General features: G+C 50.8%; 42 protein-coding genes and 1 non-coding gene across 43 annotated transcripts; 21 read left to right on the forward strand and 22 right to left on the reverse strand.

Annotated features, from left to right (window-relative positions):
* Positions 1–1,533: 1,533 nt before the first annotated feature.
* On the forward strand, positions 1,534–3,477 carry BCR38DRAFT_454995 (uncharacterized protein; the record flags this gene model as incomplete). Its single annotated transcript, XM_040861750.1, has 1 exon — positions 1,534–3,477. One exon carries the CDS (start codon positions 1,534–1,536, stop codon positions 3,475–3,477), a length of 1,944 nt encoding a protein of 647 aa, XP_040720079.1.
* Positions 3,478–11,418: 7,941 nt separating this feature from the next.
* On the forward strand, positions 11,419–13,563 carry BCR38DRAFT_100406 (uncharacterized protein). Its single transcript, XM_040853289.1, has one exon. It carries the CDS (start codon positions 11,829–11,831, stop codon positions 13,200–13,202), a length of 1,374 nt encoding a protein of 457 aa, XP_040720080.1. The 5' UTR covers positions 11,419–11,828; the 3' UTR covers positions 13,203–13,563.
* Positions 13,564–15,936: 2,373 nt separating this feature from the next.
* Positions 15,937–17,389, reverse strand: BCR38DRAFT_405773 (uncharacterized protein; the record flags this gene model as incomplete). The annotated part of the gene is made up of 3 exons (XM_040857982.1): positions 15,937–16,154; positions 16,206–17,261; positions 17,320–17,389. 3 exons carry the CDS (start codon positions 17,387–17,389, stop codon positions 15,937–15,939), a joined length of 1,344 nt encoding a protein of 447 aa, XP_040720081.1.
* A 1,903-nt stretch (positions 17,390–19,292) lies between these two features.
* BCR38DRAFT_405774 (uncharacterized protein) lies at positions 19,293–20,702 on the forward strand (the record flags this gene model as incomplete). The annotated part of the gene is made up of 3 exons (XM_040857983.1): positions 19,293–19,536; positions 19,622–20,299; positions 20,473–20,702. 3 exons carry the CDS (start codon positions 19,293–19,295, stop codon positions 20,700–20,702), a joined length of 1,152 nt encoding a protein of 383 aa, XP_040720082.1.
* An 803-nt stretch (positions 20,703–21,505) lies between these two features.
* On the forward strand, positions 21,506–23,554 carry BCR38DRAFT_421094 (ATP-dependent RNA helicase mrh-4). The gene has a single exon (XM_040859421.1). It carries the CDS (start codon positions 21,577–21,579, stop codon positions 23,410–23,412), a length of 1,836 nt encoding a protein of 611 aa, XP_040720083.1. The 5' UTR covers positions 21,506–21,576; the 3' UTR covers positions 23,413–23,554.
* Positions 23,555–23,878: 324 nt separating this feature from the next.
* Positions 23,879–25,666, forward strand: BCR38DRAFT_333836 (uncharacterized protein; the record flags this gene model as incomplete). Its single annotated transcript, XM_040855262.1, has 2 exons — positions 23,879–24,632; positions 25,158–25,666. 2 exons carry the CDS (start codon positions 23,879–23,881, stop codon positions 25,664–25,666), a joined length of 1,263 nt encoding a protein of 420 aa, XP_040720084.1.
* A 453-nt stretch (positions 25,667–26,119) lies between these two features.
* BCR38DRAFT_334413 (TIP41-like family-domain-containing protein) lies at positions 26,120–27,096 on the reverse strand (the record flags this gene model as incomplete). Its single annotated transcript, XM_040855314.1, has 2 exons — positions 26,120–26,242; positions 26,320–27,096. 2 exons carry the CDS (start codon positions 27,094–27,096, stop codon positions 26,120–26,122), a joined length of 900 nt encoding a protein of 299 aa, XP_040720085.1.
* A 1,179-nt stretch (positions 27,097–28,275) lies between these two features.
* On the reverse strand, positions 28,276–30,324 carry BCR38DRAFT_405778 (uncharacterized protein; the record flags this gene model as incomplete). The annotated part of the gene is made up of 1 exon (XM_040857984.1): positions 28,276–30,324. One exon carries the CDS (start codon positions 30,322–30,324, stop codon positions 28,276–28,278), a length of 2,049 nt encoding a protein of 682 aa, XP_040720086.1.
* A 1,281-nt stretch (positions 30,325–31,605) lies between these two features.
* On the reverse strand, positions 31,606–33,064 carry BCR38DRAFT_421099 (bucentaur or craniofacial development-domain-containing protein). Its single transcript, XM_040859422.1, has one exon. The coding sequence runs from the start codon at positions 33,001–33,003 to the stop codon at positions 31,978–31,980; it is 1,026 nt and encodes a 341-aa protein (XP_040720087.1). The 5' UTR covers positions 33,004–33,064; the 3' UTR covers positions 31,606–31,977.
* A 121-nt stretch (positions 33,065–33,185) lies between these two features.
* BCR38DRAFT_421100 (uncharacterized protein) lies at positions 33,186–33,902 on the reverse strand. Its single transcript, XM_040859423.1, has one exon. The coding sequence runs from the start codon at positions 33,715–33,717 to the stop codon at positions 33,397–33,399; it is 321 nt and encodes a 106-aa protein (XP_040720088.1). The 5' UTR covers positions 33,718–33,902; the 3' UTR covers positions 33,186–33,396.
* A 605-nt stretch (positions 33,903–34,507) lies between these two features.
* On the forward strand, positions 34,508–34,874 carry BCR38DRAFT_333990 (uncharacterized protein; the record flags this gene model as incomplete). Its single annotated transcript, XM_040855276.1, has 2 exons — positions 34,508–34,585; positions 34,668–34,874. 2 exons carry the CDS (start codon positions 34,508–34,510, stop codon positions 34,872–34,874), a joined length of 285 nt encoding a protein of 94 aa, XP_040720089.1.
* Positions 34,875–36,444: 1,570 nt separating this feature from the next.
* BCR38DRAFT_332690 (wd and tetratricopeptide repeat protein) lies at positions 36,445–38,253 on the forward strand (the record flags this gene model as incomplete). The annotated part of the gene is made up of 2 exons (XM_040855174.1): positions 36,445–37,872; positions 38,038–38,253. The coding sequence occupies 2 exons, from the start codon at positions 36,445–36,447 to the stop codon at positions 38,251–38,253; spliced, it is 1,644 nt and encodes a 547-aa protein (XP_040720090.1).
* A 1,587-nt stretch (positions 38,254–39,840) lies between these two features.
* On the forward strand, positions 39,841–43,115 carry BCR38DRAFT_455002 (uncharacterized protein; the record flags this gene model as incomplete). The annotated part of the gene is made up of 8 exons (XM_040861751.1): positions 39,841–39,897; positions 40,267–41,163; positions 41,232–41,512; positions 41,568–41,799; positions 41,863–42,190; positions 42,240–42,244; positions 42,380–42,494; positions 42,571–43,115. 8 exons carry the CDS (start codon positions 39,841–39,843, stop codon positions 43,113–43,115), a joined length of 2,460 nt encoding a protein of 819 aa, XP_040720091.1.
* A 2,187-nt stretch (positions 43,116–45,302) lies between these two features.
* Positions 45,303–47,437, forward strand: BCR38DRAFT_100579 (uncharacterized protein). The gene is made up of 3 exons (XM_040853290.1): positions 45,303–45,815; positions 45,926–46,124; positions 46,190–47,437. Exons 1-3 carry the CDS (start codon positions 45,537–45,539, stop codon positions 47,416–47,418), a joined length of 1,707 nt encoding a protein of 568 aa, XP_040720092.1. The 5' UTR covers positions 45,303–45,536; the 3' UTR covers positions 47,419–47,437.
* Positions 47,438–50,437: 3,000 nt separating this feature from the next.
* On the forward strand, positions 50,438–51,102 carry BCR38DRAFT_455005 (uncharacterized protein; the record flags this gene model as incomplete). Its single annotated transcript, XM_040861752.1, has 2 exons — positions 50,438–50,525; positions 50,585–51,102. 2 exons carry the CDS (start codon positions 50,438–50,440, stop codon positions 51,100–51,102), a joined length of 606 nt encoding a protein of 201 aa, XP_040720093.1.
* Positions 51,103–52,037: 935 nt separating this feature from the next.
* Positions 52,038–54,425, forward strand: BCR38DRAFT_333714 (uncharacterized protein; the record flags this gene model as incomplete). Its single annotated transcript, XM_040855251.1, has 1 exon — positions 52,038–54,425. One exon carries the CDS (start codon positions 52,038–52,040, stop codon positions 54,423–54,425), a length of 2,388 nt encoding a protein of 795 aa, XP_040720094.1.
* Positions 54,426–54,495: 70 nt separating this feature from the next.
* On the reverse strand, positions 54,496–55,365 carry BCR38DRAFT_333130 (enoyl-CoA hydratase/isomerase; the record flags this gene model as incomplete). The annotated part of the gene is made up of 2 exons (XM_040855197.1): positions 54,496–55,120; positions 55,190–55,365. The coding sequence occupies 2 exons, from the start codon at positions 55,363–55,365 to the stop codon at positions 54,496–54,498; spliced, it is 801 nt and encodes a 266-aa protein (XP_040720095.1).
* Positions 55,366–56,599: 1,234 nt separating this feature from the next.
* Positions 56,600–57,106, reverse strand: BCR38DRAFT_332414 (putative fungal-specific transcription factor; the record flags this gene model as incomplete). The annotated part of the gene is made up of 2 exons (XM_040855142.1): positions 56,600–56,844; positions 56,941–57,106. The coding sequence occupies 2 exons, from the start codon at positions 57,104–57,106 to the stop codon at positions 56,600–56,602; spliced, it is 411 nt and encodes a 136-aa protein (XP_040720096.1).
* Positions 57,107–57,863: 757 nt separating this feature from the next.
* Positions 57,864–60,791, reverse strand: BCR38DRAFT_520990 (uncharacterized protein; the record flags this gene model as incomplete). The annotated part of the gene is made up of 1 exon (XM_040865173.1): positions 57,864–60,791. One exon carries the CDS (start codon positions 60,789–60,791, stop codon positions 57,864–57,866), a length of 2,928 nt encoding a protein of 975 aa, XP_040720097.1.
* Positions 60,792–61,875: 1,084 nt separating this feature from the next.
* On the reverse strand, positions 61,876–62,956 carry BCR38DRAFT_316960 (uncharacterized protein; the record flags this gene model as incomplete). The annotated part of the gene is made up of 3 exons (XM_040854715.1): positions 61,876–62,517; positions 62,619–62,700; positions 62,778–62,956. Coding segments are annotated over 3 exons (903 nt in total), but the record flags the coding sequence as incomplete, so codon positions are not given.
* Positions 62,957–64,026: 1,070 nt separating this feature from the next.
* BCR38DRAFT_455010 (uncharacterized protein) lies at positions 64,027–65,661 on the reverse strand (the record flags this gene model as incomplete). Its single annotated transcript, XM_040861753.1, has 3 exons — positions 64,027–64,777; positions 64,975–65,561; positions 65,647–65,661. 3 exons carry the CDS (start codon positions 65,659–65,661, stop codon positions 64,027–64,029), a joined length of 1,353 nt encoding a protein of 450 aa, XP_040720099.1.
* Positions 65,662–67,823: 2,162 nt separating this feature from the next.
* On the forward strand, positions 67,824–68,672 carry BCR38DRAFT_421131 (uncharacterized protein). The gene has a single exon (XM_040859424.1). The coding sequence runs from the start codon at positions 67,906–67,908 to the stop codon at positions 68,386–68,388; it is 483 nt and encodes a 160-aa protein (XP_040720100.1). The 5' UTR covers positions 67,824–67,905; the 3' UTR covers positions 68,389–68,672.
* Positions 68,673–68,875: 203 nt separating this feature from the next.
* On the forward strand, positions 68,876–69,349 carry BCR38DRAFT_421132 (uncharacterized protein). The gene has a single exon (XM_040859425.1). It carries the CDS (start codon positions 69,115–69,117, stop codon positions 69,325–69,327), a length of 213 nt encoding a protein of 70 aa, XP_040720101.1. The 5' UTR covers positions 68,876–69,114; the 3' UTR covers positions 69,328–69,349.
* Positions 69,350–70,003: 654 nt separating this feature from the next.
* On the forward strand, positions 70,004–70,320 carry BCR38DRAFT_421133 (uncharacterized protein). The gene has a single exon (XM_040859426.1). It carries the CDS (start codon positions 70,083–70,085, stop codon positions 70,263–70,265), a length of 183 nt encoding a protein of 60 aa, XP_040720102.1. The 5' UTR covers positions 70,004–70,082; the 3' UTR covers positions 70,266–70,320.
* A 3,256-nt stretch (positions 70,321–73,576) lies between these two features.
* BCR38DRAFT_333275 (uncharacterized protein) lies at positions 73,577–74,149 on the forward strand (the record flags this gene model as incomplete). Its single annotated transcript, XM_040855208.1, has 1 exon — positions 73,577–74,149. One exon carries the CDS (start codon positions 73,577–73,579, stop codon positions 74,147–74,149), a length of 573 nt encoding a protein of 190 aa, XP_040720103.1.
* Positions 74,150–74,315: 166 nt separating this feature from the next.
* On the reverse strand, positions 74,316–75,771 carry BCR38DRAFT_100720 (ribosomal protein L24e-domain-containing protein). Its single transcript, XM_040853291.1, has 7 exons — positions 75,627–75,771; positions 75,410–75,466; positions 75,284–75,316; positions 75,185–75,213; positions 75,067–75,127; positions 74,923–74,953; positions 74,316–74,865 (listed from the first exon to the last, which is right to left on the reverse strand). Exons 1-7 carry the CDS (start codon positions 75,629–75,631, stop codon positions 74,482–74,484), a joined length of 600 nt encoding a protein of 199 aa, XP_040720104.1. The 5' UTR covers positions 75,632–75,771; the 3' UTR covers positions 74,316–74,481.
* Positions 75,772–75,942: 171 nt separating this feature from the next.
* Positions 75,943–76,383, forward strand: BCR38DRAFT_332263 (mitochondrial chaperone; the record flags this gene model as incomplete). The annotated part of the gene is made up of 3 exons (XM_040855132.1): positions 75,943–75,993; positions 76,053–76,180; positions 76,245–76,383. The coding sequence occupies 3 exons, from the start codon at positions 75,943–75,945 to the stop codon at positions 76,381–76,383; spliced, it is 318 nt and encodes a 105-aa protein (XP_040720105.1).
* A 1,371-nt stretch (positions 76,384–77,754) lies between these two features.
* Positions 77,755–77,857, reverse strand: BCR38DRAFT_t65. Its single transcript has one exon. It is a non-coding gene; the product is annotated as a tRNA-Thr (tRNA).
* A 411-nt stretch (positions 77,858–78,268) lies between these two features.
* Positions 78,269–79,421, reverse strand: BCR38DRAFT_421149 (uncharacterized protein; the record flags this gene model as incomplete). The annotated part of the gene is made up of 2 exons (XM_040859427.1): positions 79,043–79,421; positions 78,269–78,979 (listed from the first exon to the last, which is right to left on the reverse strand). Coding segments are annotated over exons 1-2 (938 nt in total), but the record flags the coding sequence as incomplete, so codon positions are not given.
* Positions 79,422–89,456: 10,035 nt separating this feature from the next.
* Positions 89,457–90,786, reverse strand: BCR38DRAFT_332270 (uncharacterized protein; the record flags this gene model as incomplete). Its single annotated transcript, XM_040855133.1, has 4 exons — positions 89,457–89,856; positions 89,905–90,175; positions 90,238–90,710; positions 90,770–90,786. Coding segments are annotated over 4 exons (1,161 nt in total), but the record flags the coding sequence as incomplete, so codon positions are not given.
* Positions 90,787–92,213: 1,427 nt separating this feature from the next.
* On the reverse strand, positions 92,214–95,074 carry BCR38DRAFT_421156 (putative Ku family DNA helicase). The gene is made up of 5 exons (XM_040859428.1): positions 94,384–95,074; positions 93,742–94,333; positions 93,294–93,685; positions 93,032–93,246; positions 92,214–92,978 (listed from the first exon to the last, which is right to left on the reverse strand). The coding sequence occupies exons 1-5, from the start codon at positions 94,875–94,877 to the stop codon at positions 92,494–92,496; spliced, it is 2,178 nt and encodes a 725-aa protein (XP_040720108.1). The 5' UTR covers positions 94,878–95,074; the 3' UTR covers positions 92,214–92,493.
* A 77-nt stretch (positions 95,075–95,151) lies between these two features.
* Positions 95,152–96,138, forward strand: BCR38DRAFT_503287 (uncharacterized protein; the record flags this gene model as incomplete). The annotated part of the gene is made up of 4 exons (XM_040864874.1): positions 95,152–95,449; positions 95,503–95,536; positions 95,608–95,899; positions 95,972–96,138. Exons 1-4 carry the CDS (start codon positions 95,403–95,405, stop codon positions 96,136–96,138), a joined length of 540 nt encoding a protein of 179 aa, XP_040720109.1. The 5' UTR covers positions 95,152–95,402.
* Positions 96,139–98,072: 1,934 nt separating this feature from the next.
* Positions 98,073–99,288, reverse strand: BCR38DRAFT_333997 (uncharacterized protein; the record flags this gene model as incomplete). The annotated part of the gene is made up of 4 exons (XM_040855277.1): positions 98,073–98,479; positions 98,528–98,747; positions 98,801–98,869; positions 98,929–99,288. The coding sequence occupies 4 exons, from the start codon at positions 99,286–99,288 to the stop codon at positions 98,073–98,075; spliced, it is 1,056 nt and encodes a 351-aa protein (XP_040720110.1).
* Positions 99,289–99,879: 591 nt separating this feature from the next.
* BCR38DRAFT_334214 (DNA topoisomerase) lies at positions 99,880–102,148 on the forward strand (the record flags this gene model as incomplete). The annotated part of the gene is made up of 6 exons (XM_040855295.1): positions 99,880–99,960; positions 100,016–100,213; positions 100,271–100,449; positions 100,500–100,669; positions 100,721–102,042; positions 102,110–102,148. 6 exons carry the CDS (start codon positions 99,880–99,882, stop codon positions 102,146–102,148), a joined length of 1,989 nt encoding a protein of 662 aa, XP_040720111.1.
* Positions 101,927–102,919, reverse strand: BCR38DRAFT_421169 (uncharacterized protein). Its single transcript, XM_040859429.1, has 3 exons — positions 102,110–102,919; positions 102,001–102,042; positions 101,927–101,947 (listed from the first exon to the last, which is right to left on the reverse strand). Exon 1 carries the CDS (start codon positions 102,903–102,905, stop codon positions 102,348–102,350), a length of 558 nt encoding a protein of 185 aa, XP_040720112.1. The 5' UTR covers positions 102,906–102,919; the 3' UTR covers positions 101,927–101,947; positions 102,001–102,042; positions 102,110–102,347.
* A 4,875-nt stretch (positions 102,920–107,794) lies between these two features.
* Positions 107,795–109,316, forward strand: BCR38DRAFT_100992 (putative Sin3 binding protein-domain-containing protein). Its single transcript, XM_040853292.1, has 2 exons — positions 107,795–107,951; positions 108,058–109,316. Exon 2 carries the CDS (start codon positions 108,092–108,094, stop codon positions 109,193–109,195), a length of 1,104 nt encoding a protein of 367 aa, XP_040720113.1. The 5' UTR covers positions 107,795–107,951; positions 108,058–108,091; the 3' UTR covers positions 109,196–109,316.
* Positions 109,317–113,608: 4,292 nt separating this feature from the next.
* On the reverse strand, positions 113,609–115,682 carry BCR38DRAFT_455018 (uncharacterized protein; the record flags this gene model as incomplete). The annotated part of the gene is made up of 6 exons (XM_040861754.1): positions 113,609–114,097; positions 114,153–114,745; positions 114,797–114,978; positions 115,047–115,108; positions 115,371–115,442; positions 115,596–115,682. The coding sequence occupies 6 exons, from the start codon at positions 115,680–115,682 to the stop codon at positions 113,609–113,611; spliced, it is 1,485 nt and encodes a 494-aa protein (XP_040720114.1).
* Positions 115,683–116,676: 994 nt separating this feature from the next.
* On the reverse strand, positions 116,677–118,064 carry BCR38DRAFT_334210 (kinase-like domain-containing protein; the record flags this gene model as incomplete). Its single annotated transcript, XM_040855294.1, has 4 exons — positions 116,677–116,704; positions 116,754–117,128; positions 117,194–117,447; positions 117,498–118,064. The coding sequence occupies 4 exons, from the start codon at positions 118,062–118,064 to the stop codon at positions 116,677–116,679; spliced, it is 1,224 nt and encodes a 407-aa protein (XP_040720115.1).
* A 1,803-nt stretch (positions 118,065–119,867) lies between these two features.
* BCR38DRAFT_521003 (vesicular integral-membrane protein VIP36) lies at positions 119,868–121,647 on the reverse strand. The gene is made up of 4 exons (XM_040865174.1): positions 121,328–121,647; positions 121,162–121,256; positions 120,018–121,102; positions 119,868–119,948 (listed from the first exon to the last, which is right to left on the reverse strand). The coding sequence occupies exons 1-3, from the start codon at positions 121,418–121,420 to the stop codon at positions 120,334–120,336; spliced, it is 957 nt and encodes a 318-aa protein (XP_040720116.1). The 5' UTR covers positions 121,421–121,647; the 3' UTR covers positions 119,868–119,948; positions 120,018–120,333.
* Positions 121,648–121,692: 45 nt separating this feature from the next.
* Positions 121,693–122,450, forward strand: BCR38DRAFT_421206 (Tim10/DDP family zinc finger-domain-containing protein). Its single transcript, XM_040859430.1, has 2 exons — positions 121,693–122,006; positions 122,073–122,450. Exons 1-2 carry the CDS (start codon positions 121,923–121,925, stop codon positions 122,229–122,231), a joined length of 243 nt encoding a protein of 80 aa, XP_040720117.1. The 5' UTR covers positions 121,693–121,922; the 3' UTR covers positions 122,232–122,450.
* On the reverse strand, positions 122,451–123,803 carry BCR38DRAFT_521005 (coiled-coil domain-containing protein 55). The gene has a single exon (XM_040865175.1). It carries the CDS (start codon positions 123,674–123,676, stop codon positions 122,468–122,470), a length of 1,209 nt encoding a protein of 402 aa, XP_040720118.1. The 5' UTR covers positions 123,677–123,803; the 3' UTR covers positions 122,451–122,467.
* Positions 123,804–123,977: 174 nt separating this feature from the next.
* On the forward strand, positions 123,978–125,030 carry BCR38DRAFT_334077 (uncharacterized protein; the record flags this gene model as incomplete). Its single annotated transcript, XM_040855280.1, has 2 exons — positions 123,978–124,074; positions 124,207–125,030. 2 exons carry the CDS (start codon positions 123,978–123,980, stop codon positions 125,028–125,030), a joined length of 921 nt encoding a protein of 306 aa, XP_040720119.1.
* A 1,661-nt stretch (positions 125,031–126,691) lies between these two features.
* BCR38DRAFT_481310 (uncharacterized protein) lies at positions 126,692–127,263 on the reverse strand (the record flags this gene model as incomplete). Its single annotated transcript, XM_040863364.1, has 2 exons — positions 126,692–127,120; positions 127,189–127,263. 2 exons carry the CDS (start codon positions 127,261–127,263, stop codon positions 126,692–126,694), a joined length of 504 nt encoding a protein of 167 aa, XP_040720120.1.
* Positions 127,264–132,775: the final 5,512 nt, after the last annotated feature.

The raw sequence follows: 132,775 nt of genomic DNA on the forward strand, positions 1-132,775 counted from the left end.
CAACCTCGTAGCGCAAATGTACTAGGGGATCTAGGGGAGCCTTTGTTCTGCAAGAAACTCGACGAGTTCGACTTAGTATTCCAGCTATGGGCGAAATAGGAAGCCGATGATGAGTAGTCGACCACGCAAGGGATACATATAACCAGCGCAACATCTTCAAGTTTGCATTCTGGGGCAATTGAACAAATTGGGAAGGTTATACTTATATCACCAACTCGCCGGGCCTGCGCGCCGCGGTTACGGTGTGTTGGCGAAAAGCACCAGTACCAAGGTGTTGCGTGGTTTGATTCCATTGTCCATCAACCAGCTTGCTTAGCTATTGTATAGGGTATTGAGGGCGTATGGGGGTGAAAGTGAAGATGCTGCAAGATACCTTTTCCAGCAGGTCAAACTATGTCATGAATTCTGATGAGCTGGAAATGATTGTGATCGTCAGTCCAACGAACGCAATGTATCCTCGAGCTCTTTTGCTGGCTGACACGATTGGTGCCGATATTGAAGATGGTGGAGGGTCGTAGTGAGAGGCAAGTGCAGGCTTGGCAAGGGTCGGTTTAAGTGGGACGCGCTCCCCCACCACGCGGACACAGGATTCGAGCTGATAAGGTCGCCCGCATTTGCCATGCACAAGATAACGCAGGTCAGATGGTTCAAGCAAGTGAAATTCTGTCTACGGCGTGTGTTGCAGCGTGTATTGCGTTTATGATCTTGTGATTTAAAATTATTGTTCAGCTGCCTCTGGTTATATCTTGTTCCCGTCTTCCGTAACTCCAACTTCGCTTGCTGACTTCAACACGCAAGGCTCTGGCTTACGGGTTCGTTGAATGTTTGTTGGAACCATCCAACGAATGAAGGGTGCGACGAACACTACAGGTACGACAACATAAACTTACTCCAGACAACCCACACTTACTCACTCTAGACTTTGGTAACGCGAGTCAATGCTGACACAATCGTCAAAAATAAAATCGTTTATTAGGTTGAAGCCGGTTCAAGTCAACCAAGTCAAACTTGAGCTTCTCAGCCGGTCTCTCCACCTCGCTTTACTATAACCCACGTCCCAGCTCCTCCAACCGTTCTTAATTCCTCCGTGCTTCCGGCCCGCCACTCTCGTTTATCGAGCTCGTTCATGCATTAACCAACTGTGCTTGGGTATTCATCCGATGTTCTAGTTCCCAGCCTCGACATGAAAGGCTCTGGCACACTCGCGATGAAGTATTTGCCTTGATTGATCGTTTGTGTTCAACTCGGCCCTGCGCCATCATCACACCATACAGCACCACCACCCCGCACTCGACGAACAAAGTTGCGAGAGATTAGAGACCCGCACGACAGGAACGGAACAGAGTCTCTGTACAACACAGGAACCCTCTGTTGCCGGGCAAATTACTACTGCTATTCTATTGTCAATTTTACGCCGCAAGCGACGGTCTGTTTGAGGTGTCGTCGATTCAAATGTCAGCCGTGACAGACATGTCGGTCGATTCGAGTACCCCACCCAGCCCCATCGCGGAGGAATCATCTATCGTGACACCCATGGAAGGCCAACCTAAAGGAAAGCGACGACAGCGGTTGCTCAATCGCATTCAGCGTATTTCTTCCTCGCCTTCATTAGCACAACTGGGCCGGCCACGCGCTTCCAGTGCTCCCTACGGTACGCGGGGAACTCTGTCTTGTGTAAGTCTGGCAGGGACGTCGCCCTTTGGCCAACACACCCCGAGCTCGTCTTCGTCGGGGTATTTCAGCAATGGTCAATCTATTCCCGGCAGTCCTACGGTTGAGTTTCCCGCCTTTGATGGCATCGAGACTCGCCTTGCGATTCGGAAGGTCAACAATGGCTCTACGCCGTGTCTGACTTCAGCCTTGCCGACAGAATTTGCTGCGACTCGATCCCAATCCGGCACTGCTGTACGAAAACTGCCGTACGACTTCTGGGCGAACATGCCAGATGAAATACGCGTACACATATTCTCTTACCTTCGTCCGAAAGAGCTCGTCCGTGTATCCCGCGTCAACAAGGAATTCCATGGTTATTGCTTTGATGGCCAGCTATGGACGAGGTTCGACGCAACCGACTTCTACCAAAATATACCTGCAGAATCTCTGGCAAAAATTATAGTGGCGGCAGGCCCCTTCGTGAAGGATCTCAACTTGAGAGGTTGTGTTCAAGTGGAGCATTGTAAGCGTGCCGAAGTGGTCGTTACGGCTTGCAAGAACCTCATCAACGCTACCCTGGAGGGTTGCCGGAATTTCCAGAAATCAACACTGCATAATCTCATCAAAGCCAACGAGAAGCTGGCAAACCTCAACCTGACAGGACTACCCGCCGTGACGAATAGTACTTGCAGAATTATTTCCCAGCACTGCCCGCAACTGGCGACTTTCAACGTGTCTTGGTGCAAGCACATGGATGCCAGAGGCATTAAGATAGTCGTCCTCAATTGTCCTAAGCTGAGGGACGTGAGAGCAGGAGAGATCAAGGGCTTTGATAACATTGAAGTCGCCCAGGCCATTTTTGACACCAATAGACTCGAACGCCTGGTTCTGAATGGCTGTGTGGAGCTCACCGATGATGCATTGAGGACCATGGTTCACGGTACGAAACCAGAGATAGATATTCTCACGGATCGGCCGGTTGTTCCCGCCAGAAAACTCCGGCATTTGGATTTGAGTCGCTGTCGCCACCTGACAGACCGCGGCGTCGCGGCTCTGGGGTACCTGGTCCCGGAGCTGGAAGGTTTGCAACTCAGTGGCTGCACTGCGCTCACCGATTCTGCGTTGGAACCCATTCTGGCGACCACCCCTTACCTCACTCATCTTGAGCTGGAAGACTTATCGGAATTGACCAACTCTATCCTATCGGAACATCTAGCGAAGGCTCCTTGCGCAGCCAAACTCGAGCATCTCTCCGTGAGCTATTGTGAGAGCCTTAGCGACGCTGGCATGTTGCCTGTTTTCAAAAAATGTGTCAGTCTCAGGAGTGTTGATATGGACAACACTCGTATCGGTGATCTGGTACTCGCCGAGGCTGCTGCGATGGTGCGGACTCGTGCCGCCCGTTCATCAGTCCGTGGCTCCCGACCGTGCATAGGACTTCATTTGGTCGTTTACGACTGCCAAATGGTGACCTGGACAGGAATCCGCGAGATACTTTCGTGGAACGCTGAGATCAGGAACCCATCTGGTACAGCCCCAACGTATCCCACAGAAATCATTGGACTGAAGTGTTTTTACGGTTGGCAGCAGACGGTCGATCAGCATACCCAAAGAGTGTTGAGGGGAGATTACTCTGCGGCAGGCAGACTGGAACGCAAGTGGGCGGATTATATGCAAGCCGTTGAGGAAGCTGGAGCAACGGGCGCTGGGATACGCCGGCGACGGCGCAGGGCGAGGGAGGCCCAGCTGCTGCATGCAGATGAGGAAGAAGGTGGTGGACGCCGCCGTGCTAGAACTGTCGCATCGTCTTGTGCCATCATGTGAGCTTGTCGGGTAGTTGATTACTGGCGCATAGCAGCATCGCATACACACGGGAGGCTTCTTTCAGTCATTGATATTGGATTGTCCTGTCTTGGGGCTGGATCTTAGCATTTGCTGTCATTGTGCGGAGTTTTCTCGCAAACGGGGGTGTGGTTAGGGCCGGGGGCGTTTCGGTAGAAGGCTGTTCGGGGGACCATACCTTATATGCACATATCGACCTTTCCTTTCATGCGGGACTTACAGGTGAGGTCGGTAACAACTTCTCCTTCCGTAGGGTGTCTGTCGAGTTTCGTTCGTTGCCCGGAAACATATGGGCTTGTTGAAAGCATTCTGTTTTTAACTTTCATGTCATATAGGATGTCCAATTTGTCCAAATCAAGAAACCTGATTGTCCATACCACTGCGATTGTCTCCACGCCGATGTGCCTCGTGCTCAGAATCATTGTCATTCCTCAACCGTTTAAAATCCGAAGAAGACGAATGGAGTAAGAGTGATGAGTTCATTCGAAGGTAAGAGCAGAGATTGAGTCGCATTTTTGAGTAAATACTTGTAGAACGCGAGTCCCTGGGATTAAGAATACGGGCAAGGCTAACGGTGGGTTGAATGTATCCCAGATCTCAAGTAAGGAGATTTAAAGTTAATACGACAAGCTGTGGAATCTTGGATCCCAGGGCGGATTTCGGATCAATGCCGCGATATTAGAAGCCCTCTTCACGTACACTGAGTAACTTCGACATTGCGGCGACATTTTCCGGGCGAAAAGGAGGAGAGATGGGGTTTGAAATATTTGTGAGACTTGCTTCTCGCAGTCGTAGTAAGGAATTAAGAAAGACAGGCAGCATTTTCATAGATGAGCCATAGCTGAGAAAATCTGTTACACAACGGTTGGGATACCGGATTGATAATACCCAAAGTGCAAAAGGACTTTTAAACCATTAGGGGGTATCCAGTGTTATTACCTGGAGAGGAATAGGAAAAATGGCCCTAGAAGACGAGGATATGAAGACCACCAAACGATGTACGTACTTTTCTTGAACATTTTAAAATGGTCATATGTAAAGGACAAGGACATAAAAGGCCCTGATCACATCGTATTCCTCCCAAAAGAAGCGTAAGATTTAATGCCATTCTTTTTGGAGGCCAACCCAGTTATTGGACTTTGCTTACGGTGGTAAAAGAAGGGCTGCAACATAGCAGTTGCCTCCCCTGGTCTTTGTTTCGTACTGTCACAGCTTGCTCTTCCCGCACCTTCACTTGTCCTCTAACTGCTCCCAGTATACAGGAGGCCTCTGATTGAGAGAGCGACTGTACACGCATTAGAATGGTATATTCGAGTTTAATCTCCAGAGATAATATATTCAAAGTCCCTGCTGGCATTGTGGTGCTACAACGTCTGTGTCACGTAGGCAAGATAGCCTAGACGTAAAATATGAGGAGGCTGGATACAAGATGTCACTCTGAAGTGCATTTATCTGCTCTCAGTGCCGTAGGCAATCACAAAAGGTTGCTTATAGTTCAATAAGTAATCCGAGACATTAACTTCAGTACCAATACCTCACATTTGAGGATAACCATCACGATGCTGTGCAACAAATGTTAAATACACATCGAGGCCTGTCTGCTGACCTAATTGCTTGAACAGGGAGCCTCAAAGCTCGCAGGTAACGGACTTAGAGACTTGGCACCAACGATACAGAGAAGCCGAATAAGAAAAACCCCTAACCCTCGCTTCACGAAGGGGGTTTACTCTTGGACTGCCCCACGGCAACCTTATTCAGTTTCCTCCTACCATCTCATAATCTTTAAACTGTGATGATTGTGGTCATGTATGCGGAGGGGCTCAACTATGGTGATTGTAGCGGTAGGCAATCTGGAACTGTGGGCCATACTCCTGACTGATCGAAGCCATGCCTTGTTCCCTGGTCGAGATGACCGCCACAACAAGCAAGCTGAAGTGATGGGATTCCCAAATTATTCGCAACTTTCACAAATCAGCCAGCAGGGACCGGGATACTTTGCCTTGAGTCGTCAGCGGCCATGTTCAACTTCACGATTGGACTCGATCACGATAGCAGCCGTGCTGAGGGGACGATGAGATGAACATGACAAGTCATTAAATACGCATGCACATTCAAAAGGCGGGACGGGGTGAGCAGCCTTTAGTCGGCCCAGCTTCCTGATCGTAATGGTAATCATTCCTCACCGTGAACCTGCATAGTAGGGGCTGGTGCAGTATCCGATTAATGCCATTCTGGGAAGGCACACGACTGGCCACCCTCTGATGTTTGATTTCACAAGGCCCTATGAATCCCTGAAAGTTGGTAACAAAAATCCTTTGGCCCAACAGAAACCATCCGAATGCACCATTTGCCATCTCGGTGGCGTCGCCAGTACTCACGTTCAGAGGTGATGCCTGGCAAGTTGGATGCCCAAGACTGCTGCCGAGATTCCTTAAAGGGGATCTCGGCCTGTTAGATATATGAGTAATGGCATCTACTGCGATGACCACTGTAATGGAATGGCTTGGGGAAACCGGTTTCGACATTGCTTGTTTCAGTGGCGCAACTTGAAGCCGTGCGACAATCCATAATCCTCAGGTACCGTCCCCCCTATCGGCATGCTAGTGCAAGGCTGACCGAATGCAATGCATGAAACCCAAAGGGTGATGAGATGATGCAGGAGGAACCCAATGGGGCAGCGCGCAAGAGTTCCAAAATGGCCATCGTCATGCAGCAGTCTGTCCAGGAGACTTGGTGTATCATCAAATTATGTTGCTGCAAAGGCAGGGGGAAAGCCATGTCTGATTCTGATTGCCTCCACATGAACCAGGCTTGATTCATATGCCTGGGCAAATGTTTGCAATCTTGTATTGCTCGGCTATGCCATATGACTAGGTCTGGGATCTTGACAGTAATCCTTCTGTGGCTCAGGTATACTATGTGGCTGCCATCTATCTGGCGGCTAGGCTGTGTGGCAAGTGAAGTCCATGAGATGCAACAAGGTGGTGGAATGATGACGGAAAGAGAATAGTTATTCCAATATCAGCTATACGTGCTAATAACGATAAACAGCCAAGAATTCATGGCGAGATTCAACCTGCAATATAGCCTCAATCGAGTGTTATCGAGATGTGTTGTGTTTGTCACACCAAAATTGGTTCTTCAATGGCTACTTGCATCTGGGCCGGAGAATAGTTGGTCACCTACGATGAAGACCCGTGCATGTTCCCAAGTCTAGGGTCACTGGCAGCTGCAGTCCTGAAAGGGTGCACGTGATATTGCACCACGTTAACCTCCATTGTCTCCAACTGCCTGGGTAAGAAGCATGTGAAAACTACCCAGGTCAAATTGGACTATTGCATTGATTCCCGAGGTCACCTGGCCACGATGCCAAACACGTCGACATGACTTGATCCAACTCTAATCATCACCACATGTGACATCTCAAATGATGTAGCATTTGCTTCAGAGCATCTTACAAATCCCGGACAACCATTTCAAGCGTCAAAATGGAGTGGTCAATGGAATGTGTCGAAGCCGCGCCTCCCGTCATCCCACCCATTGTCCACTGTCGAGGCTTGGTCGGACAATTGAAATCTCCATCTTTCCTTCTATCCTTCGCAACAGTTTCCATGTCGGCCGTAGTCGACTTGGTTTCGCTTGTAAAGTTCAACGACACTAAAGCCAAACACTTTCCGCCGCCATGACAGATTCTAGTGTTCCTGTCTCTCTAACCCATCCACGAAACTTGTCGTAGAGCCGGCTTTAGAGTTGTTAGATGCTCAAGCGCGACTAGTTATTAGTTTTGATAGCAATGCGACTACAGCCTCAACAGCCTCAAGTCTTCAACACCATTGCCGTTCATCCCGAAAGCAACCATCATACCTCTATCTCTCGGCACAAGTCTTGAGCGAACATCTCACGGCTTTTGACCAAACCAATCATACCGTAGAACGATTGCTGATACCCGAGCCGCCAATAGCTCGAGCCTATCTCGGTCTACAGTGCTGTATTCTGCAGACTACATACCCTTGGTAGCGAGAAGTATTGGGGTCTTCTCAGGTTCACGGGAAAGCGCCCCAGGTATCAGCCTCAGAACAACACCCACTCGCCATTCAGAGCAGATAAAGACGATCTCTTCGAATGGTACGTGCCTGCAAACATCAACACCGGTACCCCTGAGCGGACTGCAGATAAGTTTCCTAAACTCGATGCGACCTATGCTTCTCAGAGGACGCCTCCAAGCAATCAGAGCTGCCAGGACAGCTGCAATACAGTAATAATATGGCGCTGGGAGGGCCTGATAACCCAGGAGTTTGAAATGTCGGCCCATTCGCTTGCAGCCTGAACATATACCGATGGCCTAGGGGTGTGACTGGAAAACGATCTACTGCTACAGTGGGAGAGGAGACTGGGGCCAATAGTAGCAGGCTGACGATTCGGTAGCTTCATGGACCAGGCATATATCGGAACGAGATCACCAGGAACCATTTCTAAATTCATCATCGATCGTGCGCCGCAGTATTTCCTTACCTTAGATGTAGGGATGGGTCAGTAGTCGGTGGCGCTGGGCCTGCGGAGTGAATGTACTGACCAATAGACGGATGAGTTGATGAATCGTCCCCTGTTGAAGGCTTGCTTCTTCAGATAGCATTCTACATTTCTCTAACCTAAAAAATAATGTCCGCCGGCACTTCAGGCTAAGATTATACATCTAGGTGTAGTTGTTGAGACGTAAATACGTGCGGTCTTACATTGCTTCGTCGTACAGGGAACACACAACCAGAGCAGGTTTTTGAAACTTGCCTAATGCGGTTCATGGCCGAGGATTCCAGAGAATTGGCCATATAAAGCAGATGCAAAACGTAGCCTCGAGTGCTCAGGGCATTTGGGTTGATCGTCGGTGCTGCCATTAAGATATGGTACAGGGATCTGCCTAGTGTAACAGTCACACGAAACCAACGGGCTACCGTCCACTGAATGCCGCTGCGTAGATGGTGTGCAATACGTGTGTGCTGATACTGCGTGTCTCAGCCTCGCCAAATGGTATTAGGATATTTACTGTGGGCAATACAGGCAAGAGAGCTGTATTGGTAACGAAGACGCGACTACGGTCCCGATTTATCACCCGAGAAATCGGAGACTTGGCATAGATGATGTGACCTACCTGCCCAAAGTTTCCAGAGACATCAAGCAGTCGTGTCTCAAAACTAGTGTCCAAAAACAGACAGGATGCTTCAGACTTGCGTAGGTCTTCTACACACTGGCGGCATCTTATTACCAAGATGATGCTTACATGAAGATAATCAACATCGCTTTAGACTTCTGAGTATTCCACAGGGACGGGTTTAGTTGTAAAGTCCAGTGGGAACGGCTAGTTTGGAATGCTCATCTCGTGTAACAGAAAGCAGTACTAGACGAGGGTAACGCGAATCCACTAGATAACGCAACCAAGCCCTGAGGGGCGTATACAGTCCAGATGGCCTTCGCCAACCGGGACGTCTCATTAGTCCGAGCGAACTGGCGGATCGAATGGCGTCATGCAGGCCATCGCTCTCCCGCAATGGTTTTATTACGGGGAAAAGCTCGCCGCCTTACCCAAGATCTGAGAAAGTCTTCATGATTGCGACTTTGTGGCTACTGGGTTGAGTCCGTTCCTGCTATCAGTCATCGTCTCTACCACGGGGCACTAGAACTTCCAACGGGCGCAAAAGAAGTTGGGCAAGCAGGATAGACTTCAAGGCTAGAAGAGCCCTGTGGAATCTTTTGTAAGCGCATGAGAAGGTGGCAACAACGTCAGAGTCGAGTCCAAAAGTTCAGCTTGACGTATACCGGGAAACCTTGGCGGGGGGCTTACATGAAAGGAGACGATCTCGAGACACGATGCCTTCTACGCGGCACCGAAAAGAGTCGTGCTTCTTATCGACGCCCTGCACTGTTTCGAAGTGGCGGAGTAATAAAATTTCCACATTGTACAGTGTGATGAGAGGTCGTATTTTCCATGGCTGATGTTTCGATCGGGTTGGCTTGTCAGGGAACCTTCTGGGTAGAGATCGTGGTTAGGCACAGCAACAAGAGCCATCAAAGTCGCGTCTTCGGATTCGAGTCTGATCAACTGCCACAATGATACATCGAGAGGTCAAAGTCACATCTTCATGGCTTCCATGTTCATCATCGAGGCTCAAACGGCAAGTCTAACCAATGACGGATAACTCGACAGAATAGCGTTTCGGCCGATCGCGCTTGTGGGGAAAGAACAAGCTTGGGAGAAGGTGGGGGGTTGAGTTGAGTGTTGAGATGCCAGCAACCGTATGTTCTTCTTTTCGGCACCAGGCCCTTGTGTCTCAAGAGTCTGCATCTGTGTTTGGATATGGCAACATCTGAAGTAGTGTATGGGTAATACAGACAATAGAGCTGTAATGTAAGGATGAAAATCTGATGATGATGACGATGATGATGGGACCAATTCCTAGGAGTCTGTAACTGCTACGGAAGGGCTATTTACGGGCAGCTGGCCCGAGCACTGCACCTAGTACACTTCCGGTGTGTCTGGGGCACGCTACACGTAGTAAGCATTCCACAGTTGAACGCTTCGGGTGTAGAGTAGAGATTTTGCTGGTGATGGAAAAGAGCACTTGAGCACCCCCCAGCGGCACAACGGAGCAATCCACAGTGACCCATATATTTCCATCACGTTAGCACGCCTATGTGTATTATGCTGTGCCGCTGTCAGGTGGTCCGATCCAACCCCACGTACCACCGGCCCGAGATTGAGTGGAATCCAGACCAGTCAAACCCCCCACACCAGAACCCGCCCAACCGACTTCATCTCTGGCGAAATCTCAACATCTGACAACCTGGTCGACCGCGCTTATTCGACCACCTCCGCCCCATTTGCGCAACAACCAACAATCCACCCTTTGCCGCGCGCATTGTGCGACACGATGGGGTCGAGTCGTTGGCTGTCATGCGTGAGATAAACGCTCAGGGCCGAGGATGCGGTGCCATCATTCAACCCACGACGGAGCATTGGTGCAGAGCCTCCTTGACGCCGTTCCGGTCGTGGTCGCGGTCGTGGTCGGGGCTGGTCGGCCATGGCCAACTGGTGGTGGGTAACGTCCCTCGAGCCAGTGTTCGACCAGATTCCTCCTTATGGACCAACAGCACCTCTCCATGCTTGGCACAATCCAGTTTTGCCTTGCTTCTCGCTTTTTGATGAGCTTGCACAAACACCTCACGCCAGGGTACCCCTCTCCCCAGACTATGCCTCTACTATGTATCTGCAAATGATCCTATTGGCTGCACCGTCCCAAACGGTCGGGACGCCACTCATATCACTTTCTGATGTCCCACCATAATGTATCATGCTGGTCACAGTGCCAAAACACGGATTTGGCGGCTTTTCAGGGAGCGGAAATGGACATGATGAGGATCTGGACATCCCCTGTTGTCAAGCTTGCCAAAAGTTCTGCACTTGTCATTGGCTTCACTACCGGCTCGAGGCAGCATAAAGCCATGCCAGTCGATTATCATCCGACTAATGTCGATACTTGCATTATGCGATCCTCACGGCTCCGCTTTTCAGCTCATCTTGAAGAACCATGATCGAAGTGGTTGCATAGGCCCCGTTGAGACAGTGTGTCAAGCCTACTCCGTAGCTCTGGGGTCTTCCTGGAACTAGAGACCCCCCTTGCGCCATCGTACCAAGTGGAACCCCGGCTGGCTGGACTGCTACTCCCGTATACCTACTACTTGCCTTCCATCATTGGAAACTGGGAAACTGGGGTCTCTTTCTGCCTTGTGCGCGCGTCGAATCCGTGGCGGTCGGGCATGCGTTCCTTCCCCTTCTCGCTCCATTCCCACCCTGCTAGCCCGAGCGCCATAGTCTGGGTCTAGTGCAGAAGTTGTTGTCAGACCTCACGGCCGTTTGCTTCCCTGTGAAGGATCTATCTGATCATAACCAGCAAGATATACTTCGGGTCGCTCTACGCTACGTACCCGCGGCCAAGAGCGGGTAGGGATTGTCGTTGTCGGCTCGCTATCACTACCCTGGGGGTTTGCTGATAGGATGCTTGTCTGCACGAAGATGATCTTCGAATCACACTACTGAAGAGAGGACTATGTAGATTGTGTCCCTCGCTGTCAGTACACCGTTGGTCTATATTAGACCATTGGGGTTCGACACCCTGGTGATCCACCCTCAAGCTCTCACACACTACAACACGCAACCACGGTTCTCCAGCTCATAAGGCGTCCGACACCTTACATTCATCGTCTTGCAGTCATTGTCTGAGCCTTTTGGTTCTTGTCCTTTTATTCTTAATGATTGGTTTTGTTCTCGGTAACCCCCCGACATGGTGATTCCATACGATAGCGACTCAGAGAGTCTAAATTCCCTCACGCGGATACCAAAAACAACAAAATCGGTTTTACCTTTTCGTCCTCTGGTACAACCCCTGACACAGAAAACCAACTACAACCACACTTGCCCAGCAAGCGAATGGAGGAGTCATGAAGCTCCGTCTTCTGTCACCGTCGAGTTGTCGGTACCATCACCGGCCACTTCAACTTGCTCTGCCTCGTCAGGACACGGGCAAGACATTTTCACCGAGCCGGAATCAACTGGCTCTACAGCGCCGTCGTCGCCGAGAACTCCGTATCCCAAACGCGAACTTTGGGATCATCCTATAGCCCTTCATCCACAGAATGCCGCACGACCAGAAATGGAACCTTCAGAATTCATACCCAAAGTGGACGAGCTCGCACCCGTCCAGCAAGGGTGTCGAGTCCCCAAACTACCTGGAGTCAGGAACATCTTCCCCGAACTGGAACCAAAACCAAGACCAGGGTGCCCCCCAGAAATCAGCAGCAGCAACCACAGTCTTCCCCTCAAACCGAAGCTGGAGTCTCCAACAACATCGTACGTACACATTCCGACTGTACGTGATGTACCCGCCAAGACCAATAGGATTGATTTCTCACAGACCTATAACTGTGTATCATGGCCGCCGTCCGATTACATCACCAGCTTCCTCAATGGCGGGCGACCAGCTTGGCAAGTTGAGCTGGCGACTCCTTCAGGACTCCCTAGTAAATTCGACACACAAGACTTGCTCGTCAATGCACTAGATATCCGTATGTGGCTCGCGAGACGTCAGCAAGAGCGGCGCAAGGCCGAAGCAGAACGTAGAAACATCGGGAAGCCAGTTTACGTCCAGTCCAAGGGTAGGGGCTTGCACCACGTCGTTCCCGGGCACCATTACGGTGCCTTGAGCCAAGTCCAACATGGCGCAATTACTAAGACGCCACGCAAACAACCCCACTGCAACAAGAAGTACACAATGACGGAACTGCACTTCGTTCGATATCACATCATGGATTTGAAAATGTCATGGGATCATGTTACCGACATCTTCGAAATAGAGTTTCCAGACCCAGACCACAAGCGTGAAAGGCAAGGGCTCCAAGGCTCATACTACCGGGCTAACAAGATTATCCGAAAGTTGGACCTACACACCAACCAACTCTGCTTCCGCGAGGACGGTCACATTGCCGTGGAGAATATGCCCGTGCGTACACAAACCAATTTTGAAAACAAGCACTATTGGACATTGGTCAACCTGTGGCCCGAATGCGCCGTCAAATATCCGTGGGTGACGCCCGAACACCGGCAGCTGGCTGCCGAGTTGTGTAGGTTGCCCCTGTCCCGCAGAAACGTCGTCGCCTAACACATTTTACCAGCGGAGAAAAGGAAGCTCGAACGGGCAGAAGCCAAACGAACAGCAATACAGAATGGAACGTGGGTTGAGACACTGGACGGCGGCTGCGGATGCTGCAACACGCAAAAGCGCCTCAAGCAATAGCTCGGCATCACGACGACACTTGTACTACTACCATACACTTACAACTATCCCTCTGTCTACCTATATTACGCTTGGTTGAACTCACATTCTGACGATATACAACGACATACTTGCCTACTTACCTGCCTTACTTATCGCCATCTCTTTAACTACTTCCATCCTGCACACGCTTCACCTCCGATCCACGATTTTCCTTTGTATATACAGGACCGGCGGGTAAAGGACGCGGAACACAGCACATGGGCACGAAAACGGGACACGGGCAATGATTCATTTCTCATAAACTATTACCGGGGTTCTGCTTGTTTCTTTTTCTGATGAGGAGGTCTGCAAATGGTATTGAGTGCAGCGGAACCAGCAAGTCGAGAGGGTGAATATCTGAGGGCGAGGAAACCAACTGTGCGCATGTTTGACAGACGCGTTTCTGACTTTTTGAAAGTATGAGCCAAGGCTTCATCGGACTTACCGTAAGGCGTTGTTGGTAGTGTTCGTTGGGAAGCAGCGAGGAGGCGGGCTGAACAAGACGCATTGGGACCATTGTCCTCGGAGGCGACTATGTTGGTCGTTTGTATACATTTATACCCCCTCTAAGCCCTGCTGCTTGAGGCATTATTAGATACATGACTACTCCGTAGTGAGGAGGGAACCAAAAAATACAACATAACTGACGACGCCTGGGAGTTTTGTCTTTCCCGTCTGTTCCCGGCTGTGCTTGTGTCTCTGACCCTGTATCTGTACATTGCACTACACTCATTGCAAGTAGCGCGCGCTTAATCAAGGTGTATGGCACATGGACAGAAGCGGGTGTCAAGTGGTGTAGGATACCTGTCACATTGTACAGCATCATGTTGCCATAGGGGATGACAGCTGAACATGAACCGGGGCCACAGCCGCAAGAAAAGTGTGGCAAATTTTGGCACTACTCTTCAAGAACGCCTGTTATTTTTACCTGGACAGCTGACCGAACGAACCCGAGGATATGGATAGTCAAACCAACAATAGTTTCCTGAGCTGCTTAGCAAATGCTGATGGACAGAACAACTATTTGCAAAATCAACACCCATCCGTCGTTGCCCCATAGTTCACTGCAACCCAACCCAACCCAACCCAACCATCACCACGTGGATAAGTTTACATACCCGATGACCCTCTAGGACAGTTTGTCAGTTGAGCTATCCAAGGTCCCGTAGTTCGGCCATGAGCAAATAACCATCCAGACTGGCCGCAGAGGACTTACAATTTGCAGCGGCCCGATTTACCCGCAACAAAGATTGTCTAACTTATAAACCGAAAACGACCAAACGATAGCCGCCGCAGTCCTAAACACCCCATCGCCCTTGATCCTTCCCTTTTCCCGTGCCGCAAACCCAGAAATCACCACATAGAGCTACAGAGACAGATGCAGAACACGGGGCAACTGCGAACACACCAGGAACTGCCGAAACGAATCCATCCTGCAAGCAACCACGTTAAGGCAAACCTGCAAAAGTCCAAAGTCAAACATCGGAGATCATTATCACCAGGCTGGAGAGCCGCCGCACGAGCAACACCCACCGCTAATTACCTTACTTGCCAACCGACAAACCTGCCTCACCCCAGAACCCGGAAGCAAGACAGATAAGCAGGCCCCACGACTACAATCTACCCAACCTAACCCGGCCCCCTGCATACTGGAACGTGATGGTATTGGGCAGGAGAGGTCGAACGACCTCAGTTGCTTTGGTAAAGATTGCTCGCCGTTAGTGGATGGAGCAGACTGGCTGTCAAGCTGTCTGCCCAACACTCCATCATGTAGATAGGTCACCAGGATAGGCCACCTCGCTATCTCCTTCCCATCTACCATACAGGCCTGAAAAAAATGCCCGGTTGCCGGGTCCGTGACCATATCCTTTCGCTTTCACGGCCCATTTCGCTCTGTTCACGGACTAATGGCTTGATACAACATATAAAGAGAGATCTCGGTGGTCATGACCCTAAGATCTGTAAGTGTCAGTTTTTGACAGTTTTTGGGGTCCCCCAAGCTGCAGACTGATTGGACCGGCTCATAAGGGGTAATCGGAATCGTTGCAAATAGTGGCAACAATGCCTTAATCAATTGTCTCACTGTACCTCGGGTGGCTTTCCGCAACAACAGCACGCCGAGATTGGGTATTTGTAGCTGCATTAATCTATTCAGCAGCCTTTCTTCATCTTCTAGAATTGATATCTTCTTCATAGGGTCATGCATTAATGCTCTCCTACCTACTAGCTGCATGATCCAACATTACCCAAACTGCAACAAATGCTTTGCAGCCATCCATTTTGCCTCCATGAATACTGTTAGTTAGCTGCTTTGGGCCTACCTACTATTACTAAGACTTCTGCGACTGGAGTACTAAGTACCTCGGAACGTTCGTTACGTTTGGGAACGCCTGGACTACTCATCCAGTGGCAATGCCGTGCCAGCATTCGTTTTTCTCCTATTCGTAGCCCTTAACTCGCAACAAATCCTCCGAACCTTTTCTTCGGTTCTTTCGACTTGCCGCCGAAGTCAGACGAATTAAATTCCCAAAGAAATTCCTGCGTTGCCAATCCTGACGACTCAGATAATGCCCCCAGCTCATATATGCCGCATAACTAGCCCGTTCCCCCCAATGTACGACTTGAAGCCGTTCGTAGCGTCCGAGTCTTCATTGGGGCTGCTGCTGTTGTCAGCAGCCAGGTCATACTCCTCGAGGTCAGACGCGTTTCCGGTCCTGTACGAGTATGGATTTTGGCCGAACTCGTCATCTGATGCCACCTCATCATCAGGGTAATCGGCAGTGTAGTAATTTTCAGCTGTACTACGTTTAGTGTTTGCGCTAAAGGGCTATAAAACTGAAGGCTCACCATTCTCATCCTCATCATCTTCGGCGTATTCATCGTCACTATCGGTACCCTCGTTATAGAAGAGATCCAGATCTGGTTCCGCATCAAACACCAGCAAGCCAACATTCTGCGGCGCTACCTGTTTAGTCTCCATGGTGCTGGCAGGAACACGGACATATGTCTCTACTATGTAGTCATCGTCGTCAGTGTCGCTAATGTCGGCGTCGGCGTCGGCGTCGAAATCAGTCATCTCTTTCTCAACTGCCTCCGGATGACGCTCGACATATCTTTTCGCCGGGGCTTTAGGCTTGAATCTCGGCTGGGATTGTGACTTTGGTCGGGTTCGTGTTGCTGGCTTTTGACGTTTTTGCTTCTCCTGCTCTGAATGCTGCAGGTTTAGGCCAATTTGCTCCATGGTGAAGGCGTTCATGTCGGCAGTCAGTTTATCCAAGTCGACATTCCACCTGTCCTTCATGGCGGAAGGAATCTCTGCTTTAGCCTTTGGGGTTCCATCCTTCTTGGCGAGCTTGGCTAGTCCGGGTTTCTTGAACTTCCTAGATTCTTTACCCGCATCCACGTCGATTGGTTCGGGCACGGTGACCGGTAGGTTCGGTGTTGTAGGCGCAGGCTCAGTCGTATTGGGGATAGCCTGGTCATTGAGGCCGTGGGATATAGTTTGAAGCTTTTTGGAAGGCAGCCTCTTAATTCTCCGCTCAACAAACAGCGTGGGGGCTGGTCGCTTCTTTGAAATGCCGCCATGGGTGCGAGTAGAAGGGAAGTTTGAAGCAGCCAACACGATATCCTGTCTTGTCATATGAAAGCGTCTAGGTTCCGGTTTGCCAACAGTGCTGGCTGGTGCTGGCGGCAAGTTTTCACCCCAGCCATTTTTTCCCTGGCTTCCCGTGTTGTTTTGCTGTCTGGGGCTCTGGGATGTGAAGCTCGTGCCTGCGGAACCTGGTTTCGAGGTATGGATGATAGGTGCCTGTACAGGCTGATGGATGCCGGCAACTGGGGTCTTGCTGTCTTGGCGTTCGTAGACAAAGCCCTCGCCTCGATGTCTCTTATTATCCTGAACACCTGGAAAATGACTGTCAGCAGGGATACTCGTAAGACTCCCGAGTTCAGTGCGACTTACGGAGGTAGGAGACGGGCGCATCCTCTGTCGCCTTCCGCTTCACGCGGATAAGCTGTGGCGGGATGGACATGATTTGTTCGCCCGCTGTGTGCTCACAGCTCTTGGATCACTGAACATGAAGAATGCAATCAATGCTCAAACGATGGTGATAGCTTAACGTTGAGGTATGTTTCGGACGGCGAATTCGATCTGTCACGCTCCACCGCCTGGCAGGATCACCTTGGATGGTGGAGCTGTGTTATGCTCAATCAGGGAATAACCGGTCAGCACCTGAAAAAGTGGGCTAGTGGGACCATAAATACTCTACTCCGCTTGCTTTGTGGTTGACAGTAAAGCAATCGCAAGCTAGAACAATGCAAATCCTATGCAAATCCATCTAGAGCTGGTAGCCGAGAAGCAGTTGACTTCACAGCGCACAAAGCACTCCAATGTCAGTCCTAGTGCGCGTTGCAGTTTCCCAAGATCAGTGCATCTATATCCAATTAAGGCCGAGACATCCTGTGGCCTAGCACTACTCCATACTCAGTTTAGTTTCTATACCTCACCATTGGGGTGCCCGGGAGAAAGTAACTATCAACAGCCTGAATATTTACAATAACACGAAAGATACCAAGTACGCCAGGCCGACTCGGTGGGATTCGTTGTGCATGTGAACAACGAGATCCAGCCTGTAAAGTACTGTGGCTGAAGCTGTGATGGTGCTCCAGATCACTGTGGTGCGAGCTTGTGTGGGGAAGGTACCAAGACGGACACTGCGGGGAGCTTCAATGATCATCGTTGATGGCCAATAGGAGTTAGCCAGTGTAAGAACGACATCGTTTCTTCCTCGAGTCCAGTCCTCCCCGTCTTCCTCTGGCAAGCTGCCTCCCAACTTTCAACGGGATATGGTTCCAAAGATTGATGATTGACCGATTGCGAGCAACTTTATCTCCTCCAGCCGAGTGGCCGCCTAGCGCTGCATGATGCACGTAACAGGGCGCTGGTTGCGCAGTAAACCAAGATTTTGTTGAATATTGTACAGGGTTTGAGGCCTGGGATGATAGATGACTGCATGCGATACACCAATACACTCGGAACTTTCATTCCATGTGAAAGAAATATTTGGAGTCTAGGCAATTCTGAGCTGATCTGAGAACCCCTACAAGCGTGGGAGACGGACAGCAAGGCGAGTCAGTTTCCGACCTGCCAGCCGGGAGACTCGTGACAGTAGGGGGAAGTGTATGGGCAGCCCGTCATGCCTAACTCTTCAGCAGCGTTGATGTAGTGTTGAGTATCTCTTTCTGTCATCATAAGTGTGTCACAGCAGCAGCAAGTTGCTTATATCGTACGACACGGACACACGTCCGCTACTGCCTGGGATCCCTCCAGCATCGCATTGGACAATTCCAGTATCTGTGCTACCCACTGTCAAATCGTCTCTTCCCAACGGAAAGAAGTGTCGAGAGACTGCTAGGAGCATCGGGTCGGGTAATTAGCTCGATCACCGAAGCTGTCACCGTACCCATGTCGAAATAATCATCGCCAAGTGGGAGGTACCGAAGCCAGACCATTTGCACTCGACTCGGTCACACCGGCTTATCCCGCCCATTATTCTACTCGCGCGCTAGGACTGGTGGGAGAGTGACAAGTTTGATTTCTTGCAGTGTGCTGAAGTCAAAACTCCAGCGCGTTGGTTTCGTCTTTTTGAACATTCCTCTATTCTGCAGCTACTCATCGAATGCTTTCGTCGTTCGGAAAGCACAAACACGGAACTTCACTGCCCCTCCTTGGTGCGTCTCTTTTCTGACGCAAGCTCGACTCTCCCAAGATTCGATACACTGGCTATAGCTTTACTATATCCATAGTCGACACCACCTCATCATTCGCAGCTTACCTACAGCCCGGTCGCTTTCCGTCGTCGATTGGGCACCAATTCCTCGTCAAATCCTGTCATGGTTACGTAGTAATCGGCATTTCCTCATCAAACCGCCACCATGGCTTCGCGATATGTCCCGGTCACCCTGACCTATCGAAAAGCCGGAACTCTGCCTCCTATCTTCGTCGCTGGCACTTTCTCAGATCCAGCTTGGCAGCCCCAAGAGATGTCTTATCGAATGGACCAGGATGGAGAGCATGTTTTCGAAAAAGTTGTCACGGCTGAAGAGGGCACGGATATCCAATATAAGTTTCGCATAGGTCCCGGAGATTGGTGGGCCTTGAACGAAGAGGCAGAAACAGGTAACGTCCTCACGTATTATCGGCATTGGGATATTTGGCTCTCTGACGATAACTTTTTTTTTCATTGACTAACAAGTGACTACAGTTTCGGATGGTCGGGGAAATCTGAACAACCTGACCAAGGTCGCTCATGTGTTCACGGACACCGTCCTCGACTCGCTTGAAGACATCGCTGAAGACGAATCGCCCGAGTGTCCTATGTTCGCCCACGAATGCGCCGGCACGCCTCACTGCAGTGGGATGAATGGAGATGCCCATAAGCATAAACGCGCGGTAGGCAAAGAAGACGAAGCAGACCACAAAAGTGATGGAGAGCATGAGGTTGATTACGATGATCCGAGACTGGAACGTTTCCCGTCCGAGAGTCGACTGTCCATACTTGCGGCTATGAGGCGCATTGAGACGAGCACGGAAGAGGACCGAACAATCGTCGGTGGGGTACCACTTTCGCCAGTAGTGTCACCGCTGTCTCCGGGTTCATCAACAGCCGTCCAGGATCACCAACCTCCACAACAAGAGGCATCGAGAGCCTCCAGCGGCTCTGTGCACTCGGAACGCGCGGTTTCACCTTCGTCGCTTTCGTCCATCAGAGAAGACGAAGAAGAAAAGCACGAGGACCGATCGGTCGGGAACATCGTCGACAACAAGCTCGACGTCAATCGCAGTGACGATGCCGGACCGTTCTCGCCTTCTGTAATCCAGAAAACCGGACCCGTGAACCCGAAAATGACGCTCGAAGTCCCGTCAAGCGACGAAGATGAAGGTATTTCTAGTACGGAACCCCCAGAGCCCGTTTTTGTATGATCCATTCGTGGCCTGTTTCAGAAGTAAAATCTGCCTAATTGACTCCATTCGGTAGCTTTTGCCGCTGACCGATGGCTTTGCATCTCCGACCATCTGAACAGGAGCAGCATTTACTGATCCTACATGCATTAGTGAGCACTGCCAACAACACGGACGACAAAATTAATATTGTTCGGAAGCGCAATATAATAGCCGGTACGAGACCCAGCCAGCCTGACCGCCCTGTCTCGTCAGCTTCGGTCCACTCCATCCAGAAGGCCAGCAAGAAAGGCCACTGGCTGCCGGCGATGCTGCATCGAGTGTTTGTGGAGTGGATAGGGGGGTTCCTCTCGAGGTTTCTCGGGAACAGACGACAGGCGTAAGCCATATCCCCAAGCTTGACGTGTGTGCCATTTGCACCGCTTCTCTTTCACGCGAACATTTGGGAATTTGAGTGAGTGGTTAACTCGGTTCCTAGCCTGCTGACGCTTGGCACAACGGTGTTGGTTGCGGGCATCTTCTGGCGGGCCTCAAAGGACCGCGTCCAGCAAATCTTCAGTCCCTAGTTGGACCAGATGTAGTGCTATTGTGCATGGTCGCCCCAGCCTGTGGCATAAACTAGGCTCTCAATCTAAATTGAGGAGGGAGCTAGTGTGGGCGGAATTGTGACAGCCTTGACGCAATAGGCTGCGGGTGGATTGCATGCAGACTGTACTTTTAAGGAGTATTCATAGGGTATGAGGCTAGAGAATGGATATCCATCTACAAAGCAGGCCGTGAGAATGAAACGGTGCCGCAGGGCCGACTGACTTCCCTGATTTCTTCGTCGCAAGCTGAGGTGACTTGGAGTCTGCCAGGAAGTTCAAGAAGTCGAGGCGCATCATGAAGTCAGTCGAGAAACGAGTTCCTTCAGTGTCCAGAGCCAACCTAGAGGTATTCCACTTTTGTGAGTTCTACACCATGTTATATTGATTCAATCCAAAAGAATCGAATTAGATGCAGTTCATATGAGACCCAGCGACCTCAATAAATCTTACAATGATGTTGTTCAGTTCTCAATGTTGCTCTGTTGGCCCGTACAGAGGAGTAAAGCTAGCAGGCCCACAAGTCGGCACATACGCCTATGCCTATCGACTGTGCTGCACAGACCATCTCGCGAGCTGTACTGCAACGTCATTGGCCTGAAGTCATGAATTTTTCTTGAAGCGCGTTGCCGATGGGCATATAGTTTCTGTCCGAATCTGCGACTTTTGCAGAATGCGGTCTTCACTCGTTTCGGCGCGGATATGTCCCTTGTGCCTCTTCACAGCATTGCCCCGTACCCCTCCGAGTGTTTTCAGGCCATGGGCTTCCCCACGATTCTACACGCCCTCAAGAGGAGGAGGGAGGATTGGTGGAGGTCCAAGGAGGTCGAGCCCGTCTCGCATGGTGCTTTCCGATAACGTTTCACGATCGCCTTCTTTCCGAGATGGACGAGGAAGGGATGGCGAAAAGCCGCGGAGGAGCTCTCCTGGGCCTTTCGGCGGCATGAATGTGACATCTTTTCAGGGACGAGCATCGGCGGCACCAAGGCCGACAAGATCCAGAGGAAGAGATGGGCAAGGTGACCGGAGGACCAAGGCTATGAAGATGCAGAGTTCATTGGCGTCAGTGTCCTACGGCCACAGGTCACGGATGAAGGCCAACATCAGCGAAATTGATACCTTCGACAAGCTCGATCTACTACCCGCGGTCAAAACTGCAGTCGCTGAGGAGGTACTCAAAGGCATGACAGACATCAAGCCCACACCTGTCCAGCGACTTGCAATTCCGGCTTTGCTAGGTCAAGAATTCGGACGGAGATCACGGACGAAGAACATGCCTGGGCGACAGGAATTTCTGCTCGCAGCAGAGACGGGATCGGGAAAGACTCTGGCCTATCTCCTTCCAGTCATCAATGCGCTGAAGGAGGCAGAAGCTGCCGATCCTCACATCGCAAAGTACCGCGAATACTTTGCCAAGCAAATGGCAGCCATCAGGGAACCTGGCTACACTGGACCCCGCGAAATTGACCCGCATCCGACCACCGCCCGCCCGAGAGTTGTGGTGCTTGTTCCTACTGCGGAACTAGTCGACCAGGTCGGCGCGGTAGCAAAGTCGCTCTCACACTCGGTCAAGTTCAAGACGGATCTGTTTTCGGCAAGTGTCTCGGCCAAGGTGATCAACAGAAACATGTACTCTCCTTCAGGCATCGATCTTATTGTGACGACACCGCATTTGCTTTCATCAATCGCCGAATCGGACCCTAATATTCTATCGCGGGTCAGCCATCTGGTGATCGATGAGGCCGACTCCCTTTTTGACCGGAGTTTCACTCCGGTAACCACGTCCATTTTGGATCGTTGTCTACCTTCGGTGAAGCAACTGATTCTCTGCTCGGCGACAATCCCCAAGAGGCTGGACAATTTTTTGGCAATCCAATTCCCAGATATGGTCCGTATCACCACGCCGAACCTGCATGCGATCCCCCGTCGAGTGCAACTAGGTGTCATCGACGTTTCCAAGGATCCCTACCGCAACAACAAGAATCTGGCCTGCGCGGATGCAATTTGGTCTATTGGCAAAGATGCCGCATCACACGAAGGAGCAGTGCCCGGAGAGATCGATATCAAGCGCATCATGGTTTTTGTGAATGAACGCGAGAAAACGCAGGAAGTTGCTGAATACCTCGTGTCCAAGGGCATCGACGCCGTAGCTCTGCACCGAGATACCTCGGAGGAGCGCCAGTCGGAGATGCTGGGGTCATTCACCACGACGGAACCGATGAAGACGACTTCAAAGCCGACGGCTATCCCGGGTGCAAGACGGACGCTACCAAACACCAAGGTCATTGTCGCGACGGATCTGGCTTCCCGTGGCATCGACACCCTTGCGGTGCGACACGTGGTTTTGTACGATGTACCGCATACCACCATTGATTTTATCCATCGACTGGGCCGCGCTGGACGCATGGGCAGACGTGGTAGAGGTGTTGTCCTGGTGGGCAGGGACGACAGGATGGACATTGTTGCCGAGGTCAGAGAGAGCATGTTCATGGGGCAGGCATTGATTTAGAAGCGACTCGGGATGTGTATCACGGAGCCAAAGCATTGTACAACCATGTATGAATAATTTCCTGTGTGCGATATAGACTGTAAGCGTAATTATGAGGCTTCTCGTCTCTCCTCAACACTGTAGCAGAGGATTTGACTCCTTTATTCACTTGTATTTGAAGTCAACCCACAACACCTAAGCTTGCGGGCCTGTGCAGTCATTGAAACGTTAAGCTCTCAAATGTTCACTGGCGATCTTTTAGTGGGGCCGACTAGGGTAGCTCAACTTCTCCAAACAGCAAGCACGACGCGTCAAGGTTATTTCCCCTCGATATTTTCACCCGTGGTCAATCCAGTCGCTACAATATTTGATCCTTCAATTTAGCAGCCCACTCTCGCACAATGTATGCGATGCTGTGAGGACATTGCCTTGTATTCAATCAAAACTTTCGAGACCAGAAGCACAAACAACCAGCGTGTCCTTGAATATGCCTCGACCCAAACGTAGAGTCGCGTCTAGGCGCACCGCTGCGCCAGTCCCCAGCGTTGCGAGCCCAACACCAACACCAACACCACCCGCGGAGTCCACCAGTAGCGATATATACGATGTCAGCGATCGCGAGAAGGAGAAGCAGCGCCTAAGACGAGAATCCCAAGGAGAAGTTCTTGCGACCCGTGTAGTATCCAACCGCCGCCAAGCAGCGGCGCTCGCAGTAGCGCAAAAAAGACGCGATTCCGCCATGGAGAGACTTGATGATATCACGTCCACTTCCACCGCGATTCTGAACACAGCAGATGATGAGTCGGACAGCTCAATTGAGATCGAGGTTGGCCGACGCGCCGCCGCCACGCCCGCACAAGGTAGAATGGTCGAGGTCTCGGGACTCGATCTGGACGACGATATGTTCGCCGACCTGAACACGTCCTTCGACACTGCCGGCCCCGCAAGCGCGCAGCGCTCTAATGAAACATCCACCATGTCTGCCAGTCGCTTCAAGCGACGCCCCCGCGCGGGCAGTTTTCTGAGTACGGACCATGCTCCCATAAGACCCAGCAGTCGTGCCGGCCCCAACACACCTGGTATCAGCACGGCATTCAACATTGGCGTGTTCAAGAGAAGAGCGCGCGAGCCTAGTATTCTGGGCACCGCCCAGAAGGATCGACCCCAACGGCCAGAGCCAGATAGTGACGGCGTAGACGAATCGGACGACCAAGCAGACGAGGAATCCGCCGAACATGATGGTTTCGGGCCAGAGGCAGAGTCGACTCCTTTAAGACGCTCCAAGAGACATTCTGGGGCTGTCCAAGCTGAAGAAGCATCCACCGATATTGAGTCTAGCATAAATCCGCGAAAGCGAAAGTCTACCGAGAGTCACGTGCAGCGCCCACGATCCTCTCCCTACGTCGATACCGTATCTATTGAAGCAGAGGAATCTGATGCGGTGTCGGAAGATGCGTTACCACCGCTTTCCTTACCGCGTCAACGAAGCAGACCGAGCACGCCATTAATGGACAACGATGCAGATGTCGCTCCACCTGCAAGTACTAGCTCATCTGAAGGCGAAGCAGAAATCTGGCCACCAATCCAATCACTCGCAAAAGGACGTGGCAAGCGGCCAGCTCCAGCCTCGGCACTGCGAAGGACGCCGGTTCGGGATGAAGAAAGCTCTGATATATCATCTCCTCCATCTCTCACCCATTCGCCGAATTACCCTGAACCATCTCCACCACCACTGCGTGCCGCAAATATCACACGCAAACAGGCAGCAAGACAAGTAACAAAAGTGACCACTGCGGATTTGACTGGACTTCTTCCCCGGCGCCGGCACAGGAACGCTAGGGCGGATGCCTTGAGCGCGAATGACTCGGAAGATGAGGTTGACGTTTCAGGATTGGGCAACGATGACGACGAGCTTTCATACCTTGATGTACGCACCCGCAGGCGGCCCGCGATGCCGCTCTCACGAGTAGGAACCGCCAACCAGAGCTCAGCGCGAGGCAAGGGCAAGCAGACACCAGCCTCCACAAAGCAACCTAAACGGACTTATGGACGACCGTCATCAGATAAAGAAAACAAGGACGAGGATGATGAGGAGGAAGAAGCAGGAGAAGGTCTGATCCTGGTGCGTCCTGATGGTACGGAAACTAGCGAGGAGCTGCAGGCCCGGGTGGGTGAGGAACTCAAACTGGCGGCGCGGAAATTCCAGGAGGTCGATAAATGGGAGCTGGAATACGAGGAAATGACACAAAGCAGTTCGCCGCGCGATGCTCGGTAGTTAACAAGCATGTTTTAAGGAATGGCAACGATCACTTCTGGAATGATGCTGGGTTGGTTCCAGATTTCTGAATTTATGATTCTGGTTTGTCACGTTAGCTTGTGTATCTTGTTCCTGGCCACGCATGTCAAGGAGTCTGGCCGAAGAGATGGGATGGTTTAGAAGCATACTCCTTAACTGGAGTTCGTCGGCTTGCCGTTGCTTTCAACACCATGGATTCCGCAATGTTGTTCTAAACCAGATCCCCCATTACCTTCATATGTGTACATAACTTGGTACACGCCACCAACCCCTGAATGATGGCTTATCTATGGATGTTTGGCAGGGTTTTCATGCACGACCCCCTTCCGGAACGCCGATACCTAATGCTCATCTCGTAAACATCCAGCCGTCTTCGCTAACTATGCCACTTGAACGTTGGGAAAGTTGCCCACTCCAGCTATGCTGATTCCACTACGACGCCAATGATACGCCTTCCAAATTTTGGTCGACCACGGGCAATAGGTCCGCAACTTTGTTTGGATCACGCATGGTGATCGTAATCATATCCGGAATCAGCCCCGACAACTGTAATATCTGCACGCAGGCACCGTCAGCGCCAATGATTATCATAGACAATCCACAGTAAACCCAAATCCACCACTTGCACTTACCTTCTTGACCTCTTCAAACTTGCCCTCTTTGGCGGTAAACTCTCTGGTGACTTCATCCGTCTCAAAGTCAACATAGATGCGCGTGTCCCGGATGCGCAGCAAGACGTTGTCGAGGCGCATGAACAGGCGGCACAGCAGCAGCATGCGCTTCTCGTGTACGCGCAGCTTCACACTGCACAGGCTGATGCCGTTGTCGTCCAGCTCGCTCTCGTACAGCATGACGTCGTCGAAAAATAACATGGGGTCCTTGCGCTTGAGCAGCTCGACGGGGATGGGGCGGTCCGTCTTGCCGAACATTTTTGCTGTTGTCGATGTCGTCTTCTTCTCCTCCCTGCCGTCATTTTGGTTCAATGCAGGTGCTGTAACTACGGTGCCCCGGTATTCAGTCGAGTACGACCAGTCGAAGCGCTTGACCACCTCCTTGATTCCCGCGGTTTGTTCCTCGCGTGACGAGCTCCAGGACCGGGCGTGGGCGACCTGCAACATGTTCTTGTCGGTCTTGTCGACGGCATCGAGCGCGTCGTAGGCGTTGAAGCTGATGCTCCAGCCAGTCGGGTTATGCGTCACCGTCACCACGTTATCGCCAAAGATCATCTCGGGGATAGGGATGCCCAGGGACTTCTCCATGGCCTCGATAGGCCCGGCTTTGGATATGGGCAGCTTGCGCGACGAGATGGTGAAGTTGCCTTGGGTGTGGGTCGTCGTGGCGGCGGACAGCTGCGTCTTGGAGGGGTACGGCTCGTTGGGGGAGGTGATGTGGCCCGTGGGAGGCCCCATTCGCATCGATGGTGGAGTGGTCATGCTGGGCGCGTGTATGTGTGTTTCCAATGAGGCCGTACTCTATTGGGAGAAGCTCATATACGAGTCTGAAGATGCGATGGTAATGTAGGAGAGTTGGAGCGTCTTGGAGGGGCAGGCAAGCTTGGCAAGCTCGAGGTTAGCTTTAACGGCTGGTGGGGCCGTGGGGGACAGCCCGGTATAGATGCATCCACCTTTCCTTTTATATGTGGTAAACTCAACAATTCAAAGCAAGCAGGATTCAACTTCAAAAACTACTTTTAGGAGCTAAGTACGGCTTCAAGCCAAGTGCATGGCGGCTATAACCTCGTATGCCTACAGAAAGATAACGAGTTGCATTTGGCCCTTGACGAATTTGCAAAGAAATCCCCTAGATCTCCGGCATATCCAATCCAAAATCTTCGGCTTTCTACGGTTTCGAGATATTCACGTTAGGGGAAACGATGTATCGGTACCGTATTGAGGAAACTGATATCTGTAATTTTGATAGACGACGCACACACCAAGATTCGACGGCCGTGTTCGACTGGCTTTTGAGAACGCAGGTGGTTGCTACTGGATCAACCGGAAAGCGGATTGGGCATGTCGTACCCATGAGATACTTCTCAAATCATCCCAAGATTGAAGACCCTAGCCCGTCTCGTGCTCCAGACGGGTTCATCTGGGCAGGTTTTTCCACGCGTTACATGTCCTTTGCGGATCAAACTGATATGACCGGTACTATTCACCCGCTGTGCATGTTGACCATCACTTGCAATGCAGGGCATGATTCAAGGGATGGGTAACTCGCTGAGTATATTGTCATTTGTTTCGCTATGACCCATGAATATGCTTATCTCGGGTGTCTATACCGCTAGATGACTCAGCTACCCCAGGACACTCATTTGACAGATAGTTCGTGGCTCTCGGATGGCCGTTGCACATTGTCCGACCCAGCGGGGATTCCAACAGGTTTCAGTAGAGACGATATTCGGTCTCGGGCTCGTGGGGATCTGGTGTTTGCACGTTGTTCAGCCATTCTAGGATTCCGGCATAACTTCTTGGGTGTGACGCGATGAAAACCTCGGCGTCAGCGTTCTGAACCAGGTTGGCTTGGAAATTGTAGCCTTCCGCCGGGCGTATCTGTTGTGATGCTACAACATTCCCGTCATAAGCGTCCTAAGCCGGGTCGTATTGAATGACGTAGCCTCCAGCATAATCAACCAGGCATCTGTTGTAGTTGTAGTTGTCCTGAATCCGAACGGCTTGAGAAGGGTAATGTCCAGCACAATAACTCTGTTGCGATGCAGTGAGAGCCCCATTGTAAACAGTGTGCACCAGGCTGAGGTGGCCGTTGTAATCTCCTGCAGGAAGTGTCGGTTGTGGCGCAATATAGTTCCCCTTGTAAGCGTTCTGGGTCAGGCTGGCTTGAGTGTAGCCTTCTGGGGGGCATGTCGGTTGTGGTGCAACGAGAGCCATTCCCTCAGGGTTTTGCATGTGGCCGACTTGGAAACAATAAAATCCCGCTGGACATATTGGTTGTGATGAAACAAAAGCGCCCTGGTAGTTGTTCTGGATCACACCGGCGTGCATACTGTTATTAACATGTTGAGCAGGTGTAAGTGCATTGTTCTGTAGGGGTCGCTGGACCCCTCGAGCTCTCGAAGCAGCGGGCGGGACGCTGTATGGGAAGACATGCCACTTGCTGATATGCAGTGGCATATATTGCTGGACGAGATTTTGGAATTCTGGGTGGTTCCCACGCTGACTGTATCCAAGAAGATCCAGTTGTCTCTCGCAGGATAGCTCGGTCCAATCTCCCGTACATCTTTGAAAGGCTCTTTTGAGCACAGGTCCACATCGTTTCGCCCTATTCTCAAGCTCCTGCTCAACCCTGTCGGTCATGACCTTGGCAATCTTGAACTCACGGCGACAGTCCGCAGCTCTGCTTCCGCGCGACTGGAAGGGGAACTTTTTCTTGGAATCTCTAATGGCGTGAAACACGAAACGGAACTGCTCGACCAAGTCTTTGCAGGCGTTTTTTCCCAGCCATGTTTGCAACGAGTGGTACCTACTCAAAGTATTCAACTGCTCCGACATCTCGCACTTGTCTCGACTTCTCTTGACCCAGGCGAGTTCGTAGGCACCGAGTCCGTACATCTGTGCGAGGAGGCTGTGATTCCAGTCAAAGGGCGGCTTCAAATTAAAGATGCCCTTCTCGACAATGAAAAGATCCAAATCTATCTCCGAGCCAAGCATGGAACAGTAGTACCCCAAGGTCCCATCTGAGCGGTTCATTGAGAGCAAACGGGCCAAGAACTTGACCATGTAGATGCATCGCCACATGATCTCCCATTCAAACCGCGCCAAGCGATACTCTCTCAAGGTGGCGTCTGACTGCGTGATTTCTCCCCGTGCAGCCGTCGCCACAGCCCTCAGGTTATTCCAGCTGAATTGCACCGCGTCAGTAGCCGGTGTAAGGAGCCCTGTGGCCAATGACTCTGAGAGCCTAGGAAGCTCGTCAAGTACCAGAAACCGCATAGATGTCCGTCTATCACCATTGTGCTCTGTCGCGTCGTATTCGATGAATCTGAGCTGGGAAAGCTCTGGCAAGCATGGGAGGGCGTTGGCAACGGCACACTTGGCCTTGGCAAACTTGATACCCTCTATATCTACGATGGATTGTAGTTTGACTTTTGGAGGCAGCAGATGCTGGAGTTCCATCATATCGAGAGGGGGTGTCAGTTCTGCCTCGAGGGCATTTCTGAGAGCTTTCGGTAGCCTGTTCTTGAAAACGTGCGTACACGGACGGCCTTGCAAAATAGTATATGCTTTGGGCGCCGTTGGGGGCTGATGTTCCGAGTGCGTATACGCTATCGAGACACCCTTTGATGGAGCATTTGGTAGCGATGGTGTATGGGTGAGTGTGTCGTATTTTCCCTTGTCTGACTTGGATCGCTGACTTGATGAAGGCTCTAGCGTTGTGATCGTGACCGACTTTGCCTCGCCAGATCCAGTCTCGCCGGACTCTGTTTCGATACTCGACGAAACTTGTGGTAGTGGCTGTTCAATTGGGTGCGGACTACGAGGGGACTCAGAGAAAGGCTTTGCGGGTTCAAAATTTGCCATGCTGTTAGATGGCCTTGATGAATCTCCAAAGAGTACTGCCGAAGATCCGTCTTCGAGTATGAAACGTCGCCCAAAGGGGCACCTGTTGCCTTCAAACATCGTGGGATAAGATTCAGATAACAAAGGGTGCTTGCTCGAGAATTTTCTATGTGAAGTGGCTAAAACCAAGAAGGACTCGAAATATGGAAGGTCGTAATGATGTATACGAATAACAAAAAGTCCAAGAAAGGTCTAAACTGCCAGAAACTTATGCAAAGTCTCGAAGCATAGATAACGGGAAAAGGTAGATGAGATACTGTTGATGTCGGTTTGGAACCAAATGTCCCAAATAGAGAAAATCAACCATGTATTGCCATCATGGTCAAGTGCAAGTGCAACGGAGATAAGCTGGGAAGTCACCGTCAGTGCCTTCACTAGGTGACGTGAAGACATTCGGTTAAACACTCAAAGAGCCAGTTTGCTCCAGGTTTATGACATGATATGAACTGGAATTGACAGTGGTTATCGTGGAATAACCTGGAATATAATAGAGGAATACTTGCTTCGTGACTGGTGTGATATGGCGACTTATTAAACCATGGTTGATGTTGCTCCAAGTTTGACCTTATGGACAGCGCAACTTTAGTTATTAGTAGTGGAATGTCCGTACTAGTACGCACTTTTCACACTCAAGTTGGCGTGATATCGATTTTTGGTGAGTAGTTACCGGATACTAAGTTCCCCTATGCTGTAGTTAGCGTAGTTAGCAGGGTTATCAAGATGTTTGACTTTCCGGAGATAGGCGAATAATATTCAAAGTTAACCCAAAGTTACTTTGAACAGTGAACCATGAGCTGGGGGTTTCCCGTCTGGTGTTTAATTACACATTTAAAGTATTCTTAATGTCCTCCAGGCTGGAAAACTCAGAGTGGCCGTCTTATTGCTTTGCAAGGGAGGCTAACCGTACATGAACCCGCACACAGTTCCTTAAAACAACGATGCCAAACCACCACAATGCCTTTGATATGAACTTCAAAGGTGTTTGCATTGACATTTCGGTTTTTTTTGGGGTTTTTTTTGTGGTGGGGGGGGGAATAAATAAAGAAACCGAGCAGACGGGGAATCCAAACTCCTGGGGGAATGTCGTGAGTCGAAGACGATTATGAGTAAGTTGGCTTGGGTATCCCAACACGTGCTAGGTGAAGTCGACGCATCCCATCGCCTATTACTTTTTCGCCTGGACCGCCGTATTCTGAATCCCAACCGTAGCTGGGTAGTTTCCTGGATCTGTTCTAACAACCCTCGTACGAGCCGGGTTTACGCTCTCGAAGGCTTGTCTGTTACTATGACGTCCTCGGGCAATTATAACGGCTTCTCCATAAATGATACTCCTTGTCAGCGGTCACGCATAAGAAATCGGAACTAATTGGCCAGTCAGCATGGCACCCTGCCCAGGTCCACTTGGGCCGGGGATTCTGCACCCCGGCTCTGTAAACGTCAAGTTCAAATTGCTGGGATTGGTAAACTGGTTGTTGGAACACTTCCGCAGATTTACAAGTGACATGTTCGCTTGAGATCAGAGCATGGAGAATTTAAACCCTAGGCTTATGTCAACTTCTGTTCTCAAGACCTTACCACCATGAGATGTATCGATGACCCTCAATTTCCCGGATGGTATCAATATCCCGTAACTCCAGCTTTGCGAACACGATGCTTGTTCCTTTCCCTGCAATCAATAACAGTAATTTGCCAAAACACTTGCGAGTCGCACCCTCAAGCACGCCCAGCCATTCGAGCCCTCCGCGCGTCGTCCTCCCTCTTAGCCTCAACTCTAGCCAAGAAGTCCTGTCTCGAAGCGAAAGACTCTTTCGACTTCCCAGCCAGTTCGAGGTCGTCTTTGATGCCCTCCTTGTCCACAAAGCCGGCCCAGTCCATGCGACTCTTCTCCACGACGTTCAGCTTCTTGGCCTTGCCCTGTTCGCGCATCTGTAATCTGGCCGCCACGCCCAGATTCAGGTCGGCTCGCCGCATCAAGCCTTCGGAGATGGGTTCAAATATGGAGCGGAAAGCCTTGCGTGGTTTCTTCCGCGGTTCGGCATCACCATCGGCATCAGCAGCTTCCTTAGGGTTGCCGCTCAGTGACGCCAGGTAGACTTCTGCTTCGGCCGACCCGCGCGGGACCATCTTCTCCTCGATGTGTATCTTGCCCGCGAAGTTATACGTGCGCTTGATTTTGATCATGACTGATGGCTCGGCTTCACCGGGCTTGCCTAACTGCGACTTATCCATCTCCCTATCCTTGGCCACCGCCGGTTCTCGGCTGTCATCTGGCCTCGTCTTCTCCTTGTCGGCGCTCGCCTTGGGTGGCACGACCGGGCCAGCCGTCATCTTGGCCCATATATCATTAACGTCAACCGTGATGGGTCCTGTCACAGCGGCGGTCTTGCGCTCTTGCTTCCCTACGGCGCGCATACTTCTTGTCTTGATGAGACCGCCGTCTCCGCCTTCGTCGTCGTCCCCAGGTACGTCATGTTTCCGCTTTGCCTTCTTTTGCCGCTTTTTGCCTTTGGATATTATGGCTTCGTCGCCTGAGTTCTCGTAGCCCACATCGGCGGCATCATCGTCGGCAGCGCGTTTCCTCTTGGCGGTTGGGGCAGGCTGCTCGCTGCCGTCTTCGGATTCTGATGCCTCGGATGTGGTTTCAGCTGGGGCTGCATCGGGCGCGAAGTCGGAGTCCTCTTCCGAGGCATACTCTTCGTCTAGTATAGGCTTCAAAGACATGTCTCTTGTTGGTTGCATTGGCTGACCGGATATCCTGAGTTGTCAGCGATAAGCCGCATTAAATGTTGCACGTCACAACCGAAATCAATGCAGGTTGGTGAGGACGTCCATCTTAAACGACAGGGATTATATCTCTAGCGTGGGAAGGTTTATTGGGAGCTTGGGCCACAGGTACATAAGCAGAACTGCACCTGCTGGAACTCGACTATCCACATTCCATTTCCAAAGATCATTGTTCATTTCCGTAACAAAGATACGTTGTTTGCGTAGGTGATTATTCCGCCTGTAAACCCCAGAATTGTTCTACGAGATACGCGGCGTATCCAGCCAAGCCAACCATGGTCCTAATCGTACCGAAATATCCAATTGGATGCCCCAAACTCCGTGCCTTCAGGGCGATGGATCTCGAATTCAGTGTGCAAGACCCTGATTGTGAGGAGCTTGCTCAATGCGCCTGTGTAGACTTTGCGGCTTCCGCCGTTGAGCTCTACCACCGCAGCGAGGAAGAAAGCTAGCGGCACGTTTTACACAAAGTTCTGGTGACTGCGCGACGCCATTCGTCTTGAAGGACGACGGGTCGACCGCCTTGGACCAGTTCTCGTCTAGGTAATGCTTATCTCCGAGACGTCGTTGGACGACTCGCATAGTTCGGAAGGAGAAGTACGCTGTGAAAGGGATAGCGAAGCTTCCCGTGACCGCTATTGAGTGATTGAAGATTACTGATAGCGTCATTGAGTTGGCGCCTAATACTTATGTAGAAGCGGCGCCAGGGCTGGATAAATGAATTCAATTACTGATGATATATTGTGGATTATCAAGATTCCATATTATGGCGTATTGTAGGTGATTTGGGAATAGCTACTCAAAGAATGATTCTATCTAGCAGAAACTCGAGATACTCAAGCTCATGTCAAATACTCGCATTCGTCAAGCCAGGAACTTATTCCGCTGTTTAAATTGGTGTCCTGAGCTGGTCATGCCCAGGCCATTGCTGTGATAGTTGGCCCTACTGCCTGGCTTCCGTAGCGGTAGATTCCTGGAACTTAGTCCCATCAACACCAATACAGTGCGCTCTTGCCTGTATTGCCTACATTATGTCATCTGCATTTCGAGGAGCTTGTTCGTGGATTGCTTCCCCGGCAGATCGCTGTCCTATCAGAGGTCCCGGCTTATTACAGTCGTGAGGCGTTTCCAATAATCCCCAGATCTCTCAAGGGAAGCAACCGCAATTTATTACTCACTCCCACATACAACAAACCGCATAGCAGTATGCTGAAGTTAGGGACAGCAGTTTCGAAAGTTCGATGGCTGTAGAGATAGAACTAATGCATAGTGTCACACCCGACAACGATAATGACGTCATGCTACTGTACGTCATGAGTTACGATGCTCAGAATGACTAACATGGGTTCAAATATCCTTTGATGCAAGAAGTACAGATGTTCTTGTCAACATACTGATCACCATCTTTCAACTGGATCACCTAATCCATCAAATAAGAACCCAAATAATCACACTCCTCATGTCGTCCGGAAACAACACAAACCAACAACCAGGTCTCGTCAGCAGCCACGCCGAATACGTGAAGGGCACCGCCGAGGTAAATTGCATCAGAGCCCCCATCTGTCATCTTCATCGCCGTATACAAGTATACAACGGACAGTTCTGATCGTATAAGTCAGGCGACCATCGGGAGTATAACTGGTTCGCACGCATGGCAGAGCTCCGGTGAGCAGTCCAAGGCACATGCAGTCGATGCCATGAAGGTTGCCAGCGCGGCTCGTGACCCAGAAACACAGGGCTATGGCAAGGTGGAGGAAGTCGCAGGAAAGTTGACAGGATGCGAGGGCATGCTAAAAGAAGGACAAGATAGCAAAAAAGCCGCGTAGGTCATAGAGTCAAGTGGGCTGGTTTGGAGAGACTTCGTGTTCTATTCTTCTATATGCTGGCCTGGCTGGAGTCGTGAACGGGTGTTGCGTTTGCAGGTATGTCTGGTATGGCACTCTCAATCCGTCCGAGGCAAAGTCCAAGTCGGTCCATAGGCACATGATTTGATTTTCAGTTGCTGCGTTCAACGTTAATGTTGCCGAACCATCGGGAGTGTTGCGTAATACGTGCATGGGTTCATGTAACGTAACTTGTTGACGACCACGAGTTCTCAATCGTATGTTTGTACGAAGACGCGGAACACTCTTATGATGATCTGGTGCATCCAATTTTCGCGCCTGATGTACGCATGCGTGACGTGTGTACCTCTGCCGTTGCATGTATCAAAACTTCCTGATCTCGAAAGTATCAAGGAGTTTATCACCAAGAAAATTTGCCCACCGACCTAGACTCTCATTACCCAAGGGTCGAGTGCTTGAGTGGATTGTCTTACTTAACCCCCAGCTCACCTCCAGATCAGCGACCCAGGAACTCACTTGCAGCTGGAGCTGAACTGTCGCAGCGGTGAGGTTTGGCGGGGTACCAGCTGTTTTCTAGGGTGCCAGCTGTCTAACACCTACCTGAAGATAAACCCCGCAGCTAGCGCGGGACCCTTGGACCCTGAATCGGGAGATGCGATTTAGAAACTACTACGGTATCAGGCCAAAGTTTTCACCTCCTTGACAAGTACCAGTGGACCACTGTCAAGGTAACGCTATACTGATTCTTGCCTAGCCTACTCATGGTAACGAAAAGGTACTTCCACCTCTGATTCCAACTTGCTGTTAACGCGTCCTAATTATCGCGTATTCAGCAACTACAATGGGGACTAAACACCTTACAGAAGCGGATCGCCAACGAATTCGAACCCTATATTTCGACGGTGGTAAATCGAAAGCCGAAATTCACACTACTACAACGTTTTCTCTTAATCATATTCAGACAGCTATGAAGGTCCCCTCAAGCCAGGTAGCGAAGAGTTGGCGCGTGCCTAGGTGGGGCACGGTACAAACATGCAATAGAAAACTTACCCATGATACCATAGTACATCGAAGAGTCTTTTGTGTGTGCCCCACCAAGCTCCAGCTAATGGCCATGCTTTTTTCTCCAAGCCCATAACGTAGAAGCGCGGAAAGGCAATCTTGCGCTTCTACAAAATTCAAGATCCTTCTCCGAAGGACTAAATCCATCATTTGCGCAAGGGACCTTCTCGGAAGCTGCTGCCCGGCATCGCCGTTCGAGGAGGCGTCCTAACGAGATTTGCCGCACATTCTCTCCGGGTGGGTACTACAAGTTGGCCGAGCTCAAGCGACATCGTACCCCAGCTTAGGGAGGACAAGACAACAGGTCAAGCCATCCATAACACCATCTATGGTCGTACTCCCTGCGTGATCCCGGCCGTCAGATTGTGCCCGCCTTACCCGCTTGGACGAGACCCCATCAGGCTGCGCGCATATGAGAAGGCCGTACATCCCTTAGAGGATATATCTCCGGTTGCACTCGGATCTCTCTGCCACGTCCAGACAAGGCGTCATGGAAGAGTCACACGAAGAGATAGACTCCCGCATTGAGTCTCTTCTCGATGCACGTCAAAGGTTCACCGACGAACTCATACAAAGTCCATACGACTTCATCTTGCACCTCCAGCGTGCCGTGACCTATGCCGATCTGGGCTATCCGGACCTTGCGGCGGGCGATGCCTACCGCGCATTGCTGCTCACCGACGAGGTCAGCAACGAGAGCTTCGAGTACCATGAGCAATCAGTTAAGGCTTTGCAGCGATACAGCAATCGGCCTTTGCCCCAGGTTATCGACTACGGCTCCTTATCCCAGATGCTCAGCAACCCAGATGCGTGCGATGCTGCCAATCTGGCACCAGTCGGTTCCATTCGGTGTTTTCAAATCCTATCGTTGAGCTTGCTTCTCTGTGGAAGCCTGAAGAGTGCTTATGGATTCTGTGAGCGCGGGCTGTCTGCAGCGCCCAACAATCAAGAGCTCCTAAACGCCCGGGGTTATATCCAAACCGTGGCTCAACGGAGGACGCGACAGGAGGTTCTGAACCATGACGATCTTCCAGACTGGGGAATGGTTAGGCGAGAAGTATACCCTTGGAACCGCCATGAGCCCGACCGCTTCTCGGAAGAGTCGCTCGAGTTTCTCAACCGGGAGTTATCCACCATGGCCCCGAAGTGCGAGGTTCAGGTGGCTGCTCTACCCGTTTTGCTGGAAGATGCCAGCAACACGGACGACTATGATATAATCCCCACCTGCAAACAGCTCGGTGTTTTTGCCAAAGAAGATATCGCAGCAGGTGAGACTGTGCTCAACGAGTATTCACTCGTCACCGCCAACAATCGCCTCAAAGACTCGGTCTGCGATGCCTGCAGCAGCGAGCTGCCTCCCTTGGGCAACGAGTCTGAGGCCGTAAGTTGTCCAGAGTGTTATGATGCTGTTTTCTGCAACCAGTTCTGCTTCGACGAAGCGCAGAAACAGTATCACCCAGCCGTCTGCGAAAAGGACATCGATTCCATCGCCAAGGATACAGATAAGAGTGCGGATGAGGCGCTCTATCTGCTGCTTCTCACTCGCGTCCTCGCCATGGCAACACATCAAGAAATCCACCCTCTCGAAGTCAAGCAGATCAAGTACATCTGGGGCGATTTTGTTTCATCCTTTATGAACCGCATAAATCTGTCATTGAACGCCGGCCCCCCACCTGCCTGGACATTACCTTTTTCCTTCACTCACAATATCGAAACGCCCTTGCACATACTTGAGAAGCTGGACATCGATATATATGCCACAATTGAATCGCATGACATATGGGTGTTCAACACTTTGTACAGCAAATTCCGTGGTACTGCATCTGCCCGGAAAGGCCTACGTGATGGAAGACCTGAGGTTGCCGCAGTGCATCCTTACTGGTGCCTCGCAAATCACGACTGCAATCCCAATGTCACCGTACGTATTTTTCACCCGTTATATCTTCCCCTTGATGGTCTGCCTCTAGAGTGAAAGTGTCTTACGTGTTCCGCTCTCGAAGATTTTTGCTCTTGGAATCTGACTTGTGACCTTCGGTTCATCCTTTACTCTATTTTTAATAGCTACTCATACAAGTTGTTGCAGTGGGAATGGGGGGGTAGGATGGTTTTAAAAGCCGTGGAAAAGCGGATAGTTGACGACCGACCTGGCGGCATCTCTCGCGGGGAGGAGATCCTCAACCATTACTGTGATATCAATCTCGCCGTACGAGACAGAAGAGAATGGGCATCTGGCCCCCTTGGCGGTTGGTGCATGTGTACCCGGTGTCGTAACGAGGCGAACGATGATATGGTTCGGTGACTGCCCTCATCAAGCGCAGAGATACTCGACTAAAACAAAACCTGTCTCGAACAGGCCAACGAGTCTGGTTCTCCCGTGACAATACAAGGGTCACTGAAGCCCGCTCGCCCCCTTGAACACCTCAGTTGCACCCTCACGCCCCATTGCTCACTTCTTTTATTCGACTTTATTGGCTTTACAGCCCGAACTTTATATGATTGACGTACAGCGGCAACTTGTCACACTGACTGGCTGGCCTTGAGTCAACCTCGAGAAGCTGCTCAAGTTATATATGAACGGCGGAAGTAGCCATATATACCCCGATATCGAGACACCTTATTCCGCAGCAACCTTTTCTCCCCTTTCGGCTTTCCTTCCGCATACGAAACGATAATCAGTCCCATCTTCTGTCTGGGGTAACAGCAAAGAAAGACATAAGCCACACAATACCAGCCAATAAAAAGAAGCATACGTTATTTTTAGTAGAGAGGTTCAACAATAAAGAACAATAAAACTCCGATTCTCTGCAAATGGCCATGCCTTTAATATGTTGTATCTTCACTTATTGGAGCTAGGTATGCCATCCAAATTTCTACCTGGGCAGAATATCGGCCTTTCCATTCTATCATGGCCTAGTAACGTATGCAAGCTACCACTATGATAGTGTGGCCTTGTGGCTGAAGACGTTATCCACTGACCTAGGTCGTCATGGTTCTTGAACACGTGTTAACACTAGCAATGCTATGTTGCCTATTTAAGTAATCAACCCTCGCCGGCTAGAAATCTCAGTCTCAGCCCCAAAGTTCACGTCACTTATGTACTAATACAGCACTTGTATGTGCTTCCAGATTCCCAATATCCACATCCATCCTTTGTCCTGGTGCAGAGGTAATGTGCAATATAATACAATGGAGTTTGCAAGAAACTGTGATTTCATCATGACTGTATCACTTGATACCATTATGCTCATTCATGTCATAACACCATCGGGATTTTCAGTTCATGTGACAGATCGATTGAGCTCTAATATACATGTATACCATAGACATGGCTCATCCCTATGTGATAGTCTGAGAGTTGAGATCCATGGTTAACACAGTCTGTGGTTCAATTTGCTTGTTGTAAATAATAAACAGACCTTAATTTATCATATGCCATATCTAATGACTCAACTAAAATTGAGGTATCATCCAAGAAAGCCCTACCTTGACACTATTCTACTGTATTATACCTATAGGACTTACTGAAATGCTAATCTACAGTGATTTCAGACAGATCGTGAACAGGGTACTGGCATTCCGGCTACATACGAAAATGAAGAAGGGAAGTGCAGGTGCGGGGGGTACAAGCCGCACAAGGGCAATTAAGTACCTTTCAAAACCCACTAAGAAGGCAGGCCCCCTTCATGAGTGTATTAATGGGATATTGGGGAGTGATACAGCACCTACAGCCCAATGAATCAAGAGTGGCACAGATGCCCGAAATTAATCATGAAGGAGCTCATTTATTTCACCGAAACATATTCATTAGGCTTAACAATAGCCAATCACTCAAGGGAACTACCGCCCTGTTGATTCCTCGTCTGCCAGTCATTTGTGACTTGAGTTAATGGCATACATATGTAGCCAGCCCAATGCCACTCCGGGCCTAACACTACTGGAGGAGGTCAAAATGGCAGCCCTGGAAACTGAAACTTGCTGCTTACGCATATAGGCGTTAGCCAATGAGAGTTTTGTGGCGGCTCGCTCGCGATTCAACAAGGACCTTGGGGATTCAACTTCATTGGACGCCATTACGACGGTTCTCACTACAAAAACACAGGAGGCTGGCTAGGCGCGCCGCCGGTTGAGTACATAAGGCTGAGCTCTCACATGTTGAGTTAGTCTTCTCCTGGCTTTTCAGCATCTGTTTTCCTGCGAAGGTATTTAAACAGTCTGACTGACTTAGACGCTGGTGTTTATTTTGCTGAAAGTTGTTGTTCGCACAAGTTCCAACATTGAATTACATCTGAATCATGGCAGCTCGGGCGCCAAGAACTTGCGGAAGACCCCGCAGGAGGTGCTTTCGGAGTTCTGGGACAAGTTCCACACCAAATACCCGGGAAAGGTTACTTCCATCTTCCCTCGTAGCTTGTACCGGGATATTCTGCCGCCCATCGACCCTAGGGGTGCGAGGTCGTGTCGCGACAAGGTCAAACGTATTGTGCGCGAGTGCAACCGCACCAACGAGAAGTTCACTGACCCGGACTTTGATATTGAGCATGACGCGAACAATAACTGTCTCAACGGCCTGGTCAGGTACGACGAGCGAGCCAGCGATGCCGCCAAGTCGGGTCCGCCCGTGAGCTCCTGGGACTTGAGAACCAGTCTTCAGACCCTCGCCGACAGTCAGATGCTTGGCAGCGGTGGCACCGTTCCCGTTGATGTCGCCGCCTTGGGCAAGTTCCTCGGCTCCAATGGCGAAACTCCCTGGGCGTTTGACGGCGTCTCGTTGGGCGAGACGTACAACCCCGGCTCCATCCACCGTATCGATTGGATCTTTGAGTCGCCCCAGTTCACTGTCGGTGGCTACTCGAGCTCCGATATCAAGCAGGGGGCGAACGGTGATTGTTGGTGGTTAGCGGCCGTAGCTACAATCGCCCATAGAAAAGACCTCATGGACAGAGTCTGTGTCGCTCGTGACGAAGAGTGCGGCGTCTACGGTTTTGTGTTCCAGCGGGATGGCGAGTGGATCTCCACGGTTGTTGATGACAACCTCTACTTGAACGAAACCGACTTCGACTACTATCACGACGTCTACGATGCTACGGGGAGGAAGGCTAGATTGTACCGCAAGCAGAAGCAGACGGGCTCCGAAGCTTTGTATTTTGCCCGTTGCGAGGATCCCAACGAGACTTGGCTTCCAATTCTCGAAAAGGCCTACGCCAAAGCTGTGAGTCGTCAGAATTTCATCACACCTTAAAAACCGTGTATCATGGCGACCAACTCGGAATTCTGTAGCATGGCGACTATCAGGCCATCTCAGGAGGGTGGCCAGGGGAAGCAGTCGAAGACATGACGGGCGGTGTTACCTCCACACTCGCCACAAACCGTGTTTTGAGCAAAGATAAGCTCTGGAAAGAACTTTTCAACAGCGACGGAGAATTTGTATTCGCCCCGGCCATGGGAACAGGCTGGGACTGGCAGAAGAATGGTCTAGCCCTTGGCCATGCTTACTCTATCCTCCAGTCGAGGGAGGAAGTCGACGAAGACGGAAACAAAGTCCGACTTGTACAGATCAGGTAAGCTACTACGTCAGAATCAATATTATTCGCACCTTGCTTACTGTCTTCTCAGAAACCCATGGGGTGAGCGCTCGTACTCTGGCGTTGGCGAGTGGAATGGCCCTTGGTCAGATGGCTCCAAAGAGTGGACTCCGTACTGGCTTAGGAAGCTAGGTCACACCTTCGGCGACGATGGCATATTTCGGATGAGCTACAAAGATATGCTAGACACTTTCGTATTTATACACCGCACACGTCTGTTCGATGATAAGTGGTCCGTCATCCAGCAATGGACCAGCGCCAGCGTTCATGGATTACAGGCTATCTCCAGACCAAGTTCCAACTCGAGGTCAAGAAGTCAGGCCTAGTCGTCCTCGTTCTTATACAACTCGACGACCGTTACTTCCAAGGCTTCCGGGGGGGAACACTACTTTGAGCTGTATTTTGTCCTGCAGCTAGCGAATGCCGCGAATGGGGAGCACATCTGCCGCATACGGCCCGTTCACAAGTGGGAGAATAGGTCCGTGTCGTGCGAAGTGGAACTAGAGCCAGGGATATACGAAGTGCTTCCCAAGATCGCTGCCACTCGCAACGCCGGCGCCAAGAAGGTTGAAGAGGTTGTTAAAGAATACGCCGAGAATAATCCGCAGAAGCTGCGGCAGGTCGGGATGGCATATGACCTTGCGCATGCTAAGGGTGAGTAGCAGCTGGGCTCTTTACATCTATCCCTCTTGTTGTGCATTAGGGCTAGTGAGCTCTGCGAAAAGTAACCACTTCCCTGCAGCTGAGACAGGCAGCAAGTTAAACCTGCTAACGCAAAGAGTGAAATAGGCGGAGTGCCGGACGAGGACGAATTGCTCGAGAAGAAACGAGCCGATGAAAAAGAGGAAGAAGGAAGAGAAGAAGAGCAAGCATAAGGCAAAACAGAAGAAGGCCATCGCCAAAGCAGCCAAGGCCACGGGGAAGGCCGCTGATGCCATGAGGGAAGTTGTCAAGAACGGTGAGCTTTCCCGTCTTTTTCCTCTCGTGTTTCGAAATTGGCGAAGTAGCAAACGCTGACTTGGAGAGTTGCACAGACGAGAAGACAAACACCCAGAAAGAAGAGAAGGACGGGGCGGCAAAGGAAGAGCCCCGGGCCGACGCTGAGGTAACGGGTCCAAATGAAACGAAAGACGGCGGAAAGTCGACAGAGGAGCAGAAGCCTGTCCCGCCATCAACGGAGGGGGGCTCAACTGCCGTTGGCTCTGCAAAGCCGGCAGACGTGCCCAAGACAGAAGCCACTAGCGCGCCAAAGACCGAGGGTCTGAACGATGCTCCCGTTGGTGAGAATGACCAGTCTAAAGACGCAGCGACTCAAGATGTCGTAGACTCGGAGGACCCCGACGCCAAAGCGGACGATGAAGAGGACGAGGAAAAAGACGAGTCAAAGAGCGAAGACGAAAAGACGGACGATGAGACTGATGATCCTTCCGCATCCTCCCCCTGGAATGCAGTCGCGGTTATAGGTCTTCGCGTCTATTCACGCGACCCAGAAGTCTCTGTTGCTCTGGTAAAGGCAGCATATAAGGACGAGAACACAACATTGACTGTAGACGGAAAGCCGGCTGGCGCTACCATGTAAACAAATGATGGCTTTTCTTTTGTAGCGAAATGAATTACGATTATGTAACTGGTGCGATCGACCGATTAGCCATGGAGTATCTGGAGGAAACCTGCAAGTCGAAATTCCATTGCGACAACGGTAGCTGTCATCCAATGCCTGGATGTCGCGTTGTTCGCAAGAATGCCCAGGATGGCCCTTGCAGTAGTCTTCTTCTCACATGGTCATCTTGGCAATGGGGTTGAATAGTTAAAGTGGTGAATCAAGCAACCTGGGGCGGCTCGGCCATGAGGTATGTGCCTTGCGAATATGGCAACTTTCTGGGTACCTTGAACGAGGCCTACTACGAGAATGTGTCAATTTGACTGGAGGGTAATCATGGCATTAGCAAGGGATGATCGTGGGACGTTTGCGATAAGACTGTAATGAATTCATGCTGTGGGCAATTATAGTTATCATCCACGTAAACCATTTGGCCTATCTAACACCCTGCAAACTCGTTTCAATGCTCAGCAAATCTTGTGGAATATCCCGTCATGCCGGATCTCATGGGGGACTCACAGTTATTTCAGGCATTTAAGGTTTACTTTGCACGATGGGATGAAACTATGGTAGCAATGCCACACCCGTACAAGTTACCCGAACCACCCAGAGTCTCATCCGCATCACTATAATAGAGTTTGGCAAAGTGGCTCAGAATCAAACGACGAAGGTGGAATGTCGAGATGCCAATTTCCGAAGGGGGCAAACGTTTACTATGCCCACTACTAGTGTTGGTAGTGAGTGAATCGCTTTGGTGCGAATCAAGAGCAAACCCCAGTAATAATCCCTCAAATATTTACCGCGACGTCCGGCACTTGATATCACTGATGAGCTCCTTTTCAGCTTTCTAGACGACAGACGAAAAATTTAAATTGCATGGCACTACTACTCCACGAATACCCCAGGTGCACCCCGAAGAAGCAGACGAGCAGGTGGTATACGATATGCCAGGAACACCGTAACGAAATTCGAAGGGTTCCCAAAGAGATTGGCAACGGCTACGCGAATGCCACAGCTCTCTACAGTGTTCTGCTAGGACATTGATGGAGTGTCAACATGGCTTCATCATTGTTGCCAAGTTCTTGGAAGTTGCTTGGCATCAGCGGAAGATGGCGGAGATCTTGGCTGCCATAAACAGCAATCTGCGCCGAGAGGGTGTGAATAGAATTGGCGAGGACTCTCTCTATCTAGGTTCAGGGAGAACCAGCACCGTTGCGCCATCGAAATGAGGTGGGTGGCCATTCATCCATAGTTACGACTTATTTGGCTGTTGGGCATCGAGCTCTGGCCTTCAGTCAACACCATAATCTTCTGTTATATGAAGGGAACATTGAATGGGGATGTAGGACTAGCATCTTCACTCGGTGTAGTTCCGATGGACATTATTGGAAGCCATCCAAGTACGATTTCACCCACAACTAACTGACCTCGGTATCACGCCACGGTCTTTTGATCGATGAGCCAGTGAGCCAGTAAACCGGGTTGCGGAAGCAAATGATGAACTCAGTGATAGTCACGAAGCAAGAACGTCGAGTCTGGGCATGGGGTGGGAGAGGAGCGGGCCAAGGGCGGTAGGCAGAGCAAAGGTGCGAGGCAGTAAGAGCGGACAAGGCTTCTTCAATTCTTGGGGCACCTGCCCAGTCGACAAACAATCGCACAAGCTCACACACTTTTCGCTACGCAGCAATGCCAAGGCCGCTAACAAAGCCGCCAAGACTTGGCGGTTCTTGGCAGCGGGATTGAGCTCGCAAAAGGTACTTTGATCGATGGGTACTCTCGGAGCCGCGTAAAGCTCACTTACTTGTGGACGTGCTGACCCCTTAGGTGCACACCACGGCCTTCTGCTCCCTGCTCGTACTCTTAGCCAGTCAATAGAACAATATTGGTTCAGTTCAGATACTTGACATGGTAACGCTGATCAAATTTTGAGTGATAGGGAGTCAAAAAGACACGATGAAATGATGAATTTCTAGCTGTCAGAAACTCAGGCAGGAGTGTTGTAGACACCCCATATTATCCAACACCCACAAGTATGCCGGGCGCAAGTAGCATTTCGGATGCTCGTTTGCCCCTCTTTCCAAACCAATCAAATTTAGGCAACTGCAACACCCCGTGGGTTTGCCAAGACTTCCGCCTCATGCCTAGACGTCGTTAATCAGGAGGGAACGACGCGCTCGTTTGCACATAAACCAACAATTCCCTTCGATCTCTCCTTGGTAGCTAAATCTGTATTTGTTTGAACGCAAAAGCAGTTGTACGTTGTCTATTCAAAATTTTCATAGGTACTTTTGACACCCAAAGCTCAACAACCTGGGTATTATTCACAATACGCCAAACCACCAACACAACACACCGGGTTCGGCGCAACAATTCTCCTGACACATTGACTCTGCACGCACCATGTCTGCGCCAGAGAACACACAGAACAATCCGCCTACGTCGGATGGGTCCACCTCGAGCACCACGCCAGCTCCTTCCACATCAACTACTGCCACTTCGCAGTCCAGCGCTCCCGCAGCATCCGCGGACGACTCACTCATCTGCCGCTGGAATGCCTGTGGTGAGAGATTCAACGCCCCGGAAATCCTCTACGAACACATTTGCGAACGCCATGTCGGCCGCAAAAGCACTAACAACCTCAACTTGACTTGTCAATGGAACTCATGCAGGACCACCACTGTAAGTAGACTTTTCTCTTTTTGTCAACCTAATTACGATGGACTTGCGACTGTTTGAGAACTTGAAACTGCCAACGAGTGTGAAACAACATTTGCTGAATCAAACTACAGGTTAAACGTGACCACATTACTTCGCACATCCGTGTGCACGTGCCGCTCAAGCCACACAAGTGTGACTTCTGTGGAAAGTCGTTCAAGCGCCCACAGGATCTCAAGAAGCACGTCAAGACTCATGCCGATGATTCTGTCCTGGTGCGGTCGCCTGACCAGCATGGCGGCATGAACTCTGCCTATAGAACGCAGGGCAAAGGTATGTCCCAGCTCGCTTCGCGTCCCCCTGATTTCCCCCCATCTCGAGGCTAATCTCGCCTCCAGCTCCCTCAAGTTACTATGATCACAATGGCCAGATCCGCACGAACTCAGCCGCCTTTGGTCAGCCCCACCACAATGGCCATAGTAGCAGCTACTACCAACAGCATCCGCCCTCTTTTGGTGGTCCTATGTACTACCAGCCATTGGGCAACCGTGACCACATTGGCTACCAGGCCGCCGAGTTTGACAACCGTAAGCGGACCTACGACGCCCTTAACGAGTTCTTCGGTGATGCCAAGCGTCGCCAGCTTGATCCGAGCTCCTATGCCCAAGTCGGGCAAAGGCTGATGCCGTTGCACGGTGCCTTGAACATTCATACCGGATCTCTCGCGACTGAGTACATGCCAGCTCCGGCGGTGGTGTCCGTGGACGGCCATGGATCTCAGGGCCCATATTCCCAGCACTACTCCCTGCCGCCGATGCCCAACATTCGCACCAAGAACGACCTCATCCAAATTGATCAGATACTAGAGCAGATGCAGAGCACCGTCTATGAGAGTTCTAACACGGCGGCCGCTGCCGGTGTCCATCAGCCAGGCTCCCACTACATCCCAGTGAACTTCCGCCACAGCCAATCACCACCGCATTCGGCTGCTCCGCATCAGCATCACCAGTCTCAACTTCCTGCCTATTCCCAAGCATCCTTGGCGTCGCCTTTGACTGCCGTGTCTTCCACGCACTCCAACGGTACGCCGGCTGTCACGCCGCCATCTAGTAGCATGTCTTACACATCTGGTCACTCGCCAAGTGCCTCGTCATCTGGGATGTCGCCAATTTCTCGCCACAGCTCGACTGGCTCCGCGCTGTATCCCACTCTACCAGCAGTCACCTCTGGCTACCCTGGCCAGTCTACAACCTCCACGCTTGGGCCAAGCTTCGATTCAGATCCGCGTCGTCGTTACTCGGGAGGCATGCTGCAACGTGCCAGCGCTGGTCCACGCCCAGCATTTGAGGATCGCGAGACTACTCCTAAAGCCTCGGACTCTGCCGTGTCTTCTGTCAGTTCACCCTCTGCCGAGTCGGACGCGGGCACCGAGAATCGTGAAGATCAGGCATATGAGGCATGGCTCGAGAACGTTCGCATCATTGAACATCTTCGTGAATACGTTATCGAACGCCTCAAACGTAAGGATTACGATGGCAGCAGCGATGACATGGATATTGATTCTCCTCACTCATCCCCCCACTCATCTCCTCGTCAGCCCGCTTACCCGGCACTGCCATCTCCTTGACCAATTGAGTTACTTGGACATGACGAGATCGGTTAGCGCTAAGTGGATGGTGTTGCAGGCGTGGTGGGTCCTCGTAATAATGATTTGGTTTCTGGTGCGACATGAATGCGGTACGAGATTTGGAGGCCAATTTGTGGGCATATATTGCTTTTGGCAGAAGTTGTATGGAACATTGCTGCCTTGGTCTGGTTGTCAAAGTGGCCATACATGTATTTACTTGCTGTCCTGGAATGCACTTGATGAAAGTCTGTGAATTGAGCTGGTTTCCACTTTTTGATCCTTGCCCCTTGGTCTACATTGTACTACATTATCATGCTTTACCTTGACTTCCTCATGGCTTTGGGTTATCGCGGTATCCATCATGTTCTTTGACTTTGTAATAGCCGTGCGAGATATGTGCTACTCCACCATTTCCTCAACGCTGTCTGTCTGCTTCAATGCCTAATACTTGTGTGGATGTGGCCTTCATATATAACGTGAATTATTCCTTCTTAGCTGCGCTTGTGTATCTGATAGTCACCTCATAGCAATAGTTATAATTCTAGCTTGTAATAGAGGCTATGTGATCAACATGTAAATTGGATCCAGCTCTGCGCAGTGTTAAACGACGAAACATAGTCATATAAACTCTTTTAATACTTTTGGGGCTTTACTACAAAAGGAATTGCAGCTCGTAGGGGTTCCAAGAAGAATCACTTCAAGTATAGAGGAAGATATTTCTTCTTGTGCCAAAGTTCTATCTGATCACGTAAGGTTAGTAATATTATACGGTGTACAGCTATATTCAGGAGTACCAAGTTGCTAAAGCAAAGTCATATACTACTAGGCTTTTGCTCATTTGAAAATAAATCAAGTTTCGGAAGCATTAAAAATATTTTTATGAAATTTAGCTCCAGTTTCTCACAGTTTGTAGTATAGAGCCACTACACATGCTTGGGCTTGGTCAAGATCGGGGACTGCAAGATCACATGAGAAGAGTGTCAAGTTGTCTGAATAGGTACAATCAAGCTTAAGATTGCCAGATCTCGATAGCATTCTCACCCCTTCCGAAGCAGACATATATACCCATGTTAAGGACTGCTACGTACAGCTACGTCCTAATAAAGCTGATGATTGGATTGAAGTCCAACAGCCTCAGCCATATTTGAAATTGAGGCTCGGCTCACGGAGGATATTTATTTCTCCACCACCAGAGGAGTATGAGGTCTATGGGAGCAACAGTTTTTATATTTTCCGCAATAGCAATTATATGCTGTTAAATAGGATTGATGCGTAGTGAGCCGTCTCCCATGATGTGGGAAAGGAGTGGAGACGAGAGCACGTTTAGGCGTGTCTACTTACACGATAGCAAGGTCAATATTGGAACAATCGAACGGCTTTCTCATTTAGACAGTACTACATAGTGTCCATGATTGAATGGATGATTCTTGTGACAAGAGCGCTGAGTTGTAGCTCCTTCGGCTTAGCATTGCCGTATGCCGGGGATCACGACAACCTCCATCGGTGCCCCATACCTCTCCCAGATATTCTTGTCTAGCAGAAACATATCTGTCATCTGCCTGTCAATGTCCATCGAACCATATTTTCATTCCCTATAACGTCAACGAAAGCACACACTGTCGACCAAAGTCTGCGTGGAAACTTTTGCGTAATAGTCCACTGAAACAGAATGTAACAGCTTCGTATTTCCATCAACTCCCTCCAACATTATAACGTTGCAGCTAAAACCAGCCGTTCCCGGCAAACTTTGGACTTGCTAACGTTCTGCCCAGGGAACCAAAGTTCTGCTCGCAAAGCCCCGTGGCCTCCCAACCTTATGATCAATTGAGCGAGGAGCTCGTTGAAGGGTCCGAGAAGCAGTCCATGATGGAGGTGGTATTACAAGGAGAACGGACAATCTTATAGCACTGCACCGCGACATGAAGAGTGCAATGCTCGGCGTCGTGGTAACATCTTGTGCAAAGCTTCTGGTCGTCAGGTCTACATGTGTCGCACTTGATGGTAGGAGAATTGAGTTGGCTGGGAATGGCGCGCTTCGGGCTTGCCACAACTGACATGGCTCCCAGAGTGAGGACGATGACGGGTAGTAAGATGAATCGCATCTTGTCAGAGTTGGGTAAAAATGAGGCCGCTTGTTGTGATGCGCTTGATGTCAAAGTGGAATGAGATGAATACGTGTTCTCTCGTTGTCCTGCTGCAGAAGCCTCCGAGGGACATATGGATCTTGAAGAGACTATCTCGTACGGCACAGGGCGGCAGGCCACGTCCTTGCTCTTTCAAACTTGTTACTCCGGGCTGGGAGCTTTTGGCTTGAATCTATAAGCCTCCAGAGTAGCAATTTATCGTTGTGTCAACAATCTGGCATCGGCCCAACACGGAATGACCAGAGATAGTGTACAATAGTTTTTCTGGTGCAGCAGAGTAAAATGAATCCATTTGCGAAACAAGTAGCAAGCGTAGAAGGCACAACCCTTTGGGACACCAACTTCGATGGTCGTCATTTCCGGGTATTACTCCCAAGGGACAGAATATATATGCCTTGTACTTGAGGGTGCAATAATGTCTTACGCCGAGTCGTTTCGGCTAAACATCCATGGGCCCTGGTCGTATTTGGTGTTGTATTACGGATACAATGCAAACTTGCTAACAAACACCTTCAATGGCGCAGTCAGCATGCACTTCGAACTATGCTGTGAGGAATGACCATATATGTTAACAGTCCATGAGAGTAACATCCACAACATAGCCACAAGGTATGATGATTGGCACGCCTAAAGGCACTTGGCCTTGTAAAGATACATGCACCTCGTCACCTCAATTTGCTCTAGCGGCATGTAGCTGCCATACTCCGCGACCAGCCGCTGTTTGGCGACTTCGGCCATGTGGGGTGCTTTACTTCCGCGATCACCCTATATATAATAAGCACTGGGGCAAGCGGGGTGTAAAATCGGGTTGCTAAGCTGCAGATTCGCTCTCTCAACCCTTGTGTGGACACTGTTGGTATCAACTGTGTATCGTTATGTCTTCTACCCAAGATACATTCACGCTCGAAGCCGGTCCAGGCACTGACATCTGGAAGAAGCCTCCCACTACCAATGTGTGGAACGGTACGTCGTTCAACCCAGCTTCAAAAAGTTGATAGGATAACGAGACTAACACGATGAAGCTCCCGTTTCCCATACTTCTTCGGGCCCGCTGAAGAAGTTCAAATCAGCCCGCGTATCCTTCTGGGCTGATTGGACGGAGCGGTACGATCAAGCAGGACTTCTTTTAGTCCCTAAGCCGGAATTGTCGACGGCCTCGCCGCCCGATAAATGGATCAAGACGGGCATCGAATTCTACATGGGAAAACCGCAACTGAGCACAGTTAGTTGCGATCGTTACGCGGACTGGTCTGTTTCAAGTCTCAGCACTATTGTGGACCCGACCAAGGGGATCACTCTCGAGATTGTGCGCGAGGGAGACGAGCATGGCAAGAGCGTATGGGTCTATCAGCTCGTCCTGGATGCCGATGGGAAGCTGAAGGAGAAGATCCCTCTGAGGGAGATCTGTTGGATTTTCGCCGACGAGAACGAAAGCGACTGGGTGCTCGAAGTCAGTCCGCTAGTTGCACGCCCAGAGAAGAAGGCCAGCGACCCATTGAAGGTCCAGTTTATGCAGTTCGAAGTGGAGTGGGCGACTTGAAAGGTTGAGCCGAGTTATTTGCACAGTATTTCTCGCTGTAAACATCAAGAAATACCCTTCTCCAGGCAGGGCACCTACATGAACTCCTTGACAATATCTTCTGTGACCTTCCATAGCCTCCGGCCAATACACCTTTCCCTGAGGCCAGAGCTCACATAAAAAGCCATTGCCGTGCTCTGACTGTGTCGAAGCAGTCGAGCCACGATGCCAGTCGTCAAGCCATCGTTGTTCAAATCATGTCAGTTTACACTATCTGGCTCTGGTGTGCTAGAGTGTGCCAAGGATGCGAAACATATTATGCGTGTTACATACAGAGGCACGCTGGGAAGGGCTGCCGTCTTCAACATCAGAGGCATTGACGCCAGCTTGCAAACAATGCCCCTGCGTCGTAATACTGCCGTCAGGTGGGATCATGTCACCTGTATTGTGCCAGATGATATCGAGCTGAGATTCCTTTGCCAATCAGGTGATAAGGGGAATTTGCGAGTTCCAATTCGCATCCCGAGTATGCGCCAGTGCCTATAGAGACACGACTTCCTGCGAAGCCATGTTGGCTTCCGTTATTGATGATATTGTCGTCATATTCATGAGGTGAAGGGACATCCAGTCAGTAAGAGGGAGGAGCAGTGGGGGGGGGGGAAAGTGTTACATGCTTCATATATACCATGGTCGCCTTTGGGGCAGGGGTTGAAAGCACCGATCGTGTTCATGGGTAGCGTCGCCATACTCAGCTGGGTGGTAGCTCCACTAAATTTGACCAGGGGGCGAGTTGGCTCTTTCGAAGTCCAGTCCAATCCCTCTATACAATTAATGGCTAGTGACAAACAGACGATGCAACCGCAATTGGTTCAATGAATGGATTCTAGTTGGACGAAATAAAACAAAACCAATTTCTGATCCGCATCCGATCGGTGCAGCGACAGACTTCCTCCACAATGGCCGCCGTTCCCGACACGTCCGACCTCACGACGTCCTCCCAGGTCTTCACCTCCTACACCCTTCCCCAGATCCGCGCCATCCACAAAAGCCTTCATGTTCAGATCGACGAGAAGGCCGCGCGTCTGCGCACTCAGGTCGGAAACAGCTACCGCGAGTTGCTAGGCACCGCAGACATCATCGTACGAATGCGACACGACATGAGTGATGTGCAGAATACCCTGGGCCAGATGGGAGGCATGTGTGGACGGACCGTCGTGGGCGACAAAGTCGCCGGGCTGAGCAAGTTCCGCGACCATGAAGAGGCTGACGCCGATATGGGTCGCGCTGCCAAGGTCAAGCTGCTCCAAGCCTGCGGACTTACTGTTGGGAGGCTGTTGAAGGGCGGCCCTGAGCGCAGAGGAGAGAGATTGACCCTGGCAGCCAAGATCTTGGTCTTGAGCCGGCTTCTGATCAGCAGCTTTGGGGATTTGATCACCGAGGACCACTCAGTGCGTGTTGCAGTTGAGTCTGCTAAGAAGAGCTTGGGAAGTATGCGGAGAAGGTTGCTAAGGAGCATCGAGAAAGCACTGGACAAGGTTGGCGAGGGAGACAAGCAGGGCGATATTATCAAGTCGCTATGTGCCTATAGCCTCGCTTCTAGCTCGGGGGCCAGGGATGTCTTACGACATTTCCTCAATGTGAGAGGAGAGGCCATGGCACTCGAATTTGATTTCGAAGAGCACGGTAGAGATAGAGGCACAGGCAACGTTTTGAACGCGTTGGACCTTTACACCAGGACATTATTGCACGTTCAAGCACTAGTACCAACAAAGCTTGCTGAAGCATTGGCTGCACTGAAGAAAAGGCCACTTCTCGCCGACGAGTCGTTGCAAGCCGTTGAGGGCCTCCGATTAGACATATACGAGAGGTGGTGTGGTGAAGATATACAGTATTTTACACCATTCATACGGCACGATGACCTTGATGGCAAGCAAGCCAAAGATATGCTCGTGACCTGGGCTAGGAAAGGGTGCGAGGCCCTCTTGCAAGGACTGACCAAGACTCTCGAGTCTATGACCGAGTTCAAGGCCATTGTGGACTTACGCACTAAAGTGCTGCAACACTGGATCAAAGATGGTGGGAAAGCGAAGGGACTCGATCCAGCTACCATGCTCGATGGTCTTCGAAAGGCCATCAACCACCGACTTCTGAGCGTTTTGGATACCAAAGTAGCCAAACTTAGGCTAGTCGGGTCTGAGGTTTCGGCAGCCCTGGAGGCTTGGCGACCCGGAATTTCCGATCGCCATCACAGCCTCTGGGACGAGGAGATGCTCGACATGGATGTGTTAAACGGCTCTGCCCAAATCACACATGAGGTCGTCTCGCGCCTCCATGGAAGGAACGATGCTGTCTCGAAAGCTGTAACATGCTACGAATCGTGGTACCATCTCATGGATGATGTAGGTGAAATGGTCAAGCGACTCCAGCGTCAACGATGGGATAACGATATCGACGAAATCGAGGACGAGGAAACCATTGAGGTTCGCCAGACGTTGTTGAGTAAAGAAGACCCACAGAAGATCCATGAGCAGCTGAACACTACCCTAGAACAGGCGTTTAAACACCTGCACGAGCAATTGAGCAGTCTCTGGGACACACATAAAGATGGCCCCAATAATGGCCAGATCGCTCAATACTTCCTTCGAATTTTGAGAGACATAAGGAGTCGTTTGCCCCAGATCAACGAGGTCAAATCTTTTGGCTTAGACTGCGTCCCTTCGCTGCACGGCAGACTCGCAGCTCAAGTTTCAAGCAGTCCGATCGAGCTGTTTGAAACCACTGCATTGATCAGGAGCCGTGTCACGGGCCGGAGTCTCTGGGAAGGCGAGCCAGAATTGCCAAGTCAGCCATCTCCCGACACGTTCAAACTCTTGCGCAATCTCATTATGTCCATGGGGGACGCAGGCTTGGACTTGTGGACCCCCACAGCCGTCAAAGTTCTGAAAACAGTATTCAGCGACCAGCTTGCGGGCGTCTGGCGCACGGCTATTAAAAACGATACAAGCATACCTGAAGGAACAGAAGCCAAGCCGGTGGACAAGATGGAGGTCAGTGGAGACGAGCAAGAGGCAGACGAAACCGTCAAAGATGACGCGGAGCCTAGCAGCGTGGAATCGAGCAAAGATTCGGATGCGAGAAGAGAACTGCTAGTACAGTGGTTGTATGATATCGGCTTGCTTCAAATCTGTCTGGGCATTGACGATAGTCGGAATGAGAACCTCGAAAAATTGGCTGACGAGGTCTTTGAAATGACGAGCCTAGAAAGTGGTGACAGGGAAAGGATGGGGAAATCGGCACAAGGATATTGGAAGAGGACGAGCCTGCTATTCGGCCTTCTTGCATGACATCCTCCGATCGATCTGATACGACGACCTGGTTATAAATATTTGTCATTATACCAAATCCTAGTACCACTTATAACTTATGTCGCTTCTGGCCGCTCGCAATCTTCCTAAACTCGGCCTGGGGAATGCCCTTGACAAATCTATTGAGGCCGGCGAAAACTTCGGCCGTGTTCTGGTTGTCGAGGATATCCCGCTCTGGCTTCCGAATCAGGGCCTTGATGCCAGTTAAACTGTCCCCGATCAAATGCTCGCCCAGCCTGTCGTCAATCTCCTTCAGAACCAGACTCCGAAACTTGACGTCTTCCTCCTTGCTGCAGTCAAAGATCTTGTTCACAAACCCCGTCTGAAGCAGCTCCTCACTCGTAATCTTCTTGCTCATGATCAGCGCCTCGTTGGCCTTGCTGATTCCCAGCCTCTGAACCAGGGCTCGCGATGCGCCACCCTCGGTCACCAGCCCAAGCGACGAGAAGGGAGTCATTAAGAATGCGTGGGGAGTGCAATAGATGAAATCCGCAAAGGTGATGAGAGCCGCCGACAGACCGATGACAGGCCCGTTCAATGCAACAACGAGAATCTTCGGGTGGGTATAGAAAGCATTGGTGACGTTCAAGTTGTTAGCCACGAAGTTGCGCATCCACTCCAAGTAGACGTCTGAACCTTCGGGCGTACCGCGCGAGATAGAGACATCGGCGCCACTAATAACCATGCGTCAGGAATAATTCATGTTGTACACTCAACTCTTAGACGGTAATGCGGATACGTACGCTGAGAAATACCGTCCCTTGGCCGTCAGCATAGTAATGAAGACCTCGTCGTGCGTCGCGATCTCGCGTAAGATCTGCGACAGTTCAAAGTACTGCATCTGATTGAGGGCATTGAGCTTCTTGACATTGTCGATGGTCACAATGACTATGCGGCCAGTGTACTCGACGATGAACATTCCGGATCGAGTCGCCATGGTGTTTGGTTTCTGGCGTTTGGCTCTCTCACGTTGAGATTCTTATTGATTGTCTCAGAGACAACAACTTGCTGGAGGGAGCACAGCGTTCTGACGTTTTGAAGTCTCTTGTAAGTAGTGGTTATAATGCCGATGCGCGTGCCTCGGCTGCTACTACTCCAGGTGGGGCATCCCGGGAATCGTGGGGTAATAGTGGACAAGATTAGGGAAGGAGGCTTACTACAAGCATCTAACGTAGCTCGTTGTCAAAGGCATTCACTCATCTTGGCATTCTCAAGGCACTACGAAACAGTGCCCTGAGTGAGTAGCATTGCCTCTTTTTGTCCTCAAGGTTATTCCGACATGCTCCCTAGGTAGTGTGTATTCAAAATACAATCATGGTCTTATTCCCAGATGATGAATGGTTTAATCGGTGCTTCTAGAGCTTGAGCAAGTTGAGATGAGGACACGTGAAGCCGACTACCGGCACAGTTTGCTACTCATTGTACAGATCTCTGATTTGCCCCGAGCCGATTTCGTCGATACACTTTGTGTCTATTACACACACAATAGTTATGGTGAACATGAAATCTACATACTCGAACCAAGTACAGGTGCTATCGAGATCCATGACAGTGTTCACCATACTTGGCGCCCGGGGAAGAGAAGCCGTTGCGTGTCGTCATAATACACTCCACGAGTTTCCTTCATTGTCTATTGGCAGTACTGGCGCTTAGATGTAATATTGGCGAGAGTGCACACAGTCACATGGACGGGCTCATGGTCTTGCATCCACATTGAAAGTGCCATCACATCGAACAAAGCTAAACTCGGAAGAGAGTTCGATCCTGGGAAGTAGATATATCTTAGATGTCAATCCTGGTGACTCTCTTCACGACAAGACCCGAGGGCGTAGAAGAGTTGGTCAACACGAGAGTTCTGGTGATGATTTCAACCCGTGCTATAACCCTTCCTGATCTTGAAACAGAGGAGACTTGGAGAGCTTAGACGTACAGCCATAGGCCGTTTATACGAGAGAACTTCAACCAGCTTTCATGGCTCATTATGGGTGTATACGAAGAGGTAGGTCCGAAACCCGTGACTTGTTAACATCTCACATTGTTAACACCCCACGTATCGGTTGGATGGTTTTTGGGCATCGTAAACACGCGTATATCATATCGTTATCTATTTGGAGTCTACGGCCCAAATTCCAAACCAGTCGCCATGGCGCAGTTCACCTCTGGATCCAGACCCTGTAGTGCTTCAGCTTCAACCGCCCATCCACCTCGCATACGTCCGCATACGCCGCCCACGACACATTCTGCGTCTCGCCTGTCTTCAGCTTATACTCCAAGTCACCAGATAGCATGAACGCATTGGTGTGCCCGCTTGACGGGAACGAGCCCTCAAAGACTTTGCCGGGTGAATGCTTTCGTGCCACCACTTTCTCCCACATCTTCTCGCGGAGCTTACGGATTTCTTTTGCGCTTCACATTAGCTACTACTTGCTTTTGCTTGCTTGCGTGGTCGAACTGAGGTGGGGAAGGTCGTTGAGTAGAGGAGAAGCACACATACCCTCAACGCCCCTCACGGCGTCGTTTCCCATGACGAGCGTCGAATCCGCCATGAAATGGTCAACCCATTCCTCATTCTTGGTCGGGTCATCCGAGATGGCGTAGAATGACGATACGAAGTCCCTAACCTTGGCGTCAGGAGCTATGCTTGATGAGAACTCAGGCATCATTTGTTTATTAGGACAGTTCTTTTCGGTTGTTCGTGTGGTATGTTTGTACAAGTCTTGCGAGTATAGACAACCAGGGGGCAGAGTAATAAGTTACAACAGGGACAAACAACAACAGCACGGGTTCGGGTAAGGTATTTTGCGGTTTGATTCGCGAGGGTTCGTAGCCTCGCGCAATTGGACAAGATGATGACGGATTTTTCGCAAAGAACGTGGTCCATTTTGAAGCACGCGGACACCAGTTAAAACCCCGTTGTGCCCGGAGCGGGCCCCGGCACTGCCGGTTCGCCCTTTTCTTGCAGCCGACAACATAAAAGGCGGGCTCAAATCCGGGCATCCGGTGACGTATGGCTTGCTTCATCTACCCAAGGAAATCAGCTATTGACGCCCTGCTGCATCGACTCTACACATTCGATGGAAAAGTCACTTTGGATTCTCATCGACGAAGACATCTCACGCGGCAAATCCACACAGAATCACATGTCTGCTTAGAGACCAGAATTTCAAAAGTCGCATTGATTCGCTCGCCTCCAGCATTCACGCGCCTACGAGAAGTACAATATAGTGGAACCGCCAACCGCTTCCATTGGTACTGCCCCGTCCACTTGTAAGGCCTATCCACTGATAATCACCTCAAGTCGTCGGCTGCAAAACCAGTTCCAGAAAATATCACGCAATTCCTCTGTCCTCCCATTCCCCCATTTCCATCCATGTTGCCTTGGTGTGCATAGTCGTATGAGTACCCATCGCACCTGTCTCACATCTTCACGCCTCGCGAAGTGACTTCACCACGTCCTCCGATGTTGAGTAGTACCCGGCATTCGGGACAATACCACTTAGTCGTGCGCGCCGGTATCTCGGTGAGGCCCACGCATTCAAGGTGGAACCACTCTTGCTTGCAGTTCTGTGTGGCGTGAGGAGTTAGTTTCTTGCTTGTCTTGATACGCTTCTTGTTACGTGCTGGGGTTGCAGTAGTGGTAGTAGTAATAGTATGAGACGAGTCGTCTTCGGTGCGGCTCACATCGATGTTGTCGCACTGAATCATAGTGCCGAAGCTGACCCTGTTGCAGAGGCAGTATCTCGGTTCATTCGGATCAATGACGTTGCCGTCATCGTCGACTTCCACCTCGACTTCTTGCTCTAGCTGTTGCGCATTTGCCGTGCCTCTCTTCGGTCCCCTTGGTCGTTTGCGTGGCGCTGCCATGCGTGTGCCGACCGCACTGGTCCCGCCAGAGTTGGTAGTCACAACGCCAGGTGCTGGTCGTTTATTTCGCTTACTTGGTTGGCGCGGTTCAGGGGCTGGAGTGTTTCGAGCTGTGCTGGCGCGACGGGGCCTCTCCACGGCAAAAGTGACAGGCGGCTCTTGACTCCCCGCCTTGCCACCACGAGATGTAGGGCGACGGCTATTTGCCGACTGAGGCTCCGAGGGCGTCGTCACAGGAGCAGGAGTATTAGCTCGGGATGTGGACTGTCTTGTATTAGTTGCGATAGGCTGCAGGTTTTTTGGTTGTTCCTTCCTCATTTCCCGCTTGGGCAAAGTTTGCGTTGGAGGTGGGATCGGCGTAGTGGATGTTTTGGCTGGCGGCGGCGGAACTGGAGTTCCTGCTGGCGGTTTGATGGGGACTGTGGTAATTGTGACCGTTGCCGGTGGTGCTGGACTCGTCCTCGAGGCAGGGGAATTCGTGGGCTTCGTAGCAACATGAGAAGATTCCGACGCGGGTGGCACTGGGACGGGCACTGGCGTGTTGGACGTTACAACGGGCACAGTACTGGCCTGGCCTACTTGGGGCGGAGGAACAGGTGTCTCTATCGGAGGAGGGACGGAGCTTGGTCGCGGTGTTAGTTGCGGTGGTGGCACCGGCGTCTCTGTCTTGGCCCGCTTCACTTGGGGCTTTGGCATTTCAGTTGGCATCGAAGTGAGATTTTCCGTAACCTCGGACTTGATCTCAGGAAGACCGGCTTCAGACATGGAGTCGAGCTTGCGCTTCTTCACCCTGGACTTACTCGGACCTTTAATCTGACCTAGGGCAGGAACCGGAACCGGAGCCGTGGCTGGGTGAGCTGTAGTCTGAGCAGTTAAAACTTGAAGCGGAGCCTTAGTCAAAGTCGGAGCCGTAGGCTTCGCCGACGCCTGGGCTGGGGGGTTCGAAGCTGAGGTTGGAACTGGCACCGCAGGGGCGGATGCTGGGGGCGGAGCCGAAGCTGGAGCTGGGTTTTGAGCCGGAGCTGGAGTTTGAGGTTGAGCTTGATGTAGAGATTGAAGTTGAGATTGTGGTTGAGATTGAGACTGAGATTGGGATGATTGGGAGTTTGATGGACCTGCCTCTTGCGTCTTCTCAGGCATGCTCCCCGCGACTGAAGGGCTCGCTTCAGGATTGGAAAACATACGAGCAGCTAAATCAGCCATTTTCCTAGCAGACTCTTCGGCTTCCTCGACGGCTTGTTTTGCCAACGCTTCTCGCTTTAGTTTCTTGGCCTCGTTTAATTTCATTCCGCGGTTGCTAAGCTGTACCTCTTCAGCACCCAGAGCTTCTGCGCTGATGGCACCTGCGGGAGGGTGCTGGGTACCTGATTCTGCATCGACGACAGGCGCAGGAAGTAAAGGCTCGAATGGCCTGCCCTCTTCTTCGGCCTTTTCCTTTGCCGCCCTATATGCCTCGACCCCGCGCCCTAGTTCCTTGAGTTCCCGAGCAATCATAGTGTCGCTCGGGGTCCAAACTGCGTTCTTCTTCATCCGCTTCCGCAGTTTCGCCAGCTCGTAAGGTGTCAGCTGCAGCCAAGGGGCATCGACGCTGCCGGGGACAGCATTTTCCGGGGGCGGCTTGAGCTGTGCGAGAGCAGTACTCGTCGACAAGGCAACGCCGCCCGGAGTGACGAGTGAGGGGCGAGGGGCCCTGGGTGTTTTGGGGAGTTTCTGTTTCGGAAGCTTGGGTGGTTTGACGACTTTGATACGAGGTGCTGGAGTCGCCGTTTGACGCGGAGGAGGGGACGCCGAACTCTCCTCGTCGGAGCTCTGCTCATTTGATGAGGTATACGCAGTGAAGTCTACATCGTATGGAGCTAGGACCTCGCCAGGGACGGTGATCCTAGGTGGCCGGCGAACAGTCTGGCCGTCTTTCTCCACGCGCAGGGTGATCTTGGGTGCTCGACTCAACTGTGGTGACTTGGTTTGCACTGGACTTTTCTGTTCTTCTGTAGAGAAATTATCTCGCATAGTCTGGAGCTTCGATAGTATGGTTTTGACTCTATTCACGTGCCTGTTCACGTGTTCGTCCATGCGACAGGCTTCGGCGTAGGCAGATATCCGAGAGCTCATAAGCTGGTCGAGATTCTCAGATATGTCAGCCCGTAGCTGCACTGGAGCGGGTCGCTGGTCTGCACGCAGTGTAGGGAGCTTTCCCCATTGCGACGTGAGCTTGTTCATGTTGGAAGATGCATCGATGTAGGTCTGGTCGAGCTTCCCTATGAGAGTAAGGGATCGCATCATGTCAGAAGGGAGGTATTCGGTGAAGTCTAGGTAGTCCGTTACGGTTGCTTGCGCATCTGGGTCGGCTCGCATATTTAGCGACTCGAGTGGATTGTTCGACTGCATCGACTGTCCCATGTCGGCCCTGGTCCTTGGGGAGAGGTTGAGCGGCTCCCCACCACCAGCACCACCACTCGTGTTTGCTTCCACAGCCGCCATTTCCCCTGCTTGCAGAAGTGCTTTTGTCATCGGCGCGTTCGTTGTGATGGCATCGTTGCCACAAGTAGTTTTTTGCGATCACAAAAGCTCCGATTTGGGCGATGAATGTGCAGAGTTGGGACACGATGAAGAAAGGCGTCGTGAAGGTTGGTTGGTGTAGACGAACTGTAGACGACGCGCGCCACAAGCTACCCTTGTAAATCTCGGGCGTCGCGGTCGGGGCCGGCTAATAATCGGCGATTCGCCCTATTTGTAGTGGTTTCAAAGGACTTAGGTATACAATCCTATGTGATTTGGTACTATGATCTTGAATACCTAAGTAGGTAGTTAGTTACCCCTGTTCCTTAGGTCGAAAAGATTTTCTGATCCCACGTGCTAAGTTCGACAGGTTGAAGGGTGCGTGACAGGCTATTACAACCTTGCCTAAGTACTTGGTAGACAGTCCTCGCTTGCCTCCCAAAGAGCTTGTCTTGGTGAATAGTGGAAGAAACCTTGAAGAATCCACTTCTCACCCTCCCTACTGGATCATCAGAAAACCGCAATTGCATTGGTGCATGTTACTTTTAGCTCTTGTCATAGTTCGATTCGAAGAATACCCAATGGCACTCAAAGCTGTTGGGGAAAACGAGCAATCCCACAGCTCCTATTCATTTAGGCCTTGAAAAATGCGTATCAATGGACTCAAATGGCATACACGATAACTTGGATTGTTTACTGTCTGCCTAGGTGTGAACCCGAGAGTGCTGAAACTAGTCTAGTTGATAGCCTCACGAGCTTGTATTATCCTATTAAAATTGAATACACGAATGGTATACGCATGCGGGCAATCCAGTCTTTCCGTCGCCCTGTGCCCTGGAACTCCGCATCCAAGCACTCTGCGTTTCACCTGGATTTGAATATCAACTTCGGGAAACTGATGTCTTGTCCAATCGTAGATTGTGTGCGTTTCTATATCGAAGATGTACTTCGAGTCCTCCAATTTCGCACATCGATATCACAAACGTGTCGTGATCTCGCGAATGGATATATCTCGCACTGCATGTAGATCCTCTGAGACAGCACAACTATTTGCCCCCTACACATTTCCAACAAGACCCAGTCCTAAGCCGGTGACCGCGGCAGCCATAACCCAGACGCTGGCCCAAGCGAGAGCACCAGTGGTCTCGGCACCCTGTACTGTAAAGGCAGTCTGCAATGCCGTATTGACTCCCGTGACGAGCATCAAGGTTGCAGTTCGCTTAATGGCAACCTTGAGGTTGTCATCCCATCCCCACACGTTCCACCACACCGTCTCTTTCAGTGATGCGGTCGCGGGATCGAAAGCAGCCGGCTTCTTCTCTTCGGTTGCCGCAACAGGTGTGAAGATGAAGACGGTCGCCGCGAAGCCGAGCGTCAGTGTCACGGGTAGAATGCTGATGTAAGTTGATTCGTACGCCGCCGTGACGGAGGGCAGCTTGTCGAAGTACACAACCAAGAACTTAGGCAGGTACGTTTTGTAAGCGGCGAACAGGGTCACGGTGTAGATTGCGCCGGCGAGGAGAGTGGTAAGAAGCGCGATAGGTCTGTCGGTCAGCAGCTCTGCATTGGGAGCATGCGAGGGGTCGTTGTGTGCCGTGGAAAGCGGTCTGAGAAGACGGAAGGGAAGATATGTCGCCGCGGTCTCGATGGCGAGGGTGAGCAGAAGGGCAGACTGAGGGGTCGCGTAGAAGGCTGAGAGAAGGTAGAGCTGCGATAGAAATTTGGTTACTAATCCCATCAAGCCAGGAGAGAAAATAAATGCGACAAGAAACCATTACATGATTGGTTGTGGGTGAGGACTGGACGTACCGGAGGACCATGCGACAACAGGTTGAGAGCTGCCAGATCATAGCTATCATAGTTGCCAAACCATCCCAGCCCAAGTTCGAAGCTGCGTCGGCACCATCATGTTAGTATACCATAAGATAGGGACATGGAAGACTTGATGTGGTAACTCAGGAGACTTACACGCGCCAGCCTGTCAAGATGAAGACCTCGTCCCATGAATCCAGCACTTTTGCATGCGCCGCCAGCACTCCCTTAGTCCACTGGTAGGTGAGCGAATAACCCAGCGCTGACAGAGACAAGCTGAGGATGGCGACCAGCGGGAACTGGACGGGCTTCGGAATCTTAGAGCCTCTGCGCTTCGACCTCGTTGTCGCCAATGCCTCGGTCGGCCCTTCAATCTTGGTCAAAGTCACGGCGTTAGGCGAGGCGGAAGACTCTGGCGAAGAAGGCGTCTCTCGCCCGCCAGCAAGAGTATCCTGTCGTCGGGTGCGCATCTTGATGTTGGCTGCAGATGATTTGAGCAGCAGGTACGAAGTAGCGACAAAATTTTGTCGATGGAAGTACTGGTGCAGCGCAGGTGTTTACGGTGACGTCGTTTTTACCAGTGGGTGGGGGTGGAGAGTACGTTGAAGGGGTTGGCTTGGGTTGGCAGGGTAGAGACACAGATCGCCGCAAGATTTTCTTTTCGAAGAAGGTCCTCAGCTTGTCATCAGGCACATTACTCTTTGGTTTCACTTATATCCCTGGGCCATCACTCTCAATTCGGGTTTCGAAATGTCGTCTCTCTTTCTTCTTTCTTTCCCTCTTTCTCGATTTCTCTTTTTCATGTTCACTGCGACAGGGCGCGCCGTTTGCCCCTGGGTCCAGCACTCCGAAAGCTATAGTAGAGGGAGCCTTATCACGACATCAGGTTCACAATATTGTCCTTCTTCTGTCGGCTCGCATCCTTTGTCTGCTCCCAGTATCTTGGTATTGCTCATGTACTTGTGTATCTTGCAGCCCCTCATTATTACCTGCTCTTTGCCGATTCCCTCTGCATTGTTCCATCAGCTCAGGTAGGGTCCAGATTGTGGTAGTGCAATTTCTTTTTCATTTGAATTTGCTTCCATTCATACAGAGAACAAATGAGTGTCCTATTCCTGGTAACTCTTTGCCTCATGGATTCCTACAAGCATCTTGTTTGGATATGCTTATGCGGGCGTTCGCTCGACGCTCTCCCGAACCACAACTTCAACCTCGTGGAGACTGCTGTGGGTGCTGCTCCCTCATCGGTATTGGGGATCGGTAGCGGAGCTGAACCACTCCTTTTACAGGGTTGATATACGTTTGTGTGATACAAAGGAAACAACAAATGCGATAGTTCATTTCATATCGTCTTGGGACTCGGCTCAGCGTGCTGCGCTGTGCTGTCGGGAAGTCTGGATCAGCTTCATTCCTCCATGCGGCCAAAGACACCATCGTCTTCATCATCATCCATGACGCTCCCTTCACTATCCTCCATCTTCACGTCTTCAGTGTGACGAAATTCACCTCGAGTAAAACTTTCCGGCATCTGTCGGGAGGAATAACTGTGCAGGAAGCTAGTGCTGGTGAAGGCTGCCTGGTCGAGGTATTGAGCAGGCAGTGGGGGGACAGGAGGCGCATCGTCAGGAAGTCGGGCATCTCGAGAGCCTCCGCTGCTGCCGAAGCTACAACTTAGTAATTCCACGGCTGCGGCGAGATCCCGGTCTTCTTGCCCAGTGATGTTCATGCCGGAAGAAGGGGGGCGCCGGTCCGAGCTACCGTGCCGGTTATGTCCAAACGCAGACCCATTCGGTACACTTCCGGCGAGGTATCCACTAGAAGCGGCCGACTGATAAGATCGCGAATAGCCGCTGCCGCTGCTGTACCTCTTAGGCGCGTTGTGATAGGCCAGTGTGCTACTCGTATGGTACGCTTCGACCTGCGGCGGTGGAGTTGTATCTGCTGAGCTGCGTCCGTCGTGCGGTTCAGAGTATCCAGAAGCGGCGGGGGATGCGGACTCGGGTTCGCTAGCAAAGTCCCTGGCAGAATCTGGAGGCGTCGGGGCGTCGTTGGTGTTCATCTGAACCAGCACCGACGCCGCCTCCAGGAGCTGGACTTGTTGGTGTTTAGAAATGAGCAGCTTGGATGTGTATGACCACTCGGGAGTATGCTCCCACCTAGTCACGGAATCGTCAACACAGTTTCTCCATCAATCACTCGGGAAGGTGAGTCTGGGGTAGGATTGGCCGCCGGGTCAATAATCTTGTAGCGCATGGCGGACACGCGCCTATACATATCCACGCTCCAACACTATCCAGCAGCCGGAATGGGGATTTCAGACAAGAGGAGGGTGGTCAAGAAAATGGGCACAAACAAATGCTTGGTCAAGCAGCTGCTATGCTTGTATCCTTTCCCACACTTATCACAGCGAAGCTCGATGCGATTGCTCTTCTTGCCTTCCTTGGTCAGAGGCTGGCCGTCACTAGCACGTCGAATGCGAGCTTTCTGGGGTTCGTTCTCTCCCTCATCAGCCGACATATCATTAGAGTCGTCGTCGATGGCACTATCCTGCACCTCCATTTTCCCGGACATTACGAATTTATGACTCGGCAGGCTTTGGGGAGGAGACGGGAGGCTGCCGGAGGTAGTTGATCGAGCGGCGGACGGCTTGGACATGGTACCGCGGCGGGAGCCTGGTGCAATGGAGAGAGGTGTCATTTTTTCGCCGGCCTCGGTAAGAGCAGCGGCCACGGCGGCAACATTGGTGGCCGTGTTCGTCATGCTCTTCCGACGTGTAACGCGGTGGGTAGCATTGAGGGCACCGGAGAGGGCCGAGTGGGCGTGCGTGTGGGAATTGGTTCGCGAGTGAGAAGGAAGTCGAGTTGCGGCAAGATGGTTTCCCGAGCCTACGGATATCGATTGACGGTGCAGTGTCAATGGCCTCGTCGATGTTTGAATTTCCTGTAATCGAGATAGACGAGATGATCAGCAATGCCGCTCTCAATTGTTCCCGGAAGCAAGCCACACCAGGCGTGTGGTGTTGTACCTTTGAAGAGGCCATCACCAAGGGGGTTTGATAGAGACGAGAGCGGCTCAAGAGCGGCTCAACAAAGGATTGCAATGTAGACAGACGTCTGCGCTGTCTCGCTAAGGCAAATTGTTGAAGCCAGGAGGCAAAGCAAGAAAAAAGAAAAAAACACAAGCAGTTTGAGAAAGCAAGAACGACCGTTGGAGGTGAGATTTACAGCTGTGGGTTGGGTGGCCGACGCATGAGAGTCGTAGCGGTGGTGTTGTGTAGGTTGTGTGTGGTTTGAGAATGGGATTCCAAGTTGGAAAGCGAAAAGGCCGCCGAGTGGTAAATAATAATAATCACTTTTTTTTGGGGGAAACAAAGGTCTCCAATCTAGCAAGACAAGTTCAGGTCAAATGGCTGTCTGCGCCTTCCACACGGGTGCCAGCTGCGCTCGGCTTTGAACCTGTTGGAGAGAAGGAGGGGGTGGGAATTGCAATCGAATCGTGGAGGGCAGACCCCTCCTCGGTCGGTGCAAGCTGCTGAGGAGCCCCGAATGCGCACTATCAAGTTATGGATTTATGAAAGTGATCCACTGACGGATCCAACTCAGCCCAGCTCCCGCCGCACTCATCTAGGCAAGTACCTACTTCGTACGGGTACAAGCTTTCGGTCCGGCCAGGAACAGGAACCCACTGCAACAAGAATTGTACTTACACGCCGCGAACGTGCCAGCAAGGAGCCTTGGGGGAAATCATAATTTGAGCAGACCTGACAATTAAGGTGCCCTGGAGACGCTGTGTCTGTTTTTTTACTCTCGTAAGCAAAGACTCTGGTGAGAAGGAGCGTTGCAAGCAGCGTTGTATGAATTACAATTGCTAAGGCTGACTATGTTGTTCGAGACGGCGAATGTTTGAGCTGGGCATAGCCAAGTCATCGAACCCAACATTACATGGTGACAGCTATTAAAAGGCACATAGCACAGTGCTTAATTGTCAATTGGGACTTCGGGAGGAGAGATGTGCCAACCCCTTATTGCACAACCGAATCCTTGACTTCGCATATCAGACAAACCAAATGTGCAAATGCAACTTAACAGAGGACAACTAACAAGCGTACTTCGCAGTCAACCTTGAAAATGAGAGGACAGCGCAATAATGCAAGCCCTCAGACGTACCTAGGTACATATTGTCCGGACCGGAAATGACAAGCGTACTAGTCGACAGAGTCGAATAACAAAAGACTGCTGGAAGAGCACTTCTCATTTGTTGCGGACTCTTATTGAAGAAGCGCGGACACGTAGAATTGCACTATTACGTAGCATTCATTGGGATTTTGGAATCGAGTTAGATCGAAGGTCATGGACGTCCAGCCGCACGCCGTATCGTCGGCAGATTGTGATTGGTTGGCTAACGGAATTAGAGAAGCAGACGGTGCGTGTGGAGGACGACTTCAAGACTGTGCCGGGCCCGAGGAATGTAGAGGACACACCCATGCCTCCTCATATTGTGGTAGGTTTCCTCCTTTATCTTTAACTCATCACGGTACGGCTGCCTCTCCTTTCCGACAAGTCGTTATCAGAAATTGGCCTTCACTCGAATGAATTTCTCTTCTTACATGGGTTTCTCTACCGACCTTCCTCCTTTCGGGCTGGGGAACGTTACCAGCCTTGTGACCATGGCGAATGATGACGGAGGATGGCGACAGAGAAATTCTATGCAAGATATTTCCCATGCCGAGCGCGGATAATAAGCCACCATGGCAATGGCAGAGGTATGTGCTAAGCGCGGTCAGCTGGTCTCGGAATCTGTCCAGCGCGAACCTTTTTCCATAAAAGTTTTTGGGATGTGGTATGTTTTTGTAATACCGTTTGACCAGCAGACCCCCGGATCCTCGAGCGGCCACACCTCACGGGGATGAGAGCTCGTCAACGTCGCATCAATGCAGCTGTTTTAAACAGCTCACGGATAGACAAACTGGCTACATAGCTGCACCTCGCAAGCTCGCGCATGCCCAGCGAGATCCAAGCAGGGTCAAGGATTCGTGAAAGTGAAGAGGGGTAGCGTGTACAGAATGCTTGCTAGCTTGACGACCACCACAGCCCCACAGCATTTTGTACCACCAAGAAAAAGGCTCCCCACACGATACATAATAATGGCCATGATAACGAAGTGGGGAGACGCTCTGCTCCGTTTCAATGCCTCTGGGAAGTTCCCTGCCAGAGCGCCCATGGTTTGATGGGATCTTCACTGTCAAGAGTGCTCATCACTTCCAAGTGCCGAGCACTTTGTAGTGATGGTCCGGACGATCACTACGACGCGAAAACTTACTTTTTTTTGGTGTTCGTTTTCTGATTTTATTTCATCCGGCGTCGACTTGAAAATCAAGCCTCTCTCTCTCAGTCTCTCACGACACGCAGTCCGCAGTCCGAGAAACTTACAGAATCTAAATTACCTTGAAACCACGAGGCCAGAAGGTCATTTGACTTTCATGGATGCAGGTACTCTTGCATTGTCGTTTCTAGGCCGCATAGGGAATACTTATGCAACGGTCTACGTTCACGCCCACTGCGACTTTATAACGCTTGCGTATCTATTCCCTGCTTTATTGGACAAGGTCGAAGAGGGGCAGCAGCTCAATGTTGCAACTGGGTGTTGGCCTTTGGGTCACCCATTGCCCCAGGCGGCACAATATCCAAGTTGGAACCTCTGGAACCTCTCCGTTGGTGCGATGCATATCGTTCCTCTCAAGTTATCTCGGCAGCCGACTTCCATGTGAACTTCGCAATGCCGCATGTACAATAAGACGAGGAGGATTCCTTGAGAGCGCTTGCGGCAGAGTAGACTTGGTTTATGACAAAAGAAGAAGAAAAAAAGAAGTCCAGACCACCATTCTGTCCTTGGCGGCACTACTTCGTACCCCAAGTACTATAGATGCTCGTCAGTTATTCCCGAGTGATCTAGACCTCTACATAGTAGAAACCACAGGCAAAGCGTAGCACAATACCCAAAACGGTTCCACACCACTACTGAAACCAACTGCCAGGGTATTTGTTGCTAGTCAGGTCTGGTACATGACAATTGTTAAGACCGTCATGGGGGTCGCCCACAAAGGGTGTCAGCTGGAACGGCAAGAAATAACGCCACGACCTCGGGCTACTGCGCCGGATCGAGTGATGCCAAACCCCAGGATACCATCATCTGAAGACCAAACCAAGCTGCCACCTGTCCGTTATGAACTCTATCGTGAAAAAACTTTGAATGCGCTGTGATTAAAAACAGATCGTTGGGAATCTTGCGGTGTGCGCCCCAACTCCGTTGTGCGTTGCATGCATTGCCAAGTTACAATATTTGTTAGCTACCTAACGTACGGAGTGTTCAGCCACGGGCTGCACATAATGATGCCGAGAATGCATAGTTGCCTATGCTGTCCATCAAAAGCATTGCTATGCGAAGTTCGCGCGTAAACGCCTCCATGTCTCTCTAGCTGTCAATAGTCACTATCATGCGTAAGGTTATGTACAATCAGTGGCTCATGACGATTCTCCTTATCGGAACCAGCTTGTCCATAAGAAGACACCTTAGGTGGTTGAGGGTTCATAGTTCACAACGTACTGCGACAATAGTGTCCACGGGATTCCTCAGGCCAGCTACTCGTGTCTTGTCTTTCGAAGCGGGAAACCCATCAATAAATACAAGCCATTATACAATGCTATGAACTTTATGTCTCTTAGTGGTTTTGCCCACTCTAATCTTAGCAACCAGACCATGTTGTTGATACTGTTCACTTGTAGCAACTTGGGCCCTGCCGAAAGTTATCATCAGCATTATCCCAGCACTCAGTTCCGGCTAGGTCACGAGAAGGCTGGATATGAATTCTGCGCCTCCATCTGACGTGCCATCTCGTATCCTATTGGCCCGACCAACTTTGGCAAGCTTACGTACACTGTAAGCTTACAGAGTCAGGCCAGGCCTTCTGATATACCGGCGGCGGGGGGATGAGATGGAGATCAGCGTTAGCTGTACTCATAAAAGCCAGTATACAACCTCAGATGTTTTAAGATGCCCAGTTTTCGGCCATGATTCACGATGTACTTGCAAGAATATTCGCCCAACGGACAAGTTTCCAGGTTGTGGCAGTCGGATAGTCGGAGGCGGCAACGGCCAGCCTGTTGTTCCGAATAAGCCGGATTGTCGCTGGTTGACAGCCGGGACAGGGGCGAACCTCTCACCAAGGCAGTGTTACCACTCCACCATGACTACGGTATCCTGGGAAAGTCCAAGTTTCGCAGAAAATAGCACCAAAGTCGGGCCAGTTGTTCAACTGTTGGATGTTTTCCCCCCTGACCACGTTCCTGGCGGTGGTCCATTGCACTACCCTTACCCGCCTGCATTACAGATTGATTGTCGTAAGGCAGCCCTGTGTCAAATTGCCATTGGGGGGCTGCGCAGGCTCGAGGCAATGAGGCAATTATGACTTTCAGTTTCTTATCACTGCAAGGTACCTTTAGTATCTCAATGTCTGCTCCATGCTTTTTAGGATCTTACCCAGGTACTCGTGCTCAAATAACAGTACCAATTAAACCGATCTGTACACTTGTACCAAGTAAGCCAGCCATCCGTACGACGGTGACTGCTGACCTCGCAGAGCTTTAATGTTCCCACTTGTTGGTTCTCGTAGCCAGACACAAGTGAGAACGTGTTCCGAAACCCTGGCTTTGGGAGTTTAGGTTGACTTTCGAGCAAATCGGAGCAAGTCAGTAGAAGCCAAGCAGCTGCAGGTACAGTTCGATAAATCGCGAACTTTGGTATCATCTGCCTGAGTACTGGACTCCTAGCAGCAGAGATATCAAAGTATTCGAGAGGATATTATTAATGACAAACACCAGCCATTGTGACCGAACGCTGGATTTCTCAACGACTGCCAATCTAGCCAACTTACCTTCTTTTCCATTTCACCTAGCCCAGCTTGTGAACTCTTGTGTGTATGACTCAAAATAGATCGACGATCCTGTACAGATATAGGTGGAGTTACCCTTGATGTGCACCGGGGTGCCCTGCATGGGGATAAATACCCAGCGATACCGCTGACGCTTAAAACCGCCTTTTTCCCAAAGAGCTAAAAAAGCCATATCACGATGCCCTCGGAAGCGAAAGGTCTTTTTGCGCCCGAGACATCTGTACCATGCGGTTCCACCCGTCCTTGTATCTATCTCCTTTAGATGCTGTGCGGCGAGGAATCTTCTAAATCCCCTTCCTCTCAAAAATCTTCGAACTTCCACGATCCTCGAGATCTTAACGGGGAGATTGCAGACGCCTGGGTTCGATCTCCAATCAATCCGATCCTTTGTTAACTTATACACAGCACATTGTATGGGATTTATTAATGACGCATAGTTTTAGAAACCAGAACTGTCCACTACATAACATGACGAGTTAATCAGCTGCGCAAATCTCACCAGGATTTTACATTTTCGGAAGGTGATTGACCGACCACATTTCTGCGATACGTTCTTGTAGCCTTACATATTTGCGACAGCACCAGGCAACCTGTGAAACTCATCCAGGACTCGCTATCATGAATTCTTGGCACTTGTGTTGAGCAGCCAGGGATTAGATTACAGTGCAGCTACTCAAAACCGCCTGGTTAGATACCTCACCTCATGGCCTTGCAGTCCTTTACCTTCTGTGTAACAATCAAAATCTGGTAAAAACATCCCCCAATTCTTTGACACGGTAGTATGTCACTGGCATAAAATAGCATGGCAACATCACAGTTCTTCTAACGCCTAGTCATTTACCGGGGCATATTGTTACGTAGCTACAGTACATCAATTCATGATGGACACCAGTCGCTATTATACAGGCTATCACGATGTTATCATAGATGCTAGTGTTTCTCTCATTCAATTAATTCCGGTCGCGTTTCCCTCACTCGAATGTGCAAATAGAACTGGACTTTAGATAGTTATTCGAAGTGATCAAGTGGTCAACCGTTGTATGCTGTCTGTAGAGTGTAGACGAGGTACGACTACCAGCAAGGCACAGGCAGGCCTATCTAACCGGTAATGATTCCACACCTAGGCATTTACTAATATCACTTATAAATACAGCTAAAAAAGACCTAATCCATAATCTATACCCTCCAATCCAGTCGCTCACGCCAACTACTATGGTCAGTATTGGAGGCATATATAGGTTTTTAGGTCAAGCCTGTAAAGGGGACATAGTCACTACTAGCACTATTGAATCACAACTAGCATTTCATCAAGCTAAGGATTAGGGACATAAATTCTACGTTGGTGACATTAGCCAATCCAAAAATGTCGGTTTGGTCAAGTTTTACGCAGTCGACAGCCCGCTTAAGTTTAACCAGGACATGCCGAAGATTCAATCCAGCGTAAAACAGGGTGTTATTGTATGTAATATTAAGTGTCGCCACTAGGGAACCAGTGGTTCATTTCTCATTCATAATTATGTCGTGGCATGTTTTCCTCCTATCGCGTGTGCTAAAAGTACACCAGGTAGCCCTTCGAATACTGAATAAACCACTATTTCAAATGACTCCCTAGTTTAGTTGGTCTACCAATATCAGTTCGATAACTTTTCCTGTCAGTTCAAGGACGCTGTATGAATTTTATTCGCCAAATAGCGAGGATCACGTCGTTGTCACACTCGAGGTCAGCCAGTGCCATCAAGGGGTTTGAATCAAAGAGAAAATAATATAATGCACACTTGCAGACGAGTCAAGTCCAGCAGATCTTGCACGGCTGTCATATAACCAGATTGAGAAGAAAAATATGCTACTCTCCTATCAGTATGTCAGAGCAAGATTGGAATGGTACGGTGTGGTGTGGCTTTGCCAAAACCACCTTTAGACTCTGTACAAGTGATATTCAATTACGCAGAAAAACTCATACACCAAACTTAAAGCTAGCCTATTCAGTCTCTGAATCTGATTCTTCCGGTTTGGCTGTGATGTCGAGTGTCAGCCATCTGTGGAGACAAGTTGGTATGTCGCCCACCCCTGCTATGAACCGGGTAACTACAGCAGTATCAGATCCGGTACCCCTAATAGACCAGAGGTGAATCAATAGTGGGGATAGAGCATATACCTGCTCTATCAGTATATCGGAGTGATCGGGGAAATCTCGCTCAGCTTTTCGCGTCGGTATCCCGAGACGCTCTCTGTGCAGCATACCTAGTCAAATACTTTTTGCATATACCTTTATTGTCCTCGTTACAACTACGACTTAACGCAAATACCACAGGGGTTTAAATTTATACAGGGTTCTAAGATGGTTCTAACAGATTAGAGAAATGTAGGGCAGATCGTATCTAGTACACGCTGCTGTTGGTACGCTACCTCTACGCCCAAACTAGACCTAGCCCAGCCAAATGCCCAAAATCACTTCTCCTGTTTACATTACGGTGAGAATATGACACCAGATGATCTTGGTAGGTATAGACAAGCTGGCTACCTACGACTTGATCCCAACGACTATCCAGCCCTTGCTATTGCTGGAGTTCGTGAGTACCTTGTAAGACAAGCCGATCGCCCCGAACTCATCGATGACGTAGTCTCCATTCTTGCAATCATTATATTGAATAACGCAGGCAGTCAAACTTTGATGCTTGCCCATGGGAACTGCTCTAGTGCTCTTAGACTGCACGGCGCCAGCACTGACAGCACTGACTGATCTGCGGCTGCAGATACCTGCCCCTCTCCCGGTGGTCTTGGCAGCATCAACTACTTGAAGCCAGAGTCTAAAAAAACCACAAATTGACGAAGTCAGACCTTCACAATAAGCAACTTTTAGCACACGAGACATATTTACTCATTTGATACTATCTAATATCAGCCAGTACTTAGCCTTACAGTTCCCCTCTTGGTAGACGACAAGTAACTTACGTCTAGACCCTGTCTCACTCAATCCACAGCCGATATCTACCGATCAAATCGAAACATGGACGCATATCGCCGTACCGGTCGGGGCGGCGCCGGTAATTACTATTCACAAAAGGACATTGAAGCCGTCATCCAAAACACGGCCACGCCTCCGGACGTTGAAGCCCAGAAACAGACACACGCCAACATAGACGCGCCGCCCTCGGATCCGGCCAACGTGCCGCAAGATCCAGCCGCCATTCCCTCGACAACTCCCTCGCAAGGCTATGCGCGGTCTGGCCGCGGCGGCGCAGGCAATTTTGTCGACCCAGCCACTGCCGCAAGTACTATCTCAGCCCAGCGCGCGCTGGATCCACAGCAGAGGTCCGCGACAGTGCACACGACCGGTGTACCAACGTCCAAACCGGCGCAGACGGCGCGGGCAGGGCTTTCGGGGCGAGGTGGCGCGGGCAATTGGACGACCGACGAGGGTCAGAAGGTGTATAATGAAGAGCAGGAGAAGAAGAGAAAGGCCGCACTAGATGCCCAAGTATTTAATGATGTCAAGGCTGGGCTTCAGCCACCCAGGCGGGTCTATCACATGCACGATGCTGGACACGGCAAGGGGAAGTCGGAGGAACCCGAGCTGTGAGCTGCGAGAAGCCGCCGTAGACGAAAAATTATGCACATATGTGGGCTGCTTATTCCAGGGGCCTTGATCAACAAATTACCATACATATGCTGACAGTCTCGGATATCTTCTCTGTGCTAGTGTCCCCCCTTCCCACCGGGTTGTCCCATATTCTGCCATGACTTATATTGGCCATATATGACCTTTCAACCAGACGTCTGCAGACTCCCAACGCCAGGAAATGCAGAAGCCGAAACACAAACCCTGCAACGCCATCATCAGTGTCAGCTTGTTTTGCCTAGCCGGCGCATTTATCACGTTCTTCCCTTTTCTTTTCAAGGCACTGGCATCTTTCACTCCGAGTCTATGTCCATATCGCCCGGTACCACATCGACAGCTCCATCGGTTCTGACACGCTGGCGCAGCTTCTCCTTGCCAAACACCTTCTTCGTCTCGACGGGCAACACATGCTCTTGCTCCAGTCTCTGGATCTCCTCCTGGGCCATGCCCTCCAGAGCCAGCTTGCGCTTCTCGCTTCCCCGCATACGTGGTAGGAGGTGGCTGTGAGTTTGGACGAGCTTGCGGGCGTCGGCCAACTCGCGGGCCCGGCGGCCAGCCATGCGCTTCTTGTAGAAAACGCGTTCCCGCTTCTGGCGAATCTCGGAAATACGCTCCATAGCCTTGAGCACCTTTTGGGTGAGGTCGCGGTTGTAGCGGGTAGGAATATTGCGGCGCGCCTGGAATGGGAAATCAGTACTACAGCACAGGGGACGGAGGATTGAAGCTTGACTAACAGCAAACTGGAGCGTAGAGTCGACAGTCATCCTGTAGCATCCGACATTAGTGGTTGTCATCTTCCAAGCCATTTCCCAGATATGGAAACTGCAAAAGCATCTGCTCCTGGTGCAGGACAAGAGGAACCGTTCTTCTCGACTTACTCTTTGCCAGCTGCCTTTCTGAACGCCTTTGTCCACTGCAACTTGCGCGGATTTCTCTTCACTGTAGTAGAGTTGGTTAGATAGGACCTTTCTGTCGTTCGAATCTGGAGCATCATACTTTTGAAGTTCTTGTGGCACTTAGAGCGGCTTGAGATACAGTTAGCTCATCATGTCCCCAGGAACCCATACGAAGCGAAGGGTGACTCCGAGCACTCACCAGAATCGAAATTGCTTTCCATCATTGCGGACGCTGGTATAGCATTAGCATGTAGTCTGCAAGACCCGAGGCCGTTTCCAAATGATTCCTCGCCCTTATTTCGAGATTGGAGGAAATAAAGCTCACAATGTGATGCCCTTTGACGGATACGCCGGTCGCGAACAGAAATAACATGTCTCGATCCTGGAAAAGAAGGCCAGTTAGCAAGAATGCATTTACTGTCATGTCCAACTGCAAGCCCCTCCCCAGCTGGCACCAGATTGCACCCCAAAGGCGCAATGCAGGTGTTGTCGAACGCTTCTCCAGAGAACAGTTTACGATGGACTGGGACTTTGAGACTTACCTCATGTTGACGGTCGAGGGCTGTTTACTTGGATGTTAGTTGGTGATGGTTAGCTTGACCGAGTCTCCAAAACTTTTTTTTTGGGTAAACCTCAATTACAGTGGGTCCCCTGGAGGGTCTTGTCGATTTGCTTAATGGGGTGCAGTGGAAAATATTTCCAACCGGCTAATTCCTCCGGGGAGGCTCAAGGGTCCGTGCATGTCAAACACTGAACTGGCGAGCTCTGCGACTGGACTAACACGTGCTAACGCTACGACTTCTTGTCTGTTCCCACGATACTTGATCGTTAAATCGCGAAGAATCTGAATCAATCATCATGGCTTCAGCACTTGCTATCGGAACTGGTGTCGCAGTGGCAGCCTTTCTGGTATGAAGCCTTTGACCGGACTTCACCATTTGACTACTTGAAGCTGACCAAATGTCCAGGGCCGAGCAGGAGTGGTGGCATGGCGACGATCACGGGGAGGCGTTGGAGCCCTGGGAAAGGCATTCTATAAGGGCGGCTTTGAGCCTCGGATGAACAAGCGGGAGGCTACGCTCATTCTTAGTCTTAAGTATATGGCCGGCTTGCATTATATGTATACCCTAAACTGAGGACGGCGGCTGACCCTGCGACAGTGAACGGGCCGTGACAAAGGACAAGATTCGCAAAGCCCACCGAAACCTCATGCTGCTGAACCACCCCGATCGAGGCGGCAGTCCCTATCTTGCGACAAAGGTCAACGAGGCCAAGGAGTTCCTCGAGAAGAACTCGTAATCTGGAATACTGTGTCAAAATGTACAATATGGCATGCATAAAGCGCCGGCGTTCTTGGTCTCGGATGGGTGTTATATGGCAGGCAATGGGTTTACGCATCTGTACTCAACAAAATACAATTACTTCCCTCTCAAATCATAGGGGTTTCTTCATTCAGAACGTCGTCTTCAGTCACGCGAGGTATGCTTTGTGTCCTCAAACGAAGGCCAAGGACTATGGAACCGGTCCTGACGTGTTTATGCGCAGACTCCCAAGGGATGCTGCATGAAGGGCTGCTAGCATGGAGAGTTGGGGCTCAGGCATAGATGGGCACAGATGGGGAATATTACGCTCTCCTTGCTCTCCCAAATCCCCACGCCGTCGGAAATGGCCAATTAACATACTCATCACAACTAAAGATCCTCGTAATACAAGGCAACGCACGGCGCGGGTACTCAAGCTTACAGGATACATGGTCCGAATCAATACTGGTATCATATGATCTTACGCGTGCAAAGCGAGTGGAATTCATTTCTACGAGACACTCGCAATGCTGACTAAATAATCGAAAGTTATATGTTCATCAGCAAAGCAAAACGTGGCTCTGTGGAATGTGTCTTGCCAGAAGTACCTGGAGGTATATGGAGTGGCGAGGTCGAGAATTGGTGCCGTTTTTTCAGGTGCGTCAACGCAGCTTCGCGCGTCTTATATTAATGCTTGAAACCGATTGCTAGCAAACTATTAAATAATATTAAATACGCCGTAGGTGTTAACCCTCGGTACCTCTACAAGTACTCCCTTAAGGGGCTATAGATGATATAGCGGGCCCTTAAGCCGCGTCGGGCGGTTATACAGGTAAACTTGTAGCCAAACGACTACTAAACCTCCTGTCCCTCCCTAAGTCTGTGCTACAACCCCTGCCTGAACTACCGATAAGTGTGGTAATGCGGCACTTAAATTCGTCCTCAGGGGTGGGATGCTGCTGATGTGCAGAAGATGCTCGACTATTTTTTTGTCGCGACAAGTCGTAGTATCTGCTAATTGGGGTTCTCGTCGAGCGTATACATCTCAACCATACGCTCAAGTGGATAGACCGTAACGTGGTCAGACGCTCGCAAGAATCGCGGCGAGAGGGCGTGCTGCGCGCCTTCTATCGTGAGGGGACGGGTTCGCCGACGAGCGTTATCGGATAGGCGAGGTCCGATAAGGGGTCGGATTAACGATTCGAATTCTGGACCGGCTATCGAGTTATATTCCGCCGACGTAGTGCTTGACGGTCGACTGGCTAGGATGCTCGTAATCCTAAACTGCACCAATCTCCCTATTATCGCTAGGTAGGCGAAGTCAACAAGGTGGGCAGCGCGCCGTAAGGGTTGACTAAACCCCCTTGTGTGTCAGCTGCGGGATTCGAACCCGCGACTCGTCACCAACCCAAGTGGGCGAGGCTCAAATCGGGACTTATCTACCAGCGAAGTGACCAACTACACCAGCCGACTACAAGAAATTATAGTGGGAGAAGATTGTCCGACGGGTTTGTCTTGAAGCAATTAATTGCAGAGTCTCGATTACCGTTATTATATTATAAATATGTACATCGATCCCTTAGCTATCTGTACCAGGATGGTCCCACGTACCGTCGCGATGGACGTATGAGCGTAAGGCCAGTCGTGATAAGCAACGAGTGCGTGTGGCTGTGCTGGGTGGTTGTCGACGTACGGAACAAGAAGTTGTTCGCCGCTGCATTTTTATACTTGTTCATACAGAGTTGGGTAACGGCCGCGTGTGGCGGACCAGCGTCCTGTAGAATTTATTATTGATGACTTGGTGATTCAGAAGAAGCAACCACACATTAAACAACCGAAAGAAGGACGATGATCAAAAGTTCGCTAATCCAGTCGCCATACTTCTGCCCATGACGACCGGTGCCATGTATGCTCCGCTGGTCGGCACCCACTCAAATGGATTGATTCACCTAGATGATTCTTGCTCAGTAATTCCATCATTCCTCCTCCCAGGGTTTTGCTGCGGCGACTCAACATCCGTCTTGCCACTGCCCCGACTCTCGTGCTTGCCGATATTGACAGGGTCCGGCCTTGTTACAGAGACCTGCAGAGTAGGCACAGTTGGCTGAGAGTACGTGGTCTGCTCGTAATCTCTGTCCCTTAGATGCCACCATCGGACGAGGACCAACCAAGGCAGGTAAGAAAGCAAGAGCCTGATATATAAGGGTTGGCCGTCCAAGAGTGGATCCATCTCGTTACTATGATGCTTCTCGGTCCGTCGGCCTGCAAAGGTCGAGCCACGTGCAAACAGCTTCAACTTGTTCTTGCCATGAGGCATGGACGACACCTTCAGGGGCGTCAGAGGTTCGTCGACAGAGAGGGAGGGATCGGCATCCTCGGGCGACCTCCACTGTTCGAAGCTAACGTAAATGACGCGGAAGAAGCCACAAATACCGATGGTAAGAGGAATTAGTTGGGATGGAAAGAAGAGGTGGCCGCGCCAACCTAGTACGTCGTACATTTTATTGTAGTTGAGCGTGAACTCGACAATAATGACGGATAGTATCATCCAGAACATAGTTGAGAAGCGGTGGAAGTTGTAGATGTAGCGGAGCCTGTGAAGTAAGCCACGTCAGTAACCGTCATATATACGGGGGCTGGGGGACGGGGTCACTTACTGTTGTTGACTGAGGCCAGTAGCATAGTGAAGTCTGGACGTCGTCCTGTACTGGTTCGCTTTGAAGAGGGTATACATCTTCCCCGACCTGGCGACAGCAGCGATGGACGAGATAATGAGCATGATGCCCCAATAGATCAAGTGGATTATACACATGACAATGTAGAAGATGCGGATACCTCCATTCGCCCGGACTGGTGAAAACATGAAGGTATATAGAGACAAGCAATGAGCGTCCTCGGGGTGGCCTGTCCCAGGGGTGATGCCGGGTTCTGACTCGGCTATGCCAAACATCCAGAAATACAGGCTGAACGAGGCAAAGGCGACACAAAGAAGTAATCTTGTATGCGTGCCGAAACCTCCAAAGTGCGAGATCCCCTTCGACGGACCTTGACGAGCATACCAGCTGGTTCTGTACCCCCAGATAGAGAGGACGCTGAAGATGGTACCTGCTCCAAGATGCTGCAGGACCAGAGCGTCCACTTGGAGGATCTGGTTGGTGATGGTACACCGGACCATGGCCAAGATGACTGCGAACAGAAAGACGGCATTGGCATCAAGGGCGCTGGCGGCCTCGGTTGGCACGAAGTTGTAGGCAATCCAGGCCTGGAACCAAGTCAGGTAGATGCCAAGTCTGACGCCCAGGCCGTAATAGTCGTCCGATCTGTCGGACTGGCATGTTACGGGCGTTGTGGTCTCGGGGGGCTCATCGTCGCTCAGCGCCTGACGAGATTCTATGACCAGGGGGGAGCTTGCTGCCAGAGGTACGATAAGCCATAAAACAACAACTGCGATGCTCAAGCGATGGATGACACTGATTGCGGTAAGGTTTCCCATAGTAGCGGAATAGTATGTGTCAAGTGATCAACTGCAGACGTCTGCGATGACATACCTGAGTCTGTGAAAATACTGCTCGAGGGCGTTCGCTTTACATACGTGAGCTCCAGGACGTGCATCATGACGCAACAACAATCCTAACCATCCTCCTCCAACGGTCACTCACACGTCCTGTGATCCAAAGGCCATGTTGTCGGGTTCATTTGCCGTTGTGCTGTGCAAATATTCGCAGCCTGGAGAACATAGTGGTCAGTGGCTGCCGGCACAGGGTCAGCTATGCAAGTGATTGGCGCAACCCTAAGCATGGAGTTAGCAAAAGGAAGTAATACCCGGGATGGAGAGCTTGCTTGTTTGGCACTAGAGAATGCATTGTGACGCATTTGGCTATACTGGGCTACAGTGTGGCCACCTTTGAGCCTAACCTAAAGGGGTCGGATTGTCGACATCGTTCATCTAATTGGCTGATGTTGCTCAACTGGACCGGGTTAGCGCTCCCTGTACAACTATACCTGAGTAAGCCATTTACGGCGGACCTGGGAGGATTTCTGAGTGCCATAAGCCCAAGCCTTGCGGTTCTCAGCTATACCATCGCGATTTAGTGCTACTCGGAAGAGGCATCGCTACCTAACCCTTCCGGGCTGGGAATGTGACTGGCTCAACTGGAGAACTACGGGATTCGGCCCCCAGCTATGGGCCAATTCCCGCTGCCTCACCACACAACCCAAGAACCGAGAGATCCGTATTTGTGGTTCAAAGGTAATCATTCATTATTGTTTTACTCGCCACGTCAGGCTTGACATCACTATGGAGTAATGTTCCGGCCAGGAAGAAGCTGATTGGGACAAGGGCTCTTACACCCCGCGGAACTCTGTCCCTCCAAACATCTCCTACGACAGGGTCATTATGCGAGAAGACCAGTCGTCAACCCGGAAGCTTTAATTTCATTTTAATCAACACCACTGCACTCTCGTATTCTTGGGACTGTTATGGAGGATAATTTAGTACACATGTTCGTATAATCATTATACCATCATTATTATACTTCAATATAACGTGATCCACAAGTCATTTTCGCACACAAGTCACTTTCGCACTTTTTCAAATATTTCAACCTTTTAACTTAGCTTGTACTTTTCTTCCCTCCCACAACATGCCTCGTAAATCTAAAGAAGCCGATCTTCAGCTAGCTATCCAAGCTAAAAAGCGCAACCCTGAAATTTCATGGCGTAAGCTTGGCCGTATCTACAACGTTTGCGACCGTACACTAAAGAATCGATTCGACGGCGACCAAACGCGACACGAAGCTAATATGTTAAAACGAAATCTAACTCAAACCGAAGAGGATATGATTGCCCGACGTATAATTGAGCTAGATACGCGAGCATTTCCTACATTGTGTATGCCTTCCCATTCATCTCACAAGCTCCAGCCTTTGGATTTGGTATCTTTTAGTGTGTTGAAACGGCTGTACGGTGCGTTCGTGGAGGGTTTAAGGCGAAGGCATCAAACCCATATTGAGAAGCAGGATTTCTTAGCTGGGTTTTTAGAAGCTTTCATTAGTGCTTTTCACGAAAAAAACATCAGATCAGGATTTGAAGCAGCTGGACTTGTTCCTTTTAACCCGGATAGGGTCATATCTACGTTGGATATCGCAAAAGTAGTACGAACACCGACACCCGACCCCCAATTGCCTCCCTCCGTCTGGGTTTCTAAGACGCCTACCAACACCCTCGAAGCCGAATCGCAGTCAACTTTGATTAAAAGTAGCGTCCAGAGGCATCAAGACAGCTCGCCGACGCATATTTTGAACTCAATTAACTCGATTACAAAGGCTACGCATGCAATGATGCATGAGAATGCATTATTACGTCGGGAGAACGAAGAGCTTCGTGAGACGAACCATATACTAAGTAAGCGTCGTAGGACGAAAAATAAGCAAATCCAATATGGAGGAGCACTTAGTATAGGTGATGCACAAGTTTTACGGGCCTTGAGGGGTGATATCAAGGTTATGGAGGAGGAAGAAGGGGAAAGCAGTCGTCCTGTAAAGCGCCGGCAGACCGGTATAAGGCGCTGTGGTATTTGCGGAGGGACTGGACATAATGCAAGGACTTGTTCAATAGAAGTAGAAACTGATAATGAAGAAGATTTTGAGTAATTTAAAGGATAAAATGCGGGTTATGCATAGGATATTACTGAATTACTTGAAGGTGCCAAGAAAAGTGCGAAAGTGACTTGTGTGCGAAAATGACTTGTGGATCACGTTACTTGAAGTTTGTTTACGATACTCGGGGTATTGATATCTCATTGAAACATGCGATCTATGCTATTGATATAATTTCTGAGGATTTTTGAAGGTTTCTGACTTTCATCGATAACTTCTTCGAACAGCGTCAAATCATCAAACTGATTGCGGCATTCGATTCCTAACGACCGTTTACGTCGGACAGTGACCTCGCATCGCATGCGAAGCGAGGACGCAAGCGATGGCGGCGCCGATGGTGATTGACGGGGGACGGGGGACGGGCGGGACTCGAACAGAGTTTTCACCACCCCCAGGCCAACGAAAGTGCCCACGCACCGAACGTGGAGCGCATCAGCAGCAAAAACGCAAAGAGGGAAGACATCGAAAGAGAACGAGAAAAAGTAGAACAAGAGATTGCCGACTTGGTCCCACATGAGAAGATTGAGGTCATGGGGGTTTGATGGAGCGTTGGCTGGGGTTGAAACTGGCCGGCAGGACACTGGAGGAGGGGGACGACAGACCCGCCACACATGCCGACGTACTGGCAGTGACTCTGGCCCTTGCCGAAATTCCTGTGGCGATCCAGACGATGGTTGAGAAGACCATGCAGGATACGGTGAAGAACGTGGCCTTGCCTACAATTCGATCCTGGGCCTCAATCGCCTCAGGATCGGCCCAGGGACGGGGACCGGTGAAGCCCCAGTGTGGCAGCAGCGGGTTGTAGTGCCCCAGCGAAGGGAGAGAGAGGTAGTGATCCGGGGGACAGAGGACCCTAATATGAAGAACAGATCGGCGGCTGAGGTCGTAAAAGCGGTGAACAATGCACGCGGCAGCACCGATGCAGTGGCGGCCCGCAGGCTGCGCAGTGGCGATACCGTAGTGACGTTTAAGCAGTCGGCCTCAGCGGCGACCACGGACAGCCGGTGGGTGCGTAGTGCCTTCGGCGATAAGGCACTTCTCAACCGCAGAGAAGTTGCAGTGATCGCGAAGGGGCTGCCTGCGAAACGGCTGCGAGAGGTCCACGACGAGAGCCAGCTACTTAAAGACCTGAAGCGGGACAATACAAAGCACCTCTCTAAGGCCAAAAGGAACCTCCCCCGGGCGCCGCAAGCACCGTATGCGGCCCTGATACTACACGTGGATAGCGTGGAGGCGGCGATGGAACTATGCTCCGAAGGGCTTATTTGGGAGGCCCAGATATTCGATTGCGAGCCGTACGACGGTAATCTTCGGGTTCGGCAGTGCTACCAGTGCTACGAATACGGCCATATCGCGAAACACTGCAAGAAGACGGCGCGTTGCGGCGTCTGCGCTGCAACGGCACACCCAGGGGGTGAAAAAGGCTGCCCCAAGAAGGCACCTAGCGGCAAAAAACGTTGTGTGAACTGCAAAGGGAAGCACACGGCGTGGGACAGGGACTGCCCTACGGCAGAACAGCAGCGGCTACGTGTACGCGAGGCGTACGCTCACCGCCCCCGACAATTTGAGGTCCGCAGCTACTCGGACGGGTTATCTAGTGAGGGCAGGCTCACACCACCTAGCTCATTGACCAGCGACGGGTTTACAGTTGTACGACCCCGGGGCCGCCCCCTAGGCGGATCGCGAGTGGAGCAGGAGCGAACCGAACGGTCTGCGTCAGCAATGCGCAGCTTCCTCACTAAGGGACGTACGAACGAAGATATACCATCGACAGCTTAATGGTAGTCTCTATTCTCTACTGGAATATCGCAGATTCAAAGGCGAACGCAACGCTAGCGCTGGATAAGGGGGGTGACTATGATATAATAGCGGCTCAAGAGTCATGGATCAACCGGCGGACGAAGGCGATTTATTGCCCGAAGTCGTCCAGGTACGAAGTAGTGTACAGCAGCGGCAGAGCTGCGCTATATGTCCATAAACGATACGATGTGGCTACGTTGCGACCCCGTACCGGGATGGACTGGAGCAGTATTACGTTCGGGGCAGGCCCGGACGCCCTTACGATCTGGTCTATCTATTCACCAAACCAGACCGGGAGCCGCTGGGTCAGCCCGCTCCAAGACCTCCCTAATGGGGCGCCGGAGGGGACACAAGTCCTCGTGGGGGACTTCAATACACATCACCCGCTGTGGGACGTCCACGGACGGTCGTCACGGGGCAGCGACAACGTAGTGGAGTTTGCGCGACGCTGGCGATTAGAACTCGTTACACCGTTCGGGGAAATCACACGGCAAAGGCACAAACAACGAGACTCAACTATCGACCTAGCCTGGGTGACGAAAGGGGCTAGGATTGATTACGATGGGGACCCGGGCCTAGAGGGCTCAGACCACAGAGCGCAAGTGATTAGGGTAATATCCAACGGGGAAGCAGTCAAGGAGGGCCGCCGCAGTGTCGAAGGGTGGAACTGGGCGATGGCGGATAAGTGGCTCATCGTAGCCGAATCAAGCCAGAGATTTATGAATTATTTGCCGGTTGAGACGATAACGGAGTTGGACCAGGCTGTTGACTGGGTTATCCGGAACCTCCAAGAGATCGCCGACGTGGCGGTCCCGAGACGCACCGTTGGCCGAGGCGCTGGGGTCCCGTGGTGGTGCCCGCAGGTTAGCAAGGCTTGCGCTGACACGAAGAGACGACGGCGGGACTACCTCCAGGCAAGGTCGCACACCAACTGGGACGAATATACAAGAGCCGGCCAAAAACAACGGCTCGAAATCAGCGAAGCGCAGACGCGTAGCTGGCACGAGAAGCTCGAGGGGACGGCGAAGGATCACAAAAGCCTGTGGGCACTGCGGAGGTGGGCCAGGCTACGGAGGTGGGCCCCCCCTGAGGCCCACGGGTTGCCAGATCTCCGGAGGGACGCCGGCGACACGCTTACGGCACGTACACATGACGAGAAGGCAAAATTACTAGCTGAGAGGTTCTTCCCAGACCCGTGTATAGATCTATCGGACCTCGATCGCGGCCTATTACAAACGAGACCAGAGCTGAACGTCCCTAGGGAGGTGAACACAATGGATATCGAGTCTATCATCAAAGGAACGGCTGCTTGGAAGGCTCCCGGCGACGACCTGATCCCCACTGGCCTGCTAAAGGCCTGCGGTGAACCCCTATGGGAGATCCTAGCGGATCTGGCAACAGCTAGCTTTAGGCTAGGGTACTACCCGGAGCGCTTCCGCTCAGCGAAGGTGGTTGTTATCCCTAGCCTAATAAAACGACAGCTCAGAAGCAGACCCCTGGCGGCTGGCGCCCCATTGCCCTGCTTAGCACGGTAGGGAAATTAATATAGACGGCGATGAGGCAGCGTATCACCAAAGTAGCTGAGGCGGCCGGCCTACTACCAAATGGCCAAATGGGTAACCGCGCTGGGAGGTCCACCGAACTGGCAATACGTATAGTTGAGGACGTGGTCTATACGGCGTGGAGACGCGGGAGCATCGCCTCGCTGCTACAGCTGGACATCAAGGGGGCATTAGATACGGTCAATTACAGACGGCTGATTTCCATATTAGCCCGGAAAGGCTACCCGGAGTGGGTTCAGGAGTGGGTACGCAGCTTCGTGAAGGATAGGACGGTACGCCTCCGGTTCGATGGCAAGGAGTCAGAGCCAATCCCCCTACGAGCTGGCGTCCCCCAGGGGTCACCGCTATCCCCGATACTGTTTATATTATACATTTCAACGCTTTACGAGGAGCTAGCGGAGCAGCACCCACTACTTTTAGTAGTCGGGTTCGCGGACGACACGAACCTGCTAAGCGTCGGCACCGATCCAGACACGACCTGCCGCCGGTTGGAGGGCGCATGGGCTACGTGTCAGCGGTGGGCAGTGAGGCACGGGATGGAGTTCGCCCCTGACAAGAGTGAGCTAATGCACTTTACTAGGGCCCGAGAGCCCTTGCCGCAAAGTATTCGCCTTGGGGACGCCACAGTGTCGCTGGTAGTCTCAGCGAGGTTCCTAGGAGTCTGGTTCGACCGCAAACTGACGTGGCACGCCCATGTTGAGCGTGTTAAAACAAAAATGGCAACTCAAAAGCTAGCCCTGACAAAGCTAGTCAATATGTCGTGGGGCTGCGATCTTATACGGGCGAGGCTGTTATATACGGTGGTTATCCGTAGCGCGATCGCCTTCGGGGCGACTGCGTGGCATACTATAAGTGAGGAACCGGCAGGGCCAGCTAAGAGCCTGATGGGGATACAGAACGAGTGCCTCCGGGTAGTCTGTGGCGCCCACAAAGCGACGCCGGTTCGCCACCTGGAAGCAGAAGCAGCAATCCCGCCACTAGACCTCTATCTTAGTGCCCGGGCTGCTAAGTTTGAAGAACGGCTACGGCTTAGCGGGAAGAGAAATCTGCTTCGCAGCGCGAGCGCTAAATCGTCACATATACTCCGGCAGGATAGGCCGGCGAAGAGGAAGCAGGCGTCGCAGCTACTCCGACCGGCAGGGTACACTATGGAGGAGGCCCGGGGCTCCGAGTGGATGAGTGAGGAAAAGGAGGTCCCGGCTGCCCTCCTCGGCCACTGGAGGAAGAGATGGCTCACCGGAGCAGAGCATCACGATCGCCAGCGACGCGCTATCGCTGAGGAACCGGAGGGCCCTTCGATGCAGATACCGAAAGGAGGCAAGTATTTCGGCCTGAACCGACTGGAGGCGTCTACGCTGTGCCAGATCAGGACGGAAAAAATAGGACTAGCAGCCTTCTTATTCAAGACAGGGGCTTTTGGCGTGTACTCGCCGCTATGCCGCTGTGGCGACGCCCCTGAGACGGCAGAGCACGTAATCCTCTTTTGCGGGCTGTTGGAAGGACCGAGGGAACGATTACGGGCCGCTATCGAACCACGGCCACTATACTCTCGCAGAGACCTCGCAACGGCAACAGGAGAACCAGTAGTTAGTGAGACTATTGTAAGGTGGCTGCTAGGGACGGGTCGGACAGCTTCAAGGCCTAGATAGCATCGATCTTCTCAGGGGGGACTTAGTTGGTAGGTTGAGAACCAACGTAGTATGGTAGTGAACGCAACGCAGTCACCAATAGGGCGAACCGACGACGCAGCGTATGTATTTAGTCCAGCCATTAGGGCACGGTTTGACATACGGGAGTACTGGTAGAGGTACGGGGGGCCTCGAGCCTACGGCGTATTTAATAATAATAATAATAATAATAATAATTTCTGAGACAAAGTCACAAGGAGGAGCAGCAGCAGCATATGTATCATCGAGTCGCGCGGTCACAACCTGTTAAGGTTATGGTTAGGGGCCAACCCTACGCAGTGGTCCCGACAGCCTCAATAGCCATAAGGGTTTGAAATAACGTGCTGAAAGGTCTGTGTGATCAGGTCGCAATAATTTGGCTCCAAAGGTCAAATTTGTCGTCTATTTGGTTAACCATAGGCCGTCCCCTTCATGGTATTAATACAGCAAGCACTCATTTGTTCCTTTATTTGTAACACAACCTTGGCGTCTATGAATTAGATACTCTAGCAAGCCAGGCCTAGGTACACAAAGCTGTGGCCGGAATACCGCCCTAGAGGGCTCATAAGGCAAGAAAAAATAAGACGGTAGTACGAAGCGGCTTCTGTTCTAGCACTCGGGACTGGGGTGTGTGTGATGAGGTCCGACGGGAAGAAACTGCAAGGCAACTAGTAGGAAGAAGTATAGAAAGTTGAAATGCTAGGATGCTGCCTGGTAAGCTAGACCTAGGAGTAAGGCGGCCAGGAAAGTGAACAAAATAGTCAATTTCCGCGTGATGGAGGCTGAAGGAGACAGAAGGAGGAGAGAAACGGGCCGCAGTATAAAACACTGCTGTAAATTCCCCAGATCTTCCTCTGCTTGCTCATCTTCTACCTAGCTGATGTCCGAAGAGCTGTCGTCCGACGGGTTATTGTCCCTTCAGTTGTTGTAGTCAGACTCATATTGGTTTACGTCTCCAATGCTCTCTCCCTCATCCCTGACTTCGTCGATATACGGTGAGTAATATGGAAACAATCCTGAAAACTGTCGTCCCATACTGAACACTGACTCGGTGTAATTGCCGTTGAATGACATCCACACCTCCCAACTATCCCGCGTGGTCAGATCAGACCAAAGAATGAGACGGCGCGGCTGTATGCCATTCTGGATAATTCTGAGCACGAGGCCGTAACTGCGCTCACTTCCAAACTGTTACACATTTGCCGCCAAATGACCCCCAAAGAAACTGTTGCGATCCTTTTGTTCCACATCCTCAAGTACATCCAAGGCGGACGTCCCAGCCTCGTAATGGGAGCTCGATCTATATTTAAATCCTGGCGCATTAAGCGTCGCTCGGAGCTTTTGCATAATTGGTACAACTGGGAAACCTTGCAACTGGCAGCTTCTAATGAATGCACGAAACCCACACTCTCACCCAACTGCTGATGCCGGTGTACGCCCCTAGTCATACGGGAAGTCACCATGGTACTGAAGGTCTGAAACCTGTGCCGCGTTCTCGTAGGAGCCGAAGGCGAAAAATCTCGAAATACTGGACGGCTGGAATTTACTTGAGTACTATTGCAATGGATTTCTGTGAGGTCTGATGACGGTGAGCTGGGAACAATTCAAGAGCATAATATACCTCAGCAAAACATTTCAATTACAATACCATTGCCACCCATGGCTATGAAGCACCAAATAAGTATTGATGGGGTCCTCCATACATAATGGCCTCTTTGTCCCAACTCTGCTTCGACAAAAGAGGATTTGGAATGATACAAGGAATTGAACCGACCAAAAGATTGTCAAAGGCTGATACGTAAGAATCTTGGCACTACCGCCATTGCATCATGCCGATGGAAGCAACAACGCAATCACATCTGCAGCAATGTTTGCAGCAGAAGGTACAGCTGTCACTGTCAATATTGGTCTCCCTAACCTAGTGGCAAGGGTGCAGAGAGCAAGTACGCGGTAGGCTCATGGTTTAGTTTGTGCTCGGCGTTCTAAGGGAAGCCCCAACAGCGAGTTAGACATGAAATGCCATCAATACAGGCGTGGATTTTGACCTATTACGCTATGAAGTGCCGCTCGCTGCCTTATATTGCAAAGTGTCTGGCGTCTTTCCGTAGTTACGGTGGTATGGCAAATACGTATGTCCCATCGAGTCCTCTTACCATTGCTGTGATGCGTGTACATCTCGGACAACCGCCCGGGATGATTTTGCTAGAGAGTTTGACGTTAGCCATGTTCCATCCCACATGAGACTCTAGCACTTACGAGCCTCAGCCGGTTCCTCAGACCTCATCGGGAGACCTCCATCATCATCCTCTCCATCCGTCCAATCGGCCACTCTGACATGACTAGGTTAGCATGTATGGTAGGACTGGGTAGCAGAAGTGTGCCCGCTCACTTGGGCATGTCGCGAGGGCTCCAAGGCATTGACCCTGCTGGGAGGCCTCCACGCTTTTTGGAGATGGCCATGGCAATCATGGCCCGCAGTGTGTAGACTGCGTCGTTGCCGGCGTTGTGGAAATTGCAACCGGGAATGCCCAATTCACTGCAGACAAGCTCAAGGCTGCGGCCTTGGCTCACCATCTGGAGACGTTGGAACATGAGCTGGGTATCAATCTCATCAAGGTACTGGGGAAGGATCCAGATATTGTAGCCGGCATTCTTCAGGTATCGAAGATCGATACTGACATCATGGCCCACCATGACGACGGGGCTTTGGTCGTCTGCGTTGGGCTCACCGATGATCTCTGCAAGACAACGCGATAGCTCGCTCTCAGCGACAAATTCAGGGGTGCTGTGCTTAATTTAGTTACGCATCTTCACCATTTAGGGGCTCTCATACCCAAAATGAAACGAATCAGGACAGCCTCGTACGAACTCTTGGTTCACCATGTATGAACGCTCTTTGACGCGAAGGTGATGGGCTTCTATCAGCTTGAACCAGTCCTCGCCCTTGTCTCCCGGTGCCGTATCGACAATTTTTTGTGTATCTAGGATAGCAATACCAACTTCCGTGACGATATTGTTGTTACGCTCATATGCTTCGACGTCGACGCAGACAAAGCGTACCGAAGACTCAGTTTTGAATGGAGGTCGCTTGTGGATATCCCAATCTACACCGAAAGCGTCTGCATTTTTATTAATCAGCCCACCAATGAATGTATTTTACGGCCACTTTCGGGCTTACCTGCTGATTCCGTATACGCAGTGCGGATCCGAAGGCCAAGATATCGTTGCACGCGCTTGATGATGGAACCCCATGCCTTTTGTTTTAGCGTCTTCTTGAGTCTCTCTAGCCCCGGGTTTTTCTTCTTCTTGGAGTCCCGCAGGGTGTTGTAAATGCCATCAAATTTGTCTTTGAAGAACTGAACATTACTCGCGTCGAGTTGGCTTAGATCATTTTGGGGCACACCCAGCGTGGTCTTCAACATCTCGTACGTGCCCTCATTGTTGATGCGGCCAAGGAATCGCGGGCGTGGGGTGCCAAATTCACCAAAGGTGACATAGAATCGCTCAGAGAGAGCTCCGCAGGTGATCTTCGGGTTCACCTGCAGCCGGCTGTTGACTATCTCCAGGAACTGCTCAAACTGGATGGAAGGGACAAATATTAATGGATTTCTTCGACCATAAGGGTCATGAATATAGAACCTTGGCCTTGTGAGTATACGCGATATCAGCTCGAAAGGGAGAGGAAAGCGACGACCCACATGTCCCAAACTCGGTTGGTGAATATGTTAGACTGGAAGAATGCTCCCACCTTCCTATATGGTTAGCAAGGACTAAAAATCGGAGTCTTTAGTGCATTATCACCTCGCCCTGTTTTTCCCTGCTGATATATCTCCAGGGGTACTGCTCAGCAAGCTTGAAGGGACACAATAAGAGTCCTGGCTCGGAGACTTCATGCATCTTGAGATGGAAAGGCTCGAACGGGCTTCTGACGTTTACCATAGGCAGAGACTGCTGGTTCTGACCACTAGCTAAGGGAAGAAGCGTCAGAGGCCGAATGTGAGGATGAGGTGATATGGTGTCGGGAGTCACTTACTAAGATGATATTGAACCCGTGGCTGTAACTTGGGCAACATAATCATATCCTCCTCCTCATCGCTATCGAAATCATCCCGGAGCTTTATCGTGGGATCTCGGGGTCGCTTGATAGCATCCACCCAAGGAGGAGGTTCGTTTTCGTCCGCTGTGGCAGGGGCGCCAGCCTCATCCGAAATTTGAATGCGCCTCATGCGAGACTCGATGTCTTTGCCAGCACTGACCATGGTTACCAGCTTGTTCAGAACCCAATTTTACTGTATCGTGGCGAAAATGCGTTTGTGGAGTAGTCAAGCAGAGACAAGCTGCAAAGACGACAGGGTAATTTAAAATAACTAGCCAAATTCCGCGATTGCAGAGTGGTCGATACCCGGGAGGCTGCCGTATGGTTGAAGTGACCACTAATAAAAAGTGAGCAAGGGGGGATCAGAGGCGGGTAGTCATTTGAGGATCAATCGCACCTAGAAGTGAATTATTCCTCTCGGGGACTGGGGCTCCTGCGTTGTTAGGCAAGCGCACATGCAAACGCTCGACTTTCGTATGGCGAGAGCTGCAAAAAGTTGGAATTTCTGCATCTAACAGTGGTAATTGGGGATCCGAGACATCCCCCGGCAAATACTTATGAAAATTCTTTACTCTTCGGATCCAGGAATGACTGCACACTGAGGCTTGTTGACGAAGAAGATAGGTGCAAGGGGCATTCCGCCTGGTACACTGACTTCCTAGTGCGTTTGATGAAGTGCAACCACGTATACTAGCCGACCATTGAGCACAATTAAGTTCCTCCTCTGGGTAACCCCGACTTTTCCAACTAATATTCTTCAATGCAGTATGAAAGCTACTAAACTGGGTTGAGGCATATACACGGTAGTTAAGTAATGAACAACCTAGCAGCTCCAGAGTTGTTGTTACTCAAGAACGTTAGCTGTTTGCATCCGTTTCCTACATCCACCCAAGGAAGCAGGATACTGGAACAAAAACAAGGGGGTTAGTGTCTTCTGGCCGTCGTAACTGAAGTTTCAAGACTGGTATATTTGCTGATACTTGGCCCTATTTTATGTCTCACTCACTGGAAGTCGGAGATTTACTTTGGTGGCCAATCTTCGCCCCCGAGCCATTTCAAATGGATGGTTTGTAACTCTCACATGATAGACAATTCAACCAAGCCGACGTAAATCATGCTCTGTAGGATTTGACACCCCGATTCATCGGACATGGCCGTACACTATGCCCTTGCTATAATACTCATGTTTTGCTTTGAGCATAGGGACTTCCGCCATGCGGAAAATTAGCACTGATCCTACACTGTCAAGACATACATTCGGGGCCCTGAGACGCCAGCCCTACCCATATCGTCCCGTCCCGCACCGGGCGAAATCTACAAGGGATATTACTTCTTGTAGAATTCGGCTACCTCTTCAGGCGTGACCTTCGACACATCCGACATATTCTGATCAATCAATCCGAGCTTTGCCCCTTTCACCTGCCACCATAGCTCGCGTCGGTCGCCCCCCAGCTCTCCGGATAGCAACCGCTTCTTGAGGTCCTTGATAAAAGAGTTGTAGAAGCCAGGTTCCTCGATGTTGATCAAGCTCTCTCTGAGCACACCCATCACTTCTATGGCGCGGTCATAGTTAACGTCCCCAAGGCTGTCTGTAATAAGTTGGCGAATGATATGCCCTATCTGCTTTGTTGCTTCCTCAAATGTCTTGATATCCTCGGCATTGTCCACCATCTGCTTGAACTCTGGAACAGCGTTGTTGGGATCTATCTTGGTGCGCTTGTTCTCAGGTGTCTGGAGAAGGGCATCTACATCAAGACCAGAGATTGGTTTGATGGCATCCCGTTGACGTTTCCCCTTGGCCTTGGGTGGAACTGACACAACATTAGCAGTGGGATTTCGTATTGTGGACTCGCCATTTACTCGCCTTGCTTAACTTCGGCTACCTCGATCAAATCCTCAAGCGCCGACCTGGCTTTCTCGACCAAGTTTCGGTTGGGTTGAGCGTACTTCAGAAGGATCGGCGGAATAGGTGGTACGGGCTGGTCAGCATATATTACACGGTGGCGAACGACTTGGTTTATGCGATGGACCGGTGGGCAGTAAACATCCTCTACGGGTGCGTATTCTTGCGTCCGTTGGCTTGCACTCATCAGCACGGCTCACGGTGTCTTGATTGTTAAACTGACCCTTCATCATCCAAACCGAACGTCGATATGTCCATCGCATCCACGTACTCGCTCATCGTCTCGATCAGATCTTGCGTGGGAAGATGCCGATGCTTGGTGAGTGTGGCACCGGCCACCGTAATGACCTTGTCCAGAGGAGGAAAGTGATAACTGCGAACATCTTCCGCGAAAGGGAGAGGTATGTCGTACAGGCATTCGAAGTCGACATCAATGTACGGGGCAAGAAGAAGCAACTGAGGCTCTTTCCCATCCTTAGTCACAATTCGGGCTACAGCATACGACTCCAGTTCGTGAAGAGAGTGAATCAATGAGGACAGCTTCATGGCCGCAGCGTCGTTGAGCTTCTGGGCTACTGTCAAGCCCGTAGATCCCATGTTGAGAAATGGGCCGTACTGCTTGCAGTTAGCGCATGCCGAGCCTCTACCGCGCCTTCAGTGTGAACCCCTACCTTGTCTTGGTGTATGAATCCGACTATAGTGAAGCACTTGGCGGTCTCGATCTTAGTGATGTTGAATTCGGACTCACTAATATGAACAGCGGTGCTGCCGTATTGGTATCCCTTGGCCAGACAATCGAATTCTACGTCTTTCTTGCCTCCCGGAGTGTCAGGGTCATTGACCTTGTAAGCACGTGCGTTCTTCACTGAGGCAAATGCACCTCCAGTAGGTTCGACACCCTGCATTCTGTCCACGTCCCTGGTTTGTGCCGACTGAGAACCACTCGCATGGTCGGTCTTGAGGATAACGTTGCTAGCTGGAGGAGGAGCCTGCTTGTGCGTCTTGAAGTATCGCTCAACGCTGATACTCATAGCCCTCGGGTCCACCTGGGGGTCTCCAAGAGTGAGAGGCCCGTCATACGACTTGAACGGTCTGGTCTGTTTTAATCTGGGTATATCGAGCTCAGCAATGGCCTCTGCTATGGTGCCGAAATTGCCACCGGACCTGCCAGCCAACTGCCGCAGAAGCCTCTCATTGGTAGCCTTCTGTGCTGTTTTGTCTTCCTCCTTGATGCCAAACTCGGAGTCGTCAAAATCCACGCCCCTATAACTTTGTTAGAAGTCGTATAAACCCGAAGAGGGTGCACCACGTACAGGACGGTAAGCTGGATTTGCGTGTCCTTGATTTTATCGGCTATGTCATTCAAGTTATCATCATCTGGATCGACTGGGGCCTCGCCGTCGGTAATTAAGATGATGTTGCGCTTGTACTTCAGTTTTTTGGTAAGCTTCTCAATCATCTGAATGGCAACGACGATTGCGGATACGGAGTCTCCACAGCTTGTTCCACTGGGCTTGATCTTGGACTGGAGGCTTTCCATGGCTGTCATGTTCATGGGACCAAGTTCCTGCAAGACGGATATGTTGTTGTAACCATCATCCTCGGCCAAGGGATTGACTGTCTCATCTGTCCGCACACCAATGACACCGATGTTCCACGTTTTCCTTGATGCGGCCACAGTAGCGGAAATCTTATCCCACGCGTATCGCATGCTCCAGTCCAGATCCGACTCGGTCCGTCCGTTGTGGCAGTCTCCCATTGACGATCCGAGATCGACGATGTAAACTGTAGCCTCCTTATCCGCCATGCTTGCTTGCTTGTATTTAGTGGTGAAATTGAGGGAAATATGATAATTTAGCAAGCCAAGGCCGAGCTCATCTTGAGACTGAACTCCGAAGTACTTCAGGATATTTACTTCGTGACTGAGACCCGACCACTCAACTTATGAGGTAACAACTACTTTTAGGCAGTCGCGGCCAGGGAACGACACGACATGGTTGGAATGAGAGTGGGGTCAGATACGCGAATTAGGCACGAAGTCACACCTTCGCTTAAGTGCATTCATTCACCTCCAACGGTTGGCCCAAGCTCCTTCAAGGTTTCAGCACAGGTGGATGAGCAGCTTGAGCTCCCTGCACCAGGCTGCACCAGGGTCAGCTAAGCGGCGACATGAGCAGGGTCTAGTCCGTTTTTGAATATCAATGATGCTATTGCCGAGGCCAACTACCCATCATCCACGTTGAAATTTCCAGAGTGGTCTTTGATACATTTAGATCACCCCAGAAATCTCAATACTCTGGTATCAAGCAGTACTTACTTGAAAGCAAACAAGATGGGTGAATCTCTGATCTTCTCACCAGTTCCATACCACATCCTCTCGTACGTTCCTGTCAAGAATGCGATAAGTCAGCGGTGAAATTGACTTGAAACAGCTACGGTACTCTCCTAGGTACTCAGTTCTTCCATGTAAGTAGGCTTGCCCTCGCGCCACATTTTCGGGACCATCATTTGTCACAAACTGTGTCTGACGTTGGTAGACCTTCATCAATGCTATAGCTTCATTCAAGGTGCTGGAACGCCCCCAGTTCGGTCTTCTCCAGCGTGCTATCTTTCCTGCCTACTTTGGCATGCAGACCGTCATCCCTGTCGCGTTGGCCGTAACGTACCCGGCGACCCGAATCACCCGCAGTGGTATCAGCGGCGTGCTGGACGAGACGAATCGATGGAGCGTGCTGGCACCACTGGCGACAGTATTTGTGACGGGGTTGATCAACTGGGCATATCTCCTACCGGCAACGAATGCGGTTACGGCCAAGCGCAGACAGCAGGGTGAGTCGTGGAGAAACTCTGGAAAGGTTAACGTGCACAGGACGATTGCTGACTATGGTGTGCTTGTGATAGAGAAGAAGGACGGCAAGCAGAGTTGGGATGCACCACCGCACTCCCAGGAGATGGTTGCACTTAACAAGAATTTCGGGCAGCTACACGGGCTCTCCTCGCTGCTTAACGTTGTGTCGTTCATCGCAACAGTCACGTACAGCTTCACTTTGGCGTCTCGGTTCCACTAGAAAGATATGGATGTTGGAGTGCTTGTTTCGCACATGCCGAAACGGTATTGGGAAGTGGGCATGGATATCGTATCAAACATTGTGCCCTATCCCGCTGAGTATGGATGTGTACTGTCCACTGAATGCCCGCCCGTTAATGTTTGACATCTCGAGGGCCATGGACCAAGGCCGAGTCCTAGCCAGCTCACCTGCCAGTATCAATCCCATAGGTATAATGTGTGCACCCATAGCCATTGCCGATCCGGTTTGGAGGTGGTTACATCTTAGCTTACTTGAAAAGAAGCCGTCGAAACTCCGCACACTGGCTCTACGGCCGTGCCGCCAAAGCAAGCAGTTCCTTCTTCGCATCTGCCAATTTCTTGGCCTTCACCTCAGCTGCCTCAGGTGCCGTGCTGTAGTTCATATTTGCCGCACGCCTGATATTGTCATGGAGCGACCGCGGTGGTGCCCTCTTCCCAAGTTGCGTAGCAACATCGAGCTCCTCCGATGATCCCTGGAAATCGCGTTCTAATGGTGATAGGGGATTGGTTCCAGTGTGGGATCTAATCACTTTAGGTTGTGGTGTCGCCTCCGAGGCACCAGATGTTGGCTGAGAGCTGGCCACCGAGACAGACGAGCGGGTCGAATAAATTTCGGGGAAGCAGCCATTGGCGCCCTCGTTGGGCGGATATCGCTCCATGGTCGTAACGTTTGGTGAAAAGAAGGCTTGTGCTAGCGCTTGTTGATATCAAAATAGAAATCTTGAGCGTGTCTTCGTCAGAAGTTTAGTCGAGGAAATCAACTCGTACTTGAAGCTGCAAGTACGCGAGATGGTGGATAGACGCGTAGTACTATTCTCAAATGGTCTATAACATCTAAAATTCTTCACACCGACAACCCACCTAGTTGAGTGGAGTACTCCATAGAGCGGATGGGGTTGGACGACAGAAAAGGCTTTGGAAACCGAGAAAAGGACCTCTTTTACTGCTTATGATGACTTTAATCAGCGGAACTCGAGGCGTACTGTCCATAAACCCACTACTCACCATTAAATCTGCAATTCCAGAGCCATTTCCCTCGTTTCATATGCAAAAGTAAATCTGGTAATCCGACTGTGATTCTGATTTGGGAGTCTCCCCAGAATCAACCACAGGAAGGGTCTTTTGATGTGGGATCCACTCCTAGCTGCGCTAACCTCTACGTTGTGAGATGAGCTTAGAGCTCCAAAGAGTGGGTAGGTCGCCGAGGTGTTAAGGATGTGTCTTCACCCTCATGAAATCAAACATTAAGCTGCAGCAAGTTTCAATGCCGCTGCCCGGCTCCACATAACATATAACATATTCACATGCCTACTGGCAATCATCTGCACAGTTGTCAACATACGTTTTTGGCAAAATATAACGATCGGTAGGGATGCTAATATGGTACGACATGGATCCTATTGAGTTCTCAACTCGGCTACGTTTGAAGCCAATAGAGCAGCCCACTGCCACATAAAGCCCTAGACATTCGATAACATAGTCGAAATTGAAGAGTTAGCGACTGGCGAAGCACAACGCACATCTGACTATGGCACGCTTTGACAATCTGACATGTTCAATCAAAGTTCTATATTGCACTTGGTGTGTCTGGGTGGTACCGACGTTCATTTCAACGATCTCAACATCTGCGCAGGCATATTGCGCCTCATGTGCGTACTGAGATTGAATTGAGTTGAAACCAAAGATAGCGCCGTTTTCCACTAATATGATCAGAGTTGATCTGATGCCAAAGTATATTGCTGTTTAGACCTGCGCGGCATTGCTGATGGACCTTAATGGCACCTCTTAACCCCTCCCGCTGGATAGGCTGGACCAGTCGCTCGGTGGGTTGCATATACCTTGCTATGTCACGGCGCAGTAACTTATTGCATGGCATGCTTGATGGCAATAGCAACGCGGCTTGCAGAACCACTTCTACTTTTGTTTTGCCTTCTGCCTTTTGGCCAAGTCGCTCGTCCGAATTACCTTAGGCTTGGGGGTCTCGTATGGAGTCAGGCTCGGTATTTGCATGCCAACCTGATGTTGGTAGTGCTTGTACTCGGGATATTTTTGTGACGTGATCAGTTCGGTGAGCCAAGTTGAACCCTGAAACAGCAGGATCAAGGCCATCGAGCCAACTCCAGTCCAGCTGTAGAGAACCTTGCAGGCATAGCAGCTCCATTGGTATAGCACGAACCATATCGTCTGCTCAGCTGAGAAATTGGGATGTCTGCAATACGCCCAAAGCCCGGATGTAATGAAGCCACGGTCAAGATCCTGCTGCTGGAATCCAGGAGGCAGTTTGGCTGTCTTCTGGTACTTATGTTTCGCATTCTGGTAGTCTAATCATGTTAGCTGCGTGCCGTTAACACTGTCCAATATCTGCATACCCCACTGTTGTTGATCACTGAACCATTCGATGAGGACCAGCCCTAGCTGCACCGCCATAAACGCCAGATCCGCTGCCGTGATATCTTTTTCGTGTTGCGCTGCTAGCATAATTGCGTAGGTTGGTGTTGCAAGCAGAAGTAGTAGGACACTTTGAATGAACGAGATGAAGGTAACGTTGAAGAGGAAAAACAATACTGGATGAGCCTTGTTGCGCACAATCTCCCTGGTCCGTTGGTTAAACATGTCCAAGTTTCTCCAGACTCTAGGGAGACGTACCATCTATAATCCTCCGACCCGACGGAATAGCCCCCCTTCCGCCAGTAGTTGAAAGTAAGACGGGCCTGGTGTTTTCAAATCGTCAGCAACTGCCACTACACAATAAGAACGACAAGCCACATACACTCCAAATAATACTCCATAGCAGCACAAGATCGACCCTCTTACTCGGGAGATTATTCACGTGAGACCAAGCAGCAAAGTGGGCGTTGTAGATGGTTGGTAGAAGACTCCACATGCGATCTACTTGGGAGTAGTTCCTGTTGAGTTCCGACACGACAAAGAATACGACTGCCAGGAATAGGGAGTAGGCAAACCCTGAGACAAGGGGGTTGGTGTGTTTGTAGAGGTCAAGCAATCCGTCTAAGCTTGACGCGCGTTCGATAAGCTCCCGGGGCAGTTCATAGAGTTGGGGTACGAACGGTTCGACGGTTTGGGAGAAGTCGGCGCATTCCTCGAGGGATTTGAGCAAGGGCAGAGCCATTGTGGAGAGTTGATGTATAGAGACCTACACCATCGGCTTCGTGTTAATGTGGAGAGTGTAGTAGTAGTAGCGTCGCCGTTATGATGAAGAAGAGGAGATAGAGAGGTCAACAGCTGGCTATCCATTGCTTAAACGTCATGAATCGTCAAAGTTTATGCTGTGGGTACGTACCTACTACGAAGTACACAGCACGGACATTGGTGACAGCCCCTGCAGCGAGCCTGACCAATCTTTGAGCTCCCCAGTAGCAGGTGCAGGTGGGGCTGAAGGTGCTCCATCAACCTCAATTGCCAACCTCGAAGAACTTGAAAATGCATCTGAGAATTCTAGCACACTTGTCTTTTTACATGGTCTCGGGAACGAATGGATAGGACCACTTTAGCTGTAAGTTGTAGATGAATCAAAATCAGCATGCTGTGTTGATAGTATCAAAACAATTATTCAAAACGAGATGGGGAGGAAGTCTGCCAGCCGTATCCCGTCGTGTGTCCAAATATCGTCGCGCCGGTTCCAATGAAGAGACTCCACAATAGCCTTCGCCACCTGGAACTAAGACCACAGACATTGACGACAATTCGTTTTCACTCCAAAATGAGAGTCCTCTGCGTTGCAGAAAAACCATCCATTGCCAAAGCTGTTGCGCAACATCTCTCGGGCGGCCGTTCCCAGACTGTTCGTGTTATTCCCCGCCGTCCAACCCGGACCTCTTTCACTGACCCCAGCCCAGCACAACAGTCGGAACAAATACATCAAGAACTATGTCTTCGATTACGACTTTGGCCAAGAATGGGGCAACTGTACTGTTACCATGACTTCCGTCCTCGGCCACATCACCGAACTGGTATTCCCCTCCGAATACAAGGACTGGCGCCATCCACCCCCGGAGCGCCTTTTCGATGCGCCAGTCAATACTGTGATTTCCGAGGTAGGCCATACAGTCTTGGGTTTGTCTTGCGTCTTGTCTTCTTACAGGGTGGCCCAGGACAAAACCGACATCGCCAACAACATCGAGCAGCAAGCGAGGTACGCTCAGGCCCTTTGCATCTGGACGGATTGTGATCGCGAGGGCGAGCATATTGGCCATGAAATCTGCGAAGCCGCAAAGAAGGGCAACAATCGACTTCAGATCAAGAGGGCAAAGTTCAGCAACATTGAAAGAGCGTTGGTAAACTCGGCTACTTTTATGAAGTAGCTTGGCTAATTCACCTCAGGCACATTCTCAATGCCGCCAGGAACCTGATAATGTTGGACGACAAGCAGGTGAATGCAGTCTCCGCCAGGATTGAGTTGGATCTCAGAATCGGATTTGCCTTCACAAGATTCCTGTCGAATAACCTGAAGCCCTTGGGTGGGCCCCTGGCGAACCTCGTCCTCAGCTACGGTAAGTCATAACTGCACCGTCTCAAGCACCGCCGGGCAACTTACCAGACAGGATCATGCCAATTTCCCACACTGGGATTCGTAGTGGACAGATACTTTCGGGTCAAGAACTTCAGGCCGGAGCCATTCTGGAGCATCAAGGTGATGCACAGAAGAGATGGCATCGATGTTAACTTCACCTGGTCACGCCATCGCCTCTTTGACCGGGCCTCGGTAATCGTCTTATACGAAAGATGCCTCTTAGCCAAAATGGCCCATGTGACCAAGGTTCAGGAAAAGCCGACCAAGAAGTGGAGACCCCTTCCACTTACTACCGTGGAGATGCAGAAAATGGCAACCCGCTTTCTACGCATGTCGGGTCAACAAGCGATGGAGGCGGCTGAAAAGCTATACAACAAGGGCTTTATTAGCTATCCCAGGACGGAGACGGACCGCTTCGATATAGGCATGAATCTGCGGGACCTCGTCCAGAAGCAGGCAGTGGATAACCGATGGGGCCAATTCGCCCAAGGTCTCGTGGATGGAGGCTTTCAGCAACCAAGGCAGGGGCGCCATGACGACAAAGCTCACCCTCCCATCCACCCCATCATTAACGCCACCTCGAGTGTTCTCGATAATGATTATGAGCGCCGGGTGTATGAGTTTGTTGTGCGGCGTTTCCTGGCCTGCTGCTCGGAAGATGCCAAGGGCATGGCAACAGACATTGATATCCTGTACGGGGAGGAATTATTTCATGCGCACGGGGTTATCGTGCTGGAACGCAATTACTTGGATGTCTATGTCTATGAGAAGTGGACCGGGACGGCGATATTGCCAAAGTTCAGCATGGGCGAGCGCTTTGAACCCTTTGAGGCTCATATCACCGAAGGAAAAACAGTAGCTCCGAGTTACTTGACGGAAGCTGACTTAATTTCGCTCATGGATGCCAATGGGATTGGAACCGACGCTACAATGGCGGAACATATACAGAAAATCCAAGACAGAGAGTATGTGGCCACGGTACCCAGGACACGCCGTCAGGGGGTTGAAGAGGAGGAATTCGACGAGCAATCACCAGCGCAAGGTGGCCGTGGAGGCCGCGGCAATCGCGGTGCTAGTCGTGGACGAGTCGGGGCAGTTGTGTCAAGGGCCAGAGGGGGAGGCGGGGTGATGGAATTCATTCCAACCAGACTGGGCGTGGCACTAATCGAGGGATTTGACAGGATGAACTTTGAAACAAGTCTAGGCAAGCCTTTCCTGCGGAAAGAGATGGAACTAAAGATGAAGGCCGTATGCGAAGGTCGTACATCTCGGCAAGTAGTGCTTAACGAAAGTATTGATCAATACCGCCAGGTATACTTCCAGTCGCAGGAGAAGCTGAACGTTCTCAAAGCTGTGAGTCTTCTGCAAATTCATGCTTCTTGGACAACGACACCGATAACCTTGTCTAACGAATACGCAGGCATGCCGAGAATACATTTTCCAAAATAACGGTGGTTGATGCTACTACTGCTGATTCCTCACGAATGGCTGGCCCGGTGGAAGAGCATGGCATAGCAATTATCTCTCACAGTATTTTCCTAAATATTCCAGCAAGACAAAGGTGTTTCTAAAATGATCCACCTCAACACCATAAGCCTCGGGCTATGACCATACCAGTTCCTCCCGACGATCGATTGTGTACGTTGTCGCCCCGAGGTCTAGGCCATGTTGCTGATGGCAACCGAAACACAAGCTGGATCGGGGGTCCTGGTCGAGATGAATGGGACATTGCTATCTCGACATCCAAGTTTAAAGGCGGCTATCATGCGCAGCTGTTCTCCGGGAAAGGAAGCTGGTATGCGATTGATAGCAGCACCTGGCAACTCCGAGAATCGGCGATAATCTAACATGTGCGTGATACTTCCCTCGGAGCGAAAGCAGAACATTGATTTCAGGCAAAACGAGACACGGTCAACCACATTGCTGGCGCGACTTTGACTTCCCGCACGGAACACATCGGAATCGGTTGCGGCTGTTCGGGACGAACCAGAAAGTAGCTTAGCATCTAAAGAGAGATTGAATTTTCCATGTTCAGTACTTGATCGATAGCACAGTGCCTTCAATGCGCTAATCAATAAACCAGCAACCTCCAGCAGACTGCTGGCTGGCTGTGGTATCGTGTTGTTCCACAACGTGGGTGAATAAGACTGGATGATGGGATGTTTCTGCGTCGTCGACAGCGGGGTAGCCAAATCTCGGTAGGGCTCTAACCGCATTGACCACCTTTTTGCATGCACCCCCATTTTGCAGGGTCTAACTGAATCAACCTAAATACTTCGTCCATATTATTCATATACAGAACATACTTAATTTAAGTGGTGCCAGATCAGGACGGAAAAAATAGGACTAGCAGCCTTCTTATTCAAGACAGGGGCTTTTGGCGTGTACTCGCCGCTATGCCGCTGTGGCGATGCCCCTGAGACGGCAGAGCACGTAATCCTCTTTTGCGGGCTGTTGGAAGGACCGAGGGAACGATTACGGGCCGCCATCGCACCACGGCCACTATACTCTCGCAGAGACCTCGCAACGGCAACAGGAGAACCAGTAGTTAGTGGGACTATTGTAAGATGGCTGCTAGGGACGGGTCGGACAGCTTCAAGGCCCAGATAGCATCGATCTTCTCAGGGGGGACTTTGTTGGTAGGTTGAGAACCAACGTAGTATGGTAGTGAACGCAACGCAGTCGCCAATAGGGCGAACCGACGACGCAGCGTATGTATTTAGTCCAGCCATTAGGGCACGGTTTGACATACGGGAGTACTAGTAGAGGTACCGGGGGCTTCGAGCCTACGGCGTATTTAATAATAATAATAAAATAATTTAAGTGTCCGAAGACTTAGATATATTCTTTCGAGCCCTCTTTTTAGGAGGGGCCCTTCCTTCGAGAAAAGTATCAATTTCTAACTGCTTATCCGGTAAAATAGGCCGTATTCGCTTATTTCGCTTGTCCTGGGCTGTTCGGATCGCTGATAAGTTAACGAATACTTTATTCGGGTCTGGCTCGACGGGCTGGCGTATATCTGGAGCGTATTTATCGAGTTCTTTATATAGTTGCTCGTTTTCGATACGTAATTTGGCATTCTCGGCGGCCTGGAGTGTAAGGACCTTGCCCGCCTTGCCTACTAGGGTACGAATCTTACGAGATACCCCGCCCTCGGCTTTCTCTATCGACTGTAGTTGGCTAGATAGTTACTGCGCTTTCTGAGGAGTAAAAGCAACTAAAGGTGGTGATATATGAGGCGGAGGATCACAAGATACGTCGACTAGTCCTTCGGAGCCTAGGGGCCATATATGTCAGACACTGAACGCAGGGTGCCGGTGGGGTGTTTCGGACAAAAGCCTCCCGAGTCATGATTACAATCTATATGAAGTTTCGGGATGCCGAGAGTCAGAATTCCCGGCATCGCCAAACCTACGGCTACGCCGGGTCCAAGCGGCGGCCTAGCTATCTATATAAGGACCATCTCGAAGTAGGATAGGGAAAGAGTAGAGACCAATGCATCATCGTGGGCACCCCTACCTGAGACCGCCAGTGACCACCCGGTGCTACGTAGTGTAACGGGGTAAGGCCGGACATCAGAGAAATAGGTTACGGGGCTAGGAGAAAGTTTATTTTCTCTTTTAAGAGGCACAGAGGCAGAGTAGGACACGAGTTTTCCATCTTCACGCATCATCTCCTTATCTATATTTTCACCTTCGCTTTTCAGTCAGTTATTTAGTTATTTTAGTTATTCAGCTTATCTTTACGTTCGAGACCCTATTATCACGATACGAGTATCAGAGGCACATCCGACCAACTCGCGCACCAGACGTATAAGACCAACAGATGGGATCTGTTGGTACTGGAGCCGTCTGTTCAGTGTGTTAGGTGGTAGGTATATCCTACTGACCGCCTGACCCCGTTTCAGTAGGAGGGACGCCCATTACTCCCCATCACTCTGTACTATTGCCTTCGGCCTAGCCGTACCCTGACAATATACCAGTCTTCCGCCAGCCAGATTTAATATTTTCCGTAGTAAAGGCTCTCTCCGAGGCACGTAGATATGCTTCTAGCATACGTTGCTTGTAAATTGGGGCTGTAGCCTTGTAGGAAGCGTAAGCCCTGAGCTCTTGGCGGTAGTAGGTCTTCAAAGGTGAGAACGGCCCGACATCGCACGGCTGGAGATCGTCACTGCAGTGTGAGGGTAAATACAGCACGGCGACTCTATTCGAGTAGGCTTTCCACATAAATTCGGCATGAATATGTGTCTGGTGGCCGTCGAGGATAAGGAGTCGCCATTCGGTACCCCTAGGCTTCGTCTCGGGGAGAAAAACCTGATCTAACCACCTATTTGCGATAACTTTATTACTCCAGCCCTTACTCGTCGCGGTGTATTCCCACTCAGGGATATTTTGGTCTCGGAACCACTGTGCTTGGACTCTCTTGCCGGAAAATACGCAGACAGGTGTACCCCGTTGGGTATGCGAAATGTACTCTAACCAGGAGCACCACGACGAAGCGTCCGACTTTGATACGCGTACCCGGCGTGAATTAGACGTCCCAATAACCGTACCATGCCCAGATTCCCCCTCTTGGACACCTGTCTCATCCATATTATACTCGTTGTCGGGTTTGATACGATACTTCGTACGTAAGCGTTCGAGGAGGGTGTAGAAGTCTCAGATCTTGTTCGAATCGGACGCTCTAACTCGGCTAGCATCTACGACGCGCCCAATTTTGGTACGTATCTGTGGATGGCGGCTAACGAAGTGATCCACCCAGTGTTGGCCGAGTGTATTGTTATCCCCTTGAGCAAGGAGGATTTCGGCAGCGAAGTCGGCCACATAACGCTTGCTAGGAGCCCGTCCACACACTTCTTCGTGTAGGATCCAGTTCATGATAACCTCCTCTTGCTCTGGAGTCAACTTTTGTTGCCTGGAGGCCGCGTCGCGATGCGAATTACCGTGACGAATACGGTAGGACAGTGTAGTCCCCTTGATACCGTACCGATGAGCTGCTACGGCCTGGGAAGAGCCCTGACGGACAAGCTCTTTAGCGCGTTCGATTCGCTGCTCAAAATCGTCCAGACTATTCTCCACTGTGTTAGCCATTTTGTACGTAGATAGGGAGCAATTGCGAGGTAAATTGAGAGCCGTCGTGTTGTTGAGGCGTAGAAATTCCCTGCAAAATGGGGGTGCATGCAAAAAGGTGGTCAATGCGGTTAGATGTGATAGATTCAACAAGCAAGTTTCCTCCCGCCTCCTCCCCCCAAAAGACGCAAGCTGCAAACCCCTCAAAGTTACCGCCATTCCGCATCGTGTGCTCTCTGGGTACAAACCTATTGCCACCGAACCATGTTGCTTTGCAGCCCCCATTGCCGCTTAGGGGACCATGCGGTTGCTTCGTCGTACGGTAATTGAGGCATCAATCATATGTCGAGGTGTTGTGACACTTTGATGGAGCTAGGTCTACGTCAGGTCAGGCGAGCGAGAAAAGGTCATGGCGGTGCTGACTGGCTTGTACAATCACGTTGGAGCTTGTATGAAACATGAAGCATCCTTTGATATGGCTGGACATGCTGAACAGCTAGTCAGCTTCGAAAAATGACTCAACTTCTATAGACCATACTATGGTGCAAGCTGACTATTAGGGCATCTAAAACTAACACGGCACCATGCAACTAGTTATTCGGGCAAGGTAGGTAGGTACGCATGCATACGATTAAAAAGTAAGTAATTGTGCTGGTGGGAATGATCGAATTGAAGATTCCAGCCTCAGCACTCTCTGCAGACTAGAAGTCGCGACGATGCCAGGCCGAGATTTTGTATGTGGTCATGATGTGCGTGTCCGGCCTCTCAATAGTACGTGCCTATGATATGCCGCAGGCTCAGCGATTCCAACAAGCGTGATAGCCTAGGCAGAGGCCTGCCCGGGGTGTTGAAGATCACCCGACTTTCCCATTATCCACCTTAAATCGTACTGTGTACAGATGTGGATGGATTGACGACCCAGCAGGATTTGTCTCGCTGGGTCCGAAATGGTCAGTCAGGGGATAGGGATGCTAATAATGCAGATGCACCCATTTTTGCAGTGAATAAAGCAAGCCTCTACACTAGAAATACTTCTATCCCATAAGTTGAGCCTTGAATACCCTAATCAACCCACACCCTAGACAGCGCTACGTAGTAAGGTTAGCAGACTCACATAAATGATGGAATAGCCGGAAACCCCAGTCCTTTTTCCACGCGTCAAGTCAAAGAAACTTCCCAACTGCAAGCAAGCAGTGATTCCGATGCGTGCAGGCAGGCCGCCCAACGTCATCGTTCGTCCCGAGCCGTGTTGCATCTTTTCCATTCAAGGAAGAAAAACATGCACACACACACACACACAAATACACACAGCTAGCGCCCACCAAACATTAAATGATAGTTGTCCTAAATTTAGAAGCGGACAAAGACCTGCAACCAGGCTTCCTCCTCATTAGATGCTTGATAGTGAAAAACTCCCGACAAACATCAGGTGGTGTGGTGTGTCCTTATTACAACCCCGTCTCTCTTCCTAGAATTGTCTGATAACTGCCACAACACCCCAGGCCTACTCAGACGACCCCGGGGATGATACGAGAGGGTACGGGTGAGGTACATCTAAAGTTGTATGTTTCTGAGCAACCGGCGGCTTGGGAAATCAACCCTGAATTGTCCTGATGAGCCAAGATGGAGGAGCATTTGCCAGTCATTGCCCCGAGCCCAGTCCCTCTGGTCTGTTTCCAATTTCTAAATAGATCCACTCCTGGGGCAGGCAGGCCATTTCCTCGCGAGTTTTGCGACTTCTATTGTTGCGCGCACAGCTTCCCCTATCATTTAGAGCAGGCCACCGCAGCCTATCAGCAGGTGCAGCTATCACTCGGCACACTCCGGCACCTAAGCACCAAGTAGAACCTTCCATGTTCCCAAGTGCCCTTGGACCAGGCTGTCTACCCACCAGCGAGTAAGGCAAGCCTGCGTGCCAGCTGCGCACGTATTCCGTACTCCCGTACTGAACTTTAGGGCTTGTCGTCGCTCCCTACCAATGCTGGTGCGTTTCTCCCCTTCTCAAGCACATCAACAACGAGAACCCAACAGCACGCATTTTTGCACCCAAGAGTCATCTTCTTGTCACAGTCAAGAGAATCGCGTCAGCGCCGCTGCATTGCCTATTTGCTCTTGTTTTTGTTTTCGCATCAACACGCTGAAAGCAAAAATCAACAATAGCCATATTCCCCCAGCCTAATTCGGACCTGCTCTGTAAGTACCCTATGACTCAACACAATCCGGTCGAGTCGATGCGTCACACACAACACACCATTTCATTCGTCCAAAGACATTAATTCGGTGTCGCATCACTATACAGACACGTCTCGAAGTTGAATCAATCTGCAATCAAGATGGCATCTCTGGCAACCGCTGCTGCTGCTCGCGATATCCCGAAGACCTCTGTCGGCCGAGACAACTTAACTGCTGTAGCGGCTGCTCGGAGTGTCCCTGTGACACGAACTCACCCCCTTCCGACTCCCCCGAACTCGATATCCCCCGCGCTGCCTCCCCATGGGCTCAAGGCCCAGCTGCACAAGGCGTCCAAGCTCGAACCCATCGATTCAGATTTGGATCTCCACGACAGCACCGAATCCGACTTGATTGTATCCCCTACCTTTGAGTCGGCCGGTGCCATCACTCCCGCCCTGCTTTCTAAGTATCATCTTCCCGAGATCTTGTTGAGCCACGGGCCTCTGGCCATCCGTCACATCATGGGTTATCTCACAACCTCGGTCCCCGGCTTCGCGGGTATTCCGCCACCCAAGGCCCGAAGGCTAGTGGTCGCAGCGCTGGAAGGGAAGGGTCATGGGTCTGGAGTCGGCGGAGGCGTGAATGGTGACGTGGAGTATGAGAAGGTTGGTTGGGGAAGATGGGACGCAAAGCGACGAGGTCATTTCGGTCGATACGCACCGTCACGCCTGTCCCCGGGAGCGAGTACTTCAGCATGTCACCGAACTGGCACCGGAACTGGCATACCCATCAACAAGGCCGTTGGGTGGAGTAGCTCGCGATCACGGTTGAACCCCCGCGCCCGCAGCGACGGAAACTCGGCCGCCTTCTCCCATGATGACGGCGACGCTGCCATGCTGGAGAATGAGGCCGATAAAATGTCACTCGACTCTCTGGGTGGACCTGCTTCGGCATCTTGTTCCGAGGCTGGTGACGATGACGATGTGATGATGGACGATGATCCCGAAGATGCCACTGACGATGAGGATTGGGCGACCGTTGGGGCGGCTGCTCTCAGAGCGACATCCTACTCGAGCCCTGCCGAAGCACGTCAGGGTTACGTTTCATCCCATGGACATAACAGCGGGGGCTTGCGTTCCTTCTCTGGTACCGGCATGCTCCGCGAGCCACGACTCGACAACATCGATCTAGCCGCTCTGGCAGCCTCGCCCAATACTCAGGAGCGCGAGGCCATCCAGGCTCTTCTTCAACTTGGATCTGTATAGTAATCTTGCATCGGCATGGCGTTTTTTTTGGCGAATATCGCATTCGCACGGCGAGGTTTGGCTGGCGAGCTGGCTGGACTGGTTTACGTGTCATTTCATGATCGAGGCGGCGTCCTCTTGATCGTCATCCGGATACATCATCTGACACGCGGCGTCTTTGGCATTGTGGGAAACACGAACTTGATCTGGAGAACTCGGGGGTCTATTCTTTTTATGGCGCACTCTCCCCGCGATACTTTTGCATGCTCACGACCCTGGAGTATACTCTCCTTGGTGAATCTGGATGGGTTTGGACACCCGTCGATTTTATCGATACGAATTACGACCTGCGGGTTTCTGTCTACAACGGGTACGGCCGGCAGTCAGTGGGACATGGCGACATTGGGCGTGTGGTTTTCTCCGTCTGCTCGGTCCCATCCGCAGAGGCTGCACTTTTTTCTCACATTATACCCCTTTGCATACACTCAATCGACCTCAAGTTTTTTTCCGCTGGCAGAAAATACACCTACCACTTCAACAGCATCATGGAGGACATGAAGCTCGGCAACCTAGGGGTGAAGAGGAGATATAGCCGCTGGAATTCCATTTTTCCGTCTCATTACGCATTTACACTTTTTAATTCAAAGATGAGGGCACGTTATTAGCCCAGCTTGATGTAGCTCCCATAGCTGAAAGGCGGTCAGCTGAGAGTATATCCAACTAGTATCACAACCATAATTGACAATGGCGAGACTGTAGGTGACCCACGGAGAGAAGTAGGCATTAATACGACGACGAGACCAGGCAAAAATCCCCTATCATATATTCTCTCGAGGTGCAATAGGAGGGGAAAAGAACGAAACGGGACGTTTTGGGGAAGATTGATTAAGTAGCTTCCCATCCGTTAAGCCTCGCCACTCACAAAATAGACGAACTTGATCATCTGTTGCCAACTGCATATGATGATCAATACCATTATGCAACTGATGGGCGTGTGGTATAAATTAGCCCACAATGTGAGTGCCGTCTTCAAGACGGTTAGGTTGGTGCCCACGTGGGTCTGTTGGCTTGGGACTTATCTCGTCTGTTTCGCCACTGGCACAACTGCTGCTTGAGGTGGTGACCAGAAGTAACTTCAGCTGTTACAGGGCTTTGTGTTTTGCATCTGGTCGGTTTCTTCTTAGGTCAATTGTAGTGAAGCTTCTCGGGCAAGGTGGAATGAGGCTAGTCTCGGGGGGCATTTCCAGCTAAAGCCACAGGCAAGCGGCGGACGAATTTCATTTAGGGTCCAGCGTGATAGGTTGGACAGGAATCCGACAGACGCAAGGATAACACGCGTCTAGTGTAAAGGGTTTGGAAATCATCAGGGTTCAGGTTGCCGGGTCTCTTATCAAACGTAGGCTAGGAGTATTAACCCAGGGAGACATCATGGTGTGATATATAGCATTAAAGGGAATTTGGATGTACACAGGTTCTGGAGACTGGGATGTTTCGATGGGAGCGAACACGGCTTACACCAATATATGTATGCTGGAGTGTTGAAATCCTTCGGTATAGGGCACTCCAGTCTTGGCCGTTAGCCTGCCAATGCATAATATAATACTAAAAACGCAAGAGATTTGATTGTCTAGTCGATTTAGAAATTCCCAATACCATAAATAGTTAACTGGCTTGAAGCTAGGAGATCTAGTGTTCAACCTGGAAAACAAACTGTTGGTTTAACAATAAATCTAGTACGGGTTCATGGCACTGTCATGGCTTCCGTTGGTTAATATCCCCATAACCCTCCACCTTCATCATCTCACCTACCTCACCGCTATCCAAGCTATCCGATATCTGGTACAGGATAACAAAATCTCTCTTGCAAGTAAACCCTTCTCACTCTTCAAATCGACTAGGCAGACACTGCTACTTTCAGCCACTCGCTTGTTTGCTTTCCCTTAAATGGTTTCCTCTTCTAGTTTCATTAATGTCGTCTTATTTATATATAGGTGGACTTCTTCACCTGACTAAAGTGACTGCGGTTGCTTGCAATAATCCACGAATCCAGATCTATCATGCCACGCTCGTCTAATTCGCCGTTCCCCTGTTGATCTATAGGAAATTCCACGCCACGATAAGTATAACATTATAAGATACGACAACACCTTACAGGTTTTGCCTACTATCATGTAGGCAGGTCCGACCAAAAACAACCAGCTACATCCTCATCTTACGAACCAGGAGTTCGTTCACTTTCCATCCTCGGGGTCGAGGTAGTCGTGACCTGAGAGTTAGAGGCAGAAGGGCGACATGTGTGGCAGACTTCTCGTTCCCAAACTTCATGTTAACGTAGTCCACGGTCCAATTGCACACTTCGGCAGATTTTCGTACGCTACCACTTTGACCTGCGGTTTTTCACCACATAACTATGGTTGGTTCTTGGAACGAAAGTGATATGATTCTAGCATTACATGCGCTTCAATCTGATCCAAAATTAAGTGTACGTCGCGCTGGTCAGATCTATAACGTACCTTTTAGAACCCTTGCGTATCGACGCGACGGTAAAACCGCTCGAGCGATTACGCGATCGCCAACGCAAAACTTGACTCCTTCCGAAGAAGAGGCAATCGTACGACATATAACCGACCTAGATTCGCGAGCATTTACTCCCCGATTGAGTGGTGTTGAAGATATGGCCAACCGATTACTTCGAAGTCGTGACGCGGGACGCGTCGGCGTCAACTGGGCCTCGAGCTTCGTAAGACGACAACCAGGCCTCCGGACGCGTTTAAATCGAAGGATCGACTATCAGAGAGTCCTCTTCGAAGACCCCGACGCGTATCGCGCGTGGTTTGACCTGGTACGGAATACAATTGCGAAATACGCGATCCAGGAGGAGGATATCTACAACTTCGACGAGACCGGTTTTGTGATGGGCCAAATCTCGTCCGAAATGGTCGTGACGACTTCTGATCGGCGCGGAAGGCCTAGAGCAGCCCAGAAAGGAAATCGGGAATGGGTTACAGTTATTCAAGGCGTTGGGTCGTCCGGTTATGCCCTCCCTCCGTACATCATTTTCGCCGGCAAAACCCACCTCTCGTCATGGTACGAAAACAGTCCATTACCGCCTGATTGGGTTATCGCAGTTACTAAAAATGGCTGGACTACGAACGAGAGGGGCGAAGATTGGATAAAACACTTCGATCATCACACCAAGTGTCGTACGAAAGGTACTCATCGCCTATTGATCCTCGACGGTCACGAAAGCCATCACTCGACCGATTTCGAGGTATATTGCAAAGCTAACAATATCGTCACGCTTTGTATGCCTCCTCATTCGTCGCATAAGCTCCAGCCTCTTGACGTTGGTTGTTTTCGCGGGTTAAAAAGAGCGTACGGAAAAGAATCGAAGATCTCATGCGAGCACATATAAGTCATATCTCGAAAGAAGACTTTTTACCGGCGTTTTTAAACGCGTACAACGCAACTTTCACGGTTTCAAATATCCAAGGAGGTTTCCGAGGGGTAGGAATAGTTCCGTACGATGCAGATTATGTCATATCACAGCTCGGTGTGAAATTACATACGCCAACACCTCCGGGTAGCTCGGCTGGTCTCCCCGTCCCTTGGGAATCAAAGACTCCGAACAACCCAACCGAAGCCCAATCACAAAGCGATTATGTGAAAAATAGGATTGTACGACATCAAAATAGCTCACCAACGTCAATTTTTGCTGGAATAGATCAGATTGCGCGAGGTACAACGAAGGTTATGCATCGGCTTGCCCTTTTAGAAGGCGAGGTCGAATCACTTCGAAAGGCAAATGAGACCTTAAGTCGACGTCGCCGTGCGAAGAAAAAACAGCTACAGAGTGGAGGGTCACTTCATATACAAGCTGGACAGGACCTACAGTCTCAACGAGAGGTTGATGGGCAGTTACATGACGAATTTCGTCAAATTGGTGGTCGTACGAGGCGGCGAATTGCGCGTGTACGGCGCTGTAGAATCTGCGGCGAGCCCGGACATAATGCGCGCACTTGTGGAAATGATGTAGAGACGTTTGAAGATAACGATTCTGAGTAGTTTCAATTGATGATAGGCGTTGTGGTTGAATTAACTTATACATTGTCGTATAAGGTCTGCCAAAGTGTGCAATTGGACCGTGGACTACGTTAGCAGATAAGTCGACTTCAACAAGGCATGCCTGGCTCGAAAAACATCCTATTAAGTCCTATCTAGTACAGTCCAACTCGCCCCATGCATTATGTATCGTCTATGTACTATAGTCATGTCATATTGTCATCAAGTCGTATTCGCAGTCTTGGCATCGTAGCATCTGGATGGAAGACCAGGTACCTGCCTTTGTCGACAGGTTCCTTTGGTTCGACCTCATAATTTATCCCAATATATTCGATATCCAAACGCACGAGTCTTGTACATGTCTTATTAGGCTCACTGCCCTTCCATCTTAGTCAGTGCTATACTGGGTGTCTGCCCACTCGTCCACGTCGTGGCCTTGCTCATGGTCTTTTTGCGCATGATGGCCATGATCTCGGATTCCATAGTGTCGATACCCTTCTCAATCTCCACGTCCTCCTCCCTGTACCGCTTCTCGCGCCTCTTATCGAGGAACCACCAGGACAATACGATGAGCAGGGTTAAGGGGATGGTGACCACGAAGTAGATCCATAGATACTCGGACACGGTGGCGCCCTTGCCGGAGCTATCATCGTCCAGACCGTTGGATGAACCGACGTTGAAGTCGAAAAAGGTCATGCTGAAGATAGAGGCTAGAAAGGTACCGGGAAGGAATACGGCGCCGAGCAGGGACAACGTTTTCATGGCGGTTCCGTCGCGCTTACTGGCATGGGCCAAGCGACGCTGCTGGGCTGCCATCTCTAGATTTAGTTTTGACTCCTTTTGCGCAATAATATTGTAGAGCTGAAGGGGTTTTAAGTAAGTTTTCCGTCTTTATAAAGGGAACAAAGGAACTTACAGCTTGACGCTGGATATTCAGCCGTTCTAGCGTCGTATGAGCGTAGTTCTCAATGCCAGTCAACTTAATGCGATAGAAGTCCAGCCTACTCGCCATACTTTGGTGGAGAGCGGAGATTTCGTGCATTTTGGAAAGGGCGCGGGAGCCCTGCCAGAACAAGTCCATGGCGCCTTTGATCTCCTTAATGATCTCCTGGTAGGCCTGAGGCCGTTTCCACAGGACCTGGGAGTGGCACTCGACAAGATCGCGGTTTATGGCGTCGAGGTCAAAATCGATGTAGCCCTCCTTCTCGTCGATTTCGTTGCGCATCGTCACGGCGTTCTCGAGCCGGCGCAGCCAGTCCCGGGCGTCACGCTGCTTCTGGTCCGTCCTGGAAGAGAGGTCATGCGAGAGTATTATGATGGGCAAGAGCAGCGGGTGGGCGACCTGGGCGGCGCAGGCCCGCAGATGCTGGATGGCTTCGTTGATATCCGATGATGCCGTGCCCTTCACAAAACCTGTCGTGATGCTCGTGTTGAAGGCATGCGACAGCATCACCTCCCACCCCCGCGTCTTGCCCTTCTTGCGCACATCAGATTTACGGAAGATTATTTCTGCCAGGATGTCAGTCGAGTGCTCGGGATAGGCTTTGGTAGGATTCTTACGCAGGTGAGGATCGTTGGGCGCCTGATCAAAAGCCGCCCAAAAGAAAGGCCCAACGACGCTGGTTCCCTCAATGGCGCGGAAAGGCAGACACATGGTCCTCACCATGGACTCATACATAGTCGGGGGCAAGGTGATGTGGTGAGGCGCAAAAGTTTCGGGTTGCTTTGCATTTTTTTGGAGTCTGCAAAGTGCATGATTACATGTCAGTCTGCCGCATCATTAACTCACCATATGGATACTTCAACTCACACGAGCCGGATGCCGTCCAAAAGCCGGACGCCATCTGGCAATTTCGGCAGCTCAAATGCCCCCTAAAATGAGGAACGGCGAGTTAGCATCAGGTACAATGGGGTGCTGGTGGTCCGGGGATTTTGATCCGGAAGCGGAAGCGGAAGCGGTTGCGGTGTGAGAGAGCCCCGCTCAGCCAACCAACCTCCTTTTCGATAGAACCGACGAGTATGGAGAAGATGACCTGCGGGCTCTGAGATGGATGAAGGGCTTTTTTGAGAGAGAAAAAATAATATTCCACGAGCTGCAATGCCCTCACCCGGGGCTAGGAAGCCGTAGACATACCCTACGGTGAAGGAAGTTCTCAAATTCGTCAGAAGTTAGGGGATGCTCCTCTTCGGTATTGTAGGCCGGATCCTACAAATGCCGCTCAGTTAGCATGCCTGCTGTGCTCTGCGCTGACGGCAGCTCTCGGCGGCGGTGAGAGACCCCTCTTCTCTCGCGCCAACCAAAACAAAAAAAGAAAAAATCCAAGGAAAAAATATAAAGTAGAACATTGGGTAAACATACCGAGTAATTGAGAATCTCCAGGTAGCTCGTGTTCTCGGGCACGTACTTGCAGTTCTGCACATGGCTGCGGAACATATAATCATCCATGGCGGGCAGGCGACGGAAGTATGGGATCAATGGTTCAATAGAAAGATGACAACCTTCAAAGCATTGCACTTTGTTCTAGATTTGCCAAAAACCTTCCGACCACCTGGCATCTAGTCTGGCCGAGCTTAGCTTAGCTTGGCTTACCCGTAGCCTACCAACAGTAGCTTGTTGCCCAGTAGTGACCGAGCGTAGATCTCTTAACCACCACTGTCAAACTGCTCAGTGGAAGTCCAAAAGTCCAAGTAGAAGAAAGCTTTATTAGGGAGAGAGAGCTTTTGGAGACCAGCCCCTTAGCAAGCCGCAAGCCAGGAGACTGGAGTCGAGATGGGACCAAATAATGGAGAGGCGGGTCCAAACCTATTCCTAATTGGGTCTACCTGCAATAAGTACTTACTTGAATAGGCGGGGCAAACCATTCAAGTATTATCTGCATGCATCGACTATTGGCCTATTTTCGAGACCAACAAGAAGAAGCAATTGCTCTGTTATTAGCCATTCATACACAGTGAACATCCCTCTCATCCCATTCAGCATTCCGTGAGAATCAATCCAGCAAGACTTACCGTTTTCTCGACCTTGCCCCCAACTTGATGGCGCATCCGGCAACGATTCACCCAGAGCGCCCAACCATCTATCGACCATATGTCGACCATCTGTCGACTATATACCTCAAAGTACGCAGACTCGAGGACTGAACAATGCATTCACCAGGTGGAATAATACTAGAAAGCCTATTGCTACTCTCGTAGCCCCGTCCGTGCCAGAGTTTGCGCCCACCATCATCACCAACACTCCGATGAGCACTCGAGTATAATGCACCCCTCCCTGACAAGAAAAATCCCCATAAGCTGTTTTTGCCTTTCCTTACCCAGACCGAACCCGTGTTATGATCCTTTGTGAATCTGCCTCGGACCAGCATGATTCGCAACTCTGACAAAGGTAATTGCCGTAAACTCCTTCATTTGTTCAGAGCCAGCCTCGAAACGCGCTTCCTTCAAAAGTCAACAAACATGTGACCATACCTGCCCCTTGTCAGCAGTGCCCAGTCCCCCATTGTACATGCCAACTTACTCGTCAGAACCCGGTGCGCCATACTTCTCCGTCTCCTCGGGATACTTGTCAAACTGGCTCGCGTCCCCGGCGCCAGCGCGGACGGGCGGCGTATACGGCGCATCAATGTCCTTCCGCGATAAACGATCCCACGTGACTTCAGCGAACCAAGCGTGACTCTTTACGTCTTGCGATCCTCCGTACAGGTTGCCGAGTCGCTTCGTCAAGTCCGCCGTGATGAGCCGTTCTAGCAGGTCTTGCGCGTCGGGGTTGACGTACTGCGGATACTTGACCTTGCCCCTTAAGATGTTTTCGTAAATCTTCATGGGCGATCCGCTATCCCAGAAGGGCGTGTAGCCACAGAGCATTTCGTAGATCAAGATGCCCAATGACCACCTGGGTTCATGTCAGAAGCCGCCTCCATCGTGACTCCCTTGGGTGCCATAGTAGCCGAGACTCACCAGTCCACTGATTTGTTGTAGCCCTTGTTGGAAACCACCTCGGGCGCCAGATAGTCGGGCGTGCCACATAGCGTCCACGTCTTGTCGGGTACACGCTTCGCAAACCCAAAATCCGTAATTTTGAGATGTCCGTGCCGGTCAAGCAGGAGGTTTTCAGGCTTCAGATCTCGATAAATGATGTTTCTCGAGTGCAGGTATTCTAGCGCTAAAGTCACCTCGGCGGCGTAGAACTTGGCCACGGGGTTGGGGAATCGCTAGCGGCCATCAGCTAGACGGCCATTTACATTCCAGGAGGCTAACTTACGCCAGATTTTCTCAGCAATGAGAACAACTCGCCACCCTCGACAAAGTCCATGACCATGTACAAATTCCTTGGGTCCTGAAATGTTCCCCATAACGTAATGAGGAAAGGGTGCTTAACTTCCCCGAGCATGCGCCGCTCGTCATTGGTGTGCTCGACTTGCTTCATCTTGACGACTTGCGCCTTCTTCAACACCTTGACGGCATAGAACCTCTGATTATGTTTTGACTGGACCAGGTGAACGCGCCCAAAGCTGCCTGTCCCCAGCGTTCGTAGCATGTCGAAGTCACCGAGCGAGTATTTGCCCTTGGTCACCCTGACATCCGAGGGTTGTGCCTGGTGCTGTGGATGCTGCGGGTGCGGCTGGTGTGGCTGGTGTGTTTGCGCTGGATGCTGTGATGGGCCATGATGAGCCGCGTTCGGGGGAGTTGCGAAGGACTGTGCTGAGCCGTCAAGCTGCTGCGGTGGCGGGTTAATGAGGTTGTTGATGCTCGGTACGACCTGGCCGGGACTGGGTGTAGGTTGGATCCCATAGGGTTGTTGTTGTTGGTGGCTCGTTAAGGTATTCATTGGTTGCCCTCCACCAGCCGGAGCTGGTGTCTGTGTTTCTTGGGTTCCAGACTGATGGCCTGACGATGACGATTGCGTGTGATTGTGGGCGCTAGGGGTGCGGGCCTGGGTTGAGGTGGTACTGAGCGCGTTGTCGAAAGTCTTGGATATTGAGGGGTTATCGGCGTGATCGGACTCGACGGCTGACTAGAGGGATCTGGCTTGTCCTCCCTCGTCCGCTTTTTCTTGAGGAATCCTAGAGTCGGCATATGATATACTGGGTAGGGAAATGGAGGGGCCGGACCCTCGAGACAGTCGATTTGTGCGGGGGAGGAAGGAAGAGAGGTTAGTTAGACCAGCACAAAGAAAAGTCAATTGGAGACTTGGCGTCGTAGTCTTGTATGTTCCTCTCTGGATGATTTAGCAGTCGGTCGTCTTCGGTCTCTCTTTGGTAGTAAGTCTTTGACGGTGGCAGGAGAGTAGGATAGGCTCAGAGCTGGCACGTTCCAGTCAACGCTGCCAGCGGGGGGGACGAAGGAGGCGGAATTAAGAAGTGAAGCGCAACCACTACTGGATAAGTAGCCAGAGGCGATTTTTGCGGCGTGAAGTAGACTAGACTTGGACGGCGAGTCTGCAACGTTAGGATCGAAGAGGTGGCCCAATCGTTTCCAGCAACAGTCTCTGTGGTACAAAAGAGCGGGCCGTTGTCTTCATAAGGCGAGCTCAGCAGCCGTCGTCTCCTTGTCCTCTTTCTGCAAGGAATGCGAGCCAGGAATTGGGCCTGTCAGATTCGGTAGAAGAGCTGCTGTGTTGTCCTGGGCGGTCGTTGTCGAGGAGGTATAGGTAAGGCGGATAGATTGATGTACAATTGCGACCGATCGAGACACTGCAGCCCCAGTTTCTGACAGTTTCTGATAGGGCCTGTAAAAGTTGCCAAGGTGGAGGACTACTGAATATTCAAACTAATTTAATGGAAAAGCCCGAAGCTTGGGGGGTTCAAGTAAAGCAAGGCATGTTGGCGACACTGAGTGAGCGAGGCGGCTGGGCTGGGCTGGATTGGAAAGGTGGGGTTTTTGCGTCCAAAGAAGACGGCTCAGCTAGCTCCCAAGCAGTTCCAAGGTGGCCTTAGTGGTCAAAGGGTTGGGGTATGACGACTTCCAGCTGAGAGGTGCAAAGGCGACTGTTACAGAGCTAATAAAAAGGCGCATACTCAATGCAGATCTTTCTCTCCATACACCGCACCGCATGCAAGGTGTGTGCAAGGGAAGTTCGAGAGCATTGGGGAGAAACCTCTTGACTCTCTCCCCCAAGCGGATCACCTCACCCTGTCTGTGCTAAAGCTTGGAGAGATCTACGTAGGCTAGTGACCCCTTACCAAACAAAGATTGGGGTTAAGTGCAGGCCCAAGATTTTTGGTCTTCTCTTGATCAGGACCTCTTGTCCATTGTGTATACCCGCAGCATACTTAAGTTGCAGTCAACAATGCCAATCCATCCTCCCCTAACCTTCGAAGGGGGTTGCGCTGTCGTGGTCACCTGTAGGTTTGATTCAGTTGATCTTCACTGCGAAAGGGCAGTTATGTGGGGTAATTCACCCGATATCCGTGATTTCAAGTCACCTCTTTTTCTTCGTTGTTAGCCTTCCCAGATTGGGTCCGAAGCTTGGGATTTATACTGGACCCTTTATTAACTGTTATGTTCTCAATCATTCCACTGTGACACTTATTACTGGAAATCAAATCCAACAGGAAACTTACTCTCATGAGACAGGCGCTTGCCTTGATTTCGCAACCGAATCTGCTTTAGCTGTGGGCCACTCCGGCATCGTAAAGGCGCAAGTGCCATGATTGATAGTAGTCCTCGTAGTCGCAGGATTCCGCTTATTAAGTTGTTTAGATTTTATAATGTGAGCACGTTCACTTCCTTACCTTGCATTCCTTATCTATTCGAGACTCATCTCTCTTTTCTCATCCAGTAGTCTGCCAGATCAAACCGTTTCTATGGGCTAGATAACAGAGCTAGCCAGTCACTGAATATCCCTAGCTGTGTGTAACCAGAGATGAGGATTCAAGATACCGCCCTCGGGGAGATCTTCAGGTCGTGGATTTCCGTGTATTGGTTCATATTATACACTCCGTTCCGTGTCTGCCATCCTTGTGACCTCACGAAATACACACACAATAAGGCCGACGCCTTCAACGTAGATGACATATACGGATGATTCCTCTCGTCTCGGGCATGTCCCACTCCTATCCCCCACTCCTGCACTTAATACATCAAATAATTGCAGCTCAAAATCGATTTCTCCTCTTGTTCGTTCTGTAAGCCGTGTAGCCAGCATACCCACCCCCAACAACCAGTCCAAACATGACAATCTTGAAGAGGAACCAACCCCAGCCTCCGCTCTTCTTATTCTTCTTGTTCTTGTTCTTCCTGTTCTTGCCGCCAGGGGCAGCTTTGTTCCCGCCACCGCCACCGCCACCAGTGTATAGGTTCCTCGCATTGACCGAGACGATGTCGTGGTTGTCACTGAGCTCGCCCGTTTCGGCGCTGAAACCAAGGTATGTGACCGAGGGAATCTGAGGGGGCTCGCTGGTCTCGAAGCAGAGGGTCCACTCGCCCTCCGACTTGAACTGAAGCTCCAACTTCAACTGCTTATCTTGGAAATAGGTCAACTTGAACTTGGTAGGCACGCTGGCGTGTCGAATGCCACGGGCCGAGCAGCCGGCAAACTCGGTATCCTTGCCATCATTGTCCTTGTTGTAGCTCGTCTTGCCGTCCCCGTACATGGCCATGACATAGGGGAAGACCACACCTGGGCGGTTGTTTTTGTAAGTATCAAAGAAGATACCGAGACCCTCAAAGTTGTCACTGTGACCAAAAACTGAGCCCATCTTGCCGCGCTCTTTGGTGAGCCACATGGCGAACCCGTCGCCGTAGAGCTGATTTTTGCCGTGGATCTTGAACTCAACCTCAATTTCCCAATTAGTGGCAGTTAGGGGCACGCGAGAGAATAACCAGCCACTCTGCGAAGGCCGGTCCGATGACAAACGGATATATCTGGCGACAAAGTAAGCCTTTTAATTCCCACGCTTCCCAGGAAAGCCATGCGAGCGTACGAATCTGTTCGGATAATGGTGTCACCTCCAAAATCATACCACCGACTTTGCATGTCCGAGTCGAGGTAAGGCTGCACCAGGGTGTGTGTTCGCAGCTGCAACAAGAGCCCAATCTGTCAGTAATAAAGTCGGCCTGGATATCAGCAGGTTGGTGGTGAGGACTGACCGAAATGCTCCTAACGGATCCCTCCTCATCGGGGCTGGCAGCCCAGGCATTGGTTGCGGCCAGCCACAGGGCCGGCAGCGTTGTCCACCTCATGGTTGCCTCTTGTGGAAGGGAATGCAAGGAGAAACGAGAAGAATAAACCCAAGTAATATTAAAAAGGGAGGGCTGCCGTTGAGCCCAAGTCTCCCGTGCTGCTCAAGTGGTCGAGAGATTGTGTCGTAAGGCGTCTCGTGCGTAGGCAAATAATCTGGCCAGCTGGCGAGAGCTTGTCTCACAAACTACATTCAGGTAGACCCCGAGCTACGACCCTTGTCTGTACGGCTTTTTTTGGGTGTGTCTGCACGTTGCAGCATTGAGCCGATCGATTTATAGTGGAGAATCATCAGCCACGGTTGCGGGTCAACACAGCCACAGCAGCCCTAAAGCAAACCATCAAACACCTGTGATATTGAATGCCTAGAAGCTCAACCAGAAAGTTTCCGAGTCGTCACAGCAAGCCCCCCGCCGAATCGCGCTCCATCAAGTGCTACGACTGCATTCACTAAAATCTCCCCTGCATTCGCATGTGGAAACCATATCGTCAACAACAAACAACATGAATTCCGAAAGTGTCAAAGCCGAGGTCATCAAGCAAGTCCGCACGCAATATGCGATGAACAACGCCAGAGAGTTGATCGAGGTATGAAGCATAGTGCGCCACAAGGATCTGGGTTCATCGTCGTTCCATTATTGATATCTCTTTTAGAAAGTCAATGAGCACTGCTTCCAGAAATGTATACCGAAGCCGGGGTCCTCATTATCCAGCGGCGAGCAGATCTGTTTCACCCAGTGCATGGAGAAGTACATGTCAGCATGGAACCAAGTCAGCACAACATATATCAAGCGGTTGCAGCGGGAACAATAATGCACACACAACTTCGATGCAGGGGCGAGGTAGATAAACCAAAACATAAATCTCCATCGATCATTGTATATTACAGGGAGTGTACGGCATACAATCATGGTCAGGCATTGCAAAAAGGGTAACAACATACAGTGTTGGGAATATAAAGTACGACACTACAGGTTGTGAACTTGAGTACTGCACTGACGGCCCGAGACGATTCTGAAAGGAGCACTAGGAATATATTCTACTCAGGGCTATTCTACAAGACCTTTCTTTTTAGCTTCTTCGACTTTCCTCTTACGCGCGAGGTATCGCTCTTTCGCGCTCGAAATGTCTGTCTCAGTTTTTCTGCTTTTAGTAGCGCGCTCAACTTTTTGTCTCTCCTCCTCCTCGGCTTCGAGCGATCTCTTAAGCGATTGCTCTAGCTGCGCTTCCAACATGCGCGACTGTCGTTCGCGCATGGCATTCTTGCCGCCTCCCGCTCCGACGAAGATTACCGGCCGATCCCCGTCGCCGCGGCGATCCGACGCGACACCATGGTCTTTCCGGACATATGGTCTCTTCTTCGCAATAACATTGAGACCACCTTTCAGCAACTCCCGCTTGTCCACGACTTGACCGTCCTCGTTGAGAGCAATAGATCCACCCTTTTCGTTGATTTCCCTGGCCACATCCGCATCCGTCTTGGCCTTTTCTGGTGGTGCTTCGTCCATCTGGGGGTCACACTTTACACGGCCTTGAGCGGCCTTCATGACTTCAGCATGCCTTTCGTCTCCCTTTTCCAGCAAGTCTGCGTAGAACGCCGTCATACCCCTGCCCTGGTTCTTCTTTGCCTCCGCATCTTCTCTTCTGCGTTCTTCCGCTTCTACCCGCCGGTTTTCTTCTTGTTGCTTTTTATATGCTTCGGTGACGAATTTCTCCTTATCGGCGAACTCTTCACCTTCTTCTTCCCGCTCCCGCGCGATCTTTTTCTCCTCGGCAATGAGGGAGTCTCGCTTGCGCGTGGCTGCCGATGCGATCAGGTTGGTCATGTACTTGGGCCGCCTCTCCACATCCTCAGGCGCGGCCTTCTTCTCGGGTTTCAGAGAGTCGTAGACCGCATCATAATCGTATATAGAGGGGTCGAGCTCTTCCGCCTTTTCTTGGTGCTTGCGCGACTCCAGAGAGCTAGATAAATCCCCATACACGGAGATCTGGGGTTTCTTGGACTTACTGGGCGCTTGGGATGGTCGTACCGTCTTCTTTGATTTCAATGAAGGTTTATTGCTCGGCTGTAACCCAGTCGATTGCGAGGTGTAATCGTCCAGTTCCGTAATTTTTGCAGTCTGTAATCCCTCGAATAATGCGCGAGCATCGTCGTCTGAGTCGTCATCGCCTCCAAAAATGGGATTCCTCTTGGCCAGCGCGGGTTTGGTCGCCGACTTTTTGGTCAAATTGAGACCGCAAGATAGCGGATTACTCATGTTCACTGACGTAAGTCCCGATTTTGATACCTGTGTAAACTTAGGCTTTCGTCTATGACGATGGAATAGTAGTTTTGACCAAATCGTTCATTTCTGAGTCGCGCTTGGAGGCTCAGATTGTTGTGGCGAAGTAAGGTGGTGTCTTGAGTAGGCAACCAGCCACATAGGGGCCATTGCCTCCAATTTACAGTTATCGATAACGGTTACAGCAAGGCTTATCATATTCAAGGGTCCTGCGATTGCCAGACTTCAAAACTCCACATGCGCACTCTCAGCAAGCAATGATCATACAACGGATACAATGACAAACCAACCGTTGTCGCCGAGGCGGCGCCATGTTCTCTCATCCATCAATCCGAAGGGGACACAGCCGCACTCAAGCGTAGATGACGTTTGCGGTAAGGAGCCAAGAGTCCCAACCGACGAGGCAGGCAAGTCTGCGAGGCGCAAATCTTCCAGATTCCGCTTCAAGTCTAAATGCTCCTGCTCTCACCATTCCCATCGACATCGCAATAGACATGGATATGGAGATGACGTCGATGATAAGGCCGAACGCGAACCTGAACCGTCTTCCCACCGCCATCATCGTAGGAGATGCCACCATCGTCATCGGCACAAGCGGCGACACTCTCGCTCCTCAACCCCACCTAATCCCTATGAGCCTCCGCCTTTGGATCCCGATGCTGCTTTTCGTGAATCACTCTTCGATGCCATGGCGGATGACGAGGGTGCTGCATACTGGCAGGGCGTATATGGCCAGCCTCTTCATGTCTACTCCAACGCAAAGCCCGGTCCTAGCGGCGAGTTGGAGAAAATGACGGACGACGAGTATGCAGCGTACGTACGGTGTAAGATGTGGGAGAAAACACACCAAGGGCTACTCGAGGAGCGGGCCCGCAAGGACGAGGAAAAGACGCAACGAGAATCCCATCGGCGCACCAGAGACACGGAAGATGACGATGCCAGATTGCACAGGGATATGGAGGAGAGCCTGCGCAGGGGCGAGGCAAGACGGTCGCGGAAGAGCTGGCAGACAAGATGGAATGATTATGTTAAGACTTGGTCCAACTGGGATGGGACTTCCGCGAGCATGAATTGGCCTGTCAAAACTCGGCGCAGGGAGGACATCAACGGTGAAGATGTCAGAGACTTCTTCATCCATTGTTTGGACCCCAAGGAAATTGGCGAGGCTCCGTTTCTGGCCAAGTTGAAGGAGGAGAGGGTTCGATGGCATCCGGACAAAATGCAACAAAAGTCTGGCCACCAACTTGACGAAACCGTCATGCGAGATGTGACGGCAGTTTTTCAGATTATTGATGAGTTATGGGCGTATACCCGGCCAAAGGCCAACTAGTGAATGATATTGCATGGTAAGCGAACCACATATTCCTCGCAGAGGGCGACACTTTTGAGGGTGATAGACGTTGGTAGGATGGCAAGAGTATGGGGAGAAGGGAATAGGAGGCACTTGGTGGGGTCAACTTATGCACGGACATTTGCCCAGTTTGATTCATTTCAATACTGATGAGAACCTGAGCCTACCAGCTTTTACAAGGGCATACGACGTGTAGGGGTTGCCTCTGCGACCTGGCCTTGTGTCTGAGGGTATGAGGGCGCCCGGCTACAAGCTCAGGGGTATGCGTAAAGGTAATGGGTGTCGTCATTTGGGCTCATACTGGTAGGATATTACCTAGGCGGTGGCCCTTTCGGTGGCCTCAAGTGAGAGTTGATGGATGAAAGGAAACGTCATGATACAATGCTCGGGACCTTTTGGACTAGGTCCCACCAGGACCCAGGCTATCGACGGTCGCCCGTCCTGCGATAGTACGATAATTGTATTAAATACTAGTTATCGTAGACGAGCCAGTGAATTATACCAGTTCTAATTTGATTGGAACTTTTCAAACTAATCGATCCGACTTCCATATAACAGAGCATCGGTACGTCGCTTCCTCCACATATGCCCTGTCCCTGTCTGTCTTTTCCTTACCCTACTACTACATATCCGCACAGCCATGGCCAATCGCACCGATTTCTTGCGTGTGGCCAATATGATCGAAGTCTCGTCTACCGTGTCACGTAGTCGGTCACTCCCAGACTTTCTCGTAAAGTAGTGCTAGTCCCCAACACATCCACGCGTGTACACATGGAGATGTTGATCTTTCTGATCCGTCTACCGCTGGCAATACAGATCCACCATCCTCAAGACGTTGTAAATAGCAGCGCATATACACATATCCGCGACGTATATAGTCATGCCTTTTCTAGTGTTATACTGCGCATCGTAGCTGCTCATAGCTACGCGGAATTTTTGTGCCTTTATCTTAGACACTTATGAGTCCTCAAAATGATTATAGCAGTCTGAATCACGTTAGCCTTGAAATATACAACGCTTGACAACACAACCATACAGGAAGAAGATTTCATTGACAGTAAATTGTCTTTCTATCTTGGCCCCCTTTGTAGTCGTACTCTTGCTCCTAGGAAGACGTATGGAGAGCAGCACCTTTTTGTGCATCGGATCCATCAACTCAGACTCGTTTCAACTTGAAACGCAGCTTGCAGTACAAGGAAATGATGTAAGTAACCACTGTGAACGTCAATATAGTCCGTGAAATAGCTACAAATCCGGTCTAGTCCTCTGTATACTTTTTATATTGTGAGTAATACTAGCGGTGGCGATAATGATCTTCTATTTTACTAACCTCATATTGTGCGGGCTTGGGAACGGCGTGGCTCTTTTTGCCCTCCAGGTGATTATCATACAGTCGAGATCGATCTAACACAGGCTACGATCAGGAGAGCTAAATCCGTCCTAGAATATCACAGTAGATCGAGTCTTAATACACAACGACACTGACAGTACTAGGAGGAGGTAGGACATACACAACATAGACACACTAGTCAGCCGTATGTGATATAAGAGTAATATGTCCAATACATTGTATACGTATCCTACATACTAATTAGACGATCCATAGCCACCTCATGCAATCATACGGTTCCGGCGACTGGTCATTCGGCATCGGACTTCTCTCCGCCTTTTTGTGCTTCAGCCTCCTCTTCCTTGACGGTATCATCGACGAGTTTGACCCAAGGACCGTGAATGGCGCCGGTGCCGGCCCCGACCAGCAAGCCGACGGCAGTGGTGGGTATGGCGGTAACGCCACCGACGATGGACCCCACGAGAGTGCCGAGTCCACCAGCTACACCAGCACCGATGCCCGCACCGGCCGCACCACCCTGGAAGACACCGCTTTGCATGCGCTGGGCCATGCGGATCAGCTTCTTAGCCTTCTGCTCCAGTTCCCCGGCTTCGGCCCGCATCTTCTCCGCCTCTTCGGGATGTTCCTTTTCCAGTTCCTCGGCCTTCTTACGGAGGTCTAGAGATTTTTCTTCCAGATTCTTGGACTCTTCAAGTTTAGCCGTGAGGTCTTTCATGAGCTAGCGCGGTCGGATTAGCAGGCATTGCCCGGAATCTGGCTGGCATTGTCTATGCAGGTAAGTTATACCTTGTCTTTGGCACCGATTTTTCCCTTCTTGACATTCTCAACGAGCCCCTCCTCCTTTGGCCCGGGTTCGGCCATTGCTGTGGAGGTCTGAAAGTACAAGACGAATCTTGAGTGTCGCTTTGCTGAGCGAAGCTTGAGACACGTAGGGGCTTCGGCCTCAACTCTGGCGTTGCTTGATGTCTGGGATAAAATTTAGCTTGTTAGAGTCGAGGGTTTTCGACAATTTTGAGAGAAAAGATGATCGCCATCCTGCGCTGTCATGAAACTTAAGCCTTCATCAATGCCTTGTTCCGTGACAATACTGCAGTGGGGTCTTATATGACGTACATTGCCGAAGGATCTGCCTTGCATGGGCATCAGGAGCTAAAAAGTGGTTGGCCAGCTGCGAAGGGTCCTTGGCAACATCGACCTAACACGGCATATTAATTTTTAAGGCGGCTAAGAGCCAATCATATAGTACAAGAACTTAATTAGCTATTGATCACTCGCCTTCATATACACATAGCAGACTACGGCCTAGGTTTCAAGGGCGATTAGAATATCTATAATGGTTTATACTGTAATTGATATATATAACGCACGTGTGAGGGGCACAGTGCAAGGCTCAAGTGTAGATTGTTGTATTGATACAGAGCAGAGGTAAGTAAGTACCGTAGCTTGGGCTGCGGTATTTATGTATAGGATATGGGCTCTCAAGGCCTATATGGACCTATAGGGGCCTAGCCCTATGGTATCACCCTCTTTGCTATCCTCCTAGGCTACTGCCGCGCTCCGTAGAGTGTCTATTACCTGTTACAGTGGTCCTACACTGGGGAAGGGGCGGTATTCGCGGCTGGCTATTAACAGGTTTAAATATACTGCACTGATCTATAGCCGGTGATTTGCTCCTCCCGCGGTGCGTATGTGATGGAACCGCACTTTCTTCGTGTCGTTACTTCGGCTGTGGTAGCTCTGGAAATGGTCTGGAGAGCTATGCTGGCTGTACTTCCTCTCACCAAACCATCGCTTTCGCTGTCACTTGCTCGCTATCGGAGTATTCATATCGATGTCTATATGGTCGCTAGCGGTCACACCTACGGCTTCGGTAACAAATGCTGTCTCCTGATACCGAAGAAAATTGCAAAACTCGTCGTATCTTACCGGCTTTTCCTTGCCTACTAGCTTGGCTTGTTTAGCTGTATTTTAGGAGGCGGCTAATAGGATAATCTTTGCGGCATCTGGTTATACGTCAGCTTCGGCTTGGTAGAGGACTTCGTCGAAGGAGGGTAGGTATACCGCGGGGGTGGATGCGCCCTGTCGTATCTTGGTTAGGCGTTGACCAGCCTTTTTCACCTTGTTAGGGTCATTGAATAGTTCTAAGGTGCTTAATATACTCGTTGATACCGTAGTTGTCGGTCTGCTATGCACGGCGTGCGTAGGGCAACAGCTTCGGCTTAACGTACTTGTCCGCGCTGGCGTATAGGTAGTGGAATTGGGCTTCCTTACTGCCTATGGCCGCGCCGTCGACGGCGATCTTGCCCCTAGCCTCGAATAACTATTCGTCAAAGTTTTCTCTACCGTGTAGCTTGGACAGCTCTGGTAGTACTTGATGTGGCCTAGTATCTATTAGGGGTAAGGCGAAGGACTAGGCTTCTTTTTCGAGTTACCTGTCGGATAGTAGTTGAAGCCGCTGTTGATTGAAAGCAGGATCAATACAAATGTGAAAAGTCCAATGCAAGGTATATTCTTAGTATAAGGCTTAAGTGTAGTTTATTGTATTGATGTAGAGCAGAGGTAAGTAAGCACCGTAGCTTGGTATTGGATTGTGGGCGAATGGTCCTGTATTGAAAGTGTCATGATCTCTGGAGAGTCCCGCAAGTGAACGGTGGCCTTTAGAGCCTTATATAGATAGGAATGAACGATGCCTGTCCTACAGGCAGGACTTATGTGGTTCGATAGGTGGTGGTCATGTTGGCCCATAACGTACGGTACGTGGCCATATATCCTTCCGAGATTGGCAGTCTTGGTGTAGTAGCCTTGAAGGTCTAACACACCCCTTAGGGCCGCACCTTGTGTGCCGGCCATATACGAAAAGGAGTTTTCAAGGTTTAGAAGGTAATTTGCTGTTTCTCCTTTAACCCGTACTTCTGCTATATAATTTAGGAGAAAGGGCAAAATAAGAGGGAAAGTCGGGAAATAATTTCAAAAGGATTGTATCTAGGACTAATTGATGGTGTCTCTTCTTTATTATTCAAGTGATCAGAGGGTCGTAGCTGTAACAGTAGCGTAGCTGGATCCTAGCCCACTCCTTCTTTTCTCTGTTGGATGGGGGTGGCGCCCCAGGTGGCGACGACGCTTCTTTTGTTCATACCCGTTGTCCTCGGATCGCCGTTGTTGTGGCGTGCTATCGCCTGGTGGAGGCCTTCCTCACCTGCGAAAAGTCCCTACGCAGCCACTTCGGCCGGGTGGGCTCTCAGAACACCGTACCGCAAGCTTTTCCCGGGAGTATCTGCTCAATCCCCTTCTGACTTTTGTAATTCCAGACCGAAAACGAGAACCGATACTACGAGTGGCAGGAGCGCCGCCGGGCCCGTCTCCAGTCGACCTTCCCCCACCCCGCCGTGAGTGATCGTCCCCTCCCCTTTACTGGCCGTATCTCCGGTGGCGACGGCACTAGATTCAGTATCTAAAGGAATCGTTAGTACTGCTAGGGCCTTAAGGCCTTAGTGAATCCATCGGCGACTACGTCGGCTAACTTCTAGTAAGTTAAGTCTATAGTGCCTCTCCGATATTTCTAGTATTATAAATATCGATATACCTTAGCTTCGTCTGTAATTTAGCCGTTTCTTCCATAATAAGCCGACTAACTAGTCTATTTATTTTTAACGGCCTTGATCGTTAACTCTTTATGTAGATCGATGCTTACTTAGTAAAGTAATCTCTTAAGGGCTATAGCTTCTTTAAAGGTAGCCGCTAACCCCTTAAGCTCGGCCTCCGTACTTGAGGTAACTACCGTATCTTATTTACTAGATGGCTAAGCTACCGGTCTGATAAAGAGCTTAATAATGTATCCTATAGTAGACTTCCAGTTGGTATAATCGCTAAAGGACGAATTACTTAATACTACGAGGTTACGGGGCTAGGGGCTATCCTAACACTTAGGTCCTTCTAGAATCTTACCGCAGGACCTTCCGTATTCGATTATAAAGTTTTTCGTACTAGATAGGTACTATATATTATTATTATTATTAAATACGCCGTAGGCTCGAAGCCCCCGGTACCTCTACTAGTACTCCCGTATGTCAAACCGTGCCCTAATGGCTGGACTAAATACATACGCTGCGTCGTCGGTTCGCCCTATTGGCGACTGCGTTGCGTTCACTACCATACTATGTTGGTTCTCAACCTACCAACAAAGTCCCCCCTGAGAAGATCGATGCTATCTGGGCCTTGAAGCTGTCCGACCCGTCCCTAGCAGCCACCTTACAATAGTCTCACTAACTACTGGTTCTCCTGATGCCGTTGCGAGGTCTCTGCGAGAGTGTAGTGGCCGTGGTGCGATAGCGGCCCGTAATCGTTCCCTCGGTCCTTCCAACAGCCCGCAAAAGAGGATTACGTGCTCTGACGTCTCAGGGACGTCGCCACAGCGGCATAGCGGCGAGTACACGCCAAAAGCCCCTGTCTTGAATAAGAAGGCTGCTAGTCCTATTTTTTCCGTCCTGATCTGGCACAGCGTAGACGCCTCCAGTCGGTTCAGGCCGAAATACCTGCCCCCTTTCGGTATCTGCATCGAAGGGCCCTCCGGTTCCTCAGCGATAGCGCGTCGCTGGCGATCGTGATGCTCTGCTCCGGTGAGCCATCTCTTCCTCCAGTGGCCGAGGAGGGCAGCCGGGACATCCTTTTCCTCACTCATCCACTCGGAGCCCCGGGCCTCCTTCTCCATAGTGTACCCTGCCGGTCGGAGTAGCTGCGATGCCTGCTTCCTCTTCGCCGGCCTATCCTGCCGGAGTATATGTGACGCTTTAGCGCTCGCGCTGCGAAGCAGATTTCTCTTCCCGCTAAGCCGTAGCCGTTCTTCAAACTTAGCAGCCCGGGCACTAAGATAGAGGTCTAGTGGCGGGATTGCTGCTTCTGCTTCCAGGTGGCGAACCGGCGTCGCTTTGTGGGCGCCACAGACTACCCGGAGGCACTCGTTCTGTATCCCCATCAGGCTCTTAGCTGGCCCTGCCGGTTCCTCACTTATAGTATGCCACGCAGTCGCCCCGAAGGCGATCGCGTTACGGATAACCACCGTATATAACAGCCTCGCCCGTATAAGATCGCAGCCCCACGACATATTGACTAGCTTTGTCAGGGCTAGCTTTTGAGTTGCCATTTTTATTTTAACACGCTCAACATGGGCGTGCCACGTCAGTTTGCGGTCGAACCAGACTCCTAGGAACCTCGCTGAGACTACCGGCGACACTGTGGCGTCCCCAAGGCGAATACTTTGCGGCAAGGGCTCTCGGGCCCTAGTAAAGTGCATTAGCTCACTCTTGTCAGGAGCGAACTCCATCCCGTGCCTCACTGCCCACCGCTGACACGTAGCCCATGCGCCCTCCAACCGGCGGCAGGTCGTGTCTGGATCGGTGCCGACGCTTAGCAGGTTCGTGTCGTCCGCGAACCCGACTACTAAAAGTAGTGGGTGCTGCTCCGCTAGCTCCTCGTACAGCGTTGAAATGTATAATATAAACAGTATCGGGGATAGCGGTGACCCCTGGGGGACGCCAGCTCGTAGGGGGATTGGCGCTGACTTCTTGCCATCGAACCGGAGGCGTACCGTCCTATCCTCCACGAAGCTGCGTACCCACTCCTGAACCCACTCCGGGTAGCCTTTCCGGGCTAATATGGAAATCAGCCGTCTGTAATTGACCGTATCGAATGCCCCCTTGATGTCTAGCTGTAGCAGCGAGGCGATGCCCCCGCGTCTCCACGCCGTATAGACCACGTCCTCAACTATACGTATTGCCAGTTCGGTGGACCTCCCAGCGCGGTTACCCATTTGGCCGTTTGGTAGTAGGCCGGCCGCCTCAGCTACTTTGGTGATACGCTGGCTCATCGCCGTCTCTATTACCTTCCCTACCGTGCTAAGCATGGCAATGGGGCGCCAGCCGCCAGAGGTCTGCTTCTGAGCTGTCGTTTTATTAGGCTTAGGGATAACAACCACCCTCGCTGAGCGGAAGCGCTCCGGGTAGTACCCCAGCCTAAAGCTAGCTGTTGCCAGATCCGCTAGGATCTCCCATAGGGGTTCACCGCAGGCCTTTAGCAGGCCAGTGGGGAGGTACTATATAACTTAGTTAACAGAGGCTTCGTACTATAGGCTAGGATTATAGCTAAATTAAACTAGTCTATAGACGGCCTCTACTACGTTAGGTCATAAGGTTATGGCTACGTATAGTACGCTACTAACCTTCCTCTAATATAGTCGTCTAGTATCTTCCCTAGCCTACCGTTAAAAGGCTTAAACTCTTCGTAGGGGTTTCTAGGTACTTTTACTTCTAGATAGTTACCGACCGTCTGAGTTTAGTATTATGAGACTAATTTATTAATATATGTCGCACATACTCCG

The sequence above is a fragment of the Pseudomassariella vexata genome (genome assembly GCF_002105095.1).
Source record: "Pseudomassariella vexata strain CBS 129021 chromosome Unknown BCR38scaffold_2, whole genome shotgun sequence".
Taxonomy (NCBI): Eukaryota; Fungi; Ascomycota; class Sordariomycetes; order Amphisphaeriales; family Pseudomassariaceae; genus Pseudomassariella; species Pseudomassariella vexata.

Bases quoted from the DNA above. Each gene is read 5' to 3' on its own strand.
- BCR38DRAFT_100406 (XM_040853289.1), top strand. From the start codon at position 11,829: ATGGTGATTCCATACGATAGCGACTCAGAGAGTCTAAATTCCCTCACG.
- BCR38DRAFT_421094 (XM_040859421.1), top strand. From the start codon at position 21,577: ATGCGGTCTTCACTCGTTTCGGCGCGGATATGTCCCTTGTGCCTCTTC.
- BCR38DRAFT_421099 (XM_040859422.1), bottom strand. From the start codon at position 33,003: ATGCAACCAACAAGAGACATGTCTTTGAAGCCTATACTAGACGAAGAG.
- BCR38DRAFT_421100 (XM_040859423.1), bottom strand. From the start codon at position 33,717: ATGACGCTATCAGTAATCTTCAATCACTCAATAGCGGTCACGGGAAGC.
- BCR38DRAFT_100579 (XM_040853290.1), top strand. From the start codon at position 45,537: ATGTCTGCGCCAGAGAACACACAGAACAATCCGCCTACGTCGGATGGG. The intron at 45,816-45,925 runs GTAAGTAGACTT...ATCAAACTACAG, and splicing joins ACTCATGCAGGACCACCACT to GTTAAACGTGACCACATTAC. The intron at 46,125-46,189 runs GTATGTCCCAGC...TCTCGCCTCCAG, and splicing joins CTATAGAACGCAGGGCAAAG to CTCCCTCAAGTTACTATGAT.
- BCR38DRAFT_421131 (XM_040859424.1), top strand. From the start codon at position 67,906: ATGGTCCGGACGATCACTACGACGCGAAAACTTACTTTTTTTTGGTGT.
- BCR38DRAFT_421132 (XM_040859425.1), top strand. From the start codon at position 69,115: ATGCGTAAGGTTATGTACAATCAGTGGCTCATGACGATTCTCCTTATC.
- BCR38DRAFT_421133 (XM_040859426.1), top strand. From the start codon at position 70,083: ATGACTTTCAGTTTCTTATCACTGCAAGGTACCTTTAGTATCTCAATG.
- BCR38DRAFT_100720 (XM_040853291.1), bottom strand. The intron at 75,128-75,184 runs GTATGATGCTCC...ACTCTACTACAG, and splicing joins GTGCCACAAGAACTTCAAAA to TGAAGAGAAATCCGCGCAAG. The intron at 74,954-75,066 runs GTAAGTCGAGAA...CGGATGCTACAG, and splicing joins AGAAAGGCAGCTGGCAAAGA to GATGACTGTCGACTCTACGC.
- BCR38DRAFT_421156 (XM_040859428.1), bottom strand. From the start codon at position 94,877: ATGGCGGATAAGGAGGCTACAGTTTACATCGTCGATCTCGGATCGTCA. The intron at 94,334-94,383 runs GTACGTGGTGCA...ACAAAGTTATAG, and splicing joins CAAATCCAGCTTACCGTCCT to GGGCGTGGATTTTGACGACT. The intron at 93,247-93,293 runs GTCAGTTTAACA...GATGAGTGCAAG, and splicing joins TTCGGTTTGGATGATGAAGG to CCAACGGACGCAAGAATACG.
- BCR38DRAFT_421169 (XM_040859429.1), bottom strand. From the start codon at position 102,905: ATGCGGTTAGAGCCCTACCGAGATTTGGCTACCCCGCTGTCGACGACG.
- BCR38DRAFT_100992 (XM_040853292.1), top strand. From the start codon at position 108,092: ATGGCATCTCTGGCAACCGCTGCTGCTGCTCGCGATATCCCGAAGACC.
- BCR38DRAFT_521003 (XM_040865174.1), bottom strand. From the start codon at position 121,420: ATGAGGTGGACAACGCTGCCGGCCCTGTGGCTGGCCGCAACCAATGCC. The intron at 121,257-121,327 runs GTCAGTCCTCAC...CTCTTGTTGCAG, and splicing joins GATCCGTTAGGAGCATTTCG to CTGCGAACACACACCCTGGT. The intron at 121,103-121,161 runs GTACGCTCGCAT...CTTTGTCGCCAG, and splicing joins ACCATTATCCGAACAGATTC to ATATATCCGTTTGTCATCGG.
- BCR38DRAFT_421206 (XM_040859430.1), top strand. From the start codon at position 121,923: ATGAATTCCGAAAGTGTCAAAGCCGAGGTCATCAAGCAAGTCCGCACG. The intron at 122,007-122,072 runs GTATGAAGCATA...TATCTCTTTTAG, and splicing joins ACGCCAGAGAGTTGATCGAG to AAAGTCAATGAGCACTGCTT.
- BCR38DRAFT_521005 (XM_040865175.1), bottom strand. From the start codon at position 123,676: ATGAGTAATCCGCTATCTTGCGGTCTCAATTTGACCAAAAAGTCGGCG.